Source organism: Bufo gargarizans, chromosome 2 (genome assembly GCF_014858855.1).
Source record: "Bufo gargarizans isolate SCDJY-AF-19 chromosome 2, ASM1485885v1, whole genome shotgun sequence".
NCBI lineage: Eukaryota > Metazoa > Chordata > Amphibia > Anura > Bufonidae > Bufo > Bufo gargarizans.
Genome location: NC_058081.1, coordinates 626,741,337 through 626,885,515, shown reverse-complemented (window position 1 = coordinate 626,885,515; position 144,179 = coordinate 626,741,337). Strand labels below are relative to the sequence as shown.

General features: G+C 43.9%; 1 pseudogene; it reads right to left on the bottom strand.

Moving 5' to 3' along the window:
• Positions 1-45,276: 45,276 nt before the first annotated feature.
• LOC122926223 lies at positions 45,277-105,381 on the bottom strand (annotated as a pseudogene).
• Between the last annotated feature and the right edge of the window lie 38,798 nt (positions 105,382-144,179).

Below are 144,179 nucleotides of genomic sequence, written 5' to 3'. Positions count from 1 at the left end.
AGACATGGCCAAGGTAAGAAAGGCTGAAAGACGACCACCACTGAACAAGACACACAAGCTGAAACGTCAAGACTGGGCCAAGAAATATCTCAAGACTGATTTTTCTAAGGGTTTATGGACTGATGAAATGAGAGTGAGTCTTGATGGGCCAGATGGATGGGCCCGTGGCTGGATTGGTAAAGGGCAGAGAGCTCCAGTCCGACTCAGACGCCAGCAAGGTGGAGGTGGAGTACTGGTTTGGGCTGGTATCATCAAAGATGAGCTTGTGGGGCCTTTTCGGGTTGAGGATGGAGTCAAGCTCAACTCCCAGTCCTACTGCCAGTTTCTGGAAGACACCTTCTTCAAGCAGTGGTACAGGAAGAAGTCTGCATCCTTCAAGAAAAACATGATTTTCATGCAGGACAATGCTCCATCACACGCGTCCAAGTACTCCACAGGGTGGCTGGCAAGAAAGGGTATAAAAGAAGAAAATCTAATGACATGGCCTCCTTGTTCACCTGATCTGAACCCCATTGAGAACCTGTGGTCCATCATCAAATGTGAGATTTACAAGGAGGGAAAACAGTACACCTCTCTGAACAGTGTCTGGGAGGCTGTGGTTGCTGCTGCACGCAATGTTGATGGTGAACAGATCAAAACACTGACAGAATCCATGGATGGCAGGCTTTTGAGTGTCCTTGCAAAGAAAGGTGGCTATATTGGTCACTGATTTGTTTTTGTTTTGTTTTTGAATGTCAGAAATGTATATTTGTGAATGTTGAGATGTTATATTGGTTTCACTGGTAAAAATAAATAATTGAAATGGGTATATATTTGTTTTTTGTTAAGTTGCCTGATAATTATGCACAGTAATAGTCACCTGCACACACAGATATCCCCCTAAAATAGCTAAAACTAAAAACAAACTAAAAACTACTTCCAAAAATATTCAGCTTTGATATTAATGAGTTTTTTGGGTTCATTGAGAACATGGTTGTTGTTCAATAATAAAATTAATCCTCAAAAATACAACTTGCCTAATAATTCTGCACTCCCTGTACACTATAAGTGATTTTTCTTATACTGTCAAGTGACATTTTACCTTTATGTTATTTAATTTATGTACAAATTACGTATTTTGTATAACATTTTAACCATTTTAATAAGAATAATTGCATCAATAAAGTGATTTGTTTTGAGCAAACTTTCCAGATATTGAGTGCCATATCTCCAATATTGAATAAATTTTAACTTTCTGGTGTTTGGAGTTCACACCTAGATATTGAGCACCTCTCTATCCTACGGAGTAGTAGAGCCACTCCATATTGCAAAAAAATTTTAGGATTCAGAGTTGTACACCTTCTAAAGTTAATGTTATCTAGCATGAGGAGGGAACATTGTGACCTTAGTTGCCTGGCCATGGAAATGTGTTTTGTCTGAACTTGACTGAGAATACCCTGGATGTCATGTGGTGTTTGTACAACTAGGGGGTAGTTGAAGACTATCTCAGATGCTTTTTCCACTATGATCTGGACAGCTGCCACAGCCCTGACACATGAAGGGGCTTCTCGAGATACAGGATCTAGTCTGGCAGAGGTGTATGCTACTGGTCTCTGCCTATCTCCATGTTTCTGGGTTAACACTGCTGTGCTGTGGCCCTGGAGTTCTGAACAAAACAGAATAAACGGTTGATCATAATCTGGGATTCCTAATGCCGGTGTAGACAATATTGCCAGTTTCAGAGTGAAAAAGGACTCCATTGTATGTTCTGTCAGACAAAAAGGTTCTGATGACAGTTAATCATACAAAGGCTGCATAAGCATGGATGCATGCCTTATCCAGGGTCTACAGTACGAGACCAGACACAAAAACATCCTGAGGGGTTTTGGCCTCTGAGGGAGTTTTATGTCCATCACCACTTGTTTTCTCTCCTCAGTAAGGTGCCTTGCACCCTCTGAGAGACTTGATTGGCAATATTGCAGCTTGTCTCAGGAAACTTTGCAACTACTTTCTGCATTAAATATCAACAATGACAGCGTGTCTTCCCTACAGCTTTTCCTGCACACAGGAGATCATCAACATATTGAAGTAGCACAACATCATCAGGGATTGACCAACCAGATAAAAACTGACTGGAGGGCCTGCGTATACATAGTAGGCGAATTCTGTGCTCCCTGGGGTAAAACTGTCCAGGCATATTGATTACCTTTAAATATGAATGCAAACACATATTGACAATCAGAATGTAGGGGAACACTGAAAAATGCATTTGCTAGTTCTATCACAGTGAAACTTGTGGCAGTTGGTGGCATCTGGGACAACAAAGTGTGCGGATTTGGCACAATTGGAGTCTGCAGCACTGTGACCTTATTGACCTCCCTAAAATCATGAACCATCCTATATGTTACTAGTTGTCCCTTTACTGGCTTCTTCTTAACTAGGAACAGGCGTGTGTTTGCTTGTGAACTGGTCCTTACTAAGACCCCCATCCTCTCATACTGCTTCACCTGTAAGGCTACTGACTGCTCCTGGGCATGACTTAAGGGGTACTGTTTAACACGGGGTGGTTGGCAATTTGGTTTGAGATAAACCATGAAAGAGGAAACATTAAGTTTCCCAATGTAACTTTGTGGATGCCCACAACTTGTTCGGGACCACCTGTAACTCCTCACATTCCTTGTAATGTAACTGGCATCCTATCTCGGGCTCTAGGTACAAACACAGAACCTCATCCGAGGCTCCTATATCTACCCATGTGGTACCGTCCTCATTGAAATGTATATGTGCCCCTAGGGCTTGGAATACATCAGTGCCCAATAAATTATAGGGAATATTACTTTGACTAACAATTGTGTTACAACTGTGCTATCTTTAATTCTTAATTTTAATGGCACTGTTTCTTGAACAAAAATGGTCTCCCCTGTGAAACCTGCTGCAGGTACATAATCTCCACTCATCTGCCATGATTGAACATGTTTCGGATTTATCACTGTTTTAGCTGCCCCCGTGTCCACCAAGAAAGGGGCTTGTTTATTCCCCACTTGCAGTGGTATGTGAATTTGACACCCTTGCTTAGCTATACTCATGGCAGATAAGGACACAGGGTTGCCGGTCTCATATTGTCAACCAGCAGAGACAGGGTTAATGTCTGAGGTTTCCTGGGTCTGTTGATTATGCTGCTGCTAGGGAGGAGCATCGCAGGTTCTCCTAATGTGTCTTGGCTTTCCACAGTTGCAACATTTGAAATCATTCCACCTCTGCCTTCCCTGTCCCTGCTGACCTGACCATGTTTTCTGTTGACCTTGGACCATGTTTACTTTAGCAGGTCTGGAGCTAGACATGTCCAATTCCAGGACATTGGTAGCAGAAACAAGTTGAGGCAGTGGTGTCACCCTCCACTCAAGCTTACAGGCTTTGAGTTTAGCCTGCAAGGCTGGTCTCAGACCTTCCATGAAGGCAGACGTGAGAGGTTTTTTTTCCCATTTGCCCCGTGGCATCCCACCCCATGTCAGTCCAGACAGTCCTTAGTCTTGACTCAAAGGAGACTACATCCTCTTTAGCCTCCTGCACTACATCATTCAGGCTCCATGAACTCTCATCTTCCTTTGTCCTGGCTCATCTATCAAAAGTCCTGCATTACTCTGTCCCTGACTGTTCTGTCTTCTCCCAATCCCTCCAGGCCACATTTGGGTCATTTTTCACTCTGTCACCCTCTAGGGTATTCTTAACCGAGCTATACTGTGCCTCCCCTAACTTCAGGGCTACCAAGTAATTTAAGTCTGCCCATGTTGCTCTGTAAGTGGCCTGTATCTGTTGTAACATTTGGGATGTGGGTATGGGTTGTATCAGTGGGTCAGGTATCCTTGACAGTAGTCCCAGTTGGTCCTTAAGACTCCATGGAACATACTGTATAAGGTGCTGTTGAAAATAATGGGGAGCCTGAGGAGGTTGTGCTGCCTGCTGGCCGTCTTGGCCATTGCCACCACCAGCTCCAACGGCTGCGGCAGCCACCTGAGGGACCTGTGGTATCATCTGTTCTCAATACTACTGGATATAATCCAGTACGGTATCTGGGGGCACCACACGCTCTGCAGGTTTCAGTCCAATCTGGATTCTGATTCCCGCAGGTCCTGCATATCCATCCGTCCGGTCCCTGTGCAGCGGCCGTGGGAGAGGCATGCACCCTTGGAGGATTATAAGGTGGTGGACCTCCAGATTTAACCTTTTCAGTTTCCTCTTCAGGGGGTTTGTAGTACAACTTTCCCCTGCAAACTTGTGGCTTCCAACCTTCGGTTTCTATCTCTCTGGCTACCTTAATCCAGATGCTCACTACATATTCACATGCATGATCCTTAATCCACCCACTGTGGGTGTGCTTGAACCTTTCCCAGACCTCTAAATCGAGGTTTCCATGTTTCATACCTGCTTTTTTCAACACTTTGTCAACTTTCTTTAACGTATCTTTGCCACCTCTCTTTTCTACCAGTTTAGCGGTCTCATACTCTTCGGGAATGCTGTTCTGATTACCCATTGTCTATTCCTGAATCTGTGCTTACTAGGGGGAACTTAGACGTCTATTTTCTCCCACAGTGGCTTCCCCACCCTGTCCTTCCAGGTGTACCTACTGTGTTACTTTAAAGCCAAAGCCTCTCTAAGCTTCTGGCCCCTTCCCATAGCTTCCTGCCAGATTCTACACACACAATGAACAATGACAAATATGTAAACAGGTACTCCCAAAACAATCCCAAGCAACTCCCAGCTAAAATCCTAAAATCCTGGTTTAAATCCATCCACCACCTATGTGGTTATCTGCTAACTATTTATCAGGGTCACGGATTCTTAAACATAAATTAGGCACAACTGTAAAGTTACCTTATACTCTGCCAGACCCTTGAACAAGACAAATGCCAGACAGGGAGGTACAGACTACTTGTAAGAAAAATTCCCTTACCTCAGCACTGATTTTCATCTGTTTGTCCCGGTGTGGCACGTCCAGTCGTCGGAGGTCTCAGCAGGAAGGACTTAGTTTTGCCCCACGTCGGGCGCCAGTTTCTGTTAGGGCAAAAACCCCATTGCAGGATGAGGAGTGGATTCCCAATTAGAAAATGTGTGTGCACTCACAGTGAATAACTGATACACACGCAGTGTTGTGTACCAAGTGTTTCTAAACTTTATTGAACGAAAGCAGAGTTAGACCTCATGCACACGACAGTTGTTTTTTGCATCCGCAAATTGTGCGTCCGCTAAAAAAAACGCATGCGGCATCCTTTTTTTGGGGGAGGATCCTTTTTTTCCCACAGATCCCTTGTAATAAATGCCTATCCTTGTCCGCAAATGTAAAAAAAGTAGGACATGCACAATTTTTTTGCTGAAGGGAAACACGGACAACGGACGCGGAACACAAACGGATGAACTATCAGCATTTTTTTGCTGACCCAGAGACATAGTTAAACATTTACATCATGAACTCATTAAAACCACAATCTGAAATGAGCATCACTTGGCTATAAGCCTAGACCGTCTCCTTAATCTTAACTCTGGGTGCTAGCCACATACTAGTACTCTGAATTCTTGTAAAGATTCCTTTCTAACAAGCGTTGGTGGGGGGTAGGAGTGACCTTGAAGTTATAGTAACTTTCCACAAGAAGCTCACAGTTCATTAATGTAAAATGGCAGTGTGAAATACAAACATGGAGGCTCAGGACACAACATCGAGTCTGTTACATGTGCGCTTGGCAGCGGAAGACATCTGTGTTGGTCCCATGCACCCCTTCCACTACAAAAAAGGGTATATGGTTCAATCTTCCTTTTCTCGTCCTCCTCCTTCATCATATCAACACGCTTATTAGGCTGCCCTCGCTCCTGATGTTTTAGAGGGTCAGCAGCAGGCCCTCAACCATAATTTTTTGATGGTCAGCTCAGCAGCAGACCCTCAACCATAGTTTTTTCGATGATCAGCTCAGCAGCAGGCCCTCGCCTATAATTTTTTTCCATGGTCAGATCAGCAGCAGGCATTCGCCCCTAATGTTTTAGAGTCAGCTCGGCAGCAGTCCCTCACCGCTAATGTTTTAGATGGTCAGCTCAGCACCAGGGCCTCGCCCATAATGTTTCCATTGTCAGATCAGCAGCAGGCCCTCGCCCCTAATGTTTTAAATGATCAGCTCAGTAGCAGGCCCTCGCCCCTAATGTTTTAGATGGTCAGCTCAGCAGCAGGCCCTCGCCCATAATGTTTCAGATGGTCATATCAGCAGCAGGCACTCACTCCTACTGTTTTAGAGAGTCAGCTCAGCACCAGACCCTCACCCATAATGTTTTAGATAGTCAGCTCAGCAGCAGACCCTCGCCCCTAATGCTTTAGATGTTCAACTCAGCAGCAGGCCCTCACCCATAATGTTTTAGATGGTCAGCTCGGCAGCAGGCCCTCACCCATAATGTTTTAGATGGTAAGCTCAGCAGCAGGCCCACGTCCATAATGTTTTAGATGGTCAGCTGGGCATCAGGCCCTCGCCCCTAATGTTTTAGAGAGTCAACTCAGCACCAGACCCTCACCCATAATGTTTTAGATAGTCAGCTCAGCAGCAGACCCTCGCCCCAAATGCTTTAGATGTTCAACTCAGCAGCAGGCCCTTACCCATAATGTTTTAGATGGTCAGCTCGGCAGCAGGCCCTCACCCATAATGATTTAGATGGTAAGCTCAGCAGCAGGCCCACGCCCATAATGTTTTAGATGGTCAGCTGGGCATCAGGCCCTCGCCCCTAATAATTTAGAGAGTCAACTCAGCAGCAGACCCTCACCCCTAATGTTTCAGATGGTCAGCTCAGCAGCAGGCCCTCGCCCCTAATGTTTTAAAGGATCAGCTCAGTAGCAGGCCCTCGCCCCTAATGTTTTAGATGGTCAGCTCAGCAGCAGGCCCTCACCCATAATGTTTTAGATGGTCAGATCAGCAGCAGGCACTCTCTCCTACTGTTTTAGAGAGTCAGCTCAGCACCAGACCCTCACCCATAATGTTTTAGATAGTCAGCTCAGCAGCAGACCCTCGCCCCTAATGCTTTAGATGTTCAACTCAGCAGCAGGCCCTCACCCATAATGTTTTAGATGGTCAGCTCGGCAGCAGGCCCTCACCCATAATGATTTAGATGGTAAGCTCAGCAGCAGGCCCACGCCCATAATGTTTCAGATGGTCAGTTGGGCATCAGGCCCTCGCCCCTAATATTTTAGAGAGTCAACTCAGCAGCAGACCCTCACCCCTAATGTTTCAGATGGTCAGCTCAGCAGCAGGCCCTCGTCCCTAATGTTTTAAATGATCAGCTCAGTAGCAGGCCCTCGCCCCTAATGTTTTAGATGGTCAGCTCAGCAGCAGGCCCTCGCCCATAATATTTTAGATGGTCAGATCAGCAGCAGGCACTCTCTCCTACTGTTTTAGAGAGTCAGCTCAGCACCAGACCCTCACCCATAATGTTTTAGATAGTCAGCTCAGCAGCAGACCCTCGCCCCTAATGCTTTAGATGTTCAACTCAGCAGCAGGCCCTCACCCATAATGTTTTAGATGGTCAGCTCGGCAGCAGGCCCTCACCCATAATGTTTTAGATGGTCAGCTCGGCAGCAGGCCCCCACCCATAATGTTTTAGATGGTCAGCTCGGCAGCAGGCCCTCACCCATAATGTTTTAGATGGTAAGCTCAGCAGCAGGCCCACGCCCATAATGTTTTAGATGGTCAGCTGGGCATCAGGCCATCGCCCCTAATGTTTTAGAGAGTCAACTCAGCACCAGACCCTCACCCATAATGTTTTAGATAGTCAGCTCAGCAGCAGACCCTCGCCCCTAATGCTTTAGATGTTCAACTCAGCAGCAGGCCCTCACCCATAATGTTTTAGATGGTCAGCTCGGCAGCAGGCCCTCACCCATAATTATTTAGATGGTAAGCTCAGCAGCAGGCCCATGCCCATAATGTTTCAGATGGTCAGTTGGGCATCAGGCCCTCGCCCCTAATATTTTAGAGAGTCAACTTAGCAGCAGACCCTCACCCCTAATGTTTCAGATGGTCAGCTCAGCAGCAGGCCCTCGCCCCTAATGTTTTAAATGATCAGCTCAGTAGCAGGCCCTCGCCCCCAATGTTTTAGATGGTCAGCTCAGCAGCAGGCCCTCGCCCATAATGTTTTAGATGGTCAGATCAGCAGCAGGCACTCTCTCCTACTGTTTTAGAGAGTCAGCTCAGCACCAGACCCTCACCCATAATGTTTTAGATAGTCAGCTCAGCAGCAGACCCTCGCCCCTAATGCTTTAGATGTTCAACTCAGCAGCAGGCCCTCACCCATAATGTTTTAGATGGTCAGCTCGGCAGCAGGCCCTCACCCATAATGTTTTAGATGGTCAGCTCGGCAGCAGGCCCTCACCCATAATGTTTTAGATGGTAAGCTCAGCAGCAGGCCAACGCCCATAATGTTTTAGATGGTCAGCTGGGCATCAGGCCCTCGCCCCTAATGTTTTAGAGAGTCAACTCAGCACCAGACCCTCACCCATAATGTTTTAGATAGTCAGCTCAGCAGCAGACCCTCGCCCCTAATGCTTTAGATGTTCAACTCAGCAGCAGGCTCTCACCCATAATGTTTTAGATGGTCAGCTCGGCAGCAGGCCCTCACCCATAATGATTTAGATGGTAAGCTCAGCAGCAGGCCCACGCCCATAATGTTTTAGATGGTCAGCTGGGCATCAGGACCTCGCCCCTAATATTTTAGAGAGTCAACTCAGCAGCAGACCCTCACCCCTAATGTTTCAGATGGTCAGCTCAGCAGCAGACCCTCACCCCTAATGTTTATATGGTCAGATCAGCAGCAGGCCTTCGCCCCTAATGTTTTAGAGGGTCACCAGCTGGCCCTTGCTCCTAATGTTTTTGAGGGTCTCCAGCAGGCCATCAATCATAATTTTTCAAGGGTATGTATGATGCCCTCCTTTATGTGTAATAAAGCTTGTATTGGAGTGCCGGTTCCTTGTAATTTTTGGCAGCTCTTTCACTCAGTGCATAGGCTTTATGAGTTTAGGAGTCCCACTACCAGAACAATTGTACCACAATGTGAATGAGGCCCTCCTTTATGTGATATACAGATTGTATCGGAGTGCCTCTTCCTTTTTGGCAGCACTTGCATTTTAAACAATTTTTCCTCTAAAATAGATTTTATCTTCGGTTTTGTGCATATTATTGTCAGTCTGTAAAATTGCCGTACTACTCGGACAAAATCGTTCCCAGCAGCAACCTGGGAGTTCAAGATGCATCCAGACATCCTCACCATGCTGTTCCCGAACCATTTCAGTGGTGTTTCCATCCATTTCTGACCTTTTTATGTGAACCAGACACCCTCCCCTCTTGAGAGCTGGAGGTGCCTGATTTAATGCTCGGGTTCTCCCATTGACTACCGAGCACCCGAGCATCCCGAGGTGTTCTACTCGAGCATCCGAGCACTTTGGTGCTTGATCAACACTAGTATTTACCTCTCATAATGAGACTTTTTAATGCATTTGAAAATATCCAGTTGCCTGCATTTTTCTTTTTGAGGATATTGTCCCAGTCAGTCTAATGGCCCATCTAAGGCGATCAAATTGTACTTTTCGATAGTTCAGCATTTTTGTGCCTCCCTGTAAAAACTCCATATTGACATTGATTGGATGTTTATTATATTATGATCACTATTTCCCAGGTGTCCCCCAATCTGCATCTTTGTTCAGTATATTGGTTAATACTAAGTTCAGTATGACCGTCCCTCTAGTCCTGTAAAGGCTAACCTCCGGCACTCCAGTGTGGTAAAACTACAACTCTCAAGATGTTCATTTGCTTGGCTGTTTTCAGAAATCGATAGAAATCAATGGAGCATGCTGGGAGTTGTAGTTTCACCATAGCTGGATTGTCGGAGGTTAGCCATTACTGCTCTAGTTAGATCCTTTACCAATTGGGAAAGATTATTGTCTTTAGTTATTGACAAGAACCTTTTTCATGATTATATTTGAAGGCGGAACTGTTACTTTTTATTCTATATCTAGAATTTGAGATTTTTTGTACTTCATTGTTCCCATCTGTCTATTTACCCTTAGGGTACTTTCACACTAGCGTTATTCTTTTCCGGTATTGAGTTCTGTCCTAGGGGCTCAATACCTGAAAAAATTTGATCAGTTTTATCCTAATGCATTCTGAATGGAGAGCAATCCGTTCAGTATGCATCAGGATGTCTTCAGTTCAGTCACTCTTATGGTATTTGGCCGGAGAAAATACTGCAGCACATTATTTTCAATTGAAATGCATTAATGCCTGATCCGGCACCAAGTGTTCCGGCAAAAATGAATCTGGTTTTCCGGTCTGGAAAGGTTTATTCTGATTTCATGTTAGATATTGAAAAAAACATGCTTATGTGTCTTTTTATATAGTGTATGCAAACTTCTGGTTTCAACTGTAATTCATTATATTTATGCATGTGAAGGTGCCTAGGGTCTGTTGCCCCTTATTTTTAACTCTCCTAGAAGCATTGAAGATCTCTTCTCAACACCATTTGACTTGACTGAGTAAATGAATGACTGTGCTGTTTATAATGTTGCCAAAGGCCAAACTTGGCTAGAAACAGCCCTGTCTCTATAATATTGCTTTAGAGGAAATGGACACTTATAGGAGTCTATAGGCATTTGATTACTGACATAGGAGTCTGGCATGAGTTTTAACTGTAATGTGCATTAAACCTTATTCTAGTATCACAATGCCCCTCAGATACCCACACATGATCCTATACAGATAAACTGTACTCTCACAACCGCTCATCTCACCCTATTCTAGTGTCGCTCTCCTCCAGTAACTGTTTCTTTGAACATAGCTATAGTTTGCACTGGGTCTTCTTGATCACTGGGACCTACCAACAATGCCATGTAGCAGGGTGTATGCAGTACCCCAGAACATGGTCACTGCAAAAGAGTTAATTGTTGAATTGTTATCTAATTAATTGAAATGTCTTGATTTACTATATATGCTTAATCAGTGGTATTGTATGGATAGGTCAGGGTTAATAACCTTGAATCAGCCTTTTAGGATGCTAGGGGATGGGCTAGGATTTGCCTCTAGAGGGAGTTCCTATTCAAGTCTAGACAGAAGCAGAGCTACTTAGAGGTTTTACATGGGCTTATTCCTCGGTATTAGTCCTCAGCTCAAAGAACCGTCATCTCTGAGACATTTACTGTTATGCAAATAAGAAACTTTATCCAAAGTGCTCCAAAAACAGAAGGAAGATTTGAAGATCCATAATCTGCAGGACCGTGCAACGGAGTCAGACAGCAAGGTATTGTGCTAGTTTTAGGCCAACAGAGACTTGGCCGCTGTGAGAGGGAATATTGCCAACGCACCCATCCACATTTTGAGACTGCTTGGCCAGCCATATATCACATCTATACCCTTCAGCATGGAAATTACAGAAGTGTTCATAAGAACCTTAATTGCCAGCCTTGGATTTTGTAGATAGAGAAATAGTTTAGAAATGCAGTGGGAAGCAGTACTACAGCTCCACCATTGCTGCTATCCATACATTGCTATTGGGGAACCTTTGCACTGTGATTTGTTTGGAATTGTACCTTGATACTGTTCAATGCAGTACTACCCCTATTCTGCACTTTAGTAAAGAGAGAGACTTAGATATTTTCCACCACTGGCCTTGTTTTTTACTCCAGCACCAGCATTGCACCTGTATTCACACTCCTGCCTTGTACCCACCAAAATATCCAACACCAAGGGCACCCAAATCCCCATCAGGCTTGATTCCCAACATCAGAGTGTGCCTGGGGGGGTGAAAGGATGCGCACCACTGCATGGCCCTAGGGCGGTATTGGTGTGAGAATTGCCACTGTGATCTGTGTGCTCCTCCTGAGCGGCCACGGCTTTAAAGTAATCATCCAGCTGTATACCTTGTCTATAATAGGGTCTGGAGGAGACACAGCCACGACCAGGCAAATAGGCTGGGATTTGGCCGGACAAAAGCCTTAGTCTTGCCTTTTTCAGCACTTGTAGTTTGAGCACCTGGTTGTGCCCATCTTCTGCTTATGTCTTCGACAATGGTTTGTCGCATCCTGACTACTCTTGTGGTGATGGCCCTTGGCTTCACTCCAACTCATATTCTGCACCACTAATCTGCCACTAACTGGGGATGACTCTAAGGATCACAACCTGGGAATTCAGCTGAGAAAGACTATATACCTCCTTTTTATTTCACACCTCGGTTTGGCCAGTGTCAGATCAATTATGGCTTTGAATCTACTTCTCCATGAATTACAATATAAACATATATTCTGTTAGCCTAATGCCTTTAATTTTTACAATGTAAAATCAATTCCAGCCGAGGCGCAAACAATTTAAATGTGTAAATAATGTGATTCAGTTTGACTTTTTTTTTCAATAACACAAGGAATAAATTTATGGAGGGCACAAAAAGGTGGACTGTGAAAATTGTATTCATTTAGCCTAATCACTCATTATCCGTGTTGTTAAAGAACATAGCGCTTTGTTAATCAGAAATGGAAAGACCTTATTACGTATGGAAATGAGTCTGAATGACTTTAATAAGGGAAGCCGCCTGCAGGTGATACTATTACATTCCCTTGAAGAGCTCAGCCTACACACCTCCACATTGACCTCAAAAACTCCCGCTGATTCAATCCACAGTTCCTTGAGAGTTTGCTGCCAGTTGTAAAGAAACTGTTCAGGAAGATTGAGGAGAAAAAAAAACTAAGCAAATTAAATATGGGTTCTGTCTATTTAATGCTTTTATTTGTTAAGGAAATTAAGAAATATGTGTGCTATAATGAGGAGACTGCAATGCCCCCTAGTCAGGAGAACAAGCACAGTAATCACCGCAGAAGAGCCAATTAGAAATCCTTTACACTGTACAGTGGTGCCGCCTTGAGAAAAGAAGAGATGCGTTGTCTTGTGTACTTACATGCTAAGAAAATAGAAACAAATATATGTAAATTGTGGACCAAGTGTTCTTCCAATAGCCGGTGTTTACATAAGAGACAGCTCCATTACATAGTAATTTGTCACATAAAAGGGCCCTTTTATGACTGTAGTTAGGCTGGTTTCACACGAGTGAGTGTCACGCTCTGGACTCACCGCATGATGCTATGTAACCCTTACAGTTCTGGAATGTATTGGATAACACTGACAGTATTGTGTCAGTGTTATCCAATAGATTCCAGACCTCTAAGGGTTACAAAGCATCATAAATCAATATAATGCTATGCAACCTTTAGCATTGCTGGAATTTCAGGATGGGAGCTGCGCTGTGAGCCCAGAGCGTGGCACTTGCTCGTGTGAAATCAGCCTTAGACCAATTATCATTATTATCATTATTTTCAGACGCTGGGTTTATTGGTCCTTTAGTGGTGTCAGTTCAATCTCCAGCATAGTCCCTTAGGATGAGGGCTAGGGTTCAGTTCACTTTTTTTTGTTATTGTAAGGAGAAATGTTCTTGTTTAAAGAGCATTGATGCATCTTGCTGATAACATTCTAAAAGGGAGGCTGTCACCACATTTGGACATTATAGACTGCTTACATAGCGTTCTGGCATAATTTTAGATGAATCAAATGGTACCTTTGTTACATTTTTCTGCGGTTCACCTGCGGCAAAAATGGCTTTTATTCATATGTAAATTAGGGCTTGCAAGAGCCCACGGGCGGCGTTAACTTCTTTGGAGCCCAGGCTGATCATCCTCTTTTGTTAATATCCCCACCCCAGCTTCTGCCTCTGCCCGCCCTTCTCTTTACTTGCGTCCTCCTCCTCTCCCAGCGAAATCCCACGCCTACGCGCTGCCTTGCTTGTCCGGGGCATGCGCACTGCGGTGCCCACTGTGAGCACAGCATCGCTGTAGCTACTGCGCATGCTCCAGCCAATCTGTGCCCACAGTAGGCATCGCAGTGCGCATGCCCCCGCCAAGTGAGGCAGAGCGTAGGCGCGGGATTTTGCTGGGAGAGGAGGAGGACGCAAGGGAAGAGAAGGACGGGCAGAGGCAGAGGCTGGGGATATTAACAAAAGAGGATAATCAGCCTGGGCTCCAAATAAGTTAACGCCGCCCGTGGGCTCTTGCAAGCCCTCATTTACATATGAATAAAAGTCAGTTTTTGACGCAGAAAAATGCAACAAAGGTACCATTTGATTCATCTAAAGTTATGCCAGAACGCTATGTAAGCAGTCTATAGTGTCAAAATGTGGTGACAGACTCCCTTTAATATTTTTCTACCTGTATGGAGCTTTCTACTGAGCTTATATTATACATATAGACACTTATTATTATAAGAATATAACTACTATAATACTACCTCCTATGTACAAGACTATAACTACTATAATACTGCTTCCAATGTGCAAGAATATAACTAATATAATACTGCCTCATGTATAAGAATATAACTACTATAATATTGCCTTCTATGTACAAGAATATAACTACTATAATACTGCCCCATATGTACAATAATATAATTACTATAATACTGCCCCTCTGTACAAGATATAGCTACATTAATGAGGTTCCCTATGTACAAGAACATAACTACTATAATACTGTCCCCTATGTTCAAGAATATAACTGCTATAACTCATATGCTACTGCTATATGTACAATAACATAAATTCGGAAAGTCTTCACACTGTTTTACTTTTTTCACATTTTCTTATGTTGCAGCCTTGTGCTCATAAGAACGTGAAAACTTATTGAAAATGAAAAAGCAAAAGCCAAAACGTTCAGTCTTGGTTTTATCCAGGGTTGTCAACTGTCAAGAAATTTCTGTACAGTCTGTAAAAATAGGGAAATTTTTTCCTGTGTCTGTGTCTGAAAAAAAAATTGATGTGTCGGTGATTTTTTTGAGGCAGGTGGTACTTGACTGGATTATTTTAGTGGTAATTATCATAATTTTACAGCTAACATTAAATGCTGGTAATGATGTACTATCAGAATATTGAGAAAGATTAATATATTATCTATCTTTATAATTCAATGTGGTTTTCCAATTTGTCTGTCCGTGATTTTGGGATAAGTTGTCCAGAAAAAAGAAAAATTCTGGTTGTCAACCCTCGTTTCATCAGACCAGAGAATCTTGTTTCTCACAGTATGAGAGTACTTTAGGTGCTTTTTAGTAAACTTTCAATGTGTCTTTTACTGGCCACTCTGCCATAAAGCCCTGGAGTGCTGCAGAAATGGTTGACCTCCTGGAAGTCCTGGTTGTTCCAGACTTCTGCCATTTAGGAATTAAGGATGCCACTGTACTCTTGGGAACTTTCAGTGTAGCAGAAATTTCAGTGCCTTCCTGCCTGGGTATCCCTGCACATTCAAGTCCAAGTTCAGTTCAGTTCATGTTTAAGTTAACCCAGTTTTTCTACCCTGTCTGTGCTCGTGAAGTCCACAGTTTTCCTGCCTCATGTTTGCCTTATCACTACTCCACTTGCAAGTGTTTCCTGTATCTGCATTACTTGTGCTCTGCCTGGATCTGCATTCTAGTCTTGGTGACTGTTCAGACCAGGGGCGTAGCTAGAAATGACTGCCCCCCCCCTCCCAGATCTTCCACTCCACATACCTCTCGGACCTCGCCGTCACATCCGCAGCTCCTCATGCACTTGCGACAGTTACGCGTAGGACTGAGCACAGACATTTTGGTCACTGGCAATGCATTTGTGCCAGTGTAAAAAATGTATGAATCTAAATGTCTGTGTATTAAAGAAGATTGTTAAATTGTACAAGGGACTGTAACACAAGAAGGTGAAAGAACATATTGTGGGGTGTGTATGTGTATTAGACAGAAAATGTATCTTGTGTAGTTTGGGTATTAGGGAGAGTAAGGGGTATATATCTAGTGCTGATACACGTGTAGGTGAAAAGCGGCTCTGACATTGATTTTTTTTTTTTTATAAGTTTTATCCGTCTGTTAGTTAGGTGGGCGTCAGCGGCCATTTTGTGAAAGTTCAGTGCACCAGCACTGCATATGTGCCAGGGACAATAATTTAATCCTGTTCTTTTAGTTCAGTGGGCAACATATACCTATTTTTTAAGTGCACCTGCCCTGCATATGTGCCAGGAAAAGGGGAAATAATATAGTTAATCCGTCTGTGAGTTCAGGGATCTAGAGGGTGACATATTCAAATTTTTTTCTGTAAAGTACCCCTGTGCTGTATATGTGAGTGTAATCAATTAAGTAAATCCATCTGTTAGATTCTAGAGGGACAAATTATTATTATTTTGCTAAAAAGTACATTTGCATTTGTGATAGTAAAAGAAAATCTGTTAAATCCATCAATTTCATTTGTGGGTGAAAAAAATCATATCTTTTTTTCCATAAAGTACCTTTGTGGCCTGCACTGCAAATCTCATAGTGAAATATAATCAGTAAATCCATCTGTTTCACTGTGGGTGAAAAAATCATATATTTTTTTTGCCAGAAAGTACCTTTGCGGCCTGCACTGCGAATCTGATAGTGAAATATAATCAGTAAATCCATCTGTTTCACTGTGGGTGAAAAAATCATCATTTTTTTTCCATAAAGTACCTTTGCAGCCTGAGCTGCAATTCTGACAGTCCAATACAACCGTTAAATACTGCTGTTATATTTTTGTTTGGAAAAACACCCTTTTTGTGCTACATCGTACATTTGCAGCCTGTGCTACATTTCTGACAGTCCAATACAACCGTTAAATACTGCTATTATATTTTTGTTTGAAAAAAAACACCCATTTGGTGTTGGTGGAGCTCCTGTTGCAGGGAGAGGACGTGGTCGATCTGTGCCAGCTACACGCACAAGTGAAACACCTTCCTCAGATGCGAGTAGGCGACAGAATCTTCAGCGTTATTTGGTAGGCCTGAATGCCGCTCTACAAATGGTGAGGCCAGAACAAGTACAGGCGATAGTAGATTGGGTGGCTGACAGTGCCTACAGTTCCTTCACATTGTCTCCCACCCAGTCCCCTGCTGAAAGATCAGAGTTGGCACCTGCAGCCCATGGCCATCAGTCTTTCACCTCACCCCCTTGCAAATCAGCCAAGCAGTCTGAGCCCCAAGTCATGTAGCATACTCTTCTGCTTTTTGAGGACTCTGCTAGCAGGGTTTCCCAGGGCCATCCACATAGCCCTGCCCCAGAAGTGGAAGAGATTGAGTGCACTGATGCCCAACCACTTATGTTTCAGGATGAGTAGCCGCAGCACATCTCGGATGATGACGAAACACAGGTGCCAACTGCTGTGGCTTTCTGCAGTGTGCAGACCGACAAGGAGGGCAGGGGTGAAGACTGGGTGGAAGATGATGTGGAGGACGATGAGGTCCTCAACCCCACATGGAATCAAGGTCATGCGAGTGCGAGTGACCTGTGTAGTTCGGAGGAAGAGGCGGTGGTCGCACAGAGCCACCAGCAAAAAAAGGGTGCAGGGTGCAAAAGCGGAGCGGCCGTCCCATAGACAGTACGACTGCTACTGCCCACCGCAACAAGGGACCGAGCACACCAAAGCTAGCTCCAAGGAGTTCCCTGATGTGGCAGTTCTTCAGACAATGTGCTGACGACAAGACATGAGTGGTTTGCACGCTGTGCAATCAGAGCCTGAAGCAAGGCATAAACGTTCTAAACCTGAGCACAAACTGCATGACCAGGCATCTAAGTACAAAGCACGAGCTGCAGTGTAGTAGACACCGCAAAAACCAACAAAAGTCTATAGCTCCTCCTGCTTCCTTTTCTGCTGCAGTCTCTACCCTCTGGAGTCACAGTGGCACCTGCCACCCCGCAAACAGAGGCTGTGCCAGCAATGCCACCACTTCGGTCACCAAGAATCTCCACAATGTCCCATGGAAGCGTTCAGCTGTCTATCTCCCAAACACTGGAGCGAAAGAGGAAGTACCCTCCTACCTACCCGCGATCCCTGACCCTGAATGCCAGCATTTCCAAATTCCTGGCCTTTGAAATGCTGTCATTCCGTCTGGTGGACACTGACAGTTTTAAGAATTTGATGGTGGTGGCTGTCCCACAGTACGTTGTGCCCAGCAGCCACTAATTTTCCAGGCGAGCCATCCCTTCCCTGCACAACCAAGTGGGGGACAAAATCAGGTGTGCACTGCGCAATGCTATCTGTGGCAAGGTCCACCTAACTACGGATACGTGGACCAGTAAGCACGGTCAGGGACATTATATCCCCCTAGAAGCACACTGGGCCTGAGGCGGATAGCAGTTTGGCGCATGTCCTTCCACCACCGAGGATTGCAGAGCATTTCTCTTTGCCTCCTGTTGCTTCCTCCTACTCCGCTTCCTCTACCAGCTCCTCATCCGGTCAGCGTAACACCTTCACCAGCAACTTCAGCACATCCAGGGGTAAACGACAGCAGGCAGTTTTAAAACGTATCTGTTTGGGGGACAAACCCCACACCACGCAGGAGCTGTGGACGGGCATGCAACAACAGACCGATGAGTGGTTGGTGCCAGTGAGCCTCAAGCCCAGCCTGGTGGTGTGTGATAATGGGCGAAATCTTGTAGCAGCTCTGGGCCTAGCCGGTTTGACGCACATCCCTTGCCTGGTGCATGTGCTAAATTTTAGTGGTAATTCCAGAAAAATGACCCCAATATGTCAGAGCTGCTGCAGAAAGTGCGGGCCGTCTGTGCGCACTTTCGGCGTTCTCGCGCTGCAGTGTAACTTCGGCCTTCCCGCTCACTGCTTCATATGCAACATTCCCACAAGGTGGAACGCCACCATGCACATGCTGGCCAGACTGTGCGAGCAGCAGCAGGCGATAGTGGAGTTTCAGCTGCAGCACGCAAGGGTGAGTCGCTCTGCGGAACAGCACCACTTCACCACCAATGAGTGGGCCTCCATACGAGACCTGTGTGCCTTGTTGCGCTGTTTCGAGTACTCCACCAACATGGCCAGTGCCAATAACACCGTTCTCAGCATTACTATCCGACTTCTATGCCTCCTTGAAAAAACGCTTCGGGCATTGATGGAAGAGGATGTGGCACAGGAGGAGGGATCATTTACAAGGGTTTCAGGCCATTCATTCACAAGTGGCTCCGAGGGTGGGTTCCTGCATCAACATACACCAGGTACACAATTGTCCAGCCAGGGCACAGTTCTGGAGGATGACGAGGTGCAGGATGAGGAGATGGAGGAGGAGGAACCGTGTTCACAGCAGGGTGGCACCCAAACCAGCTCATGGTGCGTGGCTGGGGGGGTTACAGAGGACACAGACGATACACCTCCCACAGAAGACAGCTTGTCGTTGCCTCTGGGCAGCTTGGCACACATGAGCGATTACATGCTGCAGTGTCTCCGCAACGACCGGTCGCCAACGCAGCTGGGGCACCGCCAGCACCTCAGAAGGCAGGGTTAGCATTGGCGAAATGTGGAAAAGCTTTGTGAGCACACCACAAAAACCAGCACCACCAGCTGATATGGAAAGTCTTAGTAGGAGGCAGCATTTCAGCAACATGGTGGAGCAGTATGTGTGCACATGCCTACACGTACTGACTGATGGGTCTGCCCCCTTCAACTTCTGGGTCTCCAAATTGGGCACATGGCCTGAGCTTTCCCTTTACGCCTTGGAGGTGCTGGCCTGCCCTGTAGCCAGTGCATTGTCTGAACGTTTGTATAGCACGACAGGATGGGGTTAGCACAGACAAACGCAGCCATCTGTCCACAGCCAATGTGGACAAGCTCACGTTCATTAAAATGAACCAGGCATGGATCCCACAGGACTTGTCCGCACCTTGTGCAGAATAAACATGTATACTGGCCTCACCCAGCCATTGTTGTACTCCAGCGCACCTCCTCTTTGTTTTATTTTTTATATTTCCCAATGTTTTGGTGTCTACCCAAATTTAAACAAAAAGAATAAATTAAATAAAGTAAAAAACAAAAACCAGTGTTGGCTACCTCTTCCTCCTCAGCCACTGCCGCTTCCACCTACACCGCCACATCCACCGCCTCCTCAACCTCCTACTCCATATGGACCTCCTCCTCCGAGATCAAGATTATTAATTTTTATTTTTACGTATTTTATCTTATTTTAAGTCAGTTCCCTATCTACATTTGTTTGCAGAGCACTTGTCATGCTCATTAACCACATTTTGCTGCCTTTTGCAGCCCTCTAGCCCTTTTCATTACTTTTTTAGAGCCATTTTAGTGCTACAAAGTTCGGATCCCCATTGACTTTAATGGGGTTCGGGTTCGGGGTGGAGCTCGGGTCAAGTTCGGGTCCCGAAATCGAACTTTTTTGCGAAGTTCGGCCGAACCCGGTGAACCCGAATATCCAGGTGTCCGCTCAACTCTAGTGGTCGTGCTCGCACACTATAGGAAAAAGTGCCGGGACAGTAGAAATGAGCAGTGTATAATGCGATCTAAGAAAAAGTACAGCCAGCAAAGGAAGCAATATGGATAATTACAATACATTAGTAAGTGCCTTGTATTAACTTTCTATACATTATAAATGCCATTTGCCCCCTTTAAACAAATGATCCTGTCCAATTGTTGAGAAGAAAAGTCTCGACAAAACCAGCATTAGTTTCATATTCATATTATTCCATTATATATGATATGTTACCTGCACAGCATACAGGAACACTCTTCTATATGAGACTCTATCTATCATAATGATTTCCAGACGGTTTAATGCTATTTTATTTTCTTCCTGTTCTTTTTTTAAGCTACTTGACATATCCCTGAGGGATCTGCGTTCATAAGGATGACTTTTACAACTTTACTAGCACAAAAGCAACAGGTGGCTTGTTTATCGACGTCTTCAAGCTGTAACACTCAGAAAACATACTGGGTTAAATATAACATCTGCTGCTCTGCCATTTTATCCAAAAATACTGAAGGAGGCAGATTGGTATGGTTCCTTATGACAAATGGCATTATAGGGGCAGTTCACGCGGCGGGTTTTGTCCCTGGCGCAGTGTAGTGTCTGCCTGCTATTATTTTGAATAGCAGGCAGTGCTGCCGTTTGTGCCCAGACGGGTAAAAGCTGGGACCACAACAACTAGGGATGTGTCCCTTCTTGGCGTTGTGTGCGGATAGCTGCCACCTGAAGCTGCTGCTGCTTGCAGCTTAGCTCCATTTAATGGAGCTAGACAGTGAGTGGGTCCGCGGCATCTGAAGGCAGAAACCATCGAAGTACATGACAGATTTTGACAGCGTCTACTTTATTCAACCCCATCCTGTACTTGTCGGTGAGATGACCTTGATGTGGGGAAGAGGGTCCTGCTGCTGCATGAGATGCACTTCATAGTGGATCTTAGCTCAGACTAATTGAAGGGAGTCTTGAGCAATGAAACCCCCTTCTTTATTAACATTCAATCAGTTTCTTGAAGGAGTTTTCCGGGCTTTTTATTAACAACATAGCTCAGCATTAGAGAGCTATAAGTGGTGGTAAAGGACCTGAGTGATGTCATCATCACATGACCAATAAAGGAAGAGAGAGCTCAGCAGTGCAGAGGAGAAGTGGTGAAGGTGGATGAGCTCCTGTGCTGCATGTGAAGGAGAAATTGGTGGTTTCTCTTCCGCTATAAGTTGTCAAATACTAGGAGTTGTAGTTCTTTCCTTATACTCACTCCCTGTAATATCCTCACAATAGCAGTCTGGTCATGCTGGGAATTGTAGTACTCTCCTGTTATACCTCCCCATGTGATGTACTGCCCCATAATAACAGTCTGGACATGCTGGAAGTTGGAGTACCGTCCTCATATTCCTCTCCCTGTAATGTATGTCCACTGATGCCATATAATAACAGTCTGGACATACTGGGAGTGATAGTTCTCTCCTCTTATACACTTCTCCCTATGATGTCAACTGATGCCCTGTAATAACAGTGGAAACATGCTGGAACTTGCAGTCCTCTTCTCATACCTATCCTTGTAATGTCCTTTGATGGCCCATAATAACATCCTAGAAATACTGGGAGTCACTTATGTGGCATGTGACCCATCATTGCTGTGGCCAATCATTGGCTGCTGTAGTCAACCCCCCCCCCCCCCCCCCCCGGTCAATATGTATGCTGATGTGGGGAGATCCGGGATCTGCAGAGCTGGCAGTGGAGCTAGAACCCAGTGGTGGGGATCAGGTAAGTATGAACACCACCACGAGTCTGCACATGAGATGATCCTGAGCCATATGTTGTGGGTGCCTGCTGGGTTGTGGAGAAGTTGATGAGGTAGGGAGGAGCCCATTTAACATTTGCTACGGGGCCCAGTCTGCCCAGAGTACCCCAAAAAAACGGTATATTTTTGCCCTATATACCCTGTTTTTCATGTCAGCACTTTCCTTCCCCTTTTGTCAGCATTACTTCAGCCTGGTAGGATAATTACATTACTTTCCGTTTTCTCACCTTCCTGAGTTTGCTAACCAATCCCAGCATGCTTTGCTCTGTAATGTTTCTCAGGGCTACTGCCTCCTGCCCACTGTTCTCTCTGAAGTAGTCACACCCCTCCCCTCTCTATGTTAGTTAGGCAGAGCAGCTTTTGGGAAACATCACAGAACAAGGCATGCTGGATTTTGTTAGAAAAGGAAGCTGATGAAAACAGGAAGTCCTGTATGTAAACATCCGGACAGGTTGCAATGATGCTGAGAACAGGGGACAGAAAGTGCTGACATGAAAAACAGGTAGATGGGGCACAAACTGTGCAGTGTTTGGAGTACTCTGAGGAGATGCAAAAAATGATGATGGCACTAGAGAACCACTTTAAACATCAGTCTTTTCCAATACAATTTTATTAGAAGTGTCCCCACCCCCCCACCAAAAAAAAAGAAGGCAATTGCAGGTTGTTCCAGCGATCAGCAGTAATGTGCATGGGAACTAGCAGCAAGTGTTTTATTTACCTGCTGGCAACTTATGCGACTGCAGCCAGGACTCAATGGGGGCGCCAAATGGCCCCCTTTGCCAGGCACCCAGTCACCAGGTCAATTCATCTGGTTTTTGCTAGCCCCTACACTCATTTGTGGATAATTGAGCAGTAGGTTCAGGGCAGGGGCGTAGCTAAAGGCTCATGGGCCCTGGTGGAAGAGTTCAGCCCCCCCCTTCCCCCCGCTTTCCTCAGTGCTTTGTGGCCTCGGGCCGGGAAGCACGTATCCTTTATACTGCCTGAGGCAAAAATTGAAACGGCACCCCCCCCGTCAAATTTTTGACCTAACCCCTTCCCTCCAGCTAGAGGTGTAACTTGACCAGCATGCACTTTCTATGATACCAGTGTCTTCTTATGCGGCACAAGGGTCTTTGAGCCCCCCCCCCCCAGCTCCTGGGCCCGATAGCGACTGCTACCTCCGCACCCACTATAGCTACACCCCTGGTTCAGGGAATGAGGGGTAAGCAAACTAGCTGTACAGAGAATATACCAGGTGGGAAGGACCTGTGTGATATCATCATCACGTGACCAATCCAGCCAGAGAGAAATGGACCCAGAGCTAGAAAATGCATAAGCTAAATGAAAAAAAACGTACCTTTTTAATGTCCCAACTCTCCAACATCGCAGCTCCGTTTCCTACTAGCCCTGCAGTGAGGACATCACGTCCACTGTTCGCTAGATCGCTGCAGCCAATCATTGTCTCAGCCCCCGTGTGCCGTTCATACAAACATAATTACTGAGCCCACTGAATGCTGCAGGAGCAGTGGGGACCACAGTGGCGGACAGTTAAAGGGTGAGTAAGATTTTATGTTTATTTTATTCAGGTTCCTGCTCTGGACCCATTTTTAAACAATTATAGTAAATTATAGTAATTTCGGCAGCAATGATTTTCTTTGTGATAGCCTCATAGATGTCCTATGACCTCATGGATAGTTTTTGCAACAGACATATCAAGGCAACATAGGCATCATGGTAGAAAGTGCAATTTCTGAAAACTTTTGAACAGGAAAAAAAAAGAAATGAACAAAATTTACATTGAAGCAAAAATTGTTCTGGCTCCATCTGAGCCCTGTAGACCAGAAAGGTGAATTTCAATTTCGCTGCTCTGCAAAGTTGCATTGCCGTGTCTAATGGAAGATATACCCACAGGTAGGCGGCCAGGAAACCTTGAGGCCAAGGTGAGGCTGCATTATTATTGTCTATGTATTATTATTCGGCTGAATTTCTCGCCACAAGGTCAGATGTAGTCCCGGTAGATATACCATAGTGTAAAGCATCACTGACTACAACTTTATTAGGATCGCAGATTTGTTGTGTATCTAAGCACCACATAGAATTCAAGAATAAAGTAATGCGCCTCTGTCTAAATTCATAAGGGGTCGGTTGTTTGTCTCCTGTAGCCAAAGAAGGAACTAACAGCATAGTGGGCATAGCTTTTCCTACAGGGCCATCTGGCCATACAGCGGAGAGAGCACAGCTCCACTATAAAAGGAACCTCCAAGGTCAGGAATATATAGCGGTAAGGATAGGTGCACATGCAGTACCCCAGAGCTGGGGGCATCTGCAATGTTTGGTTTGTTATGTTTTACCATGTTATGTAATATACACCAGCATGACAAGGTATGTTTTGCAGGGACAGGGTTAACCATCCTGTTCTTCCACTCTTGGTAGGAGTGGGCTTGTCCTGCTTCCTGCCAAGAGGGGGAGTTCTAATGTAGATAGTGAGGATTAGGAAGTATGTCCTATTGCTTCTGCTCCAAGGGTCTTAGGGACTGCTTCTTGATCCAGCTCATCTGCGACGAGACCACTACTCTAGAGAGACTACAAGAATACCAAAACTCCAGATATCAGAAAAGCTACAGCATTTACAGTCAACAGAGTGACGAGCAAGCCACAACTTTACAGACCCTGCTGCAGGTAAAGGGTTATGGCTCAGACATCCATCACCATGATTACATCCAGGCCAACTCAAAGCCTGCATTAGACAGCGGACACCCATAGGCAGCCGGTACACAGCTATTATCCAGAAGTTCAGGAGAGAGACATTACCAAGGTAGCATACCAGAGGTGCAATTATCTTCCCATTTGCCAGCCATCATACCTCATCATCTAGGAAGAGAAATTGCACTGTATACAACTACTGCTGGATGTACTTCAACTCTTGCACTTAGTAAGGATATACTTTTATACTTTTACTTATGGCCTGATTCCTCATACGACCATTCCAATGCACTGATCCCCAGGGAACAACAGCCTGAGGGAGTACACCTTGACTCATCATCTCATTAGGGCCACTACTACTCCCATCCTCTCCTCCGGATCTTCAGGGGCTTGCTGCACACACATGGGGAAAATAATCTGCCGCCAAACTGGCAGTGAATACCTCTGTGATTCTGCAGCAATATCTGCATGTAACATGCAGATTTTGCTGCGGATCTGCAGCAGATTTCTCAGTAGATTCACCCCTTTACATCCACAGGGTTGGTACTGCAGTCCATTGCAGATGAAGGGAGAAGAGGTGATTATATACAGGATCAGCAGCATTTGATGTGGAATGTAATGCTGTGTGGGTCCTTCTGGGACAGTATCACACATGATAAGCTCCGATTAGCTGACTGTATCACACATGCTAAACTTAGATACATCAGCTCAGCACCCAAAATTAAACATGTTTTGCTTCTATACAGTATCACACAGGAGATGCTTAGAAATATTAGACTTAGATACCAGCAGATATTGTCACAATAAGCTTAGGCTACTTTCACACTTGCGGCAGTGTGATCCGGCGGGCAGTTCCGTCGTCGGAACTGCCCGCCGGATCCGCCGATGTGTCTGTGACTGAAAGCATTTGTGAGACGGATCCATCAGCTCAGCAAATAGTATTAGGCATGATAGGATTAGACACATTAGCTTAGCAGATAGTATTAGGGGACTTTCACACGGCGGCTTTAGAAGCAGAGTTTTGCCGAAAACCCCCCACAGACGATCGCCCAATGGGAAGCAGCGCTGAGGATCACGGAGTGGTGGCTTAAAGCCGTGGCCACACCGAGAAGGGACGTGTCCTTTCTCGCCACGGCTTTAAGCCACCACTCTGCGATCATCATCGGTGGGTTTTCGGCGAAAAATTTTGCAAAAATTTCGAAGCTGCCATGTAAACATCCCCTTACACACAATAGGCTTAGATACACCAGCTCAGTAACACACTGTTGCATACAGTGAGCATTCAGTGAACGCAATAGCAAGAAGTAAGCTCTCTTTTTTTTTTTTTTTAACCCTTTCACAATTTACTCCCAAACTGATGCCAATTGTCTTTATGGGATGAAGCTGTAAATATGAATTTGCATACAACAGGATAAACATATAAAATTTCCATTTGTTTTATCCTGAATACATTTATAAGTTATACAATTGCATTCAGCTGGTTTAAATCACACACCATGAATTATTAAGGGGAGGCTGTTTTATTCCTCTGCATAAAGACAATACCACGCCGGCTCTGCTGCATCCTCACATAGATGATGCTTTATTTCATCTGACTGAACCCGAACGTTAAAGGAATAAAAAACAAAACAAAAACATCTTGTCTAGTTCTTGCTCTGCCACATACAGCATCTGTATCCTCATAAATTTTCTATATTATATGTCACCGCTGCATATTAAGCAAAACACAAAAAAAGAGGAGTCCAAATTGAAGGCAACATCGGTGTAATAGGTACGGAGGCGCACGCAGCTAATCTGGAAGAGGACGGTTTAAATCACCTCCACTCCCTGACAAGTCTGTGCAGATGTCGTGTTCACAAATTTCCTTATTATGCGTAAAAATGACACCCGCTGGCTCCTTGAGTTATTCGGTAAATACCCTCTGGAGAATGAGTGTAATATGAAGATAAACTCCGGAGGTAAAGAAAACTAGAAATATGAGATCACTTACCTTCCTGCACAGAAAGAACTTTTGATAAGATTGTTTTAAAGAGCGTGCACTGTAGCAATCATTTAGTTATAATAGGCCGGTAACATGGATATTAGTGGGAGATGATGTGCCTGTCCCTTTAAAGGGAATCTGTCAGCTAGTAAGTGGTGTGTAGTATAAGTGATGCTGAGTCTGGTTATGTCATTTTTAGATCTTACCACTTTTGTCTGTGGGCTATGTACAGTAAAGCAGCTCACCGCCATTCAAACAATTATGGCGGAGCTGAGTCAAGGAACAAACTGGGAAATTAAAGTGCCCCTGGGAAAAACTAAAAGTGGTCCCATGTTGTAAGTGGGTCCAAATTGATAGGAGGCGGAACAGAGGTATATGGGGTGAGCAATACCATAGTGTAAAATACCGTCCCATCAGAACCATATATCACAGTGCAGCACAATATACTGCCCCAAAATCTGCCCCTTTGTGGTGTCCTTCAGTAGATGCCATTTTCTGTCCTCTTTCACCAGTTGTCTCTGATTAAGATATGAAACAGGGGGCTAGGGGTTGAGGTGTGGACCACAGCAGTTGAATTCAGAAGGGCATGTACATTCATTGGCCAGATATATGAGTACCTGATTCTCATAGCTTTAATTACTGCTGAGAGCTCATTATGAACCCAGCCAGTGGCTGAGAGGAGGGCTTTGGCGGCCCACCGGGAAATTTCCTTGTAAGGTCTATGGCCAATCCACTCCTGATAAGAGTGGAGCTCTTTCTGGAAATAGCAAAGACTATAACTCTTTTAAATCTCATAACACAAATTTAAAGGGATAATTTTACTCATTCCATGCTGAAAAGTTATGTAACTCTCCAAATATTCAGGATTTTTGTATTTTTGCTTGTAGTCAATCAATAAGAATCTTCACTGTTTACTTCTATTGGATGAAACATTTCTCCTAGTCACAGGAGGAGCATAGACAAGCTTTATCATCAGTTTCAGGATATGTGCATGCTATCAGAGAATGAAACCACTAATATGCCAGAGGTTAAACACCTATACTGTAAGGCTAGGGCTCCATGGCATCATCTGGCCAACCACAAGGTGGTTTTGTCAATTGTGGTCACTCATCAGCAGCTCTGGTCCTGACCGCAGGAGAGTAGAAGATAGGTGTTGGTTCCCAGCCCTGGATCATCACTGGCTATATGGGTAACGACCTAGAAAGAAGTATTACATTTTGGAAAGTATTTTTTCCAAATTTAGTCCAAATTCCTACTTCTCAACACATTGACTATCATGCTTCTTCGTTTTGCATCATAGATGCTTTATATTCATGCTCCCTCCACACACTGCTTTTTGTATTTCCACAAGGTTGCAGGAGACTGCTAGCTGGAAGCTCCCACTTCGCCTCTGCCATCTATGACAGCTTTTGTCAGGGCAGTCTCCTGCAACTTTGTGGGAATACAAGAAGCAGCATACAGCAGAAGTGTGGATGTAAGACAGATATAAAACGTCTACCACAGACAGGGATAGACTGGCCATAGACCCTACAGGGAACTTTCCTAGTGGGCCGATGACTATAGGGCCAGCCAAGGCCTCATCACTGCCGCTGGCTGGGAACATACTACTGGCAGCGGAGAACTATACAGGGAGCACGCTGAAGGTAGGAATGGCCTAGTGGCCCACATCTCACCTCCTAAGGCCCCTTCTCTATATCCATATTAAGAGGAGTAGAAGAACAAAACTTGGCAGCTATTGTTGGCTATGACAGAAATACAACTTCTGGTGAGCTATTTTGTGCTGCATTATGGTATTTGGTTCAGTGGGATGGTATTCTGTACTGCACTATGCTGACCCAGACAATTTTGTATTGGCCCCATCTAGTTGTGTTGCCCCACCTTCTGTCAATTTTGACACACCTAAAACATTGGCACCAACTTAGGGTTTTTTCCAAGGCCACTTTAAGTTCTCAGTCCGCCCCTGACCACAGAAATGGAAGAAGCACACTAGGTGTCACCACCAGACATCTGAGAAGCTCTGACAGATGCCTTTCAGAACCTCCTCCTTGAGCTTCCTTTGTTTTGGTTTTCAGTTCCTCATTTCGTTAGCCTCTCTCAGCTGTCATGTAGTTGGACTGATTGCATCCCTTTAAATTCCTCCCCATAATGCATTAGTGTGCGGTTTATACAACTGTGTGCATGCTGATCCTATTTCCCAGTCTTCTACAAGATAAGTGTTGTACATTCATTTGTGATTTTCTGTTTGCTGGATCCCAGGTGACCCTGACTCCCCCCGTGTCTAGTGTAGGGAGCCGGTGGTCGTGTCCCCTCACTATTATAGGGTGTTCAGCTGTTATACAGTCGAGGTACGAGGATATGCGATCATCTACCATAGGGATTTTCGCATAGGCTGAGCAGTCAGGGAGAGTGCCAGGTCTGATGTAGGGGTCTCCCTTTTTGTTCCTTAGTTTTGGATCCAGTGAGTCATATGTTCATTTTGTGTTGTCTTGTTCCCTGTACACCTTCCGTGACATTATAAACCGCCAAAACCGTCTTAAGCATGGATCCGGTTTCACTTTTGACTGAACGCTTGCAGGGTCTTTCATTGGAGATAGCAGATCTCCGTAAGACTTTTTCTCAGTTTCAAGTGACCGGTTCAGCTTGCGTTCATGGAGTTTGTTCTGAGCCTAAGATCTCGCTCCCGGATACGTTCTCCGGGGGTAGTGAGAATTTTGTGCGTTTTAGAGAGGCTTGCAAACTCCATTTTTGCCTTCTTCCCCATTCCTCTGGTGATGAGGAACGGAGGGTGGGGATCATTATATCGCTGCTCAGGGATAACGCTCAGTCCTGGGCCTTTTCGCTACCGGTGGGGGCACGGCCCCTCCGTTCAGTGGATGAATTCTTTTTAGCCCTGGGTCAGATATATGATGATCCAGATCGTATTGCTTTGGCTGAGTCTAGACTACGTCTGTTATGCCAGGGTAAACAATCCGCAGAGATATACTGTTCAGAATTTCGGAGATGGGCAGCTGATACTGGTTGGAATGATGCTGCACTCCGAAGTCAATTTTGCCATGGTCTTTCAGAGGGATTGAAAGATGCATTTGCCTTTCATGAGAGGCCTATCTCCTTGGACTCTGCTATGTCTCCGTTCGTATTGACAGGCGTCTTAGAGAGAGAGGAGAGATCACTCCTTCCTGTCATACTCAATCCCAGGACAGTGCAGCGGTCTCATTCTGTGCGCAGGGGTCTCAGTCGCTGTCAGCCCCTTCTGAGCAGGACCCCATGCAGCTGGGGTTGATTGCCTCTGACAATAGAAGATTCAGCCCGCATGGGAAGGTTTGTTTTTGTTGTGCAGGTATAAATCATTTGGCAAATGTTTGTCCCTCTAGGAGATTCAGGCAGTTTTTTGGGAGTAATAAAGAAACAAAAAGGAAAAAATCTTTTAAAAATGTTCCATCTGTTACTATTGGCAGGGTTGAGGTGGAAATTGAAGGTTTTCCGTTTGCTTGTAGTTCCCGTTTTGTCCTGCCTGCCAGGGTGGCGCTAGAGAGCAAGAACATTTTTTGTGAGATTTTTGTAGATAGTGGAGCAGCTGTCAATCTCATTGATAATCAATTTGCGATAACTCATGGTTTCCAGGTATGCACTTTGGGAAAGGATATTCCTGTTTTTGCTATTGATTCTGCTCCACTTTCTCAGAAATCATTAAAGGGCATAGTTCACAATATCCGTTTAATTGTGAGTGATGCTCATGTTGAGGATGTGTCATGTTTCGTCCTTAGCGGATTGCCTACTCCTCTTGTGTTGGGGCTACCCTGGCTCACTAAACATAACCCCACCATTGATTGGGAAGCGAGGCAAATAAATGGTTGGAGTGAATTTTGCAGAGAGAATTGCCTCACGACATCTGTTTCTGAGGTTTCTACTAAGACTGTACCATCTTTTCTCTCTGAATTTTCGGATGTCTTCTCTGAGAGTGGAGTTCAGGATTTGCCCCCGCACAGGGAGTACGATTGCCCTATTAATCTCATCCCAGGCGCCAAGCTGCCTAAATCTCGTTTATACAACCTCTCCCAACCTGAAAGGGTCGCTATGCGTGCTTATATCTCTGAGAGTCTGAGAAAAGGACACATACGACCCTCGAAGTCACCTGTTGCCGCTGGTTTTTTCTTTGTTAAGAAAAAAGATGGTTCTTTAAGACCTTGTCTGGATTTCAGGGAGCTGAACAGTATCACAATTCGTGACCCTTATCGATCTCTGATCCGGACTGTTTAACCAGATTGTTGGGGCTAAAGTCTTTTCCAAATTAGATCTAAGAGGGGCATACAACCTGGTCAGGGTCAGAGAAGGAGACGAATGGAAGACGGCCTTCAATACCCCTGAGGGCCATTTTGAGAATTTGGTTATGCCTTTTGGTTTGATGAATGCCCCAGCCGTTTTTCAGCATTTCGTGAACAGCATTTTTTATCATTTAATGGGAAAATTTGTATTAGTGTATTTGGATGACATTTTGATTTTTTCTCCTGATTTCAAAACTCATAAGGAACACTTACGTTAGGTCTTGCTCATCCTGCGGGAGAATAAATTATACGCGAAACTGGAAAAATGTTTGTTTGCGGTTCCAGAAATTCAATTTCTGGGGTTTCTTCTCTCCGCTTCTGGTTTTCGCATGGACCCCGAGAAGGTCCGCACTGTGCTTGAGTGGGAGCTTCCTGAGAATCAGAAGGCGCTGATGCGTTTTTGGGCTTTGCCAATTATTACAGGAAGCTTATTTTGTATTATTCCGCTGTTGTTAAACCACTCACTGATATGACCAGAAAGGGGGTAGATTTTTCTTCCTGGTCGGTAGAGGCGCGTAAGGCCTTTTCTAATATCAAGGAGAGTTTTGCTTCCGCTCCCATCTTGGTATGATATTTTTCTACCCTTCATAGTTGAGGTTGATGCTTCTGAGGTGGGTGTGGGTGCGGTCTTGTCTCAGCGTTCCTCTCCTGCCAAATGGCGACTGTGTGCCTTTTTCTCGAATAAACTCTCCTCCGCAGAGAGAAATAACGATGTGGGAGATAGGGAGTTGTTGGCCATCAATTTGGCTTTTGAGGAATGGCGCCATTGGCTAGAGGGAGCCAGACACCCTATTACCGTGTTTACTGACCATAAAAATCTGGCCTACTTGAAGTCAGCCAAGCGTCTGAACCCGAGACAGGCCAGATGGTCTTTGTTCTTTTCAAGGTTTAATTTTGTTGTCACGTTCCGCCCTGGGGTTAAGAATGTGAAGGCAGATGCCCTGTCACGTTGTTTTCCGGGAGGTGGGAATTTTGAAGACCCGGGTCCCATTTTGGCTGAAGGTGTGGTGGTCTCTGCTCTTTATCCTGAATTGGAGGCAGAGGTGCAGGTAGCCCAGTCAGAGGCTCCTGATCTTTGTCCTCCTGGGAAGTTGTTTGTGCCTCTCGCTTTAAGACACAAGATTTTTAAGGAACACCACGATACTGTCCTTGCTGGGCACCCGGGGGCAAGAGCCACAGTGGATCTCATCGCTCTGAGATTCTGGTGGCCTGCGCTTCGTAAGTCGGTTGAGGGTTTTGTGGCAGCCTGCGAGACTTGCGCTCGTGCCAAAGTCCCTCATTCACGGCCATCAGGTCCTCTCCTTCACTTACCCATTCCTTCCCGTCCTTGGACACATCTGTCCATGGACTTCATAACGGACCTGCCTCGTTCCTCGGGGAAGACTGTGATTCTGGTGGTGGTGGACCGTTTTAGCAAAATGGTGCATTTCATCCCTTTTCCTGGCTTGCCCAATGCTAAGACGCTGGCGCAGGCATTTATTGATCACATTGTCAAATTGCATGGTATTCCTTCAGACATAGTCTCTGATAGGGGCACGCAGTTTGTTTCCAGATTCTGGAAGGCTTTCTGTTCTCGCTTGGGGGTTCGGTTGTCATTCTCTTCTGCTTTCCATCCGCAGTCGAATGGCCAGACAGAACGCGTCAATCAGAATCTGGAGACATATCTGCGCTGTTTTGTGGCGGAGAATCAGGAGGATTGGTGTTCTTTTTTGTCCCTTGCTGAGTTTGCTTTAAATAACCGTCGTCAGGAGTCCTCTGATAAGTCACCATTTTTTGGTGCATATGGGTTTCATCCGCAGTTTGGGACATTCTCTGGAGAGGGGTCTTCTGGTTTACCTGATGAGGACAGATTCTCCTCGTCTTTGTCATCTATTTGGCAAAAGATTCAGGATAATCTAAAGAGCATGAGTGAGAGATATAAGCGTGTGGCAGATAAGAGACGTGTGCCTGGTCCGGACCTGAATGTTGGTGATCTGGTGTGGTTGTCTACCAAGAATATCAAATTGAAGGTTCCCTCCTGGAAGTTGGGTCCTAAGTTTATTGGGCCTTACAAAATCCTGTCTGTCATCAATCCTGTTGCCTACCGTCTTGATCTTCCTCAGACTTGGAAGATCCATAATGTTTTTCATAAGTCCTTATTAAAACCTTATGTTCAACCCATTGTACCCTCGCCTTTGCCTCCTCCTCCGATTATGGTTGATGGTAATCTTGAATTTCAGTTCTCTAGGATTGTGGATTCTCGTGTTGTCCGCGGTTCTCTCCAGTACCTCGTTCATTGGGAGGGTTATGGTCCTGAGGAGAGGATGTGGGTCCCAGTGACGGACATTAAGGCCACTCGTCTCATCAGGGCTTTCCATAGATCCCATCGTGAGAAGGTGGGCTCTGAGTGTCCGGAGTCCACTCGTAGAGGGAGGGGTACTGTCACCACCAGACATCTGAGAAGCTCTGACAGATGCCTTTCAGAACCTCCTCCTTGAGCTTTCTTTGTTTTGGTTTTCAGTTCCTCATCTCGTTAGCCTCTCTCAGCTGTCATGTAGTTGGACTGATTGCATCCCTTTAAATTCCTCCCCATAATGCATTAGTGTGCGGTTTATACAACTTCCTGGAGTGTGTGTGCATGCTGATCCTATTTCCCAGTCTTCTACAAGATAAGTGTTGTACATTCATTTGTGATTTTCTGTTTGCTGGATCCCAGGTGACCCTGACTCCCTCCGTGTCTAGTGTAGGGAGCCGGTGGTCGTGTCCCCTCACTATTATAGGGTGTTCAGGTGTTATACAGTCGAGGTACGAGGATATGCGATCATCTACCATAGGGATTTTCGCATAGGCTGAGCAGTCAGGGAGAGTGCCAGGTCTGATGCAGGGGTCTCCCTTTTTGTTCCTTAGTTTTGGATCCAGTGAGTCATATGTTCATTTTGTGTTGTCTTGTTCCCTATACACCTTCCGTGACACTAGGATAAGTTTGTGTTCATTTATTCATTGAATTTTAGAACAGTCATCATATTGAGCAGTGTGAATGTGGACTAAATTGCTTTGGACACAAACATTTTTTGTTAATCTCCTAGCTCCTACTGACATTGATACACGTTCAATGATTTTTTTCTATTGTCCGTCTACCCCACCCCCACCCCTTAAACCTTTCTACTGAATGTTTCAGACATCCAAGGAAGAAATATTCTAATTTTTACTGGAACGATGCTCCTCCATCTGCAAAACAATGCTCATACAGAAGATGATTGCTGAAAATCACTTGCATACATATTCTTTTAGTATCGACTGTAGTTTGAGTTGAAATCTCCTTTAAGAAGAATTCGGAGAGGACATCTCATTGTTCAAAATTGGATTGATCAATTCTCATGAAATATTTTTTAGAAGGAAGCATGTGACTCACCTGCTGCATCTAGTCATCCTAGGCAACTGCTATCCATCTAGATATGTAGATACTGGGACCTACATTATGAGACACGTTTCGTCCACTGTTTGACACTGTAATGTGGGTTTTGTAGATATTTATTATTTGCGTAGTATAAGGCACTGTGGAGCACAATTGCTTGAGTTGTATAGCAATATTTCCGATATATGTATGGCAGTATTATATGGGATATGGGCAATGAATGGAACTGTTATATGAGAACTTTATTTATGAATGCATGGCACTATTATGGGGTACTGAATAGCAGAAGATAGCTGTAATTTTCGTAATATATTTCTTTCACCTTTATTGCTCCTATCTTTCTGTTCTGGGCTGTGATCACATGGCCACGTCGATACAACACCTTCTTATTTCCAGTGATAGGGGAGTAACATATTAACATAGTAACATAGTTTGTAAGGCTGAAAAAAGACATCTGTCTATCCAGTTCATCCTGTTATCCTGCAAGTTTATCCAGAAGAAGGCAAGTGACCTGTGAGGTAGAAGCCAATTTTCCTCACTTTAGGGTTTAAAGAATCCCTTCCCGACTCCAATCAGGCAATCAGATTAACTCCCAGGATCAATGACCAATCTCCAGTAACTAGAACCTGTAATATTATTACACTCCAGAAATTCAGCCAAGCCCCTCTTGAATTCTTTTATTGTACTCACCGTAATGGCAGGGAGTTCCATAGTCTCACTGCTCTTACCGTGAAGAATCCTCTTCTATGTTTATGTACAAATCTTCTTTCCTCCAGACGCAGAGGATGTCCCCTCATCACAGTCCAAAGGAAAAATAGATGATGGGAGAGATCTCTGTACTGACCCCTGATATATTTACACATAGTAATTATATCACCCCTCAGTCATCTTTTTTCTAAAGTGAATAACCCTAATTTTGATCATCTTTCAGGGTACTGTAGTCCACCCCATCCCACTTATTACTTTAGTTGCCCTCCTCTGAACCCTCTCCAACTCTGCTATGTCTGCGTTGTTCACAGGAGCCCAGAACTGTATACAGTACTCCATGTGTGATCTGACTAGTGATTTGTAAAGTGGCAGGACTATGTTCTCATCACGGGCATCTATGCCCCTTTTGATGCAACCCATTATCTTATTGGCCTTGGCAGCAGCTGCCTGACACTGGTTTCTACAGATTAGTTTGCTGTTTACAAAAATTCCTAGGTCCTTTTCCATGTCAGTGTTACCCAGTGTTTTACAATTTAGTATGTACGGGTGACTTGCATTATTCCTTCCCATCTGCATAACCTTACATTTGTCAGTGTTAAACCTGATCTGCCACTTATGTGCCCAAGCCCCCAATCTATCCAGATCTGTAGCAGTATTCTGTCCTCTTCCGTGTTAATTATTTTACACAGTTTAGTGTCATCTGAAAATGGTATCTACTGTAACTGCAGGCAGGCAATGGTTAACTATAGATATTTTACTGTGCAAGCCTTCTACAAGATCATCAATATATATATATATATATATTGAAGAGAATAGGGCCCAATACTGACCCCTTTGGTACCCCACTTGTGAGAGTGACCCAATCTGAGTGTGTACCGTTAATAGTGTTGAGCGCCAATATTCGAAAAGCAAATTTTTTTCGCAAATATCGCAACTTCGCGATTTCGCGAATATTTCTAATATAGTGCTATATATTTAACAAAATTACAGTACACATATAATTGATTGTTTCCCAAAGGTCCAAAAGCTCAGATCTTACTCACATTGCCTAGAAAGTGATTGAGGCGCGAATCTTCGTAAGGCGATTATATTAGCGCACATGCGAATATCGGCACTTGTCCCAGAACAGAGGCAAAGGGCTTTGCATTCATACATTAGTGAATTGAGTTGCGAATCTTCGTGAGGCGATTTTATTAACGCAAATGCGAATATCTACACTTGTCCCCAGAACAGAGAGGCAAAGGCCTGTGCATTCATATAGTATAGCACCATATTCGCGAATACTTAGAACTTCGTAAAATTCGATTTACGAATATTCGTATTTTTTATTTTACTTTCCACCTTACAGATTACATTGATCTGTACTCAGTCAACTACTGTCATCACCCCCCACTGTATCTCGATTGATTCCCAAAAGTCTCACATTGCCTAGAAAGTGATTGAGGTGCGAATCTTCGTAAGGCGATTTTATTAGCGCACATGCGAATATCTACACTTGTCCCAGAACAGAGGCAAAGGGCTTTGCATTCATACATTAGTGATTGAATTGAGTTGCAAATCTTCGTAAGGCGATTTTATTAACGCAAATGCGAATATCTACACTTGTCCCCAGAACAGAGAGGCAAAGGCCTGTGCATTCATATAGTATAGCACCATATTCGCGAATACTTAGAACTTCGTAAAATTCGATTTACGAATATTCGTATTTTTTATTTTACTTTACACCTTACAGATTACATTGATCTGTACTCTGTCAACTACTGTCATCACCCCCCACTGTATCTCGATTGATTCCCAAAAGTCTCACATTGCCTAGAAAGTGATTGAGGTGCGAATCTTCGTAAGGCGATTTTATTAGCGCACATGCGAATATCTACACTTGTCCCAGAACAGAGGCAAAGGGCTTTGCATTCATACATTAGTGATTGAATTGAGTTGCAAATCTTCGTAAGGCGATTTTATTAACGCAAATGCGAATATCTATACTTGTCCCCAGAACAGAGAGGCAAAGGCCTGTGCATTCATATAGTATAGCACCATATTCGCGAATACTTAGAACTTCGTAAAATTCGATTTACGAATATTCGTATTTTTTATTTTACTTTCCACCTTACAGATTACATTGATCTGTACTCTGTCAACTACTGTCATCACCCCCCACTGTATCTCGATTGATTCCCAAAAGTCCAAAAGCTCAGATCTTACTCACATTGCCTAGAAAGTGATTGAGGCGCGAATCTTCGTAAGGCGATTATATTAGCGCACGTGCGAATATCGGCACTTGTCCCAGAACAGAGGCAAAGGGCTTTGCATTCTTACATTAGTGATTGAATTGAGTTGCGAATCTTCGTAAGGCGATTTTATTAGCGCACATGCGAATATTGGCACTTCGTGAGGACACTAATCCCTCCCTCATTTTAGATTGTGGGCCAATGAGAAGGAGTCCAACAGGTTAGCAACATCCCTAGCAACCAATCAGAAAGTTGCCCACCCCATTACTATATAAGATTTTGTCACGGCAGCCATTTTGTGCAGTTTCATGTGGTGGTGATTAAGAGAGGATCTTGGAACTGTGCAGTGCTTTGCTTTTTTAAAAGCAAATTGTAAATCGAATTAATCTGATAGTTTTAGATAGGGTAGGTTAGTGTAGCTGATAGGATAAAGATTAGGGTACAGAGTTAGGAGAAAAATAATCATTTATATAGATTAGTGTAGCCGATAGTTTCTAGTGCAGGGTGCAGTGTAGGGCCTAGTTACAGAAAAATAATCATTTATTTAGGTTAGGTAATAGTGTAGCTGATAGGATAAAGATTAGGGTACAGAGTTAGGAGAAAAATAATCATTTATTTAGGTTAGTGAATAGATTAGCTGATAGTTTCTAGTGCAGGGTGCAGTGTAGGGCATAGTTAGGAGAAATATAATAATTTATTTAGGTTAGTTAATAGATTAGTTAGCTGATAGTTTCTAGTGAAAGGTGTAGGTTAGTTATAGTGTAGGCTTTAGTTGTTTTTTTTGTTTTCTAGTTTAGTATAGTGTTTGTAATAAAAATAAAAAAAGTTTATTAGTTTTAGTTTATTACTGTTTAGTTTGTGTCGTGTCAGTGTCTACGTCCTTTGTTAGGCTACTTTCACACTAGCGTTCGGCTGTCCGCTCGTGAGCTCCGTTTGAAGGGGCTCACGAGCGGACCCGAACGCTTCCGTCCAGCCCTGATGCAGTCTGAATGGATGCGGATCCGCTCAGACTGCATCAGTCTGGCGGCGTTCAGCCTCCGCTCCGCTCGCCTCCGCACGGACAGGCGGACAGCTGAACGCTGCTTGCAGCGTTCGGGTGTCCGCCTGGCCGTGCGGAGGCGTGCGGATCCGTGCGGATCCGTCCAGACTTACAATGTAAGTCAATGGGGACGGATCCGTTTGAAGATGCCACAATATGGCTCAATCTTCAGGCGGATCCGTCCCCCATTGACTTTACATTGAAAGTCTGGACGGATCCGTACGAGGCTATTTTCACACTTAGCTGTTATATGCAAAAATAATGCAGACGGATCCGTACTGAACGGAGCCTCCGTCTGCATTATTATAATCGGATCCGTTCAGAACGGATCCGATCGAACGCTAGTGTGAAAGTAGCCTTAGTTAAAAAAAAAAAAAGACAAAAAAAAGTTCATTAGTTTTAGTGTTTTTCTTCTTCTGGTTATTCCATGTTTTTTGTCCGCGTCAGTGTCTACGTCCTTTGTGAGAAAAAAAAAAAAGACAAAAAAAAGTTTATTAGTTTTAGTGTTTTTCTTTTACTGGTTATTCCGTGTTTTTTGTCCGCGTCAGTGTCTACGTCCTTTGTTAGATACAAAAAAAAAAAAGACAAAAAGAAGTTTATTAGTTTTAGTGTTTTTCTTCTTCTGGTTATTCCATGTTTTTTGTCCGCGTCAGTGTCTACGTCCTTTGTGAGATAAAAAAAAAAGACCAAAAAAAGTTTATTAGTTTTAGTGTTTTTCTTTTTCTGGTTATTCCGTGTTTTTTGTCCGCGTCAGTGTCTACGTCCTTTGTTAGTTAAAAAAAAAAAAAGACAAAAAAAAGTTTATTAGTTTTAGTTTTTTTCTTTTACTGGTTATTCGGTGTATTGTCAGTGTCTACGTCCTTTGTTAGTTTAAAATAAAATATATATTTACGTTGATTTACCATATATAAATTTGGTTTTCTTTATTGTGCGACAGTCCCCATCCCAATAAACTTTTTCCCTAAATCAAATCATATAATTAAATTTTTGTATAAATAAAAAAAATAATAATAATGAGGTCTTCACGATCGAGCAGCAGGGGTAGGAGAGTAGTTGGTCCCAGTGCTGGACAGCTGCCAGCACGGGGCCGCTCCTCTACCCACCGAGGTGAGGACACAGGTGTCAGGGGCGTCCGCCTTATTCGTGATTTTTTTGCCACTGGCAGCAGGAGAATTTCCTCTCAGGATGCCGAGGAAGTTGTGTCTCTTGTGGCACAAGCCAGTGCCACAGAGTCCTCTGCCCCGGCTCCGAGCAGCAGCTGCACTTCGTCTCCTGTAGGACCAACCCCCAGCCCCCAAGAATCGTCCCTGCTCCTGTTTGACAGCGACAGTGAGAGGGACACCTTGGGGGAGGTAATGCAGGAGGCTGATTTGCACTTCAGTCCTGAGGGTCAGGACCTTATGGAAGGGATGGAGGAGGAGATGGAGGGGGTACCACCTGTATGTACCCCAGTGACATCCCTTCCAACAGGTGCGGGCGGTTTCAGCCAGCGAAACCCTACACCTAGTCAGACCCAGGCGTCAGCGAGGGGACAGAGGAGCCAGGTCAGGGGCCCCACTTCTGCTGTTCCCCTCAGTCCACCACTGGTTGGCCCTGTGTCTGACATATCGGGGGACGAAGAGGAGGGTGACAGAGAATGGGTGCCACCTCCCTTGTCAGGAATCAGCAGCACTGATGAGGAGGAAGGTAGGCACCAGAGGCAAATGGTGCGACAGGTTGCCAGTGAGCCCAGCGTCAGGGGCTCCACTGGTAATGGCAGTAGGAGGAGGCAGCAGCAGCCAGATCCACCTGTCCGCATCGAGCCCGAGCAGGCGCAAGTCAGCACCGCCCCATCTGACAGGAGGGTGGTACGTAAGTCGCCTGTTTGGGCTTACTTCACCCTGGCAGTAGATGATGCCACAATTGGCATTTGTAATCTGTGCCATGCCAGGGTGAGGAGAGGGAGGTCTGCGGCTCGGCTGGGTACCACTGCCCTCACCCAGCACTTACGAGTCAACCACTGGCGGGAGTGGGAACAGATGCGGGGTGGTCATAGCAGTGGCGCCACCAGCAGTGTGCAGGGGACAGCAGCTCCTGCCACTGTTCTGCAGCCACCCCAACCACTTCCAACAAGGCGTTCCCACTCCCCCGCTCCCTCTCCTAGAGGTACTGGTACCGGCAGCCAGACCTCTGCCTCCACCGCACCCTCCTCTATGTCCTCCACTGCCGTCCGGCGCCAGCCCACGGTTGCTGACCTTTTCGAACGCACCGCGCCCTATGCCCCCGGGGACCGACAAGTGCGTTCACTCAATGGGCTCCTGGCAAGGGTTATCGCCCAACATCTGCTGCCCTTCAATCTTGTGGACAGCAATCCATTCCGGCAGATGTTGGAGCAGGCACAACCCAGATGGCGTGTCCCCAGCCGCCATTTCTTTGCCAGGACTGGCGTTCCTGCCCTACACCAGCACATTGTGCAGAAGGTATCCCTGTCGCTGGATCATGCTGTCAGTGACAGGGTGCATCTGACAATGGATGCTTGGACCAGCAGGCATGGGCAGGGACGCTATATCAGTTTTACTGCCCATTGGGTTTCCCTCCGAGGCGCCGGGGAGGGAACGGCGGCATCTGAGTTTGTGGTGCCGCCCCAGGGTGTCCAGGGGAGAACTGCTGCTCTCCCACCACAAGCCACTGTCTCCACCGCTGCTGAGCCCCCCAGCAAACGTCCCCGTAGCTACGCGAGTGTGGTGCACGTCCGCTGCCAGGCCGTGCTCCAGCTTGTGAGCTTAGGGGAACGGAGACACACTGGACCTGACGTTCTGGCCGCACTACAGGATCAGGTCCAGAAGTGGCTGACACCCCGAAGGCTCCAGGCAGGTATGGTTGTCTGTGACAATGGCAGCAACCTCCTCGCCGCCCTCCAAGCTGGCAGTCTGACACACGTGCCCTGCATGGCACATGTCCTCAACCTAGTTGTGCAGAAATTCCTCCGAACATACAAAGGGTTGAGTGACATTGTGCCAAGGGTACGGAGGATTGCCAGCCACTTTAGACGCTCCCCAACTGCTGCCGCGTCCCTGTCCAAACTACAGCAGGACAACAGCCTGCCACCTCACAGGCTGATTGTGGACAGTGTGACGCGGTGGAACTCCACCCTCCACATGCTGGAGAGGTTGTGGGAGCAGCGAAGGGCGGTGAGGGAATACCTGCTGGACCAAGGCACTCCAGGGCCAGCACAACCACTCCCATACATCACTAATGCGGAGTGGGGGCAGATACAGCAGGTCTGCCACGTGTTGGCCCCATTCGAACAGGCGACCAAGATGGTCAGCGGGGAGCATGTCGGCCTCAACGACGTGCTCCCCTTAGTGTTCCTGCTGGACAGGACACTAGATCGCCTGCTCAAGGCTGGGGAGAGTGCCTTGTTGGAGCAAGAGGAGGCAGCAATGCTCCAACAAGACCAGGCCCAAGACGAGGAGGAGGAGGAGGAAGAATTTGTAGACGTCCAGCAGTCTGGGCCTGGTCAGGAGGGAGAGACGGTGTTGGGGGCACCGTTAGTCCGGGGGTGGGGCAGCTCCGAACGGGAGCAGCAGCAACAGCAGCAGGAGGACCAAGAAGTCATGGTCCTGGGCAGCCATGAACAGTCACAGCGGGCTGTCCTCTTCCCTATGGCTGCCCACATGCTGCGATGCCTCCGGAGGGACCCCCGGATCAAGAGAATCAAGGAGAGGGAAGATTATTGGTTGGCCACCCTTTTAGACCCTCGCTGCAAGGGGAAACTGGAGCAGTTCATCCCAGCCAGCCGTAGACAGGCCCGTATGGATCAACTGCGGGCCTGTCTGATCAAGCGTCTGGAGCAGGCCAACCCTCGGCCTCACGCTCTAGTTCTCCCCGCCCATCTCACCCAGCAGGTGGCTGGCCCCAGCAGCACCAGCCGAGCAGGTGACCTTATGGGTGAGATGCGGTCGTTCTACCAGTCTGCGCGACCCAGTAGCAGCAGCAGCAGCAGCAGTCACCACCAGCGGCTGGCCCGCATGGTGGCAGACTACATGGGGTCCGTTGGTGCTTCCGACAGCATGAGCACCGACGACCCCATAGGAGTACTGGGTTGCCAGGCTGGACACCTGCCGCGAGCTCGCTCAGTATGCGCTGGAGTTACTATCTTGCCCCCCCTCCAGCGTACTGTCTGAGCGGACATTTAGCGCGGCAGGTGGGGTGGTCACGGACAAGCGGACCCGTCTGTCCACAGACTGGCAGTGACTTCTTGGCCCCCGCTGTCGGTTCAGGCCGTTGAAGGGTCCCTTGTCCATCCCTCTCCTTGTCTCTCCCTCCAAAACTACGTTGTTTTTTATTTTTTTTAAAATATTTATTTATATATTTACTTATTTATATATTATAAATTTTTATTTATGAAGCAAAATCTTAATATAATCAAAATAATCATTCTAGAATGCCAAATTTTTTAATTATCATGCATGTCATCAAATTTCCTCAGCACACTGAATACCTGCTGCTGTCAGAGTTGCATTTTTTTTAAGTTATGGGCTTACCATGGCCTGTTGGTTTCCCATTCAGCAGTACACATTGCTGCTGCCAACTTTGAACGTGCTGCTGACTGACATGTCATATTTCATTTATGGGCTTCCCATGGCCTGTTGGTTTGCCATTCGGCATTACACATTGCTGCTGCCAACTTTGAACGTGCTGCTGACTGACATGTCATATTTAATTTATGGGCTTCCCATGGCCTGTTGGTTTCCCATTCAGCAGTACTCATTGCTGCTGCCAACTTTGAACGTGCTGCTGACTGTCCTGATATGTTATTCGGAGCTATGTTTAGGCCTTTTACTAGACATTTTCCATCTTCCATCCTGTTGATGCTGCTATTGAATTTGCTGATCAGGCTGATTTTTGTTTAGTCCTTACACTACATCATTATATTTAAATGTTGATTATGCATTTCCTACTGAGTTGTGCCAAGTTATGTGTAGACCTTATGCTCAACCATTTCAAAATTCCATCTAGTTGATGCTGCATCTGTCTGTCCTGAACATGTATTTCTAATTACTCTTTATTCTCCAATTTTAACATTAAATTATGATGCTGCCTATCCTGCAGGGTTAGGCGAACTTGGTGTAGACCTTTTACTATGGTGTTTACATTTACCTGCTTTTGTCTGCCCTGTTCCTGCAGAGTTTAGTTTAGCTATGTGTGGCCTTTAGATAACAGATTTCTGTTTTAATGGTAGTTTCAGTAGTTATCCTTAATTGTTTGGCCCTTTGATTTGTATAACTTCTACTGTTGCGTTACTATTTTACTGCTACTGTCTCGCCTAATGCTGCCAAGTAATGTGTCTGAAATATACTAAATTATTAAATCTAACTGTGGAATTTTTTTTTTTCAAGATCATGCAAAGGAGAACCAGCATGGACCACTTATTAGCCCTTGTAATATGACAAGTATTGAGTATTATTATTTTCATAAAATGGTGTTCATGTTTAATATTTGCGAATGTGCACTATTCATCGTATATTGTCAAGAATTTGATTGGAATATAGATAGAATAAAAATGTTTTCGTTTAATACATTCATGCGGTTTTACGCTTCATTCACCAAAATAATTTATTTTGTTTTATTTTATTTTAAAAATTTTAATTTTGCTTTAATTGGGTTGTTGGCGTCCATGTTGTGGTTCTTACTTTAGCAAGGTGGGGACCGCATGTGGCCTTCCATTTTCAAAAGGTTTTGTGCACTTAACATTGTACAAGACTGATTGATAAACCTAATGAAAGTTTTTTGTTTTATTTATTATTTTAATACGGACTTAGGTTCTAACATGGTGTTGTCGGTTGTCCTGGAAAGGATGCCTGGCTTCCGTGTTGACCTCTCTACATGGTTGGGTGTTACTGGCGTTATACTCATCCGTGTGGTAATCCGGTTTTGGTAATGGAGCGTTATTGCCACATGTATATATAGATATATACATTTAAATGTAATCTTACTTCTTGACAATTATATAATGATTATTTTCACATGCTAGTGTAATATAATAATAGACTTTAATCTTTCAAAATTACCTGCTGACAGAATAATAATCTTGAAGCCATGTCACCATTTTGTGAGTGATTCTACTCATTGCATCACATGTTGATGTCTTTTTTGAGGAAGCTATGCTCCAACATGTCCAGTTTAACAAACGGACACTATATCAGAATCATGCTAGTTATTTCTTTGCTGACTCATCAATTGGTTTTTTTTTGTTAGTTTTTTTCAGACACATTTGATGTTTCAAATTTTTTTAAATAATGGAACTAATATAACTGAAGACAATTTTACTATGCAATATTGTATTATTGAGGTTGAAATTTGGATCACAGTATGGATAATTTAATACTTTTTTTAATATAAAGATACTTTTTCAAAAGTATAAATTTATTTTTTGTAAAAATTTGGTTGATACTCTATATATATTTATTATACATTTTGAATGTAGATTTGTGTTTTGTAATCTAAAGTTTTGTTCAATAATACATTTGAAAGGTAATAGTGTGTTCACACAAAGGTTAATTAATGTGCGTTAAACAATAATTTTCTATTATAAATTACGGTCTTTTTTTTTTCAATGTAAAGAAAACTTTAATTTAGTGCTCTAAAGTTTTCAGAGCAGCCATTTACAATGAACCAAAATAAGTAAATTTCCTAACGGCAAATTACTACCTTAAATACTGGAGTATGATAAACAAAATTCTCATTTTTACAAACATACAACATATTGTTTCATGTAAAACTGAATCTGTAAGAATGTCTCATCTGCTTAACCACGTCCGACTAGCCCCAATCTTCGTCCTCCTCTGCTGCCGCCCGCGCTGCAGGTTGTGAAATGCCAGCATTGCTGTAACCGTTGTCCTCCTGGAAGTCACCTCTCTTCCTGCTATCTACTGAAGCAAATTTGCTTGGCTGTGAACTAAAGGTTGGCATGCCATGGGCACTGAACGCCATCTCTTCAAGCCAAGCAGGTACTGTCACGAACTATGGATCCGATTGCTCCGGATCCCACAGCTGTGACCTAGTGGTCTGTGACGGAGTCTGCGCACACACAGAGACCTCACATGACCGGGGTATATCTTAAAGGACAGGATGAGCTGGGCCTGGTATAGCCTTTATGACCTTTTATAGCCGGCATCACAGAGTAGTGGTAATAAAAGTGTCCATCTATATCATAGGTGACCCAGGCTTCAGGCTTCAGGAAGATGAGAGTTCACAGTTTTTTTACATATGCCAGAAGCATATAAGATGGCTACCCAGAGGAATTATGTATGTATGCCGGCACAAGGTACCTCCTGGTGAGCATCGGTTAAAACTTTCACTAGTCCACGGACAATTTTTTGCTCGTCATCACCAATCTTATTAAAAAAGAAATGGCTTTTCCAGTGTTGCCGCAGCGTCCGGTTCGGCCGATCCTGTGAACATATTCGTCAACATCGCCAGGGATGTCAAAATTTATCACATGAAGGACGTTCTCGATATCTAATCCTCTGGCAGCAACAGACGTGGCAACAATCACAGGACACTGTCCAGAGCGGAAGTCGCCCAGAGCTTTCTCCCGCTCTCTTTGCTCTCTGTCCCCGTGAATGCTTGTGCAGGGGATTTTTTCTTGACAAAGAAATGTTGCAATTAAATCCGCCATCTTTTTGGTTTTCACAAAAACCATCGTGCGCTCATGGCCTATGAGTTGTAAAAGTTCCAGCAGTTTAGCCTGTGACGAACTGCGACTGCCGCGGCCACAATACGTCACGAAACCGTAACAGATTCTAGGTCTTGGTTATACGCCGAGGGTAAATTCACAATGCACTCAGAAACAGGTTGTACCTTTTCTCAGAAATAGCGTACACTGTTCTTTCTAGAACTCCTGTCTGGCTTTCTATCCCAAGGCCCGGATGCCTAAATGGTGGCTTAAATCCGTGGTAAAATATATCTTCCTCAGGTATTAGATTCTTGCTTTATTTTCTAATGCATCTGCCCATCAGGGTTACTTATCTTTCCCTGGGATTTCCTTACTTGTCTGTTGAAGGACTGTGGGTTTCTCCCAGGAGGTTCTGTCCTGCTACTGGGGTGACTTCAGAGCTAACTAAGGCTCTCTTGGCTTCAGGCAGGCTAGGTCTCCTCACTAGCCTCCTGGTCATAGCTAGCAGCCGGGGCTATCAAGCTGCATGTCAGGAGGAGGCTTTCTAACCTCTGTCTTCTCAGACTCCTGACTCTGCACACACTCTCCCTGTCTGGGCCTGGACATTTATACTAGGTGCTCCCTACCTCCCTCTAGTGTCTGGGATGTCTAACTACACCCAACTAGGCCTGCTATTGCATCATACAGGGGAACATTGCATATAAAAAACACATTAGAACATACATTAAATGCACAATTAAATATAACATTTCTGTTCCTTGTGAGTAGGAGTAACGCGCACACCAATTGACCCTTGTGTAGTGCCCACCCCTACCTAGTGGGACACTACAATAAGGGAGAGTAATATTGATAATATTGGGAGGACGGTTTAATATTCTCGTGGATCATCCGTGACATAGCCCTCTTTCAATACTCTTCCACTTCAATTATCTGCTGTTCGACATCACTGCACGCGCCACCAACTGGTCCGACAACCACGAACAGATAATCTGGCTTCAAAATCTCTCTAGCAAGATTTTGTATGGGCGTAGGGAACGTGGCACTGAACATTAAAGTTTGCCTTTCTTCTCTTTTTGGCATTCCTTGACTTGACAACAATTTTCTTACATCTTCCATAAAACCCATGTCCAGCATACGATCAGCTTCATACAGAACAAGGTATTTCACTTGGCTCAACCCAATCTTCTCCTTGTTAATAACGTCCAGTAACCTCCCAGGTGTCGCACAAAGGATGTTGCAGCCTTGAAATATCTGGCGCAGTGAATTAGACGTTTGTGTTCCTCCATAGATTACAGCCAGCTAATAGACGAATTTTTGAAAAATGCTATTAACCCTAGTTAGTTAAAATATACCATCGGAACTGAGTTTTCACTAACGTACGGAAAACTTAGATCCGATGGTATATTTTGACAACACAGTGAAGTGACGCTTGTCGGGTTAGAGTGTTAAATGTATCGCATAATATGTATTATGCGATGCGAAAATTCGAATTATCGCATATGCGAAATAATAACGAATTCGAATATTCGCGAATATTTTACGAATATTCTTTCGAATATTCGCGAAATTTCGCGAATTCGAATATGGGACATGCCGCTCAACACTAACCGTTAATAACCACACTCTTTTTTATCACTGAGTCAGTTACTTACCCACATACTGTACACCCCATTTTTTCATATACTAATCTTTTATATGGCACAGTATCAAATGCTTTGGAAAAGTCAAGATATATGACATCCATTCACTCACCCTGGCCAAGTCTAGAACTTACCTCCTCATAGAAACACATGAAATTAGTTTGACATGACCGATCCCTCATGAAGCCATGCTGATATGGTGTTATTCGCTTATTTTCATTGAGGTACTCCAAGATCGCATCTCTTAGAAAACCTTTAAACAGTTTACCCAACATAGATGTTAAACTTACTGGCCTATAGTTTCTGGGCTCTGTTTTTGAACCCTTTTTGAATATTGCCACCACATTTGCTAAGCGCCAATCCTGTAGAACACTCCCTGTCAATATAGAGTCTTTAAATATGAGAAATAAGGGTCTGTCTGTGACATTACTTAATTCTCTTAGGATATGGGGGTGTATGCCATCTGGTCCCGGTGATTTGTCTATGTTAATCTTTTTAAGACACTACTGCACTTCTTCCTGGGTCAGACAGGCCACTTGTATATGTAACTAGCTGGGTGGGAGGAGCTATAAACTAGTTAGGTGTTGTAGGGTCGGTGCTGGAGCAGTGGCAGAGAAAGGAGAAGTGCATCATGGGTTTGGTTGGATAAATCAACAGGAAGTGCTATGTACAGGAAGGAAACAAACCAGAATGATTTATTCACATGGTGAAAACGGGTCAGGAGAGTCCAAACTGAAAAAATGCAAGGGGGATGATGTACACAAAGTAAGCAACAGAATGGGCATATATGGTAATATCCATAGTAATCCTGGAAAACCCCTTTATGGCATTAGACATTCTGTAGCTACAAGCTCCTACGAAGTACATCCAGGCTCCTAAGAAGCAAATCAAGTATTAAATGAGCCAAAGGTACTGACATATGCATAATTTGGTATTAACTCCTAACCATTTTTAAGACCCCTACTTGGTGTTACTGTATGGAAACATGAGGTACTAAATGTTAGATTTTTGGGTGAAAATCACTTATATTTTTTGAACCCACAATCTTATATTTTCAAGTGACAGCTATGGGTGAGCACTTGTAAATTCCATTTGTATTCACACCATATGATTATTACTTGTAGTGTTATCTACATTACTGCAGGTTTTACCCAATTAGGTAAGAAATTGATTTTAAATTATGCTTATCTTTCTCCTAAGGGTCATGTGTGGATTACATTTGAAAATTTTAATGTAAGTAAAAAGTAATTATCTTTTTTTATTTTTTTACCTGAACATGCACTAAAATTCAGGCAGCTAATAAAAATATTTGTGTAACAGTGTATCAGGCGAGGGCAGAGCGCAAAAGCTGAATACAATGGACGGCATGTTAAACACAGATTGCTGCTCCCTGATGTGTTATACCACTTTATATCTTTATATTCCATTATATCGGGTTGTGCGCTTCAAACTTGCCTCTTTTTTTTATTTCAGGAGGTATGAGGAAAGAGACCCCCCTCCACTTCCTTCCTTATTGAAGGGTAGGTGCCCTGTGTATATATTTTTGTATTATTCCAGTGCCTGAAGAACAGAACATGAAACAACGTTCCTTTCATTTCGTGTCCACAGCTTCTGTGCAGACTATGTCTACATAGTTTTAGACTACAAACCACCCCTGTGTTGTTCGAGCTACAGTTGAAGAGGAAGCAGACATATAGACAAAAAATTTGCATTTTAAATTTTTTTTTTTTATTAATTTGAGTTTTAGGGTATGGTCACATGGCATGGTTGTGCCATGACCATGCAAGCTGCCATGGGATCATATTATCTGAATAGAGTTGAACTGTTTATTCGGTGTTCATTGTTAGTGGCTGCGTGGAAGCCCACAAATCCTCAGGATGGAGGTAACTATTATGACACTGTTGGGAAATTTATCAAAACTGGTGTGCAGAAAACCTTTCTTAGTTGCCCATAGAAACCAATCATTTTCCACCTTTTATTTTCCTAAGGAGCTCTTAAAATTGAAAGTTGGAATCTGATTGGTTGTTATGGGTAACTAAGATAGTTTTCCTTTACATCAAATTTGATAAATCTCCCCCACTTGAACAGATATGTCTTGGGAATAACCCTAAGGCCCCTTTCACACGGGTGAGAATTCCGTGAGGGTGCAATGCGTGAGGTGAACGCATTGCACCCGCACTGAATCCGGACCCATTCACTTCAATGGGGCTGTGCAGATGAGCGGTGATTTTCACATGATTATAAGGGAAACATGGTTATAACCCTGGGTTCACACCTGAGCGTTCTGAAAGGAGCGCTCTGAATGCGCGATTGTACCGGAGTTTACAATCGCGCATACAGAGACAAGCGAACGCCCATTGTCGCGCGTTCCCGAAAGTCTATGTACGGGAACGCAAGACAAAACGCCCCAAAGAAGCTCAAGAACTTTTTTGAGCGTAGGGCGTTTTACAGCGCGTTCAAATACGCTGTAAAACGCCCAGGTGTGAACCATTCCCATAGGGAATCATTGGTTTCTCCTTGTTGAGCGTTTTACAGCGCGTAGGAACGCGCTGTAAAACGCTCAGGTGTGAACCCAGTGTAAGGGAAAATAATAGCATTCTTAACACTGGGTTCACACCTGAGCGTTTTACAGCGCGTTCAAACGCGCTGTAAAACGCTCAACACATGAAAACCAATGCTTCCCTATGGCCCTGGTTCACACTTGAGCATTTTACAGCGCGTTTGAACACGCTGAAAAACGCCCTACGCTCAAAAAAGTTCTTGAGCTTCTTTGGGGCGTTTTGTCGCGCGTTCCCGTACATAGACTTTCGGGAACGCGCGACAATGGGCGTTCGCTTGTCTCTGTATGCGCGATTGTAAACGCCGGTACAATCGCGCATACAGAGCGCTCCTTTCAGAACGCTCAGGTGTGAACCCAGTGTAATACAGAATGCTTAGTAAAATGTTGATTGAGGGGTTAAAAAAAAAAATAAATTATCTCACCTTATCCACTTGATTGCACAGCCGGCATCGTCTTCTTTCTTCTTCTTTCAGGACCTGCAAAAGGACTTTTGATTACCGTATTTTTCGCCCTATAAGACGCACCGGCCCATTAGACGCACCTAGGTTTTGAGGAGGAAAATAAGAGAAAAAATATTTTGAACCAAAAGGTGTGCTTTTGGTGGACTTTGAACGAATGGTAGCCTGTGAATGACCCTATTATGGGGGTCTGTGGATGGCACTGTTATGGGGGTCTGTGGCTGACACTGTTATGGGGGTCTGTGGCTGACACTGTTATACTGTTATGGGGGCGTCTGTGGATGGCACTGTTATGGGGCATCTGTGGATGGCACTGTTATGGGGGCATCTGCGGATGGCTTGACACTGCTATGGGGGGATCTGTGGATGACAAATAGCATCTTATGCTATTTGACATCCACAGATCCCCACCCATAACAGTGTCAGCCACTGTGAATGACCCCCAATACAGGGGGTGGCGGCTGGCATCTACACTAGTTTATAAATGGCAGCGGGGGCCCAGTGCAGTCATTGTATTCCATTGCACCAGGCCCCGCTCACTGTACTAATGGTATCTACTGTACTTTATTAATGAAGCAGGCGGCGCAGGCACGTGACGTAGTAAGATACGCTGCCAGTGCCCGCCCGCCCAGCCTCCTGCCTCTAGCCTGCTATGATCGTAAGTACAGGCTGCTCAGTGTTGGATCAAACATATCTATAGTTAACCATTGCCTGCCTGCAGTTACAGTAGATACCATTAGTACAGTGAGCGGGGCCCGATGCAATAGAATACAGTGACTGCACCAGGCCCCGCTGCCATTACAAAACTAAAGGCCGGCCCCCAGCCCCTCCTCGCTGATACACATGCCGGCCGCGCTGTGCAGCTTGCGGTCAGCGGTGTATCAGTGTAAAAATGGCAGCCTTCGCCCCATGAGACGCACTGCCCTTTTCCTCCCACTTTTGGAAAAAATAGGGTATGTCATCAAAGGTCCTTTTGCAGGTCCTGAAAGAAGACGATGTCGGCTGTGCGGCTTATGGTTATAAGGGAAAATAATAAAATCTACAGAACACCTAATCCAAACCCAAACTTCGGTGAAGAAGTCTGGGTTCTGGTCTGGGTACCACATTCAGTTTTTTATCACGCGCATGCAAAATGCATTGCACCTGCGCGATAAAAACTGAACAACGCAACGCAATGCAATAGCAGTCAAAACTGACTGAAATTGCATGCACACTCGCAATGCACATGGGAAGCATCCGGTGCAAATCCGGGACGCCCGTGTGAAAGAGGCCTAAGGGCATTATCTAAGTGGCTCCCCAGGTGTTCACCCTATAACTCCTATATAGGGACCTGCACTTCGCTGCAGGGGAACCACTGGGTTGCTGCCTCTTGGAGTAGTCTCAGTTCAAGTGACTGCTGACCCAGGGGAGTCAAGAGGTGCCGGGTGCTGAGGGATCACACTGAAACCGTATTCAGGGACAGGAGGAGGTCAGGGGGGCAGGCAGAGTACTTGCAATACGATAAACAGGCTGAGGTCAGGGTAGGAAGATCCGGGTAAGAACAAAGAACCGGCAGAGGTCAGGCACATGCAACAGGCAAATGAGCTAGAACTTATTTATAAAGTAAGCCAGGATAAACAGCCATTAGCTGGGTAAGAATAGGGTGCACTACGGGCAGACAGAGGCATTACTGGCAGGAAGCAGGCCTCAGCCTGCGTGAAAGGAACATCGCTACAGGACTGCCAGGGTGGAAGGTCAACATGCTGGTGGGACTGAGATGGCATTACCAGTGAATACTATGTCATTATTTTATACAGTTTGCCCCCTGAGCTAGGAAAACCTTTTTAAGGCCAGTTTCACGTGGCCACTTTAGTATCTGTGTGCTTTGGTGTTGAGTCCACTATATGAACGATAAAATGCAGCCAAGAAACCAAGCAGCACAACAGGGGGAGCAGCAGATTTATAGCAAAAGGTTTAAGCTTCTGAAGGCAACCAATGATTTTCGAATCCACTAACCTTAAAGGGCATCTGTCAGCAGATTTGTACCTATGAGAGGCTCCGCTCTCTCTCTCTGCAACTGCCAGACCCTCTATACTTTAATTCACTGGGCCAGGCACTGAAAACATCATTATGCCTGGTGCTCTCAATCAAAGTGCAGAGGGTGTGGTAGTTGCAGAGAGAGCAGAGCCTCTAGGTCTAATGGCAACTCCTCTGCTGCTCCTACAGGCTCATTTGTATATATTAAAACTTCATATTTTTCAGCAATGCGGGCACATATGAACATGGGACCAACACAGATGTCTTCAGCTGCCAAGAGCACATGTAACAGGTCAGCCAGTGTCATAGGGACAAATCTTCTGGCAGATGTCCTTTAAGTTTGTGAGTTGTATAGCAATATTTTGTGTGTTGTGTGTGTTGTCATGGATAAGCTCCTGCTGAACTAAACCACTTTTATTCTAGATTTGTTGAAGACATGAATTTGAAAAGTTCCTCTAGGCCTAATGTCCCTTTAGTACAGGGTTTCTCAACTTCAGTCCTCTGGACCCTCCTACCAGTCATGTTTTCAGGATTTCCTTAGTATTGAGCAGGTGATATAATTAGAGTTCATGCATCAGGACTTACCACAGGATATAAATGTCATGTCGTAGGCAGGGTCATCTGTTACAAATTTTGCATTGAGTTCCCAAAGCTTCAAGCTACATCTTTGGTTTATGCCTGTATGCTTGCATCCTCTGGCATGCTCAGGGGTGCACCTAGCCTTTCTGCTGCTAGAGGCAAAAGGCAAATTGCCTCCCTCCCCTCAAAAAAATGCTACAGATTTCCAGAGTTGCAGATCTGGCCTTAGATTTTAGACTTTGCAATGCAAATGGTAACATTTATGGTCAAACTAGGGGAAAACTCCATGGCACAACCATCTATAAAACATATTTTGGATTTTGCTACAAATTTGAGGAGCTTGTCTTTAAGGAAAAAAACTTCCACTATGTGTATTATGTGTATTATCTTTTGAAGTTATTAGTGTCTATGGAAGGGAATAAGTCAAGTACCTGGTGTCCAGTGGTTACTCACCTCCTCAGGCTCAAGGACTGTCTGCTGCTTCAATCCTTTGTCCACAAATAGGAACTAGACAACCAGGAATAGGTGTTGGGTCACTAACTCAGAGGGAAAGTCAGGGACAGGCTTACATTTTCCGTAAATATACAGCATACACAAATATACACAGAATATACAGTTGCAAGAAAAAGTATGTGAACCCTTTGGAATGATATGGATTTCTGCACAAATTGGTCATAAAATGTGATCTGATCTTCATCTAAGTCACAACTATAGACAATCACAGTCTGCTTAAACTAATAACACACAAAGAATTAAATGTTACCATGTTTTTATTGAACACACCATGTAAACATTCACAGTGCAGGTGGAAAAAGTATGTGAACCCCTGGATTTAATAACTGGTTGAACCTCCTTTGGAAGCAATAACTTCAACCAAACGTTTCCTGTAGTTGCAGATCAGACATGCACAACGGTCAGGAGTAATTCTTGACCATTCCTCTTTACAGAACTGTTTAAGTTCAGCAATATTCTTGAGATGTCTGGTGTGAATCGCTTTCTTGAGGTCATGCCTCAGCATCTCAATCGGGTTGAGGTCAGGACTTTGACTGGGCCACTCCAGAAGGCGTATTTTCTTCTGTTTAAGTCATTCTGTTGTTTATTTACTTCTATGCTTTGGGTTGTTGTCCTTTTGCAACGCCCATCTTCTGTTGAGCTTCAGCTGGTGGACAGATGGCCTTAAGTTCTCCTGCAAAATGTCTTGATAAACTTGGGAATTCATTTTTCCTTCAATGATAGCTATCCGTCCAGGCCCTGATGCAGCAACGCAGCCCCAAACCATGATGCCCCCACCACCATACTTCACAGTTGGGATGAGGTTTTGATGTTGGTGTGCTGTGCCTCTTTTTCTCCACAAATAGTGTTGTGTGTTTCTTCCAAACAACTCAACTTTGGTTTCATCAGTCCACAGAATATTTTGCCAGTACTGCTGTGGAACATCCAGGTGCTCTTGTGCAACTGTAAACGTGCAGCAATGTTTTTTTTGGGACAGCAGTGGCTTCCTCTGTGGTATCCTCGCATGAAATCCATTCTTGTTTAGTGTTTTACGTATTGTAGATTCGCTATCAGGGATGTTAGCATATGCCAGAGACTTTTGTAAGTCTTTAGCTGACACTCTAGGATTCTTCTTCACCTCATTGAGCAGTCTGCGCTGTGCTCTTGCAGTCATCTTTACAGGATAGCCACTCCTAGGGAGAGTAGCAGCAGTGCTGAACTTTCTCCATTTATAGACAATTTGTCTTACCGTGGACTGATGAACAGCAAGGCTTTTGGAAATACTTTTATAACCCTTTCCAGCTTTATGCAAGTCAACAATTCTTAATCGTAGGTCTTCTGAGAGCTCTTTTGAGCGAGGCAACATTCACATCGGGCAATGCTTCTTGTGAAAAGCAAACCCAGAACTGGTGTGTGTTTTTTATAGGGCAGCTGTAACCAATACCTCCAATCTCATCTCATTGATTGGACTCTAGTTGGCTGACACCTCACTCCAATTAGCTCTTGGAGATGTCATTAGTCTGGGGGTTCACATACTTTTTCCACCTGCACTGTGAATGTTTACATGGTGTGTTCAATAAAAACATGGTAACATTTAATTCTTTGTGTGTTATTAGTTTAAGCAGACTGTGATTGTCTATTGTTGTGACTTAGATGAAGATCAGATCACATTTTATGCCCAATTTGTGCAGAAATCCATATTAAGTAGTAAAATGTAAAAAAAAAAAGATATGTATTTGGTATCCCTGTAATCATACTGACACTAAGAAGAAAGATATCATGTTATTTATACCAAAAAATGAACGCTGTATAACATTTACATAAAAACGCAGTGGCAGTATTTCTGTTTTTCACATCTCCCTCCCAGAAAGAGTTAATACAAGTTAATCAGAAAGTTATGTGTACCCCAAAATGGCACCATTAAAAACTACAATTTGTCCCGCAAAAAACAAGCCCCTATAAAGCTATATAGACGGAAAAATAAAAAAGTTAGAGCTCTTGGAACACGACGATGAAAAAAGGAAGAAAAACACTTGGTCACTAAGGACCAAAACAGGCTGTTAAGGGGTTAAGAAGAGAGAAACTGACACCTCCTGACTCCTGTCTGTTAGTATATACTTGTATTCATAAAATGACTATGCTGGAAAACCTTTTTATTGTAACTGTCTGTTGTGCTGTTCCTGTGTTATACCGCCTGAAAATGTGTAAAAAGACATTTAATGTATGTTCCTACCGATTGGACAGTGTCAGGCTATATAAGCACACAAAGTGGAGAGCCACAAGAAGATGCCTTTGAAGAATGAAAGTAACTACTAAAACTTCAGGAGAGGTGACAGGCCCTCATCTATCTATTTATCTTTGATCTATCTAATATCGATCTATTTATCTATTGCCAACCTAATTTATATTGAATATTATTATAATATCTATCTAATACTATCTATTTACATCTATCTATTTATATCTATCTATCTCTACATTTACATATCTTTCGTCTCAGACATGAGAGAATACAATAGCCACATCACGTCCCATCCTGTATAATCCACATTATATGGGTTAAATCTGCCATCCCTTTAACGTCTCTTCTTCAGCTCTTTATTAACTTGTGAGCTGAATCCTGAATGGGAATTTTTAATATGCTGCCAGTGTAATACTTTGGTGGTAATTTAAAATAATACCCTGCAAATAAAATTTAACAGCTGGTAATACAGGTTTATTTCTAGAGATGAAGATAATTATTTAAAAGGGAAAAAAGAAAAGGTAAAGAGAAGAGCAAGACAAAAAAAAAAGTATATATAGAACATAAAAGGTGATACCTTCCCATAGTTTTGAACCATTATAGATATTTTTAAAACTGGTATGCTGGTATGCTGGACAGGAAATGAATATTTAAATCCCTTTAATGTCCTTTTAATAATTATTAAAAAATTTCAGTCTCTTTAAAAAATACAAGCTAGTAAATTTACAAAGGTTATTTGCGTTCTCTTCCTGCAAGGCCTCATGCACACGACCGTTGTGTGTTTTGCGGTCCGCAAATTGCGGATTCGCAAAACAGGGATGGCATCAGCGTGCGTTCCGCAATTTGCGGAACGGCACGGACAGCCATTGATAAAACTGCCTATTCTTGTCCGCAAAACATACAAGAATAGGACAGGTTATATTTTTTTTGCGGACCACGGACCATCCGCAAAAAAAAATAAGTTACTCCGTGTGCATCCTGTTTCCATGTGTTCGGTATTTCCGTTCCGCAAAAAAATAGAACATGTCCTATTATTGTCCGCATTACGGACAAGGATAGTACTGTTCTAACAGATGCCAGCTACTCCGTTCCGCAAAATATGGAATGCACATGGACGTCATTCGTACTTTTTGCAGATCCGTTTTTGGCGGACTGCAAAATACATACGGTCGTGTGCATGAGGCTTTAGGAGTACAGGTAATGTTGATGGGGGTGTTCATAATTATAAAAAGTATGTTTTTTCCCCCAAGAATCAGCTTCGCTCCTGTTGAGGACAGGTGTTGCAACTCTCACTCAGGCAACTGCGGCATCAGATACAGCCCTGGACAAAAGCAGCACTATGTCTGAAAAAAAATAAAATATGTTTTTCTCTTTTAAAATTTCAGGCTCAACTTTGAAAGTTTTTATTTTGTCAATACCATATGCTCTATTCAGGGGTATAGCTAAAGGCTCCTGGGCCCTGGTGCAAGAGTTCCCTCTTTATGGCCAGGGGCAGGGAAGCACATAGCCTTCGTGCTGCCTGATATGGTACCCCCCACACTAAATTCTTGACTAGAGTTGAGCGAACACCTGGATGTTCGGGTTCGAGAAGTTCGGCCGAACTTCCCGGAAATGTTCGGGTTCGGGATCTGAACCCGACCCGAACTTCGTCCCGAACCCGAACCCCATTGAAGTCAATGGGGACCCGAACTTTTCGGCACTAAAAAGGCTGTAAAACAGCCCAGGAAAGGGCTGCAAAAGGCAGCAAAATGTAGTTAAATCCCCTGCAAACAAATGTGGATAGGGAAATGAATAAAAATAAAAATAAAATAAATAAAAATTAACCAATATCAATTGGAGAGAGGTCCCATAGCAGAGAATCAGGCTTCATGTCACCCACCACTGGAACAGGCCACTGTCAGATATTTAGACCCCGGCACCCAGACAGAGGAGAGAGGTCCCATAACAGAGATTCAGGCTTCATGTCAGCAGAGAATCAGTCTTCATGTCATAGCAGAGAATCAGGCTTCACGTCAGCCACCACTGCAACAGTCCATTGGCATATATTTAGGCCCCGGCACCCAGACAGAGGAGAGGTTCATTCAACTTTGGGTTGCCCCGCAATATAATGGTAAAATGAAAATAAAAATAGGATTGAATGAGGAAGTGCCCTGGAGTACAATAATATATGGTTAAGGGGAGGTAGTTAATGTCTAATCTGCACAAGGGATGGACAGGTCCTGTGGGATCCATGCCTGGTTCATTTTTATGAACGTCAGCTTGTCCACATTGGCTGTAGACAGGCGGCTGCGTTTGTCTGTAATGACGCCCCCTGCCGTGCTGAATACACGTTCAGACAAAACGCTGGCCGCCGGGCAGGCCAGCACCTCCAAGGCATAAAAGGCTAGCTCTGGCCACGTGGACAATTTGGAGACCCAGAAGTTGAATGGGGCCGAACCATCAGTCAGTACGTGGAGGGGTGTGCACACGTACTGTTCCACCATGTTAGTGAAATGTTGCCTCCTGCTAACACTTTCCGTATCAGGTGGTGGTACAGTTAGCTGTGGCGTGTTGACAAAACTTTTCCACATCTCTGCCATGCTAACCCTGCCCTTAGAGGAGCTGGCCGTGACACAGCTGCGTTGGCGACCTCTTGCTCCTCCTCTGCCTTCGCCTTGGGCTTCCACTTGTTCCCCTGTGACATTTGGGAATGCTCTCAGTAGCGCGTCTACCAATGTGCGCTTGTACTCGCACATCTTCCTATCACGCTCCAGTGCAGGAAGTAAGGTGGGCACATTGTCTTTGTACCGTGGATCCAGCAGGGTGGCAACCCAGTAGTCCGCACACGTTAAAATGTGGGCAACTCTGCTGTCGTTGCGCAGGCACTGCAGCATGTAGTCGCTCATGTGTGCCAGGCTGCCCAGAGGTAAGGACAAGCTGTCCTCTGTGGGAGGCGTATTGTCATCGTCCTGCGTTTCCCCCCAGCCACGCACCAGTGATGGGCCCGAGCTGCGTTAGGTGCCACCCCGCTGTGAACATGCTTCATCCTCATCCTCCTCCACCTCCTCCTCATCCTCGTCCTCCTCGTCCTCCAGTAGTGGGCCCTGGCTGGCCACATTTGTACCTGGCCTCTGCTGTTGCAAAAAAAACTCCCTCTGAGTCACTTCTAAGAGACTGGCCTGAAAGTGCTAAAAATGACCCCTCTTCCTCCTCCTCCTCCTCCTCCTGGGCCACCTCCTCTTCCATCATTGCCCTAAGGAGACATAGAAGTGGTATTGTAACGCTGATAACAGCGTCATCGCCACTGGCCATGTTGGTGGAGTACTCGAAACAGCGCAACAGGGCACACAGGTCTCGCATGGAGGCCCAGTCATTGGTGGTGAAGTAGTGCTGTTCTGCAGTGCGACTGACCCGTGCGTGCTGCAGCTGAAACTCCACTATGGCCTGCTGCTGCTCGCACAGTCTGTCCAGCATGTGCAAGGTGGAGTTCCACCTGGTGGGCACGTCGCATATGAGGCGGTGAGCGGGAAGGCCGAAGTTACGCTGTAGCGCAGACAGGCGAGCAGCGGCAGGATGTGAACGCCCGGAAGCGCGCACAGACGGACCGCACTTTATGCAGCAGCTCTGACATGTTGGGGTAGTTGTGAATGAACTTCCGCACCACTAAATTCAGCACATGCGCCAGGCAAGGGATGTGCGTCAAACCGGCTAGTCCCAGAGCTGCAACGAGATTTCGCCTATTATCGCACACCACCAGGCCGGGCTTGTGGGGCCTGTCCCCCAAACATATGAGTTTCAGAATGGCCTGCTGACGTTTACCCCGGGCTGTGCTGAAGTTGGTGGTGAAGGTTTGTGGCTGACTGGATGAGCAGGTGGAAGAAGAGGAGGAGGAAGCCGAGTAGGAGGAGGAGGCAACAGGAGGCAAAGAATGTTGCCCTGCGATCCTTGGCGGCGGAAGGACGTGCGCCAAACAGCTCTCCGCCTGGGGCCCAGCCGCCACTACATTTACCCAGTGTGCAGTTAGGGAGATATAGCGTCCCTGGCCGTGCTTACTGGTCCACGTATCTGTGGTTAGGTGGACCTTGCCACAGATGGCGTTGCGCAGTGCACACTTGATTTTATCGGATACTTGGTTGTGCAGGGAAGGCACGGCTCTCTTGGAGAAGTAGTGGCGGCTGGGAACAACATACTGTGGGACAGCAAGCGACATGAGCTGTTTGAAGCTGTCTGTGTCCACCAGCCTGAATGACAGCATTTCATAGGCCAGTAGTTTAGAAATGCTGGCATTCAGGGCCAGTGATCGAGGGTGGCTAGGTGGGAATTTACGCTTTCTCTCAAATGTTTGTGAGAGCTGAACGCTGCCGTGTGACATGGTTGAGATGTTTGGTGACGGAGGTGGTGGTGGTGGTGGTACATCCCCTGTTTGCTGGGCGGCAGGTGCCAACGTTCCTCCAGAGGCGGAGGAAGAGGCCGAGGCGGCAGCAGCAGAAGAGGTAGCAGGGGGAGCCTGAGTGACTTCCTTGGTTTTAAGGTGTTTACTCCACTGCAGTTCATGCTTTGCATGCAGGTGCCTGGTCATGCAGGTTGTGCTAAGGTTCAGAATGTTAATGCCTCGCTTCAGGCTCTGATGGCACAGCGTGCAAACCACTCAGGTCTTGTCATCAGCACATTGTTTGAAGAAGTGCCATGCCAGGGAACTCCTTGAAGCTGCCTTTGGGGTGCTCGGTCCCACATGGCGGCGGTCAGTAGCAGGCGGAGTCTCTTGGCGGCGGGTGTTCTGCTTTTGCCCACTGCTCCCTCTTTTGCTACGCTGTTGGCTCGGTCTCACCACTGCCTCTTCCTCCGAACTGTGAAAGTCAGTGGCACGACCTTCATTCCATGTGGGGTCTAGGACCTCATCGTCCCCTGCATCGTCTTCCACCCAGTCTTCCTCCCTGACCTCCTGTTCAGTCTGCACACTGCAGAAAGACGCAGCAGTTGGCACCTGTGTTTCGTCATCATCAGAGACGTGCTGAGGTGGTATTCCCATGTCCTCATCATCAGGAAACATAAGTGGTTGTGCGTCAGTGCATTCTATGTCTTCCACCGCTGGGGAAGGGCTAGGTGGATGCCCTTGGGAAACCCTGCCAGCAGAGTCTTCAAACTGCATAAGAGACTGCTGCATAACTTGAGGCTCAGACAGTTTCCCTGATATGCATGGGGGTGATGTGACAGACTGATGGGCTTGGTTTTTAGGCGCCATCTGTGCGCTTTCTGCAGAAGACTGGGTGGAAGATAATGTGAACGTGCTGGATCCACTGTCGGCCACCCAATTGACTAATGCCTGTACCTGCTCAGGCCTTACCATCCTTAGAACGGCATTGGACCCCACCAAATATCGCTGTAAATTCTGGGACCACTGGGACCTGAGGTAGTTGGTACACTAGGACGTGTGGCTGTGGCAGAACGGCCACGTCCTCTCCCAGCACCAGAGGGTCCACTAACACCACCACGACCATGTCCGCGTCCGCGTCCCTTACTAGATGTTTTCCTCATTGTTACCGTTCACCACAATAAGAAAAAAATTATTTGGCCCAATGTATTGAATTCAAATTCAGGCCTTTTTTTACAGACACCTAACACTATCTGGCTATCTATTTAGGTACCGTATTACACTAATACAGGCACAGCAGTAATGACAGATTTAGCTGAATATAAATTGTAGGCCTAGTATTTAGGCGCTGGATGACAGGTATACGTTTACGGACAGAATTAGACTTGGAAATGCACGGTAGCGTGTGAAGTTATTGAGAATGACCCTATCCGCACCTTCAATCTAATATACCTTTTTATGGATAGATTTAAAGTTGGCCTGATACAGCAGAAACCACTGATTTAGGGAATTGCTAAGTTGGGAATTGTATTTCAACCCAGAACAAAAATATATCCTTTGCCAGACAGCAGACAGTATTACAATTGTCTAGCCACAGCTGAAACACCAGATTTAGGGTACTGCTATTTTGGCAATTGTATTTCACCCCTCAATAAAATAGCAAGCACAGCCAAGCCCCTGATGTAGGATATAGCAAAAAAATAACCACACTATTGATGGTTAAATGGACTTGGTGGCAGCTTGTGTTGGCGCACCACAAGACACAAAATGGCCGCCGATCACCCCAGAAAAAAGTGACATAAAAATGCTCTGGGCAGCCTAAAAACAGTGAGCAATTCAATAGCAGCAGTCCAATCATCCACAGCTGCAGATCGATCTCTGAATGAAGTCTTTTGGAGGAGTTAATCACTGCCTAATCTCGCCCTAACGTCGCAGCTGCAACCTCTCCCTACACTGATCAGAGCAGAGTGACGTGCGGCGCTACGTGACTCCAGCTTAAATAGAGGCTGGGTCACATGCTGCACTGGCTAATCACAGCCATGCCAATAGTAGGCATGGCTGTGATGGCCTCTTTGGGCAAGTAGTATGACGCTTGTTGATTGGCTGCTTTGCAGCCTTTCAAAAAGCGCCAAGAAAGCGACGAACACTGAACCCGGACTTTTACGAAAATGTTCGGGTTCGGGTCCGTACAGTTCGGGTTCGCTCATCCCTATTCTTGACCTAATCCCTTCCCTCCAGCCAGAGGTGTAACTTGACCAGCATGCACTTTCTATAATACCTGTGTCTTATTATGTGGCCCAAGAGTCTTTGGGCCCCCTCAGGATCCTGGGCCGGGTAGTGACTGCTACCTCTGCACCCTCTATAGCTCTGCCCCTGGCTTTATTAGGAGGTCTCCCCTCTTTGATTAGCTATAATGGCGACACAAGAATGGCGCTCATAGGATAAAAATGTACAGTAGTTTAGTCTTCAGTAGGAGGAGTGTTGCTGATCTTCTCTGGATGGGCAGGTAGGCACAATGCTAGCATATAGCTTGTAGAAATGAGGGGGCTGGTCGTTGCTGCCATTGTAGGATATTCGTCCTCACTGGTCGGGTTCGGGCAACACGAAGGTGAAGAAGAATATAATGGAGGTGCAGAATTCAGTGCTGGGCCAAAGCTACGTGTCTGATTCTCAGGGCACAAAAACACAACAACCTCAGTATTAAGATGAACCTTTTTATTGGGTCTTTTTAAAACACACACCTTTTTCAAGTCTTCACAGAGAAGCACAGTCATAGGCTGTTTGTGCTCTTCTGCATAGCACGACATTGATCACAAGGTGCTTCTCTGCGAAGACTTAAAAAAGAAGTGTCATACTCCGAACCATGTTCTAAAGAGACCCCAATAAAGAAGGTTCACCTTAATATTAAAGTGATCATGTTTTTGTGCCCTGAGATGTTGCAAATTAGACATGGAGCTTCAGCCCAACACTGAATTCTGCACCTACATTATGTCCCACTTTGATTAAGAAAGTAAAGCTGCTCTGTAAGGGAAATATCTGGCAGGCCTTGAGAGAAAATTTTGAAAATTAATGGAATGTTTTTTTTGAATGCAATAAAAAAAAAAAAAAAAATAAGCCACACAACAGAACCAAACAGACATGCTTTGGGTTTTCACTGCAATGTAACAAGTGGCCATGGAAGTAAAATACACTTCAAAAGAATAAGGACGACTCAACATGTATGTATGCATTTTCACAGCCATATTACAGCGACAAGACCTGGACTCCCCTAGTCCATTTTTTTCAGACACTAAGGCCTCATGCACACGACCGTTGTGTGCATCCGTGGCCGTTGTGCCATTTTCCGTTTTTTTTCGCGGACCCATTGACTTTCAATGAGTCCGTGGAAAAATCAGAAAATGCACCGTTTTGCAGCCAAGGCCGTGATCCGTGTATCCTGTCCGTCAAAAAAATATGACCTGTCCTATTTTTTTGACGGACAACGGTTCACGGACCCATTCAAGTCAATGGGTCCGTGAAAGAACACGGATGCACACAAGATTGGCATCCGTGTCCGTGATCCGTGGCCGTAGGTTGCTTTCATACAGACGGATCCGAAGATCCGTCTGCATAAAAGCTTTTTCAGATCTAAGTTTTCACTTCGTGAAAACTCATATACGACAGTATATTCTAACACAGAGGCGTTCCCATGGTGATGGGGACGCTTCTAGTTAGAATACACTACAAACTGTGTACAAGACTGCCCCCTGCTGCCTGGCAGCACCCGATCTCTTTCAGGGGGCGTGATCAGCACAATTAACCCCTTCAGGTGCGGCATCTGAAGGGATTAATTGTACTATCATATCCCCCTGTAAGAGATCTGGGCTGCCAGGCAGCAGGGGGCAGACCCCCCCCCCCTCCCCAGTTTGAATATCATTGGTGGCCAGTGCGGCCCCCCCCTCCCTCCCTCTATTGTAATAATAGCTTGGTGGCCAGTGTGCGGCCCCCTGGCCCCCCCCTTCCTTCCTCTATTGTAATAAATCGTTGGTGGCACAGTGTGCGCCCCCCATCGGGCCCCCCCCCTTCCTCCCTCTATTGTAATAAATCGTTGGTGGCACAGTGTGCGGCCTCCCATCTCCCCCCCCCCCTCCATCATTGGTGGCAGCGGAGTTCCGATCGGAGTCCCAGTTTAATCGCTGGGGCTCCGATCGGTAACCATGGCAACCAGGACGCTACTGCAGTCCTGGTTGCCATGGTTACTTAGCAATAGTACAGTAGTAGAAGATTCATAGTTACCTGCTGGCTGCTGCGATGTTCGTGTCCGGCCGGGAGCTCCACCTACTGGTAAGTGACAGGTCTGTGCGGCGCATTGCTAAATGAACTGTCACTTACCAGTAGGAGGAGCTCCCGGCCGGTCACAGACATCGCAGCAGCCAGCAGGTAAGTATGAATCTTCTACTATTGTACTATTGCTAAGTAACCATGGCAACCAGGGCTGCAGTAGCTTCCTGGTTGCCATGGTTACCGATCGGAGCCCCAGCGATTAAACTGGGACTCCGATCGGAACTACGCTGCCACCAATGATCGGGGGGGGGGAGATTGGAGGCCGCACACTGGCCACCAATGTTGTTACTGCTATAGAGGGAGGGGGGCCGATGGGGGGCGCACACTGTGCCACCAACGATTTATTACAATAGAGGGAGGGAGGGGGGGTGCGATGGGTGGCGCACACTGTGCCACCAACGATTTATTACAATAGAGGGAGGGAGGGGGGGGGCGATGGGGGGCGCACACTGTGCCACCAACGATTTATTACAATAGAAGGAGGGAGGGGGGGGCCGCACTGGCCACCAATGATATTCAAACTGAGGAGGGGGAGGGGTCTGCCCCCTGCTGCCTGGCAGCCCTGATCTCTTACAGGGGGATATGATAGTACAATTAACCCCTTCAGGTGCGGCACCTGAGGAGTTAATTGTGCTGATCACGGCCCCCTGTAAGAGATCTGGTGCTGCCAGGCAGCAGGGGGCAGTCATGTACACAGTTTGTAGTATATTCTAACTAGAAGCGCCCCCATCACCATGGGAACGCCTCTGTGTTAGAATATACTGTCGGAAACGAGTTTTCACGATGTAACTCATATCCGACAGTATATTCTAACATAGAGGCGTTCCCATGGTGATGGGGACGCTTCAAGTTAAAATGTACCATCGGATTGGAGAAAACTCCGATCCGATATTATAAAAGGGACTCCAGACTTTACACTGAAAGTCAACGGGGACGGATCCGTTTGAAATGGCACCATATTGTGTCAACATCAAGCGGATCCGTCCCCATTGACTTGCATTGTAATTCAGGACGGATCCGTTTGGCTCCGCACGGCCAGGCGGACACCAAAACGACTTTTTTTTCATGTCCGTGGATCCTCCAAAAATCAAGGAAGACCCACGGACGAAAAAACGGTCACGGATCACGGACCTACGGACCCCATTTTTTGCGGACCGTTAAAAAATACTGTCTTGTGCATGAGGCCTAAGGCCCCTTTCACACGGGTGAGTATTCCGCGCGGGTGCAATGAGTGATGTGAACGCATTGCACCCGCACTGAATCCGGGCCCATTCATTTCTATGGGGCTTTGCACATGAGCTGTGATTTTCACGCATCACTTGTGTGTTGCGTGAAAATCGCAGCATGCTCTATATTCTGCATTTTTCATGCAACGCAGGCACCATAGAAGTGAATGGGGCTGCGTGAAAATCGCAAGCATCCGCAAGCAAGTGCGGATGCGGTGTGATTTTCATGCATGGTTCCTAGGTGACGATCGAGCTGGGGACCGGATCTGTATTATTTTCCCTTATAACATGGTTATAAGGGAAAATAATAGCATTCTGAATACAGAATGCAAAGTAAAATAGTGATGGAGGGGTTAAAAATAAAAAAAATTAACTCACCGAGTCCACTTGATTGCGTAGTTGCGGATCTCTGTCTTCTTCTGCAATGTTGAGCTGCCGGCTAAGGACCTGTGGTGACGTCACATCACATGGTCCAATCACGAGGTCCCTCACCATGGTGATGAACTACAAACCGGATTCCAAAAAAGTTGGGACACTATACAAATCGTGAATAAAAACTGAATGCAATGATGTGGAGATGGCAAATGTCAATATTTTATTTGTAATAGAACGTAGATGACAGATCAAACGTTTAATCCGAGTAAATGTATCATTTTAAAGGAAACATACGTTGATTCAAAATTTCACGGTGTCAACAAATCCCAAAAAAGTTGGGACAAGTAGCAATAAGAGGCTGGAAAAAGTAAATTTGAGCATAACGAAGAGCTGGAAGACCAATTAACACTAATTAGGTCAATTGGCAACATGATTGGGTATAAAAAGAGCTTCTCAGAGTGGCAGTGTCTCTCAGAAGCCAAGATGGGTAGAGGATCACCAATTCCCACAATGTTGCGCAGAAAGATAGTGGAGCAATATCAGAAAGGTGTTACCCAGCGAAAAATTGCAAAGACTTTGCATCTATCATCATCAACTGTGCATAACATCATCCGAAGATTCTGAGAATCTGGAACAATCTCTGTGCGTAAGGGTCAAGGCCGTAAAACCATACTGGATGCCCGTGATCTCCGGGCCCTTAAACGAAACTGCACCACAAACAGGAATGCTACTGTAAAGGAAATCACAGAATGGGCTCAGGAATACTTCCAGAAACCATTGTCAGTGAACACAATCCACCGTGCCATCCGCCGTTGCCAGCTGAAACTCTACAGTGCAAAGAAGAAGCCATTTCTAAGCAAGATCCACAAGCTCATGCGTTTTCACTGGGCCAGGGATCATTTAAAATGGATTGTGGCAAAATGGAAGACTGTTCTGTGGTCAGACGAGTCACGATTCGAAGTTGTTTTTGGAAATCTGGGACGCCATGTCATCCGGAACAAAGAGGACAAGGACAACCCAAGTTGTTGTCAACGCTCAGTTCAGAAGCCTGCATCTCTGATGGTATGGGGTTGCATGAGTGCGTGTTGCATGGGCAGCTTGCATGTCTGGAAAGGCACCATCAATGCAGAAAAATATATTCAGGTTCTAGAACAACATATGCTCCCATCCAGACGTAATCTCTTTCAGGGAAGACCCTGCATTTTTCAACAAGATAATGCCAGACCACATTCTGCATCAATCACAACTTCATGGCTGCGTAGGAGAAGGATCCGGGTACTGAAATGGCCAGTCTGCAGTCCAGATCTTTCACCTATAGAGAACATTTGGCGCATCATAAAGAGGAAGGTGCAACAAAGAAGGCCCAAGACGATTGAACAGTTAGAGGCCTGTATTAGACAAGAATGGGAGAGCATTCCTATTTCTAAACTTGAGAAACTGGTCTCCTCGGTCCCCAGACGTCTGTTGAGTGTTGTAAGAAGAAGGGGAGATGCCACACAGTGGTGAAAATGGCCTTGTCCCAACTTTTGGGGATTTGTTGACACCATGAAATTCTGATTCAACATATTTTTCCCTTAAAATGGTACATTTTCTCAGTTTAAACTTTTGTTCCGTGATTTATGTTCTTTTCTGAATAAAATATTAGAAGTTGGCACCTCCACATCATTGCATTCAGTATTTATTCACGATTTGTATAGTGTCCCAACTTTTTGGGAATCTGGTTTGTATGTGATTGGACCATGTGATGAGCACAGTGACGTCACCACAGGTCTTTTGCCAGGTCCTGAAGATAGAACAGAGACCGGCAGCTATGGCGGATAACCCCTCGATCCCTAATTTACTTTGCATTCTGTATTAAGAATGCTATTATTTTCCCTTATAACCATGTTATAAGGGAAAATAATAAAATCTACACAACACGTAACTGTCACAACCAGACAGCTGAGAAGCTCTGACAGAAGCCTTTCAGAACCTCCTCCTTGAGTTTTCTTTGTTGTGATGTTCAGTTCCTCATCTCGTTAGCCTCTCTCAGCTGTCATGTAGTTGGACTGATTGCTTCCCTTTAAATTCCTTCCCATAATGCATTACTGGGCGGCTTATGCTACTTCCTGGAGTGTGTGTGCATGCTGATCCTGTTTTCCAGTCTGCTACAAAGTTAAGTGCTGAACATTTATCTGTTATTTTCTGTTTGCTGGATCCCAGGTGACCCTGACTCCCTCCGTGTCTGGTGTAGGGAGCCGGTGGTCGTGTCCCCTCACTATTGTAGGGTGTTCAGGGGTTATATAGTCGAGGTACTTGGATATGCAACCATCCACCTCTGGGATCTTTGCATAGGCTGAGCAGCCAGGGAAAGTCTCAGGTCTTGTGCAGGGGTCTCCCTTTTGGTTCCTTAGCTTTGGATCCAGTGAGTCAAATATGCATGTTGCTTTGTCTTGTTTCCTGTACACCGTCCGTGACAGTAACCCAAACCTGAACTTCAGTGATGAAGTCCGGGTTTGGGTGTGGGTACCAAACATGTTGATTTTTCTTACGCGCGTGCAAAACGCATTAAAACGTTTTGCACTCGCGCGGAAAAATCGTGCATTTTACTGCAACGCACCCACATCTTATCGGGCCCTCACACGCCACGCTCGTGTAAAAGAGGCCTAATACTGCATGAAATAATTTAAAAATTGAGTCTACCTCTTGGCCACACAGCATTCAATGGTCAGCATTTGCCATGATCCTTTGCCTTGAAGTTGTATTCAATAACATTAAAATGCAAAGGGTAACATTACAATTAATATCACCCGCATTCCCCATAGGGTTTATTACTAAGCCTTGCAAAAGGGGAGGGAGAACATCAGAAAAATATACGGTAATCATACACATAACCCCCAATGTTTGTGTTACTTGTTAATGAGACCTTAGGGAGCAGTGTCTATTTTAATCTTTACAACTACACAATAAAAATTGTCTATAAAGTTGTGACCAATGCAAATACGAAGAGGTCAATTTGGTCAAAAGTAAACCAAAATGTAAAGAATTCTCATTTGAATCTAGACAGAATGCAATGTGTGGGACCTTTAAATACAGTAGTAAACTTATGTTTTTTTTCCCTCGCTGCGTTTACATTGAAGCTTACTATGTTATCACCTGAGATTTGTGCCTTTATCGCTAAGAGTTTGTTGTGGTGACGCAGGATCAATAATTTACTCAGGTGCGGGAAAGAGGGTCTTAAATAATTCACTGTGGTTTATAATGCTAATGCTATCTGCTGTTTATACCAAACCTCCATTTTAAATCCCTCTCCTGACGATAAGAGAAAAAAAAAATCTCTGCAGCAAATGGTGTCAAATGTTACGTTATGTAGCGACAGGTTCGCTTTTTCTACAGTGCATCTCCAAAGGAAGCTAGAATCAATCAGTTTCCATGAGAAAGTTTGTGATCCCCAGACGACATTAATATCGGATTATTTTCCAAATTCATGTTGCGAGATTTGATAAAAAGCTTAATGGGGAAAAATGTGTCCTAAAATGTGACCAGGACTGGTTGCCTGATCACATGAGGAAGGTGAGGGGGGCGAGGCCTCACTACACACTGCTCACTGGGACACTGGGACTTGGACATACTACATATTGGTGAGTGATCCTGTCAGGCTGCTCAGCCATAATGGCATAATGTAGGCAGGATCACATCATTACCATCTATTGTTGAGCAGTATAATATGTAGTGAGGCCCCAATCCCTCACCACCCTAGGCAGCTCTGCAAGTGGTGGAAAACGGTCCTGCTCAGATTGTAGGACAGTTTGCTGGTGGCCATTTTAAATCATTCCTGGAGATCCTCTTTAATGAAATTGTTATTTTTATCATAATGTCATGATTTGTGTGTTACTTTATACTGTATATGTTTATATTTGGGTGTTAACCAGTGATGGTCAGTTTGCAGTGCGGGCTGCCACCTTTAGTAAGTAAACCCTTACCTGTGCCTGTGCCGGGAGCCGGTCTGAAATCAAATGCAGTCACCAGGAGCAGGCAGTTCCGAGAACAGCCGCCGGGGGCCTTCATCGGGCTAAGGGCTTACCTGTGCATCGCCAGACGGGGTGAGTCTACCTTACTAAAGAAATGTAAAATAATACAAAAAGAAGTTGTTGGAATCATGAGTGAATGTTATGATGATCTATGTAAGTGATTACAATATTAGAACAAATTGTTCATATTTATTGGGGGAAACTTTACAGTTGAAAGGAGGCTGTAGGACCATATTGGGCCGCCTCAAGCCTGGATATAAGATGAGATACGATTGGGTATGGAGGCATACAGGTTCTGTATGGTATCCTGCGGCACATTTGCCCACAAATGTTGCAGCTGGGTGTGTACATCCTGCACACTTGTAGGTTGATGAAACTGGTTCAATAAGTGCTCAATTGACAATAAATCTGGTGACTAGGAATGAGAAGGAAATGTAATCTGGTGGAGACATTTCTGGGAAATCCTTGCTCTGCGTCGGCGAGCATTATCCTGCTGAAAAATGCCAGCTGATAGCCTGCTATGAGGGGAACACATGTGGCCGCAGGATGTCCTGCACATATCTGAGCTGTTAGTGTCCCTTGTATTACTACTAGTAGTGATCGACTGTCTAATGCAATAGCTCCCCAGATTATCGAACCAGCACTTGGGGCAATGTTTTGCTCCACAGTAAAGGGAGGATTGAAGTGCTCACCACCAGGCCTCCATACTCAAATCCGACCGTCAATGGATCCCAAACAGATCCCAATTAAATAAAGACTTTTTGGTTCCAGTCCATTGCAGTCCAGATTTCTCATTCACAACACCACTGCAAACAAGTCTGACAGAAGTTGGCTGTCAATGGCAGGATGTAATGGGCGCCGTGAGACCAAATTTCCTTCTTTTTCTAAATTGTCCAGGCACCAAAACTGTGGGAGATACTTTGCTTGTCCGTGGATCAAACATCCTCTCTACTGGTGGTCTTTCTGGGCCATCTGGAGCCTGTGCCCATGTGCTCGTGTCCTAATGTAACCAGTGCTCCCAACACCTCCTAACAGCTAGGTCAGAACAGGCTAGATTTCGGACAATTCGTTGAAAAGACCATCCTACTTCTCTCGGTCCAATGATGTGCCCCCTCTCAAAGCCTGTCAACTGTGTAAAATGTCTTCTAGTGCACTGTAGAGGGATGTCTAGCAGTCAACAATCTCTCATTAAGAGGTGCACTACCCAAAAGTAGACTCTGAGATCCTGTTTATAGGGCAGTGGAGGATGCACTTTTATACCCTCTGGTGACAAGACCCAATGCCTTTTCATACCACACCTGTAATCATTTACATATCTCCCAGAGACAAAACTGCATGACTAGTTTTGCAGCAATCTGACATTTCTATCTGGGTAAGTTTTTTTGTTGTTGCCATAAGTGTACTTTGCATTTGATAGGTTAAATCATTTGTATGACTTTTTCATTACATAGAGTGTTTTTTTTAACAAAAATGTAGTCTTTGCATAGGAGACATTTCGTTTGACTATAATAGCCTGCATTTACTAAGACTTTGCCTTCATCACCAGTTGAAATAATATATTGCTAATTTTTTAACAGGTGCTACTTCTTCTTTCATGCAGTGCGTTTTACACTGCATCTCCTATGGACAACCTGCCCACTTTTCTCATTGCTCAATTTGGCAAACAACAAGAAGAGTCACAATTTTTCAACTAATATGTTGAAGGGCATCACATGCAATATTTTTAACACTGCAATGTGTGCAAAACCTGACAGAACTGCTTTGGTTCACACTATATTTTGACTTCTATTTCTTCAAAACAATTTATACATATAGGGTAAAGGTCAGCCTATCTTGTGAAGCTCAGCTGATCAACTAAGGTGTTTGAGGGGTCACCAGACCCTTTATGGAAGATATCAGAAGGAACAATTAAGGATCAGGTATGTGGGATTTCAACATGCTAGGCCTCTTCTTCCAACAGGCAATAAGCTGCTGACAGAGGACTCTCTCAGCCGAACTGATCATACGTCTCATGAACTATCTAAAGTGTATGGGCAGCAGGTTCTGTTCATATTAGCATCCTGGCCCCCATTCATAAAGGAGCCAAGATAGCTATCCTTTTAAGGAGGATCATGACAAAATCTGACCATTCCTATTGACCAGGGATGCTCAACCTGCGGCCCTCCAGCTGTTGTACAACTACAACTCCCAGCATGTTGTTTTACAACAGCTGGACGGCCACATGTTGGGCATCCCTGCTATGGACCTTTAATTGGGACTATCAGGTTTCTATCATGGTTTCATTATCTTGAAGGCAATAATATTGCTGAGGACTTTGCTTTATTTGCAGTCAAAATATTGGAACTGACGAAGGACACAAAAAAGGTCAATGTGAACAGGTCCGTTATGGTATTCCAGCCATAAAAAAAACTGTGGATCATCTATGTAGTTGCGTTTACTTACAAGGGAAACCATAATGCTCTGTTAGATGCATCGACATATACTCTCAGCTCCTGGTAGACTTCAATGACCTACAGTGGGTGCCATTTGGACAGCAAAAATAGTGTTGCATGCTGCAATATTCTTTACAAAATATATTTTTAAATTGCCAACAGAGAAGGAACCTCACACAAATGTGACCTGAGCCTTAGGCCTCGTTCACATTTATATGTCCATTTGACATCCATGAAAAAATCCATCCATGTTTCATCTGTAGAGATGTCTGTAAAGGATCCATGTTTGGTCCGTGTGGCAGCCATATTCCACAGACACTGCTCAGCTGAAAATCACATTTCCAGAGCATCTCCTACCAGTGGTCAGTGAAAAACGGACCAAACATAGATGTGTTGTGTCATTGATTTATCACAGACCAATAGATTTCAATGGGCGTGGACTAGAAGGAGGGACTAGAACAGTTGAGAAGGAAAGGTGTAGGGGAAAAAATATACATAAACCTCTTAATTGTATGTATACTAGTGCCAGAAGCCTGACTAATAAAACTGGGGAACTGGTATTAGTGATGTGTGAGGAGGACTATGACATAGTGGGAATAACTGAGACATGGCTGGATGATAGCATTGACTGGGTTACAGTCTGTTTAGAAAGGATTTGCATCACAAACCAAAGTAGTACGTGTCTCTGTGATTTTTTTCACTGACCCACAGTCATTAAAAAAATAATAATATGTGAACAAACACATTATAATCAATGGTTATGTGTGCTGTGCATGGAAAATGTGGACAGCACACGCCAGTGAAAAATGGAAATGTGAACGAGGCATCAGGCTGTGCTATTCTATCCAGAAAAAACAGATACCTGACCAAGCCAATATACAGTATGTGGATCCTGTAATGACAGAAGCCATACTGCAGCACGCCAGACCTGCAGGGTATAGCGATAGTGAGGTCACGGTTATGGGCAATCGAGGGTTACTCACTTTTCTGAGGAGAACCCTGGGCAGGCATGCGACAGTGAAGGAGAGGTAGACACTAGTTCCTCTGGGGCACACTCTGTAAATAGGGACCAGGCCTGATGGTGTGTGAGGTGCCCTGGATGTTGCAGGTATTTTGAGTGCCTTAGGTAAGGTCCCTTTTAGAATCGTGACGCCAGTGCCTGTAACTGTGGCACACCGGTTTGCAGGTGGATTAATGGAGTACACAGGTGGTAAACCAAATGTTGCTTTTCTTTAGGAAACAGTCCAATATTATACAGACAGTTGCAGTAGTTGATAATGCAGTCCTTTACAGTATAAATGCACAGCAGGTTTACTTTACAATACGGCAGGTTTAAATCTTGCAAGATACTTGGAGGGTATACAGTTAATGCTTTGCAGTACAATGCTGCTCTATCCCCTCAGCTATTCTAGCTGGCTGGATCCCAAGGCCCGGATGCCTAATTGCTGGCTTGAATCCTTGGTATATATAATTCTTCCTCCAGTATTGGCACTTGCTTTATATATCACAGTACCTCTGCCTCTCAGCTGAACTTCTCTGCTGGGTTGGAAGGTGGCTGCAGGTTTCTCCCAGGAGGTCCACTCCTACTACTGGGGTGTCTCATCTGTGTTTGTTGGATTACTGGTCTCCAGGCAGGCTGTACTCCTTCTAGCCTCCTGGTGCAACTAGAAACCAGGACTATCTAGCTGCATGTCAGGAGGAGGCCCTCAGCATATCTCGGGCTGGTGCTTTCTCACTTCTGTCTCCACAGACTCCTGACTATGACCTCTCCCCTCCCTGTCTGGGCCTGAACATTTATACTAGGGGCTCCCTATCTCCCTCTAGTGTCTGGAATGTCTAATTACACCCAACTAGGCCTGCTAAGCATTAACAGGGGAAACATACCAATGTAAAAACACACAGAAAATATATTATAATGCATGGATAAATATAATATCACTGTCCCTTGTGAGCAGAAGTAACACGTTACCCAATGGACCCTTGTGTAGTGCCCACTCCTACCTAGTGGGACTCTACAATACCACCAGTGTGAACAGAGCTGTACAGTTTAGGGGCTAACACTATAGACAGTTGAAGATAGTGCTAGTGGGTATACTTTTTTTTTTACAGGGATTTAGGTCAAAAGCTTAGGGCAAGGACCTCAAGGTAGTGTTTTCCGAAATACTGCCTGTACCACGAGCCACACAAGAAAGGCAGAGGGAGATTAGGGAGGTTAACAAGTGGCTCAAGAACTGGTGTAGGAAGGAGGGGTTTGGGTTCCTGGAGAACTGGGCCGACATCTCTGTCAGCTTCAGGCTCTATCGTAGGGATGGGCTGCAGCTCAATGGGGAAGGGGCAGCTGTGTTGGGGGAGAAGATGGCTAGAAGGTTGGAGGAGTGTTTAAACTAGGGACTGGGGGGGAGATAAATTACATTATAGGATGGGAAGATAGTGCAGATAGAGACCGGGGGCAAGGTAGTGAGACTGGGGGAGGAATGAAAGGAGGGACTAGAACAGTTCAGAAGGAAAGGTGTAGGGGAAAAAATATACATAAACCTCTTAATTGTATGTATACTAGTGCCAGAAGCCTGACTAATAAAACTGGGGAACTGGTATTAGTGATGTGTGAGGAGGACTATGACATAGTGGGAATAACTGAGACATGGCTGGATGATAGCATTGACTGGGCAGTTAATGTACAGGGTTACAGTCTATTTAGAAAGGATTGCCAAAACCGGAGGGGGGAGGGGTCTGCCTTTATGTAAAGAGGAACAAAAATACCAAACTTCAAAAAAGCTAAATTTAGCCAACTAAGAGAGGCCATAGGCGTAACTAACTGGGACAAAGTCCTCAAAAATAAAAATACCGGCACAAAATGGGATATTTTTAAAAGCATCCTAAAATCTAATTAGAGAGGTACATGATAGGAATAAAGGATTAAGGAACAAGAAGAAACCAATGTGGATAAATAGAACTGTAAATAAAGCAATAAATTACAAAAATAAAGCATTTAAATCACTAAAACAGGAGGGGAGCCAGGAAGCACTGAAAAACTATAAGGAAAAAAATAGAATATGTAAAAAAACTAATAAAAGCCGCCAAACTAGAGACCGAGAGATTAATTGCCAAAGAGAGCAAAACTAACCCTGAGGCCTCATGCACACGGCCGTTTTTTTTTAAGGTCCGCAAAAACAGGGTCTGTAGGTCCGTGATCCGTGTCCGTTTTTTCTTCCGTGGGTCTTCCTTGATTTTTGTAGGATCCACGGACATGACAAATGAAAAAAATATCTAAGTCAAGTTTGCCTTTGAAATTATAGGAAAAAACGGACACGGATCACGGACACGGATCTTGTGTGCATCCGTGATTTTTCACGGACCTATTGACTTGAATGGGTCCGTGAACCGTTGGCCGTGAAAAAAATAGGACAGGTGATATTTTTTTCACTGCCTGGAAACACGGATCGCGGATGCCAAACGGTGCACTTTCCGATTTTTCCACAGACCCATTGAAAGTCAATGGGTCCGCGGAAAAAAACGGAAAACGGAACAACGGCCGCGGATGCACACAACGGTCGTGTGCATGAGCCCTAAGGCTGAGTTCACACGGGCGTTGCAGGTGCATTGCAGGAAAATGCACAATTTTTCTGCGCGAGTGCAAAGCGGTTTAATGCGTTTTGCATGCGCATGAGAAAAATCTGCATGTTTGGTACCCAGACCCTTATTTCTGATATTTACAGACTCTATACAGGATTGGTGCATAGCAAATGTGGTGCCAATATTCAAAAAGGGTGCAAAAACAGAGCCCGGAAAACTATAGGCTGGTAAGTTTAACATCTGTTGTGGGTAAACAGTTTGAAGGTTTTCTAAGAGATTCCATCTTGGAGGATGGATCTCAATGAAAATAAGCAAATAACGCCATATCAGCATGGCTTCATGAGGGATCGGTCATGTCAAACTAATTTAATCAGTTTCTATGAGGAGGTAAGTTGTAGACTTGACAGCGGCGAATCAATGGATGTCGTGTATCTGGACTTCTCCAAAGCATTTGACACTGTACCACATAAAAGGTTAGTATATAAAATGAGAATGCTCGGACTGGGAGAAAACGTCTGTATGTGGGTAAGTAACTGGCTCAGTGATAGAAAACAGAGGCTGGTCATTAACGGTACACACTCAGATTGGGTCACTAGTGGGGTACCTCAGGGGTCAGTATTGGGCCCTATTCTCTTCAATATATTTATTAATGATCTTGTAGAAGGCTTACACAGTAAAATATCAATTTTTGCAGATGGGACTAAACTGTGTAAAGTAATTAACACTGAAGAGGACAGTATACTACTACAGAGCGATCTGGATAGATTAGAGGCTTGGGCAGATAAGTGGCAGATGAGGTTTAACACTGACAAATGTAAGGTTATGCACATGGGAAAGAATAATGCAAGTCACCCGTACATACTAAATGGTAAAACACTCAGTAACAGTGACATGGAAAAGGATCTAGGAATTTTAATAAACATCAAACTAAGCAGTAAAAACCAGTGTCGGGCAGCTGCTGCCAAGGCCAATAAAATAATGGGTTGCATCAAAAGGGGCATAGATGCCCGTGATGAGAACATAGTCCTACCACTTTACAAATCATTAGTCAGACCACACATGGAGTACTGTGTACAGTTCTGGGCTCCAGTGAACAAGGCAGACATAGCAGAGCTGGAGAGGGTCCAGAGGAGGGCAACTAAAGTAATAACTGGAATGGGGCAACTACAGTACCCTGAAAGATTATCAACATTAGGGTTATTCACTTTAGAAAAAAGATGACTGAGGGGAGATCTAATTACTATGTATAAATATATCATGGGTCAGTACAGAGATCTATCCCATCAGCTATTTATCCCCAGGACTGTGACTGTGACGAGGGGACATCCTCTGCATCTGGAGGAAAGAAGGTTTGTACACAAACATAGAAGAGGATTCTTTACCGTAAGAGCAGTGAGACTCTGGAACTCTCTGCCTGAGGAGGTGGTGATGGTGAGTACAATAAAGGAATTCAAGAGGGGCCTGGATGTATTTCTGGAGTGTAATAATATTACAGGCTATAGCTACTAGAGAGGGGTCGTTGATCCAGGGAGTTATTCTGATTGTCTGATTGGAGTCAGGAAGGAAAATTGGCTTCTACCTCACAGGGTTTTTTTGCCTTCCTCTGGATCAACTTGCAGGATAGCAGGCCGAACTGGATGGACAGATGTCTTTTTTTGGCTTTGTATACTATGTTACTATGTTAGGCTAGTTTCACACTTGCGGCAGGACGGATCCGACAGGCTGTTCACCATGTCGGATCCGTCCTGCGGCTATTTCGCCGTGCCCGCGGACCGCCGCTCTGTCCCCATTGACTATAATAGGGACGGGGCGGAGCTCCGGCGCAACACGGCGGTGCACGGAGAAAGCCGCCGGACTAAAAAGCCTGACATGCAGTAATTTTAGTCCGGCGGCCTTTCTCCGTGCACCGCCGTGCTGCACCGGAGCTCCGCCCCCGTCCCCATTATAGTCAATGGGGACCGAGCGGCGGTCCGGCGGCACGGCAAAATAGCCGCAGGACGGATCCGACATGGTGAACAGCCTGTCGGATCCGTCCTGCCGCAAGTGTGAAAGTACCCTTACAATAGCCCTTTGAAGTACATTCTAAATATATAGTTAGACTTTGCTTTAGCTTTTTGGGAGCCTCATAGCAAAAATCTTATGGTCGAAGTCTGTGCAGAAACTTCCAAATTAGCAACTAAAGGTAGGGTGAAGACCCCTATATACTAAAATCGATGGGTTGGAGGGTGACCAATAAAAAGACCACCCTGTAACCAGGATAACTGATGTTATATGGGTGAGGGTTCTTTGCAAACCCTCAGGCACCAGGGTCCAGACATGAGTGCCAGCTCTTCGCTCTACAGTTCTATTACTTCTGCCCTAGCACGGTGACATGACCTGGCACCAGGAGCTGCCCCTACTTTGCTAATGCTATGGGGTTGACTCTCTATGTACATTCTTGTATGACATTTTTCTCTAGATATCCAGCTTTTGAGTGTGTTATCTGACACAGCTGCAGAGCTCGTTACAGTGTATCGGAGCTTGTAGGAAGCCCTGTACTTGTGTTAGTTGGCCATTCAATTCCCTTTCAGTGATTGTAAGTAGGGATGAGTGAATCGACTTCGGATAAAACATATTTGCATAATACTTAGTTTGAATACTGTATGGAGCGAGCACTCCGTACAATATTAGAATGTATTGGTTCCTATGAGTCGAAGTTATTACTTCGCGAAGTCTCGCGAGACTTCGCATAATAACTTCATAAATCAATTTCAACCACTTGGAACCGAACCTGAGTTTGGGAAATGGCTTTTATTTACTTTCTTTATTCAGTTTTCTTACACAAATTTACAGAAAAGAAAAAAGATTTGGCATTGCCGAGTCCAAATGCATCAGTACAGCTTATGCCAACATGGCAGACATAATACATTATATGTCCCATTATGCAGATGATAAAATAAGGATCAATGCACCATCTGTGTTGGTATTGGGACATTCACAAATCTTCCCATTCCCTTCCATATTGAATCTGACTCGATCTCCCACTGTCGATCCAGACTTATCTCCCCTTTCTCCCTTCCCCCACACGATGGTTGTCTGGGTGGTTGTCGCCAATGGTCACTCCAATCCCTCCCCCCACTCATCCCACCCGCTCCCCCAGCGGCCGGGTCAATCATGCGGTGCCTACTGCGTATTCCTTGTATCTCTCAGTCCTTACCAAAAGATTTTTCCATTTCCTAAAACTGGGTGCTGTTTTTGCTCCCCATTCCCTTGCTATAATGACTCTTGCCACCATTAGACCTCTTGTCCAAATCCTTTTTTTTCTTTTTCCATGATTGATGGTAAGGAACACCCTAGGACAGCCACTTCCGGCTTATATGGGAGTGATACTAAGGACTCTGCACTTAAGGAGCTAAATACCCCTCGCCAATACGATTGCATATTCGAACAGGACCATATCATATGGATATAGTCAGCGGGCTCTTGACTACACCTCTAGCATTTTGGTTCTCGTTCTTTATAGATCTTACTTAATAATGTTGGAGTCAAATATATTCTATGAATAATGTTAAAATATATAATCCTAAAGTTACTAGATATCGTAGTCTTTTTAATGTTTCTATAGATGTTACCCCACTCAATTATATCTGATCCTATATCCTTTGCCCATTTTTCTTCACTATTAAACTTTAGTGTTTTCGCCAATCCCTTCCTTATTAACCTATAAACCTGAGAGATGGTCACCTTTGTTGTCATCTGTTTATTACAGAAGTCTATAAATTCGTGATTTCTTGTGATAAAATAATCCCTATTTTGTGTGGCTTCAAATGCGTGTTTTAACTGATAATACCGATATTGACTCATTAAATATGTGCTAAGTCCAGGGCATAAGTCTTTTAATGTTCTTATTGTCCCACTTTTAGTTAATTGTGAAGCGTAAATTATACCATGATTTACGCAATATTTGTAATCCGTGATTAATTGAAATTCTACAATGTTACTGTTACCCCACAAAGGTGAAAAATTTGTTAAAAAGTGTTAAAAATTCCCAATTTTTTTTTTATCTTTCCCAACGGCAAATCCACCATTCGACAGATTTTTGATAAATCCCGTCTCCAATATGCTAAATATACCTTATTTTGGGCCATTAAAGCCACGTTCCAAAAACTCTTTTATGTTATTTCCCTCTGACTTTATCCACTGAACTTTAGCAGCTAAGTAATACCCCTGAAAAAAAGGAACCAATAGCCCTCAGTCCTCTTCCACCAGCCAGAGATATTTTTGCTTAAGTTTTACCCTTTTTCTTCCCCAGATTAAGTCATTAAGCAGTCGTTCCAAATGGTTAAAGAAATGATCTTCTATCCAGACTGGACATAATGCCAAGATATACAGAATCTGGGGGAGCAAAATCATTTTTATTAATGCGATTCTGTCCGCCTGTCCCATAGATAGCTTCTGCCAGACTCAGATTTTACTTTTACATCTAGCCATCATGGGAGTGACATTCAATCTCACAAAATCTAATATGCTTGCACTTAGCTTTATACCCAAATAATCCATAGATTCCGTATTTTTTAATACCTTAATACCTAAGGAGTTCGGTGAATTTTTCTGATCCAGTGGTAGCAATACTGATTTTGCCCAGTTAACTTTATATCCCGAGATAACACTGAACTTATTTATTATGTCCATGAGTTAGGGCAGCTGTAATGTTGGGTTCTCCAAGAAGACAAGAGTGTCATCTGCGTACATGCTTATCTTATCGGATGTCCCATTCATACAAAAACCAGAGATCCCCTCATCCGACCTAATTTTAGCGTCCAATGGTTCTATGAATACAATACATTCTAATACTGTACGGAGCTCCTGCTCCATACAGTATTAGAACTAAGTTTTATGCAAATCGACTTTGGATGTTTCATCCGAAGTCGATTCGCTCATCCCTAATTGTAAGCAGAGATCTTGATCTTGAAACTGGTGATGACAGAAAACTGGAAAGTCCCTTAAATAACTGTTCAGGGGCAATAGGGCAATGTCCCTTTTAATTTGTCTCTCGCTCTCTTATTATACATACAGTTTATATGGAAATATTCACCATATGTTGTGAATATACTTACACAAAACTGATTTCATATGTTCCAGAACATTTTCAGAAATTTGCAGAGAAGAGCTCGGTAACCGCCATGATTACTTTCTAAGCTCTGCGCTAAAGTGACAGGATTAGTACAGCAGATGGTAACTTTTTGCATATGCAGAAAACGCCTGATCTTTGCTGGAATGTTACTTCTAGTTCACAGTAAATGGGGCTGTAATGAGGGGATGCACTTTGAGCAGGGCGATGCTAGGTATACTTCAGCTTGGTAGTAGACGTCATGGAAAATTCTTCATTCTCTGAGCCAAAAAGTCCCCCCTCCCCTGCTGTGTGAGTACTGTCTGCATAAAAAGGGGTTGTCAGCAGTTCAGCCATGCAAAGCTGTTGACAGCACTAGGTAGGGACAGGGGGAGCAGTACAAACTATTATACTTACTTTTTGTGGAGTTTCTATTATCAGGAGTAGTGTGAACATGAACTTTTAGGCTTGTGCTACATGGCAACTTTGGCTGCAACAAACATTGTGTGACCAAAGATCACTGGATAGCAATATAGCAATGCAGACACACAAGTGAATGGGGTTGGAGCAAGTTGCTGCAACTGTAACCAGGACCTCAGAATTGCAACTTTGCAAACCATTGTGGTTGCAGAACCTTGCAAGCTTGTCCCTGCCTTATTCTGCTGGGCACTGCTCCTTAAAGGGGTTCTGCACTTTCATTTAACTGATGATCTATCCTCTGGATAGATCATCAGCTTCTGATCAGCGGGGGTCCGACACTTGGGACCCCCGCCGATCAGCTGTTTGAGAAGGCAGCGGCGCTCCAGCAGTGCCGCGGCCTTCTCACTGTTTACCGCCGGGCCGCCCGCCCACTGACGTCACGACTTGTATCAACTAGAGTGGGCGCGGCTAAGCTCTTTTCACTTGAATGGAGCTTAGCCGCGCCCACTCTAGTTGATACTAGTCGTGACGTCAGTGGGCGGGCCGCCCGGCGGTAAACAGTGAGAAGGCCGCGGCACTGCTGGAGCGCCGCTGCCTTCTCAAACAGCTGATCGGCGGGGGTCCCAGGTGTCGGACCCCCGCCAATCAGAAGCTGATGATCTATCCAGAGGATAGATCATCAGTTGAATGAAAGTGCAGAACCCCTTTAAGTGCACTGGAGAAGGAGCTTCACTGTAAAGTGCTCTCCGCACTGAACTGCTTCACAACCCATACCCTCTGCTCTGAGTGACAGCTGTAGTGGTCTCCTGGTTGGATGCTAGAGCTGTCAGTCGGAGCAGAGGGGAAGGGGATGTGAAGCAGCTCAATGCAGAGAGCACTTCACATAGTTGTAGTTGATAGTCACACTACTACTGATGATTACAGCTCCACACAAAGTAGGTTTGTACTTCTCTCCCCAACCCCTACGTGGTCAGCAGGATTGCATGGCCCAAACTGCTGACAGTCTCCTTCAACTTTAACATTGTAGTGTAAATCAACATTTACACTAAAAATGGTTTGGAACTGCCTGGAATTGACGCTACAATACAAAAAGTTATTAGTTGGTTAAGATTTACCTAGTAAAATAATGACTTCTTTGAAGCCCCATTGTTTCTTGTTACTCTCTTGCTGACCGCATTAGTTCCACAGCAGTATCCCATTTTGCATTCTTCCAGTATGGTGACATCATCACTTGCATTTGTCATGTCTATGACATCACCTAGCACATTATCCCTGTACTATAATATTGCCCAATTTCTGTGCTGTAGCTTGAGTGGTAAGACTATGCTTGTGCTGCGCAATATCCCTTGTGGCAGTGGAGCTGCCAGAGGGCCATATGAGAACAAGAAACTTGAGGAAATAATGTTTTTTTTCCTCTGTGTGGATCAGCTAGGCTGGTAATGAAGGTAATTAGCAGCCACCTGAGGAGCAAGGGTAAAGGTGGACTGGGCTCCTCAATCAGGGCTCCCAGTCTGGGGGAAAAACAGGCTGCGTCAAGGCCTGTGGGAGCCGGGACCCTCTGACCCTGGGTAGGGTAAGCACTGTGTTGTGTTTTGGGGAGCTGGGTGGTAGACCCAGATCCTGATAGAGAGGGAGAAATACTGTGTAGTCAGTGGCCAGACGGCCGTGGAATTGTGTTTATGATTTGTTTGGACTTCTGTAAAAGTGACAATAAAGCTGGTCGTGGCCAGTTTGCACCCAAATCTGCAGTGTTGGAGTGGCTTCTTGAGGTGTGCCAACCGTCTAAGGTGAGAAGATGGTGATCCTGGAGAGCTAAATGACCCAGAGTTGTCACACCCTGCAGTGTGCTATTTCCGTGTCCATTATTTTACTCCTACGACACTACTATGTGCATTTTTCCTGCATATTGAAGACCAAAATATTCATAGAATTTTATGGCATAGTGGGTGTCATAGAACACCCAGGTAGAGGTGATCCCCCACATGGGACACTCCACTTAAGCCTTTATGCTACTGAAAATGGATCACAACTATGCAACTATATATTACATGGATGATGGACGTTTGTCCAGTTGGGAAAATCCACTTAAAGTGGTTTTGCAGGAATTTCATACTGATGACCAATCCTCTGCATAGGTCATCAGTATGTGATCGGCGGGGGTCCGACATCCGACACCCCTGCCAATCAGCTGTTTGAGAAGGTACTGGAGCTCCTATGCGTGCTGCGGCCTTCTCGCAGCTTACAAAGCACAACACCGTACATCGTATAGTGGCTGTGTTTGCTATCGCGCTCAGCCCTATTGAAGTGAATGGGGCTGAGCGAGATACCAAGTACAGCCGCTATACAATGTTCTGTACGGTTGTCACAGGAGGGCGGATGCCTTCTCAAACAATCCAGAGGATTGGTCATCAGTATCAAAATCTCGGAAAACTCCTTTAATGATGGAACCCACATACTCCAATAATAAATCAATTATATAGGGTCCCTGGTGATCAGCTGCCATCGCTAACAAAAATGTTGAGTTTTATATCAGTGGTGGGGTTATGGTTTAAATGACATTTTGGGCTCTGCTGCATCTACAATGTGAAATAACAAAGGCTGGTGTCTACATATATTCACAAATATTCTCCCTAATTGTATTCATTGTTATTGAACTGGTAAAATTAATTACAAGAAATTATAACGTTATAAAGTACTGAAAAACATGTTACACAACAAATCACATTGAACTAAGTAACAGAAGCTAAATAAATAACTAGTACCAGGAGCCAAAAACATTAAATGATTTATGAAATATAGTCAATATCCAGAAATTTATTTTTAACTAAATTGTGATCCATAAAATTGGGATTTTTTTTACCAGTAACCTTGAATCTGCACAATGCTTTCTACATAGAAGATTAAAAAACTATGAAATAAGGGAGTAAGTTTGTTTTTCAAAGTTGGCCCATCAAGAAAGACAAGAAAGTAGTCACTATAATACTGTTCTCTGTGAGCAAGAAAATAACTACTAAATTACGTTATACTATTACATTGGTGCGCCCAGTATAACGGTTTCATGAAATGGGCCCCCCTCACGTACATCTGGGGTCATTTATCAAACTGGTGTAAAGTAGAACTGACTTAGTTGCCCATAGCAACCAATCAGATTCCACCTTTCATTTTGACAGCTCCTTTGGAAAATGAAAGGTGGAATCTAATTGGTTGCTATAGGCAACTAAGTCAGTTCTACTTTACACCAGTTTGATAAATGATCCCAATTGTTACCATATTTACACATTCAATTAAGGGGATTGTCTGATTGTTTGTTTAATACTGATAATTTATCCCCACGATAGGTCATCAGTATCTGATTGGTGGGGGGCTGACTCCTACCATCCCCGCCTTTGAGCTGTTTGAAGAGACCGTAATGCACTGTGAGATCGATGGTCTCTTCCTCGGCCAGTGACGTCACGTTCATTGACATGGCCTAGGAGCAGCTCAGCCTCATTCAAATGAGTGTCGCTGTGCTGCAGTAAAGCTAATCTTCAAACAGTTGATCGGCACGGGTGTCAGTCATGGGACCCTCACCTATCACATAATGATGACCTATCCTGAGGATAGGTTATTAGTATTAAACACTTAGACAACCCCCTTTAAACATCATAAGGGCATATTCAGACATAGTAACCATGTCAGGGTGGTTGCTGTGGTTTTGCTGTAGTAATATAAAAAAAGGAAAAAAACTAACAGGACAATTACATGTATACCCTGAAAGAAATCAGTTTGGACTAACAGGTAATATTTCCACTGATTAGCGTCTTTAGCTTTTCTGTTTTTCTCTCTATTCACCCCAGACCGCCCAGATGATTACCTCCAGGCAACTCAATACTGTCCCTGAAAACAGTAGTGCTAGACAGATAGTGACTCAATAATAGCAACCCAGATTGTATTAGTGCCCGACATAGTAAAAGTGTCCCAAACAGCAATAATGTCATCTGTATGTCCCACACAGCTATAGTGCCGCTTTTTAGCTTCCACAACATAATAAAGCCCCCTTTAGGTCTCACACAATAATAGTGTTGTCTTTTAGGTCCCACACAGCAATATTATCCTGTTTAAGTCCCCAGAATAAATATCACCCTTTGTGCTCCTCCAGATAGAGAATTCAACTATTGGAAAACTGACCCCTATGCACCATAAGACTATATTATAATACTGCTCCTTATGTACAAGAACATACCTACTATAATACTGCTCCCTATGTACAAGAATATAACTACTATAATACTGCCTTTATGTACAAGAACATATCTACTATAATACTGACCCTATGTAGAAGAACATAACTACTATTATACTGCTCCTATGTACAAGAATATAACTACTATAGTACTGCTCGTATGTACAAGAATATAACTACTATTATACTGCTCCTATGTACAAGAATATAACTACTATAATACTGACCCTATGTAGAAGAACATAACTACTATTATACTGCTCCTATGTACAAGAATATAACTACTATAGTACTGCTCGTATGTACAAAAATATAATTGCTATAATACTGCTTCTATGTATAAGAATATAAGTACTATAATAATGTCCGTATGTACAAGACTATAGCTAATATAATACTGCAACTATGTACAAGAATATAACTAGTATAATACTGCCTGTATGGACAAGACCACAACTATTATAATACAGGTCCCTAAGTAAAAGACTGTAAATACTATAATACTACTCCCTATGTACAAGAGTATAACTTTAAAGTATATACTGTCATATGTTTTGGGAGTATTGGATTGTGGTGATATCTCCTTGGTGGCCCTATTTCAACTTTTCACTGTGTACTCATTTACCCCTTAATTCCACAGTTTTGTTCCCTGTACTGCCTATTTTTACCTGTGCTTAAAATCAGGTTGCTATGCAGGTCCGTCTATCTGTTGGAGGACGCAGAAGCACGCAGCCTGCAAGGTCAGATTACTGACAGCCAGGGACTGTAGGTAAATGATTACAGCCAGGTCCTCCCCAGCAGCTGATAACAGTGCCTGGGCTGTGTGCACTTCTCCCTGTCCCTGCGCTTGGCAGACGCTCCCTCACTCAGCAGAGCTAGAGAATGCAGAGCTGAAGCAGCGCAGACCAGGGAAGGAAGATCTGCCGTCTGCTCAGTGTATAAATGAAAGCAACATGTGGTAAGAGGACCCCTTTGTGCTGCAGGAGATGAACCCTTTAGGGTGGAGGGCTCTGGTTACTGACACTTTTGGGGGGCTATTGTTACTGGCTAGTGAGGGCAGACGGGATTAGCCTCAGGGTGAGGGCAGTGGCAGACATCTTAACTGAATAGTGAAAATGCAGTTTTATGCAGACTGGTTGCTAAGAGCTGAATCTTATTAAATATGGGGTAAGTCAGTATAATAGTAACTGATTCTGGAATATCATGTTATTAGTAACTACATATATGAAAATAGAAATTAGGGTCTAAATGTGACAGTTATCCTTTAAGAATTGTCTGTTGCAATGTACAAGAATGCAGCTTTCATAATACTATTGCATATGTACAAGGATATAGCTAATATAATACCACGTCCTATATACAAGAATGGAGTAATGGTGTGCCCCAGTGCCAAGGGAGCTTAGTCTGACAGTGGGAAGCTATTAGGCTGCTGGGTCAGGCTGCCTGCAGGCACTGTGTTGTGGCACATATGATCTTTTTTAGGGCATTTTTTGCTGTGCTTTAGGCAATAAACATCAGTTCCAAATGTTACTTGGAAACCTGCTGGAGTTATTAAATGCCGCACAAACATGCATTTTTTTCTAGTTCATTTTTATTTTTTTACACTTGAGGTGCGTTTTTTGAATTAATGATGTTTTTTCAAATGGCAGCATGCCCTGGTGTGACCTTTTTTCCACTCATTTTCCAGCTTCTTTTGTCCCATAAAGAAGGATATTCATTGTTTTATTTTATCCCCTGCTTGAAAAAACACGTGGCATTTTGTGTTGTATTCTTTAGGCCTCATGCACACGACCGTTGTTGTGTTCCGTTCCACAAAATGGGGTTCTGTTGTTCCGTCATCCTTTTTTGTTTCCGTGTGTCTTCCTTTATTTTTGGAGGACCACCAGACATAAAGAAATGTAAAAAAAAGACAGGTTTGCCATGCAAATGATAGGAAAAAAAACAGACGCAGATGACAATCCTCCGCATTTTTTAGCGGTCCCATTGACTTGTATGGGTCCGCGAACTGTTTTCCGCGAAAATAATAGGACAGGTTATAATTTTTTGACGGACTGGTACCACGAATCACGGACGCGTATGGCAAACGGTGCATTAGCCGAGTTTTCAACTGACCCATTGAATATCAATGGGTCCGCAGAAAATCATGAAAAACGGTGCAACGGACACGTAATAAAACAATGGTCATGTGCATGAGGCCTTAAAGGCATTTTTGCATCAAGGGTTTATTGGCACCATTTTTGGGGTAAACGCCCTAGAGCAGAAATGCTCAACCTGTGGCCCTCCTGCTGTTGTAAAACTACAACTCCCAGCATGCCCTAATAGCTGTAGACTGTGCAGGCATGCTGGGAATTGTAGTTTTGCAACAGCTGGAGGGCCGTTGGTTGGGCATCCCTGCCCTAGAGAGTCCTCATTTTTCTAGAGCTGACACTTTTCCCCATTGGTCCCTTTCTTAATATCTCCTGATGTCCTAGTCGGGTTAAATTGTTGATTTCAGATTATTTTACATGTGAATATTGTGCCGGATCGTCACTGTATTATACAGGCTTCTGATATTGCACACAATGGGCCGGTATTTGAGCCAGTTGTATAGTTTTAGGTTGCTCTTTATGAGAACATTGTAGGCGAGCTCTATAAACTGAACTTTCTCTCAATTTCCTCCTGTTCACAAGGCCTTTTAAGCATTTTGATAAAGAGTGCCCATTACAGTGAACAAATAGTTACCTCTGCATGGCAGTGTGTTATATCTGTCAAATACATTAAACTCCCTGTCAAAACAGCACAAAATGGGAGAGATTTGTACAGCGATGCCTGCGCTCTGTTTTCTGAGTAAAGTGCACCCGTTTCCACAAGAAAGCATAAAGGAAAGTACTTCTCAAGTAAGAGATTGATCTATTACCGGACACATTATTTAATGTTACCTTCCATGTGGTAATGAACATTTATATGTTGTCTTCTTCCGGAAACGTTTTAGGTTATGTACCAGCCACGGGCATTGTCAGTCAGATGTGGGGTGGGTTTTAATGAGGCCTGTGTTGCAGACATTATATTGTGCCAGTTAGAGGTGAGTACAAACAGCATATGGCCCCTTGTTCTCTATGAGCAGAGGTGTAGCCGTAGGGGGTGTTGGGTTGCCGAAAATGGCCCAAACTCTGCCACAACAGAAGACAACGGGGTTATAAACAGCACGTTAGCTGGGGGCCCTGATACTGATGCTGCATCAAGAGCTTCACGTTACATCTCTCACCAAGTGGGGTGGTGGTGGGCATCCTTGTATACAGGGCTGCTGTACCATTGTTAAATACAGTGTATAAGCAATTTCTATATTTCAGCCCCATTTAAAGGAGTTGTCCCACAAATAATATTTAAAAGTTTTCAAACCAGCACCTGGATCTGATTACTTTTGTAATAGCATGTAGTTAAAAATGTATTATAGCCACTGAGTTATTCAATAAAATGGATCTTTATAGCGCCACCTGCTGTTTGCTCTTTTTCTTTTTTCTTTGTCCAGATCACTAAGATGGAAGCACATGCTCAGTTCTACCTTTCAACTGCCGTCAGCAGCAACATAGAGGACACACCGTCTGAGAAAGGAACACACCCTCTGAGAAAGGAACACACCCTCTGAGAAAGGAACACACCGTCTGAGAAAGGAACACACCCTCTGAGAAAGGAACACACCGTCTGAGAAAGGAACACACCCTCTGAGAAAGGAACACACCGTCTGAGAAAGGAACACACCCTCTGAGACGCCATCTTGAAATAAATCTAGCAGAACAATTAGAGCAATGAATGGGGAGATTTCTGGATCCATGGAGGTTAAAGGCTGGTTCTACCATTGTTGAAAAGAGGTTGTCGTGTACTAAACTATGTATGATTTTCATTTTTTTACATTAATCATGATATAACTCCTTTAAGATGCAGCGATGCCTGTCTGCCACCAGGTGTCAGTGCTCAGGGATGTAGCTATATGGGGGGCAGAGGTAGAATTCACTCCTGACTATATACATATAGTGGTTGAAACTGAATATTTCTGATAAAATAACATTCTGTCTAGGGGGAGCTTAGAAGCTTACAGCAGATTGTTGTATTATTGAGTTCAAGTTATGAACAGTGTTCAGTAAATCTCTTAAACTGCCCCTAGTGGTGGCTGCAGGTAGTTTGATGTTTATTTTTTAGGTATACGTCTATTCAAGGGGACTGGAGCTCTCTATCTTAAAAATGAAGCTCCCAAATAAAATATATATTTTTTAAATCTTTCTACCTACTCTTAGGGCTTGTTCACACGAGCAAAACACAGATGGCGCCTGTGTGCCTTCCGCAATTTGCGGAACGGAACAGGAGGCCTATTATACAAATGCCTATTCTTGTCCGCAAAACGGACAAGAATCGGACAGGACTCATAATTTTTGCAGAACGGAGCAACGGATGCGGACAGCACATTCATTGAAATAAATTGTTCCGTATACAGACCAAATGCGGAATGCAGAAAACGGCCCGTATACGGAACGCAAAATATGTTCGTGTGAACGAGCCCTTAGAGATAACTTTTTTCCATGCATGTCCAGTAATCAAGAACATCTTTCTACCTCTTCACATTGGTATCGCACATAACACGTTTTGCCTTATATTGTCCACACTTCACACCTGAAAATCTTGGATGCTAAAAAAAAACAGACCGAGAGAGAACAAGAGTTTTATGACTTTGCTCCCAGCAATCTCGAAATTCAGCGTGTGTGAAATATACACCTTGCTTCCAAATTCGATGTCTCTCTAACCTTGATGGAGGTTCTAAATAATTACTATACATGTAAATAAAGCCATTTGCATTCCTTTGAAGTCTCCTTCATTCTAAGTCAGTCTCATTTCAGGAAAGGTAACTCGCTTTTTTTTTTTTATCTGCATTTTCAAGTACTTTAGAGGAGTTTCATTATCAAGTTTGTTGTATTAAAACCTTTTACACCACCACCACCACCACCATACCTCAGACCTTGGATGCTTCACAACCGACACGGATCAATTTTCTAGAAAATATAAATCAATATACAGTATATAGAGCCTCCACTTTGATTGTCCCAAGCCAGGCTCAGAGCCACACATCCCATTCCATATTGCTTCTATGGTAAACCGCACCTCCATTGACTGGCAGGAGTTGGTAGAGACCTCAAAATGGTGGTGCAACAAAGCTGGTTGGGCACAAGACTGCAGAACTGATCTTTACCTATAGCAGTCATCCTTCCCATGTCCCAATGGTGACGCTGAGTCATGGTACTCAAATACACCCAGGACTTTCGTTAGGGCTGAACTACACAACATTTGGACGGTTGCAAAAGCCATATAAATGAAGTATATATGAATACTGTTAGAAAACAAGACACTTAAATTCACCAGTGGCTGGAAGGAACCAAACACTGAGATGATCCAGCAATGGAGAGGATGACCTACACGTAGATGTCAGATGAAGGAAAGTGGACAGAAATGGAGCAATAGTGAGCTAACTCTTAAATAAGTTAAACCAGCAATACCCAGAACCATTCAACAGCACTGCAACAAATCCCCAAACTAAACCCTAAACTATGAGGAACTACAGTTTTCAGAATACACATAAAACACACTATCAGAAGTAAATACCAGAAAGCAGAGAATACATACGTAGGGTACTTTCACACTAGCGTTATTCTTTTCCGGTATTGAGTTCCGTCACAGAGGCTCAATACCAGAAAAAAATGCTTCCACACATGGGAAACAGTATACCCAGCAACCAGAACGAAGTGAAACTTGGCTATAAATAGGCTCAGAATCAGAACTCCACCCTAGTCAACCAGGCAAGGGTAGAAGATAACCAAACCCAGATTCAGATGTTAGACAGATGCATAGCAACTGCCCAAACAAAAGTTAGTAACTAAGTGAAATTGACTCAACAAGCAAAGCCCTGTGGCTGGTAGAATGTGGAACCATCAGGGAATGAACATCTTTTGTGTATGAAAGCTCCCTGCAGGCATACGATAGGAAATGGCCTATTAATTGTATGGCAAATCCCCCCTTCCTCAATCTAACCCATTAAAAGGTTTTTCCCAGAACACACAAGGGTTTTCAAGCCAAAACAAAATATACCTAGAACTAATAAGAAAACTGTGAAAAAAATGTACAGTTTAGTCAGTAACTTCACAGATCCCCTGCTACTCCTGTTCCAATTCTGCATGCTCCGCTCTTCACTTCCTGGTCAAGTAATGATGTGTCACCAGTAATTGGCTGCAGTGGTCACATGTGCAGTACCTCACACCTGGGGGTATATGCAAATTGTTTTCATTGTTTTGTATTATAATGTTGTGCATTTTTTATGTATTTGGCTGAACATACCAGCAAACCCCTCTTGGTAGGAGTGAGCTGGTCCTGCTTCCTGCCAGAAGGGGGAGTTGCTGTATAGATATAGAAGGCAGAGGAAGCATTCTGAAGATCTCCTGCTCCTGATAAAGATTTTCCAGAAAGACCAACTCAATTTAGCATCAAGCAAATATTTGAGAGACAAAACAGCAGAGTGAACAGCTAAAACCTACATTGTACACACTGCTGTAATGTGAGGGACTACAACTTAGACACCCATCATCCAAAACCACCACCAGACCAGTTCAAGTTCAAGTCTGAACATGACAGTGGATACTTATGCCCACAAGTGCTATGTTGCAGCCATCCAACTTGCCTCCATAGCTCATTAACTGGTGCCAGTGACTGCACTTTGAATCTGCTGCCATTGAATGAACCAGAAGTCACATTTTGCACTTAGTAAAAAGAGACTGTTATATGTTCATTTCTGGCTTCTGGCCCCATTCTTCAAACTACATTTCTACTGCACTGATCCCCAGGTAGCAATGGCCTGATGGAGTACACCGTGACACATTATTAACAAGGCCACTACCACTCCCATCATCTCTGCACAGGCTCATCAGGGGCTTGCTGTACATGCCCCTGTGTCAACACACTATCGCTGCCAATGTGTAAAGCTGGACTGAGATTTTACTACTGTATAATTAAAAGTTTTACAACTTTCTAATAAAAGTTTGTTTTGCAACTTTATACTATTAGTAAAATCTTGCTGCTAACAAATAGGAGCATTGTTTGCCTGCATAGGATTAAAATATGTACAGACCTTATACTTCTTACAGCTGAAGGTTTGCTACAATAGTATCTATTTTTTTCACAGTTCTGATAGATATAGACATCAGATGTCAGGTAGTCACAGAGTACCTTCACCAGTCTAAAATGCAAATTGTTACTGATGATCATTAAAAATCACCCAATTTGTCTCCTTAAAAAGCAATTAACAACGAGGCTATGCAGGACAAGGAAAGGAAAATTGACTCACCCTCACAATTGCCCTATCAAACTATAGGCCCGCCTTGCAAAACGGAATGGCCGCCTGATAGGGGCGATCCCGTGTCAGGAACCTCCTGATAGGCCCTATATGTCCCTGATAAGGGAAAGATACCGCCACCCGAGACCTAGTATGACTACAGTCCAATAGTAATGTAATAAGTCAATGCATATATCAGAAAATAATTCCCACAAAAATAATCACACACAATACATATATGCTCCCAAGTAAACCAGTGGTGTCCAGGTTTTGATCACCAGTGGAAAAAAAAGGAGCACATACCATATGTCCCAGGAATGCAAACTTTGTCTCGACACGTTTCTCTGAACCATTCTCTGGGGTCAGTTCATCAAGGGACCACATATTACAAAAAGACTCCAAAAAACAAACAATACAGAAATGGAGGCAATAGTATGTGCGCAAATCAGATTTGCCACATATTTGGGACCTAATATAATACATCTGCATCACATACCAAATGTCCACACTGCTGCTACTACTGAGACCCTTTTAAAATTCTACCACACACCATTTAAATATTGATAATCAAAGTTTGGCTTTCAATAAAATTGAAATTACAGCAGGATAGGCCAATAAACATAACAATTGCTATGACAGAAAGGGTAGGATATGATTATACTTCCCCAAATTCTAGATGAGATGCCCAGCCTGGAGAAGGTACGATAAGGGATCAGTCTGGGTCAGCACAGGAGCATTGGTGGTGCAGTGGTGGCCATCTTGATGGAAAGTCTGGTCTCTGTCCATATCAGCATGCAATCAGCGTCGCTCTAAATACCCGTGCACCGAAAACTGGAAGTCACATAACCAGAAGTTGGTGGTGGAACGCAAATAAAGGAAGTAAATCGCAGCTATTACTGATAATACAGAAAAAAGGACAAAGAAACTATTGGGCATAAAAATAATTGTACAGATGAGCAGGATCAGAAGTAATCGATCCGAAACGCGTAGATGTGAATACACTCTTCTTTTTACTGCAACACTAAGAATAAAGGCTGTCATTGAATAGAAGCTGGAGGTCTGTACTGAAATTATTATTGCTTTTTCCTAGATGAGCAGCCATGGTAGGTGCTCCTTTTTTTTCCACTGGTGATCAAAACCTGGACGCCACTGGTTTACTTGGGAGCATATATGTATTATGTGCGATTATTTTAGTTGTAACTATTATTTTCTGATACGTGAATTGATTTATGACATTACTATTGGACGGTAGTCATACTAGGTCTCGGGTGGCGATATCTATCTCTTGTCAGGGACATATAGGGCCTATCAGGAGGTTCCCGACACGGGATCACCCCTATCGGGGTGGCAATTCCGTTTTGCTAGGCAGGACCTATAGTTTGATAGGTCAAGAGTGAGGGTGAGTCAATTTTCCTTATTCTGCACAGCCTTATTGTTAATTGCTTAAGGGCACAAATTAGTTGATTTTTAATGATCATCAGTAAAGGTTACATTTTACACTGGTGAATATACAATGGTATCTAATCTAAACAATCTTGCATGGTGAATGTTCTCCCTGTTTTTTCCAGCATATTCTCCCACAATCATGCTGATAAGCTAAAGGGGTTTTTCAATTGGAATTGGGGGCAGTGGTCTCAGAGGTGGTTAAAAAAATTGAAGAACCGATACATACCTTACCAATCCTTTAATTGGCTCCCACTAGTCCCTACTGCGAGCGTTAGCACACAGAAAATGCCCACTCAGCCAATCACCGGCTGAAGAGGGTCGCCATTGTGGCCAGTGATTGACTGAGTGGGCATTTCTATTTTCTGTGTGTTGAGATGGGACCAGGAAGTGTACACCAGTGGGGACTGGAAATAGGGAATCGGTGAGGTGAGCATCTGTTCTTTTATTTTGTAACTCCCTGTGAGCTCAGAATCAGAACTCTACCCTGTCAAAGCTAGATGATAACCAAACCCAGATTCAGATACACAAAGTCAGTACCTAAGTGAACTTGAAGCTACAGAGGTCTTGACCCTGTGAACTCACTACCAATTTTTCTCCCACTGGAAAGCTCATTTAATTGGCTTCCTATGAAATTGACCCTTGTATGCTTGTGTATGAGATGGGGAAATTAGATTGTAAACTTCACTGAGGACAGGGACTGATGTGAATGATGATAATCTCTTTACAGCACTGTGGAATAAGTTGGTTCTATATCAACAATAGAATTAAATTATCTGTGAAAAAATAAATAAACAGTCTTCAGGAAGCAAAATTTTTCATATATTGATGCATTTTAGAAAAACCATCAGGACCAGAAATATAAAAAACTGAATAAAGTCTATGAGTAGAGATGAGTGAAGGTTTGAAAAATTCGATTAGGCTGCTTTGCGTAAATTCAACAAGAAATTTGATTAGTTACGAATTACTTTGTCATGAATCACTTTCCAATGTATGGGGTGCGCGCAATGACAGGGAGCGGCTACTGTGCCGCCCCCTATCATTTAACCGTCAGATGCCACATTCAACGCTGATCATGGCATCTGTGACTCACATTAAACTGTTCAGGGGGTTATCAGGGATTTAAAAAAAATCCTTTGGCAGGTTTTCTTAAATCAAGATGGGAGCAGACAGCCTCTTCGCGAGCATAATTTATTTTACTTTGAGCCATCATTTTAGGAAAAATGGATTCGTTACCACGAAGCGGGAGGAAATTTGGCTTTGTGGCAAATAAAATTTTTCCTGAAATTCAGTTCTAAATCTTCTTTGGGTACTTCTCTATGAGGCTTTGCATACAGACTGGTCGGCTACCACATAGACAGTACACAATGTACGATGACTGGCAGTGGGGTAAATGTACTGTTCACTATATAAAGATGGTGCCCAAGTCCACTATAGCAGCTGTGCATTTGATCATCTACTGAACTTCTTCACTGCCATCATCGGAAAAATGTCTTGACCTTACTCATACAGTGAACATTTACAGAAGAAATAGGTATGAAATCCAGCTCTTGACAAACAAGTGGTTCTTTATTTGCAGCGCAGTAAAAACTTCCAACAGACAAACGCAAAAGTATGTCTACGCGTTTTGGACCCTTGTATTCCGATCCTTACTCATGACATATATAACAAACAATAAACAGTTTCCTATATACTCTTCTTACACCTATCCACAAAGATTCTGGTGTCATATGATCGGAATACGAATACATGATACACATGATATAAACTCTCATATTCTTCTATAACAAGTTCCATAAAAACATCTGCATATAAACAATGCAATATACAGCAAGAAAATTAAACAATAATATTGTAGTATTAAATCCTGTCTTTTATTCAAGCCCAGAGGAGAACATGAACCTAATTAAAACATCCCAAAAGCCTCTCTATTGAGAAGCTTCCTTCTATGATCGCCACCCCGCAGAGGAGCTGTACCCCTTTCTATACCCTGTGCACTTAAAGCTGAAGTATCGCCCCCATGCACTAGGGAAAAGTGTAGACTAACAGCGGAAACATTTCGTATTTTAAAATGCGGTACATCTGAAATATGTTTCCTTATTCTAGTTTTTATCTCATTAGTGGTACATCGTACGTATTGAAGCAGACATACAGGGAGTGCAGAATTATTAGGCAAGTTGTATTTTTGAGGATTAATTTTATTATTGAACAACAACCATGTTCTCAATGAACCCAAAAAACTCATTAATATCAAAGCTGAATATTTTTGGAAGTAGTTTTTAGTTTGTTTTTAGTTTTAGCTATTTTAGGGGGATATCTGTGTGTGCAGGTGACTATTACTGTGCATAATTATTAGGCAACTTAACAAAAAACAAATATATACCCATTTCAATTATTTATTTTTACCAGTGAAACTAATATAACATCTCAACATTCACAAATATACATTTCTGACATTCAAAAACAAAACAAAAACAAATCAGTGACCAATATAGCCACCTTTCTTTGCAAGGACACTCAAAAGCCTGCCATCCATGGATTCTGTCAGTGTTTTGATCTGTTCACCATCAACATTGCGTGCAGCAGCAACCACAGCCTCCCAGACACTGTTCAGAGAGGTGTACTGTTTTCCCTCCTTGTAAATCTCACATTTGATGATGGACCACAGGTTCTCAATGGGGTTCAGATCAGGTGAACAAGGAGGCCATGTCATTAGATTTTCTTCTTTTATACCCTTTCTTGCCAGCCACGCTGTGGAGTACTTGGACGCGTGTGATGGAGCATTGTCCTGCATGAAAATCATGTTTTTCTTGAAGGATGCAGACTTCTTCCTGTACCACTGCTTGAAGAAGGAGTCTTCCAGAAACTGGCAGTAGGACTGGGAGTTGAGCTTGACTCCATCCTCAACCCGAAAAGGCCCCACAAGCTCATCTTTGATGATACCAGCCCAAACCAGTACTCCACCTCCACCTTGCTGGCGTCTGAGTCGGACTGGAGCTCTCTGCCCTTTACCAATCCAGCCACGGGCCCATCCATCTGGCCCATCAAGACTCACTCTCATTTCATCAGTCCATAAAACCTTAGAAAAATCAGTCTTGAGATATTTCTTGGCCCAGTCTTGACGTTTCAGCTTGTGTGTCTTGTTCAGTGGTGGTCGTCTTTCAGCCTTTTCTTACCTTGGCCATGTCTCTGAGTATTGCACACCTTGTGCTTTTGGGCACTCCAGTGATGTTGCAGCTCTGAAATATGGCCAAAGTGGTGGCAAGTGGCATCTTGGCAGCTGCACGCTTGACTTTTCTCAGTTCATGGGCAGTTATTTTGCGCCTTGGTTTTTCCACACGCTTCTTGCGACCCTGTTGACTATTTTGAATGAAACGCTTGATTGTTCGATGATCACGCTTCAGAAGCTTTGCAATTTTAAGAGTGCTGCATCCCTCTGCAAGATATCTCACTATTTTTGACTTTTCTGAGCCTGTCAAGTCCTTCTTTTGACCCATTTTGCCAAAAGAAAGGAAGTTGCCTAATAATTTTGCACACCTGATATAGGGTGTTGATGTCATTAGACCACACCCCTTCTCATTACAGAGATGCACATCACCTAATATGCTTAATTGGTAGTAGGCTTTCGAGCCTATACAGCTTGGAGTAAGACAACATGCATAAAGAGGATGATGTGGTCAAAATACTCATTTGCCTAATAATTCTGCACTCCCTGTATATCACATGTGATCAGGTACACTGCAAAAGTGAAGATTTACGTTATCAAGCAACTGCTGACAATTTGTGCCGCTGGACCTTTTGGTTGCCTTTGCCGGTAGAAGTAATCTTAGTTGTGAGTTACCAGCATCTCTATATACACTGCAATAGGAAAGGTTTCTAATGAAAAGACAGTAGTCAATATTTGAGCTAGATTTAATTTAGATTTTAATTTCAGATGTATATTTTCCTTTTCTCAAAGTGTAATCTGCAGCATGCCAAGTAGTCAATGACCTGTGAAACTTCACACCTCTCCATAAATTGTTCGTTTGGCCAAACATAGAATTGTGGGGTCATAAGGAACGTGAATTTAATATTCCTTTCATCAAAGAGAGGAAGCAATTCTGTACAAGTAAATTGTTATTTTTTTAATAATAGGTCCAAAATTACATGCTGACTGATTTGACAAGAAATCATTATAAGTAGAGATGAGCGAATTTATTAGAAACTCGATTCGGGTGATTCGCCGAATTTCACCCAAAAATTTGCTTCGTCACGAAGCGCATCTTTTTGTAAGTTGCAGGTGCAATGACAGGGAGCTGCGAAAACGGCCCCCCCCCCCGCCCCCCCCCCGTCATTGTAACCCTCAGATGCCACATTCATATATGATCGTGGCATCTTAGTGTAATTTCACACTGTTTTTAACAATAAAAAAACAATTACATCAAACTTACCGCCTCCATTTGCTTGCGACGGGGCGGCCGCCGCCATCTTGATTGAAGATCTCGGCCGAAATTCTGTGCGGTGCGCGATTACGTCATCACATCAGCTGGCGTGATGACATATGACGTCATCACGCCGGCCGGCTTGATGATGTAGTTTCGTGCCGCACAGGATTTCGGATGAGATCTTTCAAGCAAGATGGAGGCTGGTGGCCCATCGCAAGAACTGGATAGTGCCCTAACATTTAGGTGTTACATCCTTACATAGGAAGTTGTGACTCCCACATCCCAACTGTGGCACAGTGTCTGATGAAGGCCTGCGAGCCGAAAACGTTCAAATACAGTGCGTTCAACTATATGTATCGAGCAAACTGAGTAATAAAAGACAAACTCAAAGAAACAGAATTCAGAATTTACTAGTGAAAGAAAGGGGTGGGAACCCTATACACAGCACACTAGACGGGAAGCAATAAAGTTCGTCTTCGAGCAAATGGAGGCAGTAAGTTTAAATTTTTTTGTTTTTTAGACAATTTTAGGTTAAATCAATTTACTGACACAAAGCACGAGGAAATTCGGCTTCTCGGTGAATCGAATTTATCCAGAAATTCGGATCGAATTCCACTTCGTGGAATTCGATTCGCTCATCTCTAATTATGAGGATCAGAGCTTGTTTTTTTTTAGATACAGAACTTTAAATCACATGCTTTCCTTTACACAGTCATAGAGTTATATGATAACATTCTGACTGCCTGCAGCTACCACTAGGCGGAGGCACCGTATGCAAATTTATATAGCTCTTGATAAACTAAATCCAACTTCTCTAAGCTCCCCCTAGTGGTGGTTGAAGATTGGTGGAATTTCAGTTTTAGCAGGAAATTGCTAAATGTGTACTTCCTCAGTAAGTTACTGCTGATTATCTAAACAAGCACATAACTAATCCCTTAAAGGGGTTGTCCCACGAGAAATATTCAGCATTTTTCAAAAGGCACCTGGATCTGAATTCTTTTGTAATTGCATGTGATAAAAAAATTAGCATAGGCACTGAGTTATTCAATAAAATGTATCTGTATAGCGCCACTTTTTGTTTGCTTTTTGGCCTTCCAAGACCCATAATTTTTTGTATTTTTCAGTTGACATAGCCATATAAAGAGTTGTCTTTTGCAGGATGAGTTTGATTTTAAAAGGGCTATACAGTGCCAGAATATTGATGACCTATCCTCAGGATAGGTCCTCAATATCAGATTGGCAACGGTCCACGTGAATCAGCTGTTTGAAGGGATTGCAAGCACTGCTTCCTCTTCAAAGTTTACTTGCATTTTCTACTTTCTAGCAGCGGTACAGGGTAATTACAATGGTACATCTCAATCACTTGAATGTTGTCGACCATGATATACTGATATACAGAAGAATTTCAGTGATAAGAAGATCACGTTTTCAAATTTAAAAAAGTCTTTAGAAATGTAAAAAATTCACAATAAATTACCATTTTCCATTCAAAAATTCTTCATTATGCGAAAAAATAAAAAACAAAAAACAATATACACAATGGGTATCTGTATCAATCCAGATTAGAAAATGAACACATTACAGGGCTTATCTAGGAAATGATAATGAAGCTATCCTCCCCAGTTTCAGGGAGCCGCTGCGCTCACCGGACAGTATAGCCGATTTGCTATGTATTGCAGCTCAGCCCCATTTACTTCAGTGGGGCTGTGCTGCAACTTAGCCATGTGACGGATGAACACTGACGTCACATGGTCTAGGAAGAAGCTGCAGCGCTCATGGAATGTCCTGCTTCTCCTAACAGCTGTTTGGGGAGGAGGTTTGGGGTGTCAGACCTTGCCGATCTGATATTGATGACCTATCTTAAGAATAGGTTGTCAATATTATTTCCAGAATAACCCCTTAATTATCCCACATGGTGAACACAAAAAATCTAGAAAATAATGTCAGAATGGTAACCTTGCCTCCAAAAAATGGAATAAAAAGTGATAATAGAGTTATACTCTATGTAGCCGAAAATAGTACAGATGTAAAAAAAAATAAAGCTTGCCCCACAAAAAAAATAAGCCATCACATAATTCTGCTAACAGAATAGTACAATATGGCGACACAAAAACACATTTTCATATTTTTTTTGCAAAAAGTGCTTTTATTGTGCAAAAGTATTAAAAGAAAAAAATATATACATTTAGTATTTCCATATTCATACTGACCCACAGAATAAAGGTAACACGTTACTTAAGAGGTGAATGGTGTGATAGTTAAAAAATAAATGGTAGCATTTGTGGGTTTTAATTACATTCTCCCTCAAAAAGTTAATAAAATTTAGTCAATAAGTTATATCTACACCAAAATGGTGCCGCTGAAAAATACAACTTATGTTGCAAAAAACAAGCCCTCATACAGCTACATTGATGGAAAAATACAAATAATTTCATAATGCAACAATAAATAAGAAAATAATTGCTGTGTCTTTTAGGATATTCCAGGTACTACAAGTTATCACCTATCTACTGGTCTGATCGGTGGGGGTCCAACTATTGGGGCCTGCCTCGATCTAGAGATTAGGGGTCTCTTCCCAATGTCCTAATGGGGCAGCAGGTTGAGCTTGCTTCCTGCCACATCATTTATTCTCTATGGACCTCCTGGAGACAGCTGAATGCTGTACTTGGCTATCTCTGGTAGTCCCACAGAGAATAAATGAAGCAGTTGGACTCCACTGATCCCAATATTGAGGGTCCTGTTCCCTTGTCCACCTGGTGCGGCATGTCATGCATGCACTCTGCTGCTCCATTCATTCTCCAGGGGATTACTGGAGATGGCCGCAGGAATTGGACCCCTGTTCTTAGGATCAAGGAGGTCCCAGCATAGAGGGTAACTTGTAATAACTGGAATACATTTATAAAGCGAGTGCCTTGCGTGAACTATGGCTGTGAATGTGTGTACTCCCCGTGTCTTCATCTCAGTGCAGTTCTTGTCACTGTTGCCGTGTAGGCTGGCTGCAGGATCTCTCGCGAACTGGCTGCAGGTTTTCTCCTGTGTATGCTGGTTGCTTGGGACTGCATACTGGCTGCGGTGTTGTGTGTGAACTGAGGCCTGTGTTTGTGGGTTCCACGTCCATATATCTGTAGTTCCTGTCACTGTTGCCGTGCTGGCTGCGTGTGCTTTGTGTACTGGCTGTGGGTGTTCCCATGTATGCTGGTTCTGTGATACGTGCTGGCTGCAGCCTTGAGTGTTAACTGTGGCCTGTATTGTTTGTTCTGTGTCTCTTGTTAATCCTGGTTCTGTTGGGGTTAACACTCCCTAATCTCTGCCTGGGTGTGGATTACCAGGGTCCCTTATTATTGCGTGTCTAATAAAAGAAAGTCAGTCACGTAGTTCTTTTGGATACTATTGAATACTTGCGTTGCAGGTCCTTGGAGTGTTGTGGGTCAATTCACACCAGTTTCCAATGCGATAAAGTAAAGAACCGCGCTGCCTAAACAAGAATTTTTTTCCACCGTGCTATAAGCCCATCGAGTTGATACAGGATAACAGTGCTTCCCAGCTCTGGATTCCAAACGCACCTCCTGGATTCCTCTGCAGGGCACCAAAAAATCACACCTTAGTGAAGCATTTCAAATGCAGGTAAAACAACTTGTGGTTTATTATACTCACAAACGAGCTAAAATATATAGCATATATATATAATCCTGGTAGTAACACTCCGCTGCCCGACCCGGGTTTCGCACTCAAGCTTCGTCAGGGGCAAAATCTATGGACATTGGGAGGCAGGTGCTTTCAAACACCGCACCCCCTCCCCCACCCTCCATCACAATATGGCACAATATAAAACAAAATATAAAACAAAATACAAAACACTTCAGCAATCATCTGACCCTCCCTCTTATTTCAACCCATAAAATCCACAATAAGATCCACAGTAAAAGACACAAAATGACTCCTTTGTTTCTATTAATACCAATGTATCCACATTTTTCATTCATAAACCGGTCACATGTTGCGATCAGCCAATCTGAAGTTTACAACCCCATTCATTCAGCACACACCCTCCTCCAACAGGTGCGAGGAGTATCCTCATTGAGCGTCAACATTCATCTTTTTATTCAACATAATGGCTCCAGTATATTTAGTCTTATTTTCTCACATGATGTTATGTATCCCTGTTGGATCCCTTTCACAGGATGGATCCTACAATCATACCAAACATGATTTTATATCAAACTCTGCATTTAACCCTTTTGGTTGCAGTGTGTTTAGTCGGTATATCCACTCGACTTCCCTGCGATTTATCTGCGCTACCGCATCCCCCCCACGCCTGTGTGTTTTGGCCACTTTGATTCCTGCAAATATTAAAACTTTTGGGTTATTTTCATGACACATTTTGAAATGCAGTGAAACACTATGTGTGGTTAAAGCTTTTTCTATGTTTCTAATGTGCTCTTGAATGCGCACTTTTAATTTTCGTAAAGTGCGCCCCACATATTGAAGCCCACATGGGCATTCCAGCAGATATATGACCCGGTCATTTTCACAGGTGCAGCTTCCTTTTAGTTTGAATATTTGTCCACTGCTGTTGGATTTAACGCTCTCAGCGGATTGGACCCTATTGAGAGAGTATCTATTTTTACAAGCCAAACAGAAACCGCACCATGTGAATTTGCTCATGCTATTTTTGGTCCTCACTGGCGGTATTCCACTATGAACAAGGTGAGTTGCTATATTAGGAGCTTTCTTAAAAATAATATCAGGATGAGCTGGTACATCTTTACCAATGACTGGATCGGTTTTTAGGACAGACCAATTTTTCTTTATTGCGTTCTTAATAAAACCTACATCAGTGCTGTATTGTGTCAGAAAGAAATCCTTCTTCTTTTTTTCTTCTTTGTGACCAATTTTGACCATTCTATTTTCCTCAATCTTTATCCTACAATCTTCTAGTGTACCTTCTTTATAGCCTTTCTCCAAAAACCTCTCTTTTAGTATTCCACTCTGGGTTCTATAATCTTCAGTGTCAGTACACTTATGGGACATTCTTTTAAATTAACCACTAGGGATGTTTTTTAGCCAGGGGTCATGGTGACAACTGCTAATATCTATATATGCATTAACATCTGTTTCCTTGAAATGTGTTTTGGTCTTGAATCTCCCCTCCTCTATTATAATGCATAAATCTAGGAAATTGATCATTGTGGCACTAATGGAGCTCGTGAAGTGCAGGTTCCACATGTTCACATTTAAATTGGATATAAACACCTCAAGTCCCTCCCTCTCCCCCTCCCATAGTACCAAACAATCGTCGATAAATCTTTTCCAGAGAGTTAATTTCCCTCTGGAATTTTCCTCTCCGAGTTGTGGGATAATAATCTCCTCCTCCCAGTACCCCATAAATATATTGGCGAAACTCGGGGCGAATTTCGCCCCCATCGCCGTCCCAATGCATTGTACGTAGAATGAGTTGTCGAACCAAAAGTAGTTATGGTCCAAACAGAATTCCAGGCAATCCAAAATGAATTTGCCCTGGATTTCTGTAATTTGAGGATCACTCATTAACCTGTTCTCTACTGCTTTTAGTCCTAATGATTCGGTTATGACAGTGTACAGAGAGGTTACATCTATTGTGGCCATCCAGATGGTATTATTACAGGGACCCACATTTTTTATCAGATCAATTACACTACCAGTGTCCTTCAGGTAGGACGGGTTCTTTGAGACATACCTCTGTAGGAAGAAATCAATGTATTCAGTTATATTGCTTGTCAGGGAGTTAATCCCTGACACTATCGGTCTTCCTGGGGGGTTTACTGCGTTTTTGTGCACCTTAGGTAGATGGTATATGACGGGCATCACTGGGTTTTGCACAGGTATTCCAGCTCCTTCCGATTCAGCATACCTTTTTCAAATCCCTCCTTTAGCAATCCATCTAATTTCTTTTTATATTCAAAGACTGGGTTACTCCTTAGTTTTTTATATTTTTTGTCATCTGACACTAATCTGACCATTTCTTCTTCATATTTCTCCTTATCCATTATTACCACTCCCCCCCCCCCCCCCGGCTTTATCCGCTGGTTTTATGACAATTAGGGGGTTGGTTTCTAGATCTTTTAGGGCCTTTCTTTTCCTCTTTGCTTTTCCTCTTTCCAATTTCCTCTAATTCTTTTAATAGCCCCCTTTTGAATGCCTCAATTCTGATTTTTTGGAAATAATTTTGATTTTTCTTTTAACTGAGTATGGACGATCTTTTTAGTGTCTTCTGCATTCTTAATAGGTGGAGTTTGATTGTTGATGCAGTATTTGGCTATATTTAGTTTTCTAAATCACAGAACTATAGTGGCCAATATGGGGGAACTGCCCAAGCCCCAAACACTGTAGCGTGTTTCTCATTGGGCGAGCAGTCCCACCACATGTGAACCACAGAAATACAGTGGCAAGTATGGGGGAGCTGCTCAAACCCCAAACACTGTAGCGTGTTTCTCATTGGGGGAGCAGTCCCACCGCATGTGGACCGCAGCAAACGACCATCCCGAGCAAATAATGCGTACAAAGGAGGACACCAGCGCGGTCCACATGCACCACAGAAGCATCCTACACAGACTGCAGCATTGTGCGGATGAAAATACAATTATATAAATCACTGAAAAAAATGCACCAAACGGATATATCACTGACTATACTAGCTGGTCATACAAGCAGATATTAAAAGCTGAGACTTTTGCCAATATATTCCTGTCAGAAAGATATCGGAGCCCATCATGCACCACGTCACGGTCACTCAGCATGGCAAGGGGTCCTACCACTGCACTAACTATGGTGTGAACACGGTCTGAAGGTGATGAAATCCAGCTCACAGCCAAGCTTCCACACAACCGCATAGCAGGTCAGCTAATGCAATGTGAACACAACCAGACTGTAAGCCACACCCATATCAGACCATGTGATGGAGGTTTCCAGGTGCAACAGAATGTTCAATTGCCAGATGGAGGCCCATTCAATACATATAAAACAACATCACAAAAATATAGTGGCCAATATAGGGGAACTGTCTCAACCACAAACACTGTAGCGTGTCTTTCATTGGGCGAGCAGTCCCACCGCATGTGAACCACAAAATTACCGTGGCAAGTATGGGGGAGCTGCTCGGGGGAGTGACCGTGACGTGGTGCATGATGGGCTCCGATATCTTCCTGACAGGAATATATTGGCAAAAGTCTCAGCTTTTAATATCTGCTTGTATGACCAGCTAGTATAGTCAGTGGTATATCTGTTTGGTGTTTTTTTTTTAGTGATTTATATGATTGTATTTTCATCCGCACAATGCTCCTGTCTGTGTAGGATGTTTTTGTGGTGCATGTGGACCGCGCTGGCGTCCTCCTTTGTATGCATTACTTGCTTGGGATGGTCGTTTGCAGCGGTCCACATGGGGTGCGATTGCTCCCCCAATGATAAACACGCTACAGTGTTTGAGGTTTGAGCAGCTCCCCCATACTTGCCACGGTAATTTTGTGGTTCACATGCGGTGGGACTGCTCGCCCAATGAAAGACATGCTACAGTGTTTGTGGTTGAGACAGTTCCCCCATATTGGCCACTATATTTTTGTGATGTTGTTTTATATGTATTGAATGGGCCTCCATCTGGCAATTGAACATTCTGTTGCACCTGGAAACCTCCATCACATGGTCTGATATGGGTGTGGCTTACAGTCTGGCTGTGTTCCCATTGCATTAGTTGTCCTGCTATGCGGTTGTGTGGAAGCTTGGCTGTGAGCTGGATTTCATCACCTTCAGACCCTGTTCACACCATAGTTAGTGCACCAGAGTTAGTGCAGTGGTAGGACCCCTTGCCATGCTGAGTGACCGTGACGTGGTGCATGATGGGCTCCGATATCTTCCTGACAGGAATATATTGGCAAAAGTCTCGGCTTTTAATATCTGCTTGTATGACCAGCTAGTATAGTCAGTGATATATCCGTTTGGTGCATTTTTTTCAGTGATTTATATATTTAGTTTTCTAATAAATCTGTGAATGTCCAGAAAGGTCTCAAACTTATTCAATTGTTTTGAAGGACACTGGTAGTATAATTGATCTGATAAAAAAATTGGGTTCCTGTAATAATACCATCTGGATGGCCACAATAGATGTAACCTCTCTGTACACTGTCATAACCAAATCATTAGGACTAAAAGCAGTAGAGAACAGGTTAATGAGTGATCCTCAAATTACAGAATTCCAGGGCCAATTCATTTTGGATTGCCTGGAATTCTGTTTGGACCATAACTACTTTTGGTTCGACAACTCCTTCTACGTACAATGCATTGGGACGGCGATGGGGGCGAAATTCACCCCGGGTTTCGCCAATATATTTATGGGGTACTGGGAGGAGGAGATTATTACCCCACAACTCGGAGAGGAAAATTCCAGAGGTAAATTAACTCTCTGGAAAAGATTTATCGACGATTGTTTGGTACTATGGGAGTGGGAGAGGGAGGGACTTGAGGTGTTTATATCCAATTTAAATGTGAACATCTGGAACCTGCACTTCACGAGCTCCATTAGTGCCACAATGATCAATTTCCTAGATTTATGCATTATAATAGAGGAGGGGAGATTCAAGACCAAAACACATTTCAAGGAAACAGATGTTAATGCATATACAGGTCCTTCTAAAAAAAATTAGCATATTGTGATAAAGTTCATTATTTTCTGTAATGTACTGATAAACATTAGACTTTCATATATTTTAGATTCATTACACACCAACTGAAGTAGTTCAAGCCTTTTATTGTTTTAATATTGATGATTTTGGCATACAGCTCATGAAAACCCAAATTTCCTATCTAAAAAAATTAGCATATTTCATCCGACCAATAAAAGAAAAGTGTTTTTAATACAAAAAAAGTCAACCTTCAAATAATTATGTTCAGTTATGCACTCAATACTTGGTCGGGAATCCTTTTGCAGAAATGACTGCTTCAATGCGGCGTGGCATGGAGGCAATCAGCCTGTGGCACTGCTGAGGTGTTATGGAGGCCCAGGATGCTTCGATAGCGGCCTTAAGCTCATCCAGAGTGTTGGGTCTTGCGTCTCTCAACTTTCTCTTCCCAATATCCCACAGATTCTCTATGGGGTTCAGGTCAGGAGAGTTGGCAGGCCAATTGAGCACAGTAATATCATGGTCAGTAAACCATTTACCAGTGGTTTTGGCACTGTGAGCAGGTGCCAGGTCGTGCTGAAAAATGAAATCTTCATCTCCATAAAGCTTTTCAGCAGATGGAAGCATGAAGTGCTCCAAAATCTCCTGATAGCTAGCTGCATTGACCCTGCCCTTGATAAAACACAGTGGACCAACACCAGCAGCTGACATGGCACCCCAGGCCATCACTGACTGTGGGTACTTGACACTGGACTTCAGGCATTTTGGCATTTCCCTCTCCCCAGTCTTCCTCCAGACTCTGGCACCTTGATTTCCGAATGACATGCAACAGTCCAGTGCTGCTTCTCTGTAGCCCAGGTCAGGCGCTTCTGCCGCTGTTTCTGGTTCAAAAGTGGCTTGACCTGGGGAATGCGGCACCTGTAGCCCATTTCCTGCACACGCCTGTACACGGTGGCTCTGGATGTTTCTACTCCAGACTCAGTCCACTGCTTCCGCAGGTCCCCCAAGGTCTGGAATCAGTCCTTCTCCACAATCTTCCTCAGGGTCCGGTCACCTCTTCTTGTTGTGCAGCGTTTTCTGCCACACTTTTTCCTTCCCACAGACTTCCCACTGAGGTGCCTTGATACAGCACTCTGGGAACAGCCTATGCGTTCAGAAATTTCTTTCTGTGTCTTACCCTCTTGCTTGAGGGTGTCAATGATGGCCTTCTGGACAGCAGTCAGGTCGGCAGTCTTACCCATGATTGCGGTTTTGAGTAATGAACCAGGCTGGGAGTTTTTAAAAGCCTCAGGAATCTTTTGCAGGTGTTTAGAGTTAATTAGTTGATTCAGATGATTAGGTTAATAGCTCGTTTAGAGAACCTTTTCATGATATGCAAATTTTTTTAGATAGGAATTTTGGGTTTTCATGAGCTGTATGCCAAAATCATCAATATTAAAACAATAAAAGACTTGAACTACTTCAGTTGGTGTGTAATGAATCTAAAATATATGAAAGTCTAATGTTTATCAGTACATTACAGAAAATAATGAACTTTATCACAATATGCTAATTTTTTTAGAAGGACCTGTATAGATATTAACAGTTGTCACCATGACCCCTGGCTAAAAAACATCCCTAGTGGTCAATTTAAAAGAATGTCCCATAACTGTACTGGCACTGAAGATTATAGAACCCAGAGTGGAATACTAAAAGAGGTTTTTGGAGAAAGGCTATAAAGAAGGTACACTAGAAGATTGTAGGATAAAGACTGAGGAATATAGAATGGTCAAAATTGGTCACAAAGAAGAAAAAAAGAAGAAGGATTTCTTTCTGACACAATACAGCACTGATGTAGGTTTTATTAAGAACGCAATAAAGAAAAATTGGTCTGTCCTAAAAAACGATCCAGTCATTGGTAAAGATGTACCAGCTCATCCTGATATTATTTTTAAGAAAGCTTCTAATATAGCAACTCACCTTGTTCATAGTGGAATACCGCCAGTGAGGACCAAAAATAGTATGAGCAAATTCACATGGTGCGGTTTCTGTTTGGCTTGTAAAAATAGAAGCTCTCTCAATAGGGTCCAATCCGCTGAGAGCGTTAAATCCAACAGCAGTGGACAAATATTCAAACTAAAAGGAAGCTGCACCTGTGAAAATGACGGGGTCATATATCTGCTGGAATGCCCATGTAGGCTTCAATATGCTCATAACTAGATATAGCTGCGATAACGAGGGCACCTGGTAAGCCATACTCAAGAACAGACCAGGGAATGTTAACCCCAACAGAACCAGGATTAACAAAAAGCACAGAACAAAGAATACAGGCCACAGTTCACACACAAGGCCGCAGTCAGAACCAGCATACATAGGAACACCCACAGCCAGTACACAAAGCACATGCAGCCAGCATGGCACCAGTGACAGGAACCACAGAGATATGGACATGGAAGCCACAAACACAGGCCCCAGTTCACACACAACACCACAGCCAGCACGCAGTCCCAAGCCACCAGCATACACAGGAGTCTGCCTGTACACGAGGCCTCTAAATAAGTTTGGCGCTTGCTGCTGCTGGCCGTGCGACATCCTTTAATCTACGCAAGCTCTCTTTGCTGGCGTAGTTTAAGGCCATTTTCTACACTATAAACTGGCGTGGAAAACGATGAATGAGACAGGCCAGCGGCCCCCTCTCTTCCAGGCCAGGCCCCCTTTTTTTCCGCCACTTTGCAAAAGTGGCTTGAGCGGGGTATAGTCACAGATTTTGTAAAAAAAAACATTTACGACAAAATCTGTGACTTAAATATGTCAAAAAGTGGCATATAATACATGACTGCCTGGATCCTGATTCCTGACCTATTTGTTTCAAAGGGTCTATTGTCACGGATGTACAGAAACATTCGGACGTTCCTGCGACAGGTGGCAGGAGATCGGTGAGACTGGAAACCCGTGGTTTGATCTGACATGTTTTCCTTTTGGATCAAATGACGTCTGTGTTGTTAAACTTTCTGGTGCTTGCCACACCTTCTATTGTGGTCATTTAACCTTCTCTATTTATTGTTGTTTCTCCCACTATGCTATGCGGTTTATAGCTTCTGTTGGACTTCTGGTTAGCTTGTGTCTGGTTCTCAGCTGAGTTCCTGGTGCTACCAAAGCTTCATTGAAGAAAAGTGTTTCCTTTCCCTTTTTGTATTTTGTATATATACAGTACAGACTAAAAGTTTGGACACACCTTCTCATTCAAAGAGTTTTCTTTATTTTCATGACTATGAAAATTGTAGATTCACACTGAAGGCATCAAAACTATGAATTAACTCATGTGGAATTATATACATAACAAAAAAGTATGAAACAACTCAAAATATGTCATATTCTAGGTTCTTCAAATTAGCCACCTTTTGCTTTGATTACTGCTTTGCACACTCTTGGCATTCTCTTGATGAGCTTCAAGAGGTAGTCACCTGAAATGGTGTTCACTTCACAGGTTTGCCCTGTCAGGTTTAATAAGTGGGATTTCTTGCCTTATAAATGGGGTTGGGACCATCAGTTGCGTTGTGGAGAAGTCAGGTGGATACACAGCTGATAGTCCTACTGAATAGACTGTTAGAATTTGTATTATGGCAAGAAAAAAGCATCTAAGTAAAGAAAAACGAGTGGCCATCATTACTTTAAGAAATGAAGGTCAGTCAGTCCGAAAAATTGGGAAAACTTTGAAAATGTCCCCTAGTGCAGTCACAAAAACCATCAAGCGCTACAAAGAAACTGGCTCACATGCGGACCGCCCCAGGAAAGGAAGACCAAGAGTCACCTTTGCTGCGGAGGATAAGTTCATCCGAGTCACCAGCCTCAGAAATCGCAGGTTAACAGCAGCTCAGATTAGAGACCAGGTCAATGCCACACAGAGTTCTAGCAGCAGACACATCCCTAGAACAACTGTTAAGAGGAGACTGTGTGAATCAGGCCTTAATGGTAGAATATCTGCTAGGAAACCACTGCTAAGGACAGGCAACAAGCAAAAGAGACTTGTTTGGGCTAAAGAACACAAGGAATGGACATTAGACCAGTGGAAACCTGTGCTTTGGTCTGATGAGTCCAAATTTGAGATCTTTGGTTCCAACCACCGTGTCTTTGTGCGACGCAGAAAAGGTGAACGGATGGACTCTACATGCCTGGTTCCCACCGTGAAGCATGGAGGAAGAGGTGTGATGGTGTGGGGGTGCTTTGCTGGTGACACTGTTGGGGATTTATTCAAAATTGAAGGCATACTGAACCAGCATGGCTACCACAGAATCTTGCAGCGGCATGCTATTCCATCCAGTTTGCGTTTAGTTGGACCATCATTTATTTTTCAACAGGACAATGACCCCAAACACACCTCCAGGCTGTGTAAGGGCTATTTGACCATGAAGGAGAGTGATGGGGTGCTGCGCCAGATGACCTGGCCTCCACAGTCACCAGACCTGAACCCAATCAAGATGGTTTGGGGTCAGCTGGACTGGGGTGAAGGCCAAAGGGCCAACAACTGCTAAGCATCTCTGGGATCTCCTTCAAGACTGTTGGAAGACCATTTCAGGTGACTACCTCTTGAAGCTCATCAAGAGAATGCAAAGCAGTAATCAAAGCAAAAGGTGGCTACTTTGAAGAACCTAGAATATGACATATTTTCAGTTGTTTCACACTTTTTTGTTATGTATATAATTCCACATGTGTTAATTCATAGTTTTGATGCCTTCAGTGTGAATCTACAATTTTCATAGTCATGAAAATAAAGAAAACTCTTTGAATGAGAAGGTGTGTCCAAACTTTTGGTCTGTACTGTATATGTGTGTGTTGCCTTTCCCAGTTGTTTGTCATTAGGCCTGAGGGAGACTCCTGTTCGTCTTTCCCTTTGGAGGAACAGGTAGACTCTGTGCTGACATTAGTTCCAGGGTCCTATAGGGTGAGATAGGAATCTAGGTATCTGGTGTATGAACTTGCCTATCTTTGGGGCCTGTTCATACTGGTAGTCAGTCAGGACTGGAGTTAGGTTTTTCTCTAGGAGGTGTCCATCTTCCTTCCCTAGTTTCCAGGCCTTATGCCGGTATCCCCTTTCCCTCACGAGTGTGACATCTGTATACACAAGCATCGTTTTTCACGAACCATCTCTCTGTTCAGGAAAAATCACAAAGTCGTGGATTTAATAAACTGTTATGCCTTGTGGCAACCAGAGGGAAAGGCGTATGAGACAAAGATTGTCTCTTTGTTGATTTCTGACTCTTTGTGTCATACTCCGCCTACTCAAGTCCTACAGTAGTCATAACACAGTGAGGGAGCTTTATTAAAACTGGTGTAAAGTAGAACTGGCTTAGTTGCCCATAGAAAGCAATCAGATTGCACTTTTCATTTCCAAATGAGCTGTGAAAAATTATAGCTGGAATGTTATTGGTTGTTATGGACAACTAAGCCAAATTTCCTTTAGAACAGTTTTGATAAATCACCCCCAGTGTATCAGATTTACCAAGTGTTCTTCTTTAACCCCTTCCCACCCAGGTCTTTAAAGATGGTGCCTGCTTGCGACACTTGTATAATGTCTGCGATTGACAATAATGTTGATCGCAGACATTTAAACCCTCAGATGCCGTGGTCAAATGTGACCACAGCATCTGGTAGCTAAAAAAAACAGGAGCGTTCACTCCCGGGCCTACAATGGCTCCCCCCTGAACGATCCGAAGCTGCCACAGATATGTTTCTATTGAGAACCAGGGTGTAGCAGGGCTAGTGAAATTCTAAGACTCCAATGCTAATGTATTGGAGTCTAGGACAGAAGCGATCTAATAACCACAAGTTCCATAGGGGAGCTCTTAAAAAGTGTAAAAAATAAATAAATATTTTTAAAATATCAAGATTTTTTTTAAATGTTAAGATTCAAATCCCCCCCCCCTTTGCCCAAAATCAAAATAGTTAACCAATAAAAAAATTACTATCGTAGGCATCAGCGCAAATGGCAAATTTGCAGTTTTTTGGGTTGCTTCACCTCCACAATTTTTTTTTTATTAAAAGTGATCAAAAAGTCACACTACACCAAAATGGTATTAATAAAAAGTACAGATAGCCCCACAAGAAAGGGCCCTCACACAGCTCTATACACATAACTACTAAAACGTTAAAGGAGTCAGAATATGGCAATAAAAAGAAAAAAATTATTGTTTTTGTTTTTGTTTTTTAGCATTAAAACATAAAAAAAATACAAATGTAGGATCACCACAATTGTAGTGACCTGGAGAATGAAGGAAACAGGCCAGTTTAACCGCCATAGAAACAAAAAACCATAAAACTTTGGTGTAATTTCTTTTTTTCCCCAATTACACCCCATTTGGATTTTTTTCTAGCTTCCCATTACATTGTATGCAATATTAAATGTTGCCATTAGAAAGTACAACTTGCTCTGCAAAAAAAAAAAACCTTCATACAGCTATGTGAACTGAAAAAAAAAAAAGTTATGGCCCCGGAAAGGCAAGGAGTGAAAAACAAAAAAAAGCAAAAGCTAAAATTCTTCCAGGAATGAAAGGGTTAATGTTGTTCCATAGTTTTACATAAGCTAGCTACAAGGCATGTTTTGTAAATTGTATGATACCCTAGGTAAAAGGGGTGTCTAAGGGCTTTTCACGTGCCCTGTCATGGCATATGGACATCATAACACGCGGCCACTCGACTCTGCTGTCTAGGATCCAGAATAAATATCCATTTTCAATGAGTCCTTTCCACTCTGCCAGAACCTTCTCATCCCCGTAGTACACGATGGGCCATTCACTTGAATGTTTGGCATGTAAAAGTGTGAAGGGTACTTACATTTATGGGATCGTCCCTGTATAGGGTAAATGTAGTATGGATATATTCCAGTCTTGCAGGTACTGGGAAGGGTTAAAGCTACAGTAGTTTACAACCATTACTGCCTTAATGCCCAACATGAAGAAATAACAGGAAGTTAATGTGGGACAGTAAACTGGATCTCAATTGGGCGCCAAATGGAAGAGGTGATTTTGAATGGCTATTGAAGCCTATTATCACATTTGCAGTATAACAATTCCATAGTAGGCCATTATTCTGACTGGGCAATGCATTACCTGACACATAAAGGTTTGGCTTGATGTGCTAAAAGCTTCAGGTGCAGCCAAGAGCTTTTATCTTATGCAATAGCAGACACAAAGTGATATATTTCCTCTTGCAGCTTTGCTTGCAGGTTTTCTGTTTACAACTCAGCTCTTCTAGATATGCAAAATCCAGTCGCGTATCTGGACCGGAGACAATTTGCAATGATAGATGAATCCGCTTTCTAAATTTATTTGAATTTTTTATTTTTTTTTATTTTCGCTAGCTGACGTCCAGTGGAAGATTCTTTGCCAAATGGGCTTGGGAGAACGTAAGACCTAAAGGGATAATTTATATAACGATGGCAACAATTCAGTGAATGCATCCTGGAAATTGAGTCTTTATTTGTAGGTGAGCCGAGAGTCGAAGAGGTAGTAAATATTGGCAATCACGTTGAAAAAGGGGATTTGGGATCTACTGCGAGCCTCTGTTGTTTCTGGTAATCCATCACAATTAGAAAGTAATAAGTGGCATTGCCAGTCTCTATGGGCTGCAGATTTTTTTGGCACCTGGGGCAACAATAACGAACGCTAAATAACTAATTACTTATTGTAGTCAGGGGATCTACTGCATATTAATATCATTCAGATACAGAGCTGCGCAAAAGTTGAGACCACCATTTCATTTCTTAACAGGTTCATTTCTTTGCATCAAGAAACAAGCAAATACATCCACATAAAAAAACACCAACAACTAAGTCGATTATCAAATTTTTTCGCATGCCATATCTTGGCCTTTCTGCTTTAATTCTTCGAGAGATTCAATTTCAGTTTTCCAATGTTCATTTCTTCGTATGGTTCAGTTTTCCAAAGTTCTGTCTCAGAAATTTAAGCGTTAGGACCCATTCACACGGTCGTAATGCTACTATTAGCCGTTGTGTGGTGAAGTGCAAAAATGATAGCCCTATTTGTAGTGAATTAGTGTCAAAAGGAAAATATATTTGCCGTTCAGCGGTGCAGTTATATGTTCTAAAGCCTTTTGCGGAGTGTATAATTGGCCAAAAATTTTTTGGGGGGTCATTGTTCTGACGGATCAGAGGAAGGGCAAAATAATCTGTGACGTCAACACAAACTTACTGCTGACACCCTCTCCACTCTGTTGGGGGCTCTACTTGTATAAGTATTTAATAGAACAGGTTCTGTAGAAATCTACGTGGAATCAGCGGCGGTGTAAAAAAAGTGCGCTTCTTCTTGACGCTAACATCGACCTGTAAGGCTGAGTTCGCACTTGAGTTATTTGGTCAGTTTTGGCCCAGTGACTGCCCAAATAAGTGAAGTGTGCAGTGATTCGAAGAGCGACGCCTGTTATCTGCATGTCATAAGGACTCACGGTATTATTTCACTACCACAGCAGACTCCGTATGCGTGTTACTGCAAGCCACAGTGTTCTACGCCACTAGAAAGTCTCTCTGCAGCCAGGAAATAGATGTTTTTAACACGATTCGCCGCAAATAAATTCAGATCGAACCAAATTTTAAAAAAATAAATTGGCGGACCGACCGAATACATTTTTAGAATAATTCGCTCATCCCTAATCATAGTGAACTGAATAGAGCTGTAAACGGATCAGTTCTCCGTGTACAGAGGCTCAGTAAATGTCTGGGGAACAGTCCACCCACCCACCCACCCACCTAAAAAGAAGGAGCTCCCAACCTACCACTGCTGGGCCCCCTGGCAATCGGATGATATTGGTTGTTAAAGCAGATGCTTTCAATTCTTTTCCCATGAAGTTTCAAACATTTTAGCGTTCGTGTTATGGCAACAACTCCACCCTAGCAAATAACTAGAGGCTCTGAGCAGAGGACCCTGCTCTATTATTCCCATAGACTCTAATATTGCATATGGGCAGAGGTTGTCCTAGCCTTCCGTGAAACATGGTACCATGCACTAAGCACCTTCTGATGATGATGTACCTCATTTACTGTATATCGATACAGGGTGCAATCCTAATTTTCCTTTAAAATGTGATCATAGACTCTAAATCATCCCTGCATTTTTCACTGTGATGTGTTGTTCATTTTGGCATCTGCTGAGATTACAGACACAAAGCCCTCCTTCTGGATCTTGCGTTACCCCTCGTTTGACTCTCCACGTACCAGAATTAGATTGTGATCTCTTCAGGGCAAGGATGAATTGTTTGAATTATTCTGTTGTGAACAGGGCTGCCTGTACAATTTTAATGAAATGCCTTTGATCTAATGTATCTCCGTGCCCCACTTTATTTGGCAGACGTTTTTGGTGAGACATGATTTACATAAAGGTTCTGCAGTCACTACAAAAAAAACAGGCAAAATCGAAAAGCATTTGGCCTTCATGCGAGGCCTGGGAACAGTGTAAATGTTACGTTTAATGGCAAAATTAAGTACCAGAATACATTTAACGGCCTACATAACAGTATAATTACTTTCAGCATTAGTTACTATTGCAATTGAATTATTGTATCAAGCTACTTTAAACAGAAAATAACAGCACTGCAATAGATACGCATATAAAGCAGACGTTCAGAGGGGCTTTATGCATGTGACGTGCAGGACAAATAGCCAAATGCCAACTTACTCACTTTTTTCTGGAAGTTTACTGCCCTCCGAATATCTGTCACCCTATGTTATATGTTTTGTATTATTATTTTGACATGCCGTAAAGCTCTTGATTGCGTGTTGGTGACTTTTATGCATTATGCACCTCAGCACTCGGTGACCCCGCTCTGTAAGGCTACTTTCACATCTACGGTTTTGAGATCCGGCAGATGATCTCAAAACCGGAACAAACGCTTCAGTTTTGTCCCCATGCATTGTCAATGGGGACAAAACACAGATCAGGATGCATTCCGTTCTGGTTTGTTCCATTTTGTGACCGGACACAAAACCGCTACAAGCCCAAAAAAAACAGTGCCATTGGTTTTAGTGCCGGATCCTGTTTGTTTACCTTTTATTTAATACAACCGCATCCGAACAGAACAGATTCATCCTGATGTATTAAATAGAATTGCTCCAGTTTTGAGATCCTTAGCCGAAGCTTAAAACCAAAATACAAAGAGGTGGTTACTCAATTCTTCCACGTTGCAATAATATCACTCATAGTGGATGGTGGAATATCTAAGGGCTCTTTCACACTTGTGTTGTTCTGTTCCGGCATAGAGTTCTGTCGTCGGGGCTCTATGCCGGAAGAATCCTGATCAGTTTTATCCTAATGCATTCTGAATGGAGAGAAATCCGTTCAGGATGCATCAGGATGTCTTCAGTTCAGGACCGGAACGTTTTTTGGCCGGAGAAAATACCGCAGCATGCTGCGCTCTTTGCTCCGGCCAAAAATCCTGAACACTTGCCACAAGGCCGGATCCGGAATTAATGCCCATTGAAAGGCATTAATCCGGATCCAGCCTTAAGCTAAACGTCGTTTCGGCGCATTACCGGATCCGACGTTTAGCTTTTTCTGAATGGTTACCATGGCTGCCGGGACGCTAAAGTCCTGGCAGCCATGGTAAAGTGTAGTGGGGAGCGGGGGAGCAGTATACTTATCGTCCGTGCGGCTCCCGGAGCGCTTCAGAGTGACGTCAGGGCGCCCCAAGCGCATGGATCACGTGATCGCATGGACACGTCATCCATGCGCATGGGGCGCTCTGACGTCATTCTGGAGCGCCCCGGGAGCCGCATGGACGGTAAGTATACTGCTGCCCCGCTCCCCACTACTACGGCAACCAGGACTTTAATAGCGTCCTGGCTGCCATACTAACACCGAACGCATTTTGAAGACTGATCCGTCTTCAAATGCTTTAAGTTCACTTGCGTTTTTTCCGGATCCGGCGTGTAATTCCGGCAAGTGGAGTACACGCCGGATCCAGACAACGCAAGTGTGAAAGAGCCCTAAGAGGGAAGAAATTGTAGCAATGAGTTGTAGCAATGGTGGCATTTTATTACTGGACCACGCTGGAATTCAGTGAGCTCTTTAAAACAAGCCATTCTTTCACAAATGTTTGTAAAGGCTATGTGCTGGATTTTATACACCTGTGGCAATAGGACGGAATGAAACACATGGATTCAATTATTAAGAGGTGGATAAACAACAACAAACATCTAGAATGCATTTTTCCCACAAAGGACTCAAAGCATGTAATATATATATATATATATCTAGTCAACTAATCACATGGCAGTTGCTTCAATGCATGTAGGGTTGTGGTCCTGGTCAAGACAATCTCCTGAACTCCAAACCGAAGGTCAGAATGGGAAAGAAAGGTGATTTAGGCAATTTTGAGCGTGGCATGGTTGTTGGTGCCAGACGGGCCGGTCTGAGTATTTCACAATCTGCTCAGTTACTGGGATTTTCACACACAACCATTTCTAGGGTTTACAAAGAATGGTGTGAAAAGGGAAAAACATCCAGTATGCGGCAGTCCTGTGGGCGAAAATGCCTTGTTGATGCTAGAGGTCAGAGGAGAATGGGCCGACTGATTCAAGCTGATAGAAGAGCAACGTTGACTGAAATAACCACTCGTTACAACCAAGGTATACAGCAAAGCATTTGTGAAGCCACAACACGCACAACCTTGAGGCGGATGGGCTACAGCAGCAGAAGACCCCACCGGGTACCACTCATCTCCACTACAAATAGGAAAAAGAGGCTACAATTTGCACAAGCTCACCAAAATTGGACTGTTGAAGACTGGAAAAATGGTTTCTTGAACATGACAATGAGTTCACTGTACTAAAATGGCCCCCACAGTCACCAGATCTCAACCCAATAGAGCATCTTTGGGATGTGGTGGAACGGGAGCTTCGTGCCCTGGATGTGCATCCCTCAAATCTCCATCAACTGCAAGATGCTATCCTATGAATATGGGCCAACATTTCTAAAGAATGCTATCAGCACCTTGTTGAATCAATGCCACGTAGAATTAAGGCAGTTCTGAAGGCAAAAGGGGGTCCAACACCGTATTAGTATGGTGTTCCTAATAATTCTTTAGGTGAGTGTATATATACTGTATATATATATTGGGGAAAGAAGACTCTAGGACCCTGTTGGGCAGCCTCTAGCCTGGATACAAGATTAGATATAGTTGGGTATGGAGGCATACAGGTTATGTATGGTATCCTGAAGCACATTTGCCCATAGATGTTGCAGCTGGGCATGTAGATCCTGCACACTGATAGGTTGCCAAGGTCCGATAAATGCTCAACTGGCAATAAATCTAGCGACCGCACAGGCCAAGGAAATGTAATCAGGCAGAGACATTTTTGGGAAACCCTTGCTGTGTGCGGGTGAGCAATATCCTGCAAAGAAATGCCAGCTGGAAGCCCTGCCATGAGAGGAACACATGTGGAGGTCCTACACATATGGCTGAGCTGGTAGTGTCATCATTATTCGGGGGTGATTGACTGCTGTATGTGATGGCTCCCCAGATCAGCACAACAGCATATAGGGCAATGTGTCACTCCACAGTATAGGCAGGACTCCAGTGCCGAGGCCTCCATACTCGAACCCAACTGTTGTGGAATCCCAAACAGAACCTACTGTATGTCATGCCTTCAGCAAGTTATTTATACGAATATACATTTACTATGCTAGTATTTATGCTTTTTTTTTGTTCCATCTACTGGCCATTTTAGCTCCATCTAGCTCAATCCAGGTTTCTCATTCACAACACCCACGACACCACTGAAAACGAAGGAGACAGTGGCTGTCTGTCAATAACAGGACATATAATGGGTGCCGTTACACCAAATTTTCTGCTGGTCTGCCCAGAGACCTGGGTGTGTAATGAAGGTGCCACCTGCATCTCTACAGGTGAAACTCAAAAATTAGAATACCGTGCAAAAGTCCATTTATTTCAATAATGCAAATTAAAAGGAATTGCATTAATACAGCTTAAAATTTGATTTTTGTGAAAAGGTTCAATATTCTAGGCTCAAAGTGTCACACTCTAGTCAGCTAATTAAACCATTCCCCCTGAGCAAAGGGGACCTCAAAATTGTGACTTTGGGGTATTATAAGCTGTAAGCCATAATCATCCAAACTATAACAAATAAATGCTTGAAATATCTCGCTTTGCATGTAATGAGTATCTCATATATTAGTTTCACCTTTTAAGTTGCATTACTGAAATAAATTAACTTTGCATGATATTCTAATTTTTTGGGTTTCACCTGTATATGATATAACAAAACTGTGGGAGCTGTTTGTGGTTGTTGGCAGATCAAAGAATCTACTGGTGGTCTGACGGAGCTGTCCGGAACCTATTTGCCTTGTGTGTTCCCTACGTAACCACTGCTTCTAACACTTCCTAACAACTAGGTCAGAATGACCCAGATGGCGCCAATGCCTCAAAGCTCCAATCCTACCTCTCTCAGTCCAATGATGCGCCTTCCCCTTCAAATTCTGTAAATTTGGCAAAATGTCAAGAGTGTCGTAGAGGCATTTCTAGCAGTGAACAATCTTTCAGCAAGAGGCACACTACCCAAAAGTAGCCTCTGAGAGCTTTTGGGGGTGAAGGCCTCGTGTGGCGAAACCCAGTGTCTAATCAGACTAAACCTGTAATCATTTACATATCTGCCTGAGACATAATTGCATGCTGAGTTTTGCAGCAATCCAACATACTGTAAACAGTCAAGTCACATTATTAGGATCACTATAGCTAATATCCAGAGTAACTGTCATGTGCAGCAGGGACAACAGCTAGATGGGCTAGGAGTGACTGAGTAAGGTCCTGGTAGGTTGTCACGGGTATCAGGAGTCATGCTGACTGCAGTGCACCCCACAGCTGCTGAAAAGCTTGTGGGGGAGGAATTATAGAGTGAACACAACAATCAATGTGGTCCCACAGATATTCAATTATTTTCAAATCTGGGGAATTAGGTAGCAGGGTAGTACTTGGAAGTCTTGATCATCAACCCATGTCAGACATTTCTAGCTGTGGGACAAGTTGCATTGTCTTGCTGGAAAATCCCATCTACCCCAGGGAAGACAATCAGCATGTATGGGTGTACGTGACCTGCAGGGATGGATTCATACCCAAGTTGGCTGAGAGTGACTTCCACAGGGATGAGCATGCCATAAAAACATTCCCCTGACAATAACGCTGCCACTACCAGCTTGTGTACTCCTAGCAATGGTTGCAGTGACGTCCATCGTTTGATGAAAGCATAACTCGTTGGAGAAAGCAAACCCTTTGCCAATCAGTGGAGGTCCAGTTCCAATGCTGTCGCAAAAATGTAAGCCTTTTCTGCTGATGCAACTCTGTTAGCTGTGGTGCAATGACCATCCGTCCGCTTTGGAGTCCCATATGCAATAGGGATCACTGAACAGTTGTTTTAAGCACACGTCTGGTTGCTCCCTGGATCAATATGGCGGTGAGCTGCTCCACTGTAGCGTGTCGGTCCGCCCTTGTTCACCTTCGTAGCCAACGCTCACCTCTCACATCAGTGGCACATGGTGCTCTGTAGTTCCCATGTCGCTCATTCACAATGGTGCCATTTGACCAAACACCATACACTTCTACTACAGCAGCACAGGAACAGTTCACAAACTGCGCAGTTTCAGAAATACTGCCCCCCTTAGTTTAAAAGCCAATAATTCTCCTTTTTCACACATCTTATGTACCCACCAAGCCAGCTCACCCCACGTGACTTCCTTCATGAGCTATGCAAAGGAGGAAGAGGACATAATAATGTGACTCGACAGCATAAACACATTTTATGTTACTGGACAACTCCTTTAAAGGGGTTGTCCAGGTTCAGAGCTGAACCCGGACATCCCTCCATTTTCACCCCGGCAGCCCCCCTGACATGAGCATCGGAGCAGTTCATGCTCCGATGCTCTCCTTTGCCCTGCGCTAAATTGCACAGGGCAAAGGCATTTTTCTGAGTTCCGGTGACGTACCGGGGCTTTCTATGGGGCTAACAGGAACCCCGGTGACGTCACCGGCACTGATGGGTGGGATTTGGCTCTGCCCTAGCCAGTAAAATGGCTAGGGCAGAGCTAAAGCCCGCCCCTCAGAGCCGGTGACGTCACCGAACACACCGCTGGGCGGAAGTTACCGCCCGGCAGTGTGTTATTGAAAACAAAAGAGCCCGTGCCCTGCGCGATCTAGCGCAGGGCACTGGAGCGCATCGGAGCATGAGATGCTCCGATGCTAGCCTCAGGGGGGCTGCCGGGGTGAAAATAAGGGTATGTCCGGGTTCAGCTCTGAACCCGGACAACCCCTTTAAGTATCAGGGTCTTAGATTTTGGGGTAATATTTCTCAGGGGAAAAGTTTTTTTTTTTCATTTAGAACAGTAGCGTTGCCCTTAGTAACCAGTTAAATCTCCACTAAATTCTGCAATCTGATTGGTTACACGGCTGTATTTTCTTTCTAGATCTCCTTTCCTTGACAGCTTAGTGCAGTATATCTTACACATCTTGCTTTTTCATTTTGCTGCTCATTGTGAGTGTGATGGTTATTGTAGCATGAATGGTATTAAGCCCCTGTCTGCAGACTGCCTGTCTCAATTAAATACGGAAACGTCAATCAACCGAGCAGGCAGTACATACGGGAAGAGCAAATTTCACTACCATAAATGTTTTATCTCGCTAGACATAATGGTGTAGTCAACAAAATCACAAGGATGGAACAACGTCTGTAATTAATAAATGGGTTCATTTGCTTTACATATCCAAATCCATGAGCAATAAGGTACCAAGTGGATTTAAAGGGAAATTCCCTCTATTGAGGCAAGGTTTACATATTGGAGGTTGTAGTTTGGCATGTGTGTCTCCCCACTGTTTGTTGCCAGCAGGGGTTACACAAGATTAAGAAAACATGGCTGCTTCCTTTCAGAAACAGCACCACACTTGTCCGCAGGTTGTGTATGGTATTGCAGCTCAACCCCATTCACTTCAATAGAGCTGAGCTGCAATACCACACCCAATTCATGGACAGGCATGTGCTGTCGCTGAAAGAAAGCAGCCATGTTTGTCTAATCCTGGACAATCTCTTTAACCCCTTCACGCATTATGATGTACAATTACATGCGTGACGCATAGCTCAGAATGGACAGTATAAAAATCCTTAGTTAAAAAAAAAAGTAAAAAAAAAAAAAAACACCAATATGTTACATATAAAATTACATAAACAATAAAAAAAACATATTAGCTATCACCGCATAAAAAAATGTCTGAGCGTCTGAAAATATCTGAACTATTAAAATATATTTAAAAAATGTATCTAACTATAGGCAGGCACTTTTCATTTGGAACCACCCAGAGACATTCATGTATATTAAAAATATTTAACCACTTAAGGACTCAGCCCTATTTCACCTTAAGGACCAGGCCATTTTTTGCAAATCTGACCAGTGTCACTTTAAGTGCTCATAACTTTAAAACGCTTTGACTTACCCAGGCCATTCTGAGATAGTTTTTTTTGTCACATATTGTACTTCATGACACTGCTAAAATTGGGTCAAAAAAGTTAATTTTTTTTGCATAAAAAAATAAAAATTTTACCAAAAATTTGGAAAAATTAGCAAATTTCAAAGTTTCAGTTTCTCTACTTCTGTAATACATAGTAATACCCCCAAAAATTGTGATGACTTTACATTCCCCATATGTCTACTTCATGTTTGTAGCATTTTGGGAATGATATTTTATTTTTTGGGGATGTTACAAGGCTTAGGCTACTTTCACACTAGCGTTCGGGCGGATCCGTTCTGAACGGATCCGCTCATATTAATGCAGACGGAGGCTCCGTTCAGTACGGATCCGTCTGCATTAATAACTTTAAAAAAATTCGCAAGTGCGCAAGTGCGAAAGTAGCCTGCGCGGATCCGTTCAGACTTTCAATGTAAAGTCAATGGGGGACGGATCCGCTTGAAGATTGAGCCACATTGTGGCATCTTCAAACGGATCCGTCCCCATTGACTTACATTGAAAGTCTGGACGGATCCGCACGGATCCGCACGCCTCCGAACGGCCAGGCGGACACCCGAACGCTGCAAGCAGAGTTCAGCTGTCCGCCTGTCCGTGCGGAGGCGAGCGGAGCGGAGGCTGAACGCCGCCAGACTGATGCAGTCTGAGCGGATCCGCCTCCATTCAGACTGCATCAGGGCTGGACGGAGGCGTTCGGGTCCGCTCGTGAGCTCCTTCAAACGGAGCTCACGAACGGAAACCCGAACGCTAGTGTGAAAGTAGCCTTAGAAGTTTAGAAGCAAATTTTGAAATTTTTCAGAAATCTTCAAAATCCCACTTTTTATGGACCAGTTCAGGTTTGAAGTCATATTGTGAGGCTTAGATAATAGAAACCTCCCAAAAATGACCCCATTCTAGAAACTACACCCCTCAAGGTATTCAAAACTGTTTTTTCAAACTTTATTAACCCTTTAGGTCTTCCACAAGAGTTAATGGCAGATGGAGAAACAATTTAGAAATTTCTATTTTTTGGAAAATTTTCCAATATAATCAATTTTTTCCAGGAGTAAAACAGGGGTTAACTGCCAAACAACACTCAAAATGGGTTGCCCTGATTCTGTCGTTTGCAGAAACACCCCATATGTGGTCGTAAACTACTGTTTGGCCGAACAGGAGCACATAGAAGGAGGGGAACACCATATGGGTTTTGGAAGGCAGATTTTGCAGGACTGGTTTTGTTTATACCATGTCCAATTTGAAGCCCCCTGTTGTACCCCTAGAATAGAAATTTCAAAAAAGTGACTCCATCTAAGAAAGTACACCCCTCAAGGTATTCAAAACTGGGTTTACAAACTTTGTTAACCCTTTAGGTGTTCCACAAGAGTTAATGGCAGATGGAGAAACAATTTAGAAATTTCTATTTTTTTGAAAATTTTCCAATATAATCAATTTTTTCCAGGAGTAAAACAAGGGTTAACTGCCAAACAAAACTCAATATGGGTTGCCCTGATTCTGTAGTTTGCAAAAACACCCCATATGTGGTCGTAAACTACTGTTTGGCCGAACGGGAGCACATAGAAGGATCGCAGTCTTTTTCCGGTTCATCGGGTCACAGGACACCCAAATGGACCGGAAACGCAGAAAACCGCAGGTCTAAATTGACCTGCGGTTTTCTGCGATCGCCGATACGGGGGGGTCAAATGACCCCCCCCCCCCCCTGCATTGTTAGGGGATGCCGGCTGGATGATTTCAGCCGGCATCCCGTTGCGATTAACCCCCACGGCGCCGGAATCCCGATTTTAAGTTAGGACGTACCGGTACGTCCTGTGTCCTTAAGGACTCGGGAAATAGGGCGTACCGGTACGTCCTGTGTCCTTAAGGGGTTAATATTACACATTCCCTAAAAATATACAACACAAACCTAATTGATACAATCAAAAAAATAAATTAAAATAAATAATGCCTCACTTAAAAAAAAAACATATATCTCTCTCCACATCAACATCCAATATGGCTGTACATATAACTGTTAGCAGTATATATTGTGATCATTGGAGGTATATAATTGTCACATATATACTATGGTGCAGTAAATATTATAGCCATATACTTTTATGGTTTATTTATAACATATTGATGATAATTGTCCTATTTTTCAATTCAAATAGTCCACATTTGTAAAAGCGCTATTTGCACATATAGATATATTGGTTGTTCACTAATATGGAATATCGTTTATGTCCACAACTCACGTTATTTTCTCCATTCACCTTTAGGTTATTGTAATTTCTTCTTTAGTGATATGTCCTTAATCACCAACAGTGAGTACATAATCTTTACCATCATTAACTGTTTCACCGACCGTGGCATCCCACGTGGTGGTAGTGTCGCTCACCGTTACCTCCGCCACCCTTTACTGGGTACGAGTGATGTCTATGCCGCAGTGGCGCTCGCTGAATTGCAGGGACTCACGTGGTGTCTCAGAGTCCCATGTGTTACCGCAAGTCCGCAAGGTATGTTCAAGCTGCCGGAGTTCTCATAAGGTCATGCTGATGTAGTCCGTGGAGCGCTCTACACTTTACCTTACTTCTCCAGCATAAGCGGTATTTCTTCAATAAGCGGTATATCCTTATACAGACACAATACATATTTTTCTCACTCCCATTGCTAGAAATGACTATTCTTGTCTGCAAGACAAGAATAGGACATGTTCTGTAATTTGGGGAACAGACACAGGGATGTGGACAGCACACAGATGATATCAGTGTTCTGTCCATTTTTTTTGCGGACCCATAGAAATGAATGGTCTGTGTGCAATCTGCAAAAAATGCGGATTGGACATAGATACAAAATGCAGTCATATGCTTGAGGCTGAAGATCAGCTACAAACAACACTTGTTCACTATCATATCCCCACGAAAACATGCAACTGATCAGTCAAAAAACAAGCAAATGTCAGATAAGTATGGCACCACATTGTCCTGTGTAAACAGGGGAGGCGCTGCTGACAATCATATTACCCCATCGCTCGTGTATAATATGCTACGTGTCCTTATAAAACTGCTGCACAAAGTCAAAATAATGCCTCCACATAGTGGCCAAAAAATACTGCTATAAAAACTCAAATGAATGCAACCACAATTTATAAGGCTCAGCACGGGCACGGACTGATCTGTCCAGGCCCGTATGCAGCAAGCCGTTAAATGAACAGCCGTGGCGCTTTACGTCGTTAGTATTGCATGTTATTTATAAGGCTTGTAGTTCAACAGCCACACTACGTGAAAATCGTAGTGCATCAGCAGTTTACCAGCTGCTATAGCTGTAATGTTTTCATCTCTTTGCGTTACAGTAGCTCTTCTGTGGGATCTGACCAGCCTTTGCTTCCCACACACCAATGCCAGTTCACTAGTGGTCCTTTCCTTGGACCACTATTGGTAGGTACTAACCACCGCGTACTGGGAACACACCACAAGACCTGTTGTTTTAGGGATGCTCTGACCCAGTTATTGTGGCCCTTGTCAAAGTTGCTCAGATCCATAAGCTTGCCCATTTTGCCTGCATTTGTAATCATAGCTTATCTCCACTGATATGCCATTAGATTAGAATATTTTCTGCATACATACGAGTAGTATGAGAGGGAGCCATGTGATGCACTGGCAATACAATCCTTAATATTAAAACTGCAACACCAAGAAGAACAAGCCATATGTTTATGCAAATCGATAAAGTAGCAGGCGTCGCTAAGATCTACAGATTATCAAATTTTCAAGCACCCAGCTCCAATCTGTGGACGTGAGAGGGGCATAAAAGCCAGATTGAAAGCAAAGTTTCATTTTTAGCCACATGAAACCTCAAAAATTGGATCAGCTCATGTGGAATGATTGTGTGATGCCTCCTGTTCATTGATGTGCCAGTTATTGCCACTTGTTAAAAACTGAGAGGGACAGAATCCTTGACCTGACCTTGGGTCCAGGTCGAGATGTCAGCACTGTTCAATGCTACATGTCTTGATGCTTGGGAGAACAACAAACTAGAAAGACAAGATGAGCAGAACCTCTGCATGGACGGCTCATCTAATTAGAAGGTTGTTACATACCAAGCCTAGAGTGGCAAAGCATTTAAATGTCATTGGGCTATAAGCTAGACGCCCAGCTACAGGTGTTCCATTGATCTCACACCATCGCTCTGTAAGGCTATGGACGCTGGAATGGAGGTATATTCTCTTGAGCCTTTGTCTCGGACACAATGATAGCCAGAGAATGGTCTGGAACCAAGTGGGCAACTCCATGAACAGGCCTTCACAAGGGAACATCACACTGGTCCAACTTCCGGGAATATGGTGTGAAGTGGCATAATGAATGGTAGGTAGCCGGACCCCTCTAGTCATTTCAGGTACACGAACAGCTAGGCGTTGCATAGATTTTATTGTAGAACCAATGGTATGGCCATTTCTCCAAAGTATGCCAGTAGCCATTTTTCAACAGTACACCGCCAGGCCAGATGTTGGGCCACTGTGAGCAGTCGGCATGGCCTAAAAGTTATTAGTTGGCAATTGCAGAGGCAGCTGACACCAGCGAATCCTGATGATTTGTGTGCCCAAGTGGCAGAACATTCCTTAGACAACCATTTCTATTTTTGCATTATTTGCATATCCTTAACATGTCTACCGATCCTGTGATTTCCATAATTCCAACATTTGATAAAAAGCTGGAAAGCTCCTTTAATCATAGCATACAAATACAAAAAAATCCCACACAGACCTAACACGTCTCACTACATTTGCATGCAGAAAGCTAAAAACAGCATCTTAAAACACAGCTTTTAAACACAACATATAACCATCAAGTAGAAAATACAACCGTAAGGTACGTTTCAGTCTCTTACCTGCAGAACCTATTGAAAGAGCACCTGCACCGAAAAAAGGCGACCAGAGGCGACCTGCCCTATTATACCTTCTGAAATCCCTAATCTACTGCCCAAATTCTTTTCCCAGTTAATAAAAGTTAATTTGGGGCCCAGAGGGATTAAACGTAGGACATCAAGATAGACAATAAGTGCAGTATGCTACACCACACAATATACCACACCACACGTGCCACCATAACAGATGTAAATATGAGGGGAATAATCCTGGCTCAAGGTGGATCCACTTGGTCAGATCACATTATGAGTATGGGGGTATTTTTGCCTACAGACATGTAATATTGGATCATTTTCCTCAATAACTAAATAGCCAAGTCTAATATTTTTGACTCATTTTGTTGATTTGGTTATCTTTATCTACTTTAGTGCCAAAATCTGATGTAGCTTTAGGTCAAATTTATGCAGAATACAAAATGCTGAAGGGTTCACAAACTTTCAATCACCACTGTATATATATATATATATATATATATATATATGTATATATATATATATTTTTTTTAAAACATCCTGAAATGTTGCAGCTTTCCTTCATTGTGACTAATTCATCTGAATGCAGAAATCCATGTGCTTGCCACCGAAAATGACCCTGTTCAGAGCAATAGAACAAATTTTCCACAACAAAGTCTGCTGCCTGTGAATTCACTTTTCAGCAGTCAACTCATTGCCATCACAGGCAGGATTACAATGGCAGATAACACATCTGTGTAGATATCACAGGATCCACCATTCACACTAGGTGATGTCACAGCTTATCTACTCCCCCTCCCTGAACAATCACCCCTGCACAGGTCAAAGTATGTCTAGAAAACTCTTCCATAATCTCCATACACTATGTGGCTGCTGAAAAGCAAATCTCTGCCCTGGTGTTAGGCTACTTTCACATTAGCGTTTTTTGCGGTTCCGTCACGGATCTGCAAAAACGCTTCCGTTACCATAATACAACCGCATGCACCCGTCATGAACGGATCCGGTTGTATTATGTCTTATATAGCCATGACGGATCTGTCATGAGCGCCATTGAAAGTCAATGGGTGACGGATCCGTTTTCTTTTGTATCCGAAGAAACGGATCCGTCCCCATTGACTTACATTGTGTGTCAGGATAAATCTGTCTTGCTCCGCACCACATTGCAGACAGAAAGACGCAGCTTGCAGCGTTATTCTATCCGCGATGGGAGCGCAACCAAACGGAACGGAATGCATTTTGGTGTATTCCGTTTCGTTCAGTATTGTCCCCATTGACAATGAATGGGGACAAAACTGAAGCGTTTTCTTCTGCTATTGAGATCCTATAACGGATCTCAATAGTGAAATTGAAAACGCTAGTGTAAAAGTAGCCTTAGCAGAAAAAAGCAGCCACTCAGGCATGATGGCTGCTCCCCATAATCATCTACTGTACAGAAAATATTTAAAAAATCTACATAAAAATAAAATAAAAAAAAGAATATGTCCGTGCCACTAACTGTTTTAGGCTGAGGCCTATTTTCATTTTTGCATTTTGGATTTTTCCTCCCCACGTTCCAGTAACCATAACGTTTTTATTTTTCCGCTCACATAGCTATATGAGGGCTTCTTATTTGTAGGTCCTGATGCATGTTTAATGCCACCATTTAACTTACCATGTCTTGTAAGACAAAAAATTGTGGCAAAATTGAAAAAAAAAAAAATGAATTCCGACAAGGTTTTAAGCGTTTTGACATCACAACGTTCACTGTGTGCTAAAAATGACCTGACGTTTATTCTGCTGTTGAATACGAATGTGGCGATACTAAATTTGCATAGTTTTTTTGTTTTACTACTTTGGAAAAAATATAAACCTTTGAAAAAAATCAAAATTTTCTTTGCATTGCCATATTCTGACTGCCATAACTTTTTTTATATTTCGGTCTACAGAACGGTTTGAGGGCTTGTTTTTTTCCGTAACGAACTCTCTTTTTAATTGGTACCATTATTGTGGAATGTACTTCTTTTTGATCACTGTTAGGCCTCATGCACACGACCGTATGTATTTTGCAGTCCACAAAAAATACGGATGACGTCCGTGTGCATTCCGTATGACGTCCGTGTGGCCCCTAATAGAACAGTCTTATCCTTGTCCGTAATGCAGACAATAATAGGACATGTTCTATTTTTTGGGGGAACGGAAAGACAGACATATGGAAACTGAATGCACACGGAGTATCTTTTTTTTTTGGCGGACCCATTGAAATAAATGGTTCTGCATACAGTCCGCAAAAAAAACGGAACGGAAAGAAAATACGTTCATGTGCATGAGCCCTTATTTAATTTTTTTGGGGGGACAAGATGACAGAAAAATGGCAATTTTTTAAAAAATATATTTGAATAGTTCTGACATTTTCGGATGCGGCGATACCCAATATGTTATTTTTTTTTCTTGTTTATGTATTTTGATATGTAAAAGTGGGAAAAGGGGTGTGATTTAAACTTTTAATATATATATATTTTTTTCTTTTAATTAGCCCCCGTAGGGGCCTAGTACATGAGATCTTTTGATCCTCTCTCCTATTCACACTCTATTAGGGTGAATAGGATTTTTACTCCCTCCATTCTGAGCTGTGCGTCGTGCATAGCTCAGTATGGAGATTGCCATGGCAGGCCTGGAGCGCTTCAGCAGCGTCCTGGCTGCCATGGCAACCGATCGGTGCCCCGCGATTTCACTGCTGGGGCTCCAAGCGGAAGGCAGAGCAAACCGCATCCCTCTACCTTCACTCACAGATGCTGTGATCAACGTTGATTGTGGCACCTAAGGGGTTAAATGACGGGGGCGACGCAATCGCTGCTTCCTGTTAGTGCGGACGGGTGCTGGCTATATGATACAGCCGGCACATGACGCTTATGGAGCTGGCCCAGTCCTTACATACCCTCAGGCATTATGATGTAACTGAAAAATGATTCAGGGTGGCCTTGTGTGAAAGTAGCTTTACATATGTACAGGCTCGTCCAAAGAAACTAAGGAATTTCCAAACATTACCGATTCAGCAACAGGTACTACACAAGGTCTGCTGCAAATGTGGCGTAACACTGGATGGCTGATGGCGAAAAATAAAGAAATAAATAGACAAGCGCATGTTCAGTGATTGTGGGAGACATCCAGCCCCAGGAATAAGTGGGAAAATGATGGCGCATCAGCAGAACACACTGACATGTACTGAACATAAGACGGGACAACTTTACGTAGTCGCTGGTTGGGTAAAACACGGTCAGTAATAATAATATGCTCCAATTGTCGGGTCTGTGGTCCAGGAAATGTAGGGATTCACCTATAAGGGTACTTTCACATAAGAGACAAGGGAATGCAGGGGATCCGGACTGCCGCTCCGTCCCCATTGACTATGATGGGACGGAGTTCCGGCGGCAGCGCACGGCGAGAGGCAGCCGGACTAAAACTATGACATGCAGTACTTTTAGTCCAGCTGCCTCCGGACCTCGGCCCCCATTATAGTCAATGGAGACGGAGCGGCAGTCCGGGGGCACGCATGCACTAGCGGCAGGACGGATCCGACAGGCTGTTCACCCGCCGGAACAGCCTGCAGGATTCCCCTGCCGCTAGTGTGAAAGTAGCCTCGCGTTTGGTGTGGATCCGTCTTGTATCTGCACAGACGGATCCGCACCGATAATACAATCGCTTGTATCCGTTCAGAACGGATCCGTTTGCATTATTCATAAAAAAAATAAAGTCTAAGTCAAAACGGATCCGTCCTGACTTACATTGAAAGTCAACCGGGGACGGATCCGTTTTCAATTGCACCATATTGTGTCAGTGAAAAACGGATCCGTCCCCATTGACTTACATTGTAAGTCAGGACGGATCCGTTTGGCTCCGCATCGTCAGACGGTCACCAAAACGCTGCAAGCTGCGTTTTAGTGACCGTCTAAAAAACGCAATGGAGACCAAACGCAGCCGAATCGATGCATTCTGAGCGGATCCTTATCCATTCTGAATGCATCGGGGCTGAACTGATCCGTTTTGGGCCGCTTGTGAGAGCCCTAAAACGGATCTCACAGGCTGACCCAGAAACGCCAGTGTGAAAGTAGCCTACGCCATCAGAGAGTTTCTTCTCCCTCTGTACAAGTGACGGGATGAAGGGGCGGGCTGTCGGCCTCACTTATTAGACAGCTAGCCCCCTTCCCTTCAAGCATGTGACTGACAGAGAGAGAACCTCCTTGCCACCTCAGGCTGTGTCAGAGCAGTAAAGTTTACAGAAGAAGGCCAGAACTTTAAAGACCAAAGGTGATACCAGGATATACATGAATTTCCCCAAATTAGAGAATATTAGTAAGATTATTTTCATTTGCAACTACTGAACTTTCATTGGAGTCTGACAAACCCTCTAAAGGGGTTCTCCCATGACGAATGTAAAAAACGTGTGCTTCCAGTTGCCGTATTGCAGATCCGCAATACACTGGCAACGTTCCGTGTGCATTCCGCATCACAGATGCGGACCCACTCACTTCAATGGGTCCGCAAATCCGGAGATGGGGAATGGAAGCACGGAACAGAACCCTACGGAAGCACTACGGAGTGCTTCCGTCCCGTAAAAAGATAGAACATGTCCTATCTTTTCGCGGAACGACCGGATCGCGGATCTATTAAAGTGAATGGGTCCGCGATCCGCTGCTGCTGCCCCACGGTGGGTGTTCGTGCATTGCGACCCGCATTTAGCTGCACGGCCACGTGGCGCACACGTTCATGTGCAGGAGGCCTGACGAGGCTAGAACCAGCCCTGTACCTTACATGGATCCAGAGATCTCTCCATTCATTGCTCCCATTTTTAAAGCTTCTAGCTCAGGGGTAGGGATGAGCGAATCAACTTCGGATGAAATATCCGAAGTCGATTCGCATAACAGCAAAAACCATTTACCAAACTCGGGTTCGGTTCCAAGGTACCACTTGGAAGCAAACCCGAGTTCGGTAAATGTTTTTTTTTTTTTTACAGTAGAAATGATTTTCGCAAGACTTTGCAAAGCAATAACTCCGGCTCATCGGACCCAATACGTTCTAATACCGTACAGAGCGCTCGCTCTGTACAGTATTCAAAGTTTTATGCAAATCGACTTATCCGAAGTCGATTCACTCATCCCTACTCACCTTTCTGCTGCAGCTGTTGTGCTTTCTCAAGGGGTATGTCCTTCCTACTGCTGCTAACAGAAGATAGGGCTGGTGGCAGCTAAAGGATGGAACTGAGCACGTGCGACCACCTCAGCAAGGCAGAGAAATAAGGAAAATAACAAACTGCAGGTGGCACTATACAGATAGATTTTATTGAATACGGGCACTTTTACACTTGCGGCAGAGGATGCCGGAACTGTCTGCCGGATCCGTGAAAACGCATGCAAACTGATGGCATTTGTCAGACAGATCACGATCCTGATCCGTATGACAAATGCATTGAAATGCCGGATCCGTCTCTCCTGTGTCATCCGGAAAAACGGTTCTGCCATTTATTTTTTTCACATTTTTTGCAGTATGAGCATGTGCAGACCGCAATGCCGGATCTGTTTTGCCGGAACACTCGGGCTGGATCCAGCATTAATGCATTTCAATGGGAAAAAATGCGGCATTCCGGCATATGTTCCGGAATTTTGGACGGAGATAAAATCGCAGCATGCTGCAGTATTATCTCTGTCCTGAAAAGGCAAAAAGACTGAACTGAAGACATCCTGATGCATTAGACATCCTGATGCATTAGGATAAAACTGATCAGTTCTTTTCTGGTATTGAGCCCCTAGGACGGAACTCAATGCCGGAAAAGAAAAACGCTAGTGTGCAAGTACCCTAACTCAGTGGTTATACTAAACTTTTTATTACATGCAATAGTTTGAAATATTTTTTATTTTTTTCAAGGGACAAGCCTTTAACCCCTTCCCGACCAAGATTGTACCAGTTTTCAAAGATGGCGCTGGCGCCATGGCCACAGGTTGCCTGCTGTTTCAGTCAGAAATGGCTCAAAAGTTTGAGAACTGATGCAGCAGGTTTTTTTATATTTTTTTTTATACAGGATCCAGTTTTTTTCCTCTCTATCGTCTTCTGGCCGATCAGAAGAACTGAACGCTAAACTATGTTGTGAACTACGACTATTATTTTATTTTTTTATGGACCAAAAACGTATATGCAAAGAATGCAAACGTCCATAAAAATACATCCACATATAATCACTTTCTGCAGTTTCCTCCTATAGACACAGATCTCGGGGTGCACCATTGCTATTTATCATGCAGTGTGATCTCCGCGCGCCTCCTCCTTGGTGTTCCCCCGCAGGTGACCATACACACACAGCAGCTCTGCGGTTTCTAAGCTGCAGAGACGCCGAGCTGCCGCTGGAAGCCCGCCTGCCTCCCGTGCATTGTGGCGGTGACACACGTGAACGGCCACGCAGAGAGAGAGACGGCGGAATGGGTTCTGCCAGGACCATGGATTAGAAGGAGGTGTGTCAGACGCAGGCAGGGCGGCACGCCGAGGAACGTGTCCTGTGACCGGGGCAGCGGGGACAACCCGACCTCGCAGCGTTTCACGTGTGACAGCTCCAAGAGAGGGCGCGGCCATGACAGTTCCCCAGCCCCGACAGAACCCAACCCGCACCACAGTTGGTCAACTGCTCCCTTCTGGTACCGCCTCCGCTCCGCCTCTTATCGTTCACTACCCAATACTTATCGCCCCGCTGGCGCTCTCCTACCACAATTGGTTCAAACGCACGAACCCTGTTTCACTCTGACCAATCACAACATTTGTTTAGGGGTTGAATGGGCGTAACCAGCCTGAGCCAATCAGGGTCTTCCACGAGGGCGTGGCTGAAGGGCACTATAGCGGGGGCGTAGCTTGGAGAGTCAACACAGTTCGTGACGTGGCGCCTCCCGCCCCTCCTCGGCGGGGGGAACTGTCAACTAGGAAGTTCATTGGTCCTTAGTGCTGTCAGTCAATACGATTGGCGTTAGGGCTCGGTAGAAGCTAGGTATAGGGGCGTGGCCTGGAAACATTTGCCCCGCCCACCTGGTCCGGCCTCGGGAGCGCGCTTTGGTTGTTACCGGTGGCGAGGAGGAGAGGATGTGGCGCGCGGAGGGGAAATGGCTGCCGAGATCAAGCCGGAAGGTAAGGAGCGCGGAACGGAAGACTTTCTGTGGGGATTGCTGTGCTTTCTGAGGCCGGGGGACGTGGAAAGGGGAGGGAATGTGTGTGTGAGCGGAAGGAGCCGGGAGGGCTGTGAGGAGACAGGCGGGTGTGTGTGAGGTGAGGAGAGAGGAGAGAGAGGCTGTTGGGAGGAGAAGGGGAGGGCTGTGTGTGAGGAGGCAGCGGCAGCAGCAGGAGGAGTGGGCACACTTTACTGACACCGCTCCCCTCACACTTGGACACATTGAGGAGAAGGAGGCTGGGGGGAGCTGGTGCTGTCACCCCCCCCCATTATACCACAAGCACGGGGTCTCCAGCCCAAGCAGACGGGGGCTGCCAACATTTTGGGGTGATAACCACCTGGGTCACCCAGGGGTCAGCTCTTGGCATCATCCCTTCCAGGCTTCTTCTTCTGTGTTGCCTCTGACCTGGCTCTCCGCTCACCGTCGTCTACAGCCTGGCAGGGGTGTCCCCATCCCGGAAGGTGTGCCTACAACGTGGGGTGACAGCTGCCATCAACGGGTCACCGAAGGGTCACATCTGAGCACCCCCGGCCGCCGCCATCCAAGCATTGTCTTCCTCGTAGTTTTGGTTGCCTGTTATCGGCTTCGCTTTTTCTTGCGCACCCAAACTTAACCCCCCTTTGATTGTAGCCCTCCCTGTATTTACCTCCTTGTTACTCTAGTTTTTCGCACCCCCTTTTTTTTTTAACCTCCTTGTAAGCCCCCGCCTCCCAATTTCTTATTTACCACCTTAGTCTTGTATCTTCACGACTCCAAGACGTTCCTCGTAAGCCCCCCCACACCTTTCTCCTATCGTCTCACTCCTCGCATTTCTTTACCTATACTCCTGGTTGGGCTCTTATAACACGAGGGGAGGGGGCCCCTGGCATGGTTCCTCGTCTGGTACCTGTATTCGGAGTGTATCGGATACTGGCTCCTTGGACGACCGCTGTCAACATCATCACCTCGTCTTCGTCATGTCAATGAATAACCTCCTGGAAGGACCTTTCAGCAACCAGAGTCGCCGGCAGACACCTGGAAAGTATGGTAAATGGTCACCCACCTGCTTGAGCATGGCATTGGGGGGGTTGTCATTCATTTGTGTTGTATTTGGGGGGGGGTCACTGCTTCTGATCCATAGCAGCTCGTCCCTGGCGGGGAGCATGTGCTGCTGGATAGTATAAGGGGGAGGGGGGAGTGTGAGCAGCGTACATCAGACATAGCGTTCTCTAATAATCCAGCAAACTTTCCAGAAAATGAGCATCAAGTTTACTACACGCAGCAGCACATGGCACCTCAGCCGCTCCAGACTGCTGGCATTTACGGTGGAATATTCCTAATATATCGATTTATTTCTTTTTACGTTGCCGTAAACCGAACACCTGCCCCTTTCTCTATATGTGAGGAGCCTAGATGAGAAAATAAAATATATATGTAAACCAGATCCATGTCCGCCTCGCACCCACTAACTTCATAGTGGAGGGGGGTGCACATCCTGGTATACGTATTTCTAAATATGTTGATGACTATAACATTTTTGGCATTTATTTATTGCAGCCTGTTTATGCCTTCCTTTTGCGTTTTATGGTAATTTTTTTATTGATCTTTTTTTTTTTTCATGCGTCGGATTTTCTCTTCGTCTCTATGGCGTCTTTTCTCGAGGATTTGCGGTACCGTTATCTCTGGCGTTTTTAATACATAGGAACCCTTTTTAAAGAGCACAACCAAAATAAGAGGTAATTCGATAAGCTGAGGTAACAGTATATCTGGAATCCACAAGGGGGTAGTGATGCACTATCAAGACGCTGCCACCGTAGACATGCTGATTATGTCCCCCCGTCCCCCCATGCTTTTTTTTTTTTTTTTTTTTCGGAAAAATGGCACATTTGCATTTTAACTTCAGATACCACAAAGTAGATTTTAATTGGCGCCTTCGATTAATTCTCCCAGCCAGGTGATATAGCATCGGCGTACTGTCACATATATATATCTATATGGTATTTCCCGATCGGAGCTGTCTTGGAGGATGATGATGATGACGCTCGGCTATAACTTGGGGCATTAGAAGTAAAGTACTGAGGGATGATTCATGTACATTTTTTCTTTAATTTCTTTTAATTCTATATTTTTTTTTTTATTGTAATCTTATCTTATTTTATTTTTTTCATTTATTTATTTTACTAAAAATGATATTTTTGACAGTCAACCTCCCTTTGCATACGTTTAGCTTGCGTAGCTGTGTCTGGGCTACAGCCGTAAGAATTGAGCTGGGCGCTTCCTTAAATGACTGCGGTATCGCCAAGCCATCACGACGTATATACACTCAGGCTAATTAATAAATAATTTAATCTGCAGATTGTGGCAGGAGTAGACGGCATGGCTGAAAGCAAGTCCGCGATTACAGGAGCCGCGACCTTAGCGTGTAGCCCGTCGGGGGGACTTGAACCGCCACTTTTGAGCTGTAGCAGAGCTGAGTTTGCCCACATCACAGTTTGTTTTCCTCTCCTAGGACTGCGGGCGAGCCGACTGCATTACCTTGGCGTGCCTAAGAAAGAGTTAAGATTCAGTCTTGCTATTTCTTTACGTCAGTAGGTGCTCCTGACATGCCCTGTGAGTAAATGAGGTGATGACGACGTAGGGTACAAGAACAGCGAGGCCGCTCTCCGCCTAATTAATATATATATGATATATATTTTTTATTTAAGTAATTGCTAATATGTTGTTTGACGGCACAAATGGGGAAAGTTTAAAATTTGGGCTTTTGTCAATCGTAAACGTCCCAGACTGATGCCATGCGCGTTTTGAAGCAGACATTTCTGAAACCATCTTGCCTCATGCTCTTCTGTTTTTTTTGTTCTCTGCCCTGACGTCTGTCTGGGTCACTGAATTCCATCACTCTCCCCCCGCCTCCTACCTGCATTTAAATACCTGGAGACGGAAACGCGTGAGACGGCACTTGTGCTCTGCATTGTATAATAGAGTGTGAATACTCCATTGCGGGCGCTGCTTAGATTTGGTCATTGTGAGGTGCCCCTTAGTTGTGTTCTCCGGGCAGCAGTGACATCATCAAGCCCGTCCCTAGCTGTCAGTCCCCGTCTTGCGTTATTCTGTGTGCTGCGAGCTAAGGGGCGGAAATGGTTAATTCCTACGCAGGTCCTTGCTCCTAAGCTGGCAGTCCTTTTGATAAAAGCTACTTTGCCAGGAATGGGTTGCAGTGGTTGAGTGTCATCCTGTTGGAACCGTACCGTATCGATGACGGAAGGGTCCCAGCATGCTGGGAGTTGTAGTTTTCCACTAGCTGGGGGGCAGCAGGTTAGGTGCATGGGTTGTGATGAGCAGCACCTTCCTCCCCTCCCTTAGAGCCCAGTGCGTGTGGAGATTTTCCTGGTCCCTGTCCAAGGTGCTGAATGTAAACCAGGGAATCCCTTTCCTCAGTCGTCAGCTGCCTTGTGTCAGTCCTGCCCGCTCCACATTAATATCAATTATTTATAAGTTGCTCTGCATCGGAACCATCAGCACAGATAAATATCTACTTTAGCGTTTCGTTAATTACTTTAAATGATCTCGTTTTATGTGCGGATCGGAAAATAGCAAAACCGGATTGTTTAATGCCGGGCAGACAGCTCGTCTCTCCTGCTGAGCGCCTGGGCTTGACGTAGAGCTTGCAACCTCACTATGCATGCACATATTTTTCACGTTTGCCATTTTCCGCCAAAACGTTCCACCGCTTTTAGGATCGGGCACAGACGAACATATGATTTGCCTGTTCCGTGTTTTCTGTGTAAATAGCTTTTAGCATGTCTCTACCAGAATAGCATCATTCATTTTGAAGGAACGTTCCAGGCAACACTGGGACACTGCTATGTCTGGTCTTGGGGGCGGTGCAGGGCACAAGAAGTCAGAGGGTATTAAGAGAGATTCCTGTCTATAAATGCCTTATCGGTACTGATGCAAGCTATCTGAGGAACAGGGGGCACCTCACCCCTTTTGTCTTTGCATCTTTTGGATTGGAATCCCTGTTTCTTGTTCCAGCCTTTCAGACCCTGGACTAAGCATGAAATATATACTGTTTTATGTCAGGTCATAACTTCTTAATGAGAGATGAGAGTTTGTCAGCGCTGTTAAGTGAACCAGGACACGGCCTAAATTTATCCAGAATTTTCTCTGCTTCATTTTTGCCATGCAACAGATTCATACATGAACACATAGACGGATAATTATCCAGACTTAGGCTACATGCACACGACCGTATGTGTTTTGCGGTCGACAAATTGCGCATCCGCAAAAAACTGATGACATCTGTATGCCATCCGTTTTTTTGGGCAGATACATTGTAACAATGCCTAAAACGGACAAGAATAGTACATGTTCTATTTTTTTGCGGGGCTACGGAACGGGCATACTGATGCGGACAGCACACAGTGTGCTGTCCGCATTTTTTGCGGACCCATTGAAATGAATAGGTCTGCATCCTATCTGCAAAAAAATAATGGAACGGACACGGAAACAAAATACGTTTGTGTGCATGAGGCCTTAGAGGGATATTTATCAAGGCTGGCATACCCATACGTCAGTCTTGATCCCTCTTCAACGGAGTGAGATGTGACTAAATTATTAAAAAAGCACCCCCACAAAAAAAATTCTGACCTTTTGGAAAGGTAGATGATGTAGACTGACTAGTGCAGATAATCTTCTTACCAGTAATTTTCTTTGTGAGTTATAACCTCCCTTCTGATCCTCAGCTACGTCATGTGACCAGCACTCTGACTCTCCAAACAACACAGCTTCTTATGTGTGGACAGAAAGCCAGTCTCTCTATGTATTGCTATGGGAACCTCAATGTCAGTCTCATAGGAATGAATAGAAAAGTAACTGACTTCCTGTCCTGTGTCAGTTGGATATTAGAACGTTGGTCACATAACACAGCTGAGGATCAGAAGGGAGGTTATAACTCACAAATACAGTCACTGATAAGATTACCCTCGCTACAGATTACTTCATGCACCTTTCTGTCAGAGATTAAAGATTTTGTGGGATTACTTCTCTAAGAGGCAGATGCCTCTTAATAAATTAGGCGCACCTCTGGCAGTCCAGCTATGGGCTGGCATATACTTCAGCTATCTGTAAGTTATAGTACATCCAGCGAGCCGCACTGAGCACCGCCGCGTTTGTCGCTACTTTAGAAAAGTGTCGAGGAGCTTTAAAAGCGCAAATTATTGCACACAAATGGAGTGCGCCATGATTTGTGGCTTTTTAAAAAAAAACTATTGTGAGTAAAGACATTAGTAAATGCCTCTCAAAGTCTGACATATTTCTCCATTATGGCCCTGACACGTATGATAAATATTAAAAGGGTTTGTTCTGGATTTTAAGAGACATGTACAAAAGCTGGCACTGGTATAACATAAATCAATAACCTATACTTTGGGGGTCCCTGCTGCTATGTCATTCATGTGATTGCCGAGGCACTAGGCTCTACACCCTGTACCCCGACTGATCAGCTGTTACCTGCAGCCACCGGGGCCAGAATTACCCTTGAGAGCCGAGCCAGAAGCACAGCACCATTCAAAGTGTAATGTCCATGCCGGATCTCTTGCGTAGGAGCTAAGCTGCAGTAGGCCGGCGCCATGCTTCCAAATCTTGACTCTGGTAGTTCTGGCAGCTGCAGGTAACATTTAGTGTCAAACCCCCATCGATGTGATGTTGATGACTTACCCCGAGAATAGGTCATCAGGATTGGTGGCCCCCGGATAACATCAACTGATGATGATGATCTCACTAAAGGACTCAATTTTGTTAAAATGCTTTTTATACACCCTAAACCACAGGCCTGTTTCTACCTTTGGATATAAGCTGTTGTCCCGTTATCAGCCACCTAAATGATGTTTACCACCATGTCCACAGTATAGCTTATACATTTTTGATGTCTAAAGGCCCCTGTACAGTGCTCAAAGGAGCAGGCGATTGTTGGGAAGGAAGTGCTGCTCATCAGTGGAAAAGACACATTTACATGCAGCGATCCCCACATCCCCTCCACAGTATGGGGAGGAATGATCACTAATGTCATCGATCGTCCCCATACTAAATTATTGTTTGCCAGCAGCAGAGACTGTATAGATGGCACAATCTGCTGCTGGAAAACGACGATTTAGGTGTTTCCCGTCTGACAATCCTATTACCCGTTCATCGGTTAATCGGCGGCACCTTTACACTGGAAGATTATCACTTACGAGCGTTTCTACAAATGCTTGTTAGTGATGATCTGCCCAATGTTCGAGCAGTCTACAGGGGCCTTTAGGATCCTACTGCCTGGATTCCTACCAATCTCTGCTCTGTATTTGCTGAGAAGACCCCCTTAACGTCAGAGACCAGACAGGGGAAGTTTACTGCAAGAAGGACTGAACTATGTGAAATATTGATTTGGCCATTGGTTCTCCTTGTGTCATCCATATCCTTTTCATGTATTTCTCAGGGATTATTTGCCTGCTGTTAAAGGGCCTTTGGCCTAAAGTTGACAGGTTATTAAATTGCCGCAGCAGCCATATAATGTAATGCGGTAACGGGGGATTTTCCTGGGCTACCTGACCAGTTATCTTACTGAAAACCAGTGCAGTCAGTTTCTCCTAGGCCTGCCATGGCTGATATCAGGGGACAGTAGATTGTATTTCCCTGTACAGCAGGCTTTTAGTTCCCTGTTCCTTTAAAGGAAATGTGTCCCCAAATTTTTTTTTCTACCAGTTAAAATCGGAAAGCAGCACATATCATTTTTTTTTCTAATCTGTTTTTATTTTCTGATTGCAGATTTTTGTATTCTATTTCCTGAACATAATAATAAGGGCATCCATCCTGAGCTGAGCCTTTAGAAAGCATTAATAAAATTGCTTTACGGCAGCCACATGGGCCATAGACACAATGGATGGGAGAGTTTGCTCTAGACACGCTCTGTGTCCTGTGCGGAGGACATTGTAGAAGGAAAGAAGAGATAAGCTGTGACAATCGCCTATTGTGAATGGAGGATCCTGTCTTATCTACAGGTGAAACTCGAAAAATTTGAATATCGTGCAAAGGTCATTTATTTTAGTAATGCAACTTAAAAGGTGAAACTAATATATGAGATACTCATTACATGCAAAGCGAGATATTTCAAGCCTTTGTTATAATTTGGATGATTATGGCTTACAGCTTATGAAACCCCAAAGTCACAATCTCAGGTACCCTTTTCTCAGGCGGTATGGAATAATTAGCGGAGTGTGACACTTTGAGCCTAGAATATTGAACCTTTTCCCAATATTCTAATTTTAAGTTGCATTACTGAAATAAATGAACTTTTGCACGATATAAAATTTTTTTAAGTTTCACCTGTAGACACAGAGGTGATATCCTTACAGGCAGGATTAGATTGACAGATGAGCAGATAACTGCAGTAAAGGGATCTGTACTGACCAAGAAGTGTCTCCTATTAGTAGGCTTGGTGGCCAGTGTGAAAACTGCAGGATTTCATGTTTTTTATTTAAGTATAGATATTGAGATGGAAAATTAAAAATAACATCATCAAAATTTCTTTAAGGCAACTTTCACACTGGCGTTTTGGCTTTCCGTTAGTGAGATCTGTTCAGGGCTCTCACAAGCAGT